This window comes from Phlebotomus papatasi, chromosome 3 (genome assembly GCF_024763615.1).
Source record: "Phlebotomus papatasi isolate M1 chromosome 3, Ppap_2.1, whole genome shotgun sequence".
NCBI lineage: Eukaryota > Metazoa > Arthropoda > Insecta > Diptera > Psychodidae > Phlebotomus > Phlebotomus papatasi.
Genome location: NC_077224.1, coordinates 45,253,190 through 45,376,848, shown reverse-complemented (window position 1 = coordinate 45,376,848; position 123,659 = coordinate 45,253,190). Strand labels below are relative to the sequence as shown.

General features: G+C 33.4%; 3 protein-coding genes and 1 long non-coding RNA gene across 5 annotated transcripts in view; 1 reads left to right on the top strand and 3 right to left on the bottom strand.

Moving 5' to 3' along the window:
* The window catches only part of LOC129807953 (protein nessun dorma), an 11,209-nt gene extending 4,922 nt beyond the window's left edge, over window positions 1–6,287 (bottom strand). Inside the window, exons 1-2 of the mRNA XM_055857573.1 lie at window positions 6,138–6,287; window positions 5,008–6,078 (exon numbers count right to left, since the gene is read on the bottom strand). Coding sequence (XP_055713548.1) covers window positions 5,008–6,078; window positions 6,138–6,282 — 1,216 coding nt within the window. The 5' untranslated portion in view covers window positions 6,283–6,287. The remainder of the gene's footprint in view (window positions 1–5,007; window positions 6,079–6,137) is intronic.
* Window positions 6,288–6,365: 78 nt separating this feature from the next.
* Window positions 6,366–12,503, top strand: LOC129807957 (uncharacterized). Its single transcript, XM_055857577.1, has 2 exons — window positions 6,366–7,258; window positions 12,348–12,503. The coding sequence occupies exons 1-2, from the start codon at window positions 6,536–6,538 to the stop codon at window positions 12,420–12,422; spliced, it is 798 nt and encodes a 265-aa protein (XP_055713552.1). The 5' UTR covers window positions 6,366–6,535; the 3' UTR covers window positions 12,423–12,503.
* Window positions 12,504–18,009: 5,506 nt separating this feature from the next.
* Window positions 18,010–118,934, bottom strand: LOC129807943 (voltage-dependent calcium channel subunit alpha-2/delta-3). Of its 2 annotated transcripts, XM_055857558.1 has the most exons (19): window positions 117,746–118,934; window positions 105,041–105,122; window positions 95,410–95,520; window positions 49,883–50,141; window positions 49,540–49,775; window positions 49,175–49,459; window positions 48,984–49,064; window positions 48,059–48,478; window positions 44,483–44,557; window positions 44,251–44,385; window positions 40,702–40,915; window positions 40,342–40,541; window positions 36,628–36,836; window positions 27,299–27,331; window positions 26,906–27,010; window positions 26,546–26,807; window positions 23,981–24,448; window positions 23,597–23,918; window positions 18,010–19,925 (listed from the first exon to the last, which is right to left on the bottom strand). In XM_055857558.1, exons 1-19 carry the CDS (start codon window positions 117,844–117,846, stop codon window positions 19,738–19,740), a joined length of 3,786 nt encoding a protein of 1,261 aa, XP_055713533.1. In that variant the 5' UTR covers window positions 117,847–118,934; the 3' UTR covers window positions 18,010–19,737. The 2 variants fall into 2 exon arrangements, with proteins under 2 accessions (XP_055713533.1, XP_055713534.1); XM_055857559.1 differs by lacking the exon at window positions 27,299–27,331 and having other exon boundaries at window positions 117,746–118,806.
* On the bottom strand, window positions 65,292–66,348 carry LOC129807952 (uncharacterized). Its single transcript, XR_008752339.1, has 3 exons — window positions 66,130–66,348; window positions 65,715–65,866; window positions 65,292–65,355 (listed from the first exon to the last, which is right to left on the bottom strand). It is a non-coding gene; the product is annotated as an uncharacterized LOC129807952 (long non-coding RNA).
* Window positions 118,935–123,659: the final 4,725 nt, after the last annotated feature.

The window sequence follows — 123,659 nt, the reverse complement described above, 5'->3', positions numbered from 1 at the left end:
TGAGGCAATTGTTTAGAGTTACAGATCCACTTCCTGCAAGAAAAGAGACCAAGAACACCAAAAAGATGCATTAAATGCCTCTCTTTAATAACATTCATCTTTGCAAAGTTTTATGATTTTAATACTAAAGTAAAATTCTGCATTATCGATTTTTCTTTGTGTTGGTTTTTGTCTTGACTTTTAGAACCTGTCAAGAGAACGAACACAAAGAAAAGTCGATAATACATAACCACTTGAGACCAGTCATGTGCTAAAAAAATTATCAGGAGAAAATTTCCCCTTCTCATGCTTTTTTACAGAACTTCACTGTTCTCAAGTCCTGTATTATCGAGTGTCCTTTACGTTGGTCCCTATCCCGACTGTTTTCCCCAGTCCTCGCTGTGTTCTAAAACCACCAAAAAGTTGAGACAGGAATCAATACAAAGCAAGGTCGATTATGTAGAACCATTTGAGAACAGTAAAGTGCTAAAAAATGTTCAGGAGAAAGATTTCCCTTTTTCAATTTTTATTGGAAAAAAAGAAAGAAAAGTGTTTTAGCTAAAGTAATAATTTATTGTAGAAATTGTTGAAAGTTTTTTGTTTAATTGCTGTAAAGTTGTCTAAAAGTGTGTAAACTCAGTTATCTATGTACCCAGGAAAGACATCATCCTTGTCCCCAATCGAGACAAAGTCCCAGAAAAAGTCTAACATTTTGGACCACTGAAGAAGGTGCGTAAAGCATCGAAAGCTCTGGGAAGAAAAGAAATTTTTACTCTGGGCTGAACCTCCTCCCATGCGACGATCACCGGATTTTTTCATTAAGTTAATATCAACGTCGGTTCCCTACATTCTGTTTATTTGAATAGCATCATAACTAATTTCAGTCAAATTTTCATTCGATGTTGCGTGGAATTTTTATTTACAACCGATTTATTTATTTTCTTTTCCAAAATTGAAAGGCTTAATTATTTCAATAAATGGGTAATGGTGCTATTTCAATGAAAAATGGAAAAGGGAAATCCTTCTCTTAAATTTTTTTAGTACTCTACTGTTCTCTAGTGTATCTGCATTATCAACTTTTCTTTGCGTTGGTCCCTGTCTCGTCTGTTTTTTTTATTATCGACGTGTTCTAAAACCATCATACACTAGAGACAGAAATGAATACAAAGAAAAGTCGATAATGCAGATGCATTTGAGAACAGTGTAAAATCGCTTGTAAATAAAAATTCTGCACAACAGCGCCTAAAAATTTGAAATGAGTAAAGGTGCTACTCCAATGAAAATTGAAAATGAGAAATCTTTCTCCTGAACATTTCTTAGTACTTTACTGTTCTCAAATGGTTCTACATAGTCGTAATTCCTGTTTCAATTTTTTGATAGTTTTAGAACATATCGAGGACTGGGACAGTCGAGACAAGGGACCAACACAAAGAAAACTCGATAATACAGACAGAAGGGCTTGAGAACAGTAAAGTGCTAAAAATAATGTTATCATTTTTCATTTTAATAGCACCATTAGGTCCATTTAATTTACTTTTACAAAATAAATAAATAAATAAAAATAGAAAAAAAAATTAAAAACAATTTTTTAGTCTTCATCAAAATAAAATAAAATACAATTTGTTCCTAATGTAAGAAATCCCGTTCTTTACAAATTTCTCCAAAAATTTGTAAAACAGGAAAATAATAGAACTTATTTCATTCAAGCAAAGATTGTTTTAAATATTTCAATAAAAAAAAAAGAACTGAGTTAAAAAATAAAATAAATTAACTAGATTCTTTTATTGGGTATTAAGAGGTCATTCTCTTCGTTCTTCGTGAATAAATAAATCTGCAATCTTTCTTGCGAATGTAACGGCTTATTTTAAATGACTAGAAATTTACTGTTTTCGAGATTAGATTTTGACTTTTTTTTATTTTAGGAAATTTGATCACTTTTAACTGCTCCAACTCCACGAGAGAGCAGTTTTCACAATCCACTTTTTTCAACTTCTCACCATTCTGGCTTCCAAACGATAAGAGATATCAACTTACGGTCTTCGGTGACCCCCCACACGTTAACACGTTCTAGCGAACCAATTTATCTGAATCACTCCCCACCCCTTCCAACCCTCCAAAAACATGACTGGTGATTTCGTTCATTTTTGGAAATGTTGAACATTTCGTACTTTATGACCTCTACAGACTAGTAAAAATTTCTTTAAAAAAAGCCTTTTTAAAGAAAATTTCCCCTATCCTTGTAGGCAGAAACGTCAGAATTTTTTTTAAAAAAAAAAGGCATTTGTTTTTACGAAAATTGCCTCTAATGTGTAGACAGCATTAGACACCTATAACCGGAAAAATCGCCATCTTAAATTATTGAAGGTCAAAGGTTAACCACCATGGAGGGCCTAATTTTTAACAGATTTGGATAAATTTGAACTTTTTTGAAAGATCTTTTATTTCTGAACCCGACTGCATCGGTCACAATCGGTGATGGATCGGGAAAGTAACGGTAATAGCCTTATTTTAAAAATACTGTTTTTCGCACTTTTTCAGTCTTTTGACCTATATAAAATTCAAACGGTAAGAGATATCAACTTCCGGTCTTCGATGACCCCTTTTCAAATGACATTACCTCAAACCTAAAACCCTTAATGTTTCCCCCTCCCCTTTCATGCCTTCCCCATCCCTCAAAAATATGTCAAAAATGAGGTTTTTCTAACTTTGCAAAAAATTGGCCTTGACGATTTCGTTCATTTTTTGGAAATGTTTTGGAGGTAATCCAGCTGAACATTTCGTCCTTAGACACCTATCACCAGAAAATTCGCCATCTTGAATTATTCAAGTTCAGGAAACCTAATTTTCACCCGATTTGGTCAATTAATTAATTCAAAGGTTAATGATTTTTTGAAACCCTCTTCTTTAACAATTTCCAATTTCAAGTTTGTTTTGTGGTAATTTATAGACAAATTTAATTCGACAATAATTTATGTGCACTAGAGAAATTTGCGAGAAGGAATATAAGGCAGAGCTCCTTCTCGGGAGTTAGAGCAGCTGGCAAAACCTGGACGCTTTGCCACCCCTTTTGTGCACTAATTGATGAAAAAGCCTTTTAGGTTTTTTACAGTCAATTTCAAGGTTTGTCGCAGCAGGGAATCGATATCGGACTTGAGGATCCGTCGTACAATGTCAAAAGAATGGTTACTTAGGGTACTTTTATTGAATTTTTGGTTTTTTTGTATAGATGATAAGACTGACCAATCCGTGAATTTTTTCTTCAAATTTTTACTGCTCAAACTCCACGGAAAGTGCAGTACATAAGGTAAATTAAGCTAATTCAAAACCTGTTCCAAATGGAAAGTTTTCGATACTCCAAATGGAAACATCATTATTTCTCATGATAAATGCAGTAATAAATTTTTATTTATTATTTTCTATACTTCAGTTTCATTATTCCTAGTTAATTTTGCTCCAAATAAAGCGAAAATCAATTCATATTCATAAATTTTAATTCATAAATTTCTCAGAAAAATTAAAAGTGTACCTTTACACCATCGAATTTTTCATCTATCAACCATGTTTTCTAATGAAAAACACAATTAGGCTGATTGTTCTTTATTCGTTTTTTCCTACATTTGTGTAATATTTTTGCCAGTAAGTATTATGTGAAATTAAGTGCTAATCTTTATTGTTAACGGTACATGAAGTTTTCAAATGAAATAATTACCTATTTCGTGAAGAAAAAGGGTTTTCTGAAGTGTCTGCTAATGCTTCAATAGGAAACACCAGAAATATGATTTTTTGGAGAGATTGTCTTATTGTCTCAGATGGGAAAGGAGAAAACACTAAGAATAAGAACAAATCTTACATTCAAGCGCAACTCAACAAGGTTTTGGAAGCCTTTCGTTGCGGTTTCACTTACACTGTCTGTTTCCAATTAGAAAATTTCCCTTGTCTCCATTTGGATTAATTTGTTTCCAATAGAAGCATTTTACACTCGCGTATTTTTCTTGTGTTTAAGAAGTTTTCAAATTATATCTAAAGAATTTTCACTAAACAGTAACATTCTAGAAGAGTCAAGGAGCAAATTTATGTAATTCTCTTTAGAAAAAATATGAACATATGTTGAATCTTCTGTCAAAATTAAAGAGTCTGGAAATGGTTTTGGATTAGGACATTTACCCTACTCCCGCGATTTTTTTCACTCTCAAAACTTCCATTTTTCTCAACAAATCTTCACATTTCAGACGATTTCTATGTCGTTACGCTATTTGTCTGTCCGGCTTTCGTCAGCTCTAGAGGCCAAACGGTTGAAGATAGAGAATTGAGACCTTCGAGTGACCCCCCATAAGTCAACCCTGGGACTGTTAACATGAACCACATTTTCCCCTTACCCCTCTAAAACCATGTTTTTTAGGATTGCTCAAAACACTTCGTGTGATTTTGTTTTCCAAAAATACCGATGAATCATTCCTAATAATGGTTTTTCAGGGTCGAAGATTAACAAGGCTCTAAAGAGCGTATTTCTCATCCGCATTGTATAATGTTTGGGCTCGTTAGAAAGGTCTAGGAATTCCTTGCAAGTCTGAACCGATTCCAATCGGTTATATACCGATAAGTAATTTCTGTCCGAAAATTCGTTCCATTAGGGTAAAGTAGTACAAGTTGGACAATGGTACAATTTGGACAGGGCTTTTTTCTTGATAAATTTAGTACTTCATTTTTATTTGTATTATTTGGTTCCTTGTGCTTAAAAAAAATTTAGTACTGTATTTATCCAGAAAAAATCCGGCCCTGTCCAACTTGTACCGGCGAATTGTCCAACATTGTATTAACTTTACCCTACTCAAAACTATTTTAGGGGATCTTTTGATTTGAGCATTTGAGTGATTTATGAATCGGTTGAGAACCGGCAAACAGTGAATGATACGAAACGAAAGTATTTTTGAGGTAGCACATAAGTCACGAATTCGAGCACTTTGCAAAGCCTAAGACGCTTTGCCACCCCGTTTTCCTGCAAAAAAAATTAAATTGCAATTGACTTACCCTTGAGATCGATTCCGCACTCACTGAGCTTTGTACTTCCTCGGATCACGCAATTCTTCAGCGTCAGTTTAGCCTGATCCTGACACACAAATCCGTACTTGACATTTGTGCAGTCAAAGACGATGTTCTCAAAGGTGAATTCACCATTGCAGATGATCAGGAAGTGATCCTGGAGCTCTGAGCAAATCACTGGAACCAGAGTATTTTTGCAGTCGCTGAGTGTCATTCGTGGGACATTCTCCAGCCTCTTCACTCCACAGATGGAACCTTGGCTGTTGAAGTATTCCCGGAAACTGATGACATGCTTCCCGGAACCGATGTGAATTTTGTCACTGGCGTTGGAAGTCATCAGAGCTTTTTGGAGACTGAAGCAGAATCTCGTGGAATCGATGTTGCTTACGAGTTTGAGAATCTCTGACAGTTTATTGTTGGATTCTGTGACAATGACGCTCTTGTAGTTCTCGAGAATTTCCAGATGAGAATCTTCATAGATTTCCCTCAGGTTCCCATCCTGAAGCATTGCAAGTTTGCTCCGCAAGAGATTTATCTGGGCATTTATTTTCACTAGAACATCGAGCTTATTGGGAATTTCTTCGCTGGGCTCCTCTTCCTGGACAATCTCTCGGATTTCACTCAAACGATGCGTCTCAACGAGAAGTTCTCTGATATGGGCAGCCGTTGAACGTCGAATCTTGCCAGTTTTCATGTCACACAGCATTTGGAGGCGCATGAGGACGTACTTGCTGAAATAATCCTGACCATCGTCCTCTTCGATGTCCCATGGAAGCCAAATGTACGTGAGGAAGTAGCGAAATGCATCAGCAGCTTCAGCAGCTTCATCAGCCTTGAATTGCTGATCTTTCTGCTCAACTCCCACCCAAAGCTGCTCAATGGGTACTTTGTACTGCTTCTGAAACATCTCACTATCCTCAAAATCATCGTCATTTGTGACGAATTCTGCAATCCCCGTGGTAAAGTCCACAGAAGTCACAGTTCCCGGAAGATGGAAAGGATAGTTTATATTTAGTCTTTCGCAGCGATATCGTGGGATTTTCCACAGGCCTTGCCATTCTGGAAATAAAGGACTGTGAGACACGATGAAGATGAACGGGAAATTTGCCAAATCTTACCGGCTACATCAAAGAATTTCTCCAGGAAAATTAGCCACTCAACACGAACGCGCGATGTGGGAAGAGGCTTGCCAGCTCCATGAAAAACCCTCTGGATTTCATGGTATCTTTCTTCGTAGGTTTTGCTGAACTCATAAACTTCCATTCTGACTATCACGCACTAATTTCCTGGACAGAATCAGAAATATTTTGGCGTCTGTAAACACGGAAACGGTCGAGATTTGCTCGGATTTTGGTTTCGCCAGATTCGCCGTAGTTTTATCCAGCAAATTGTGAGGTTATGTTTTTTGTTTTGATGGCCCGGCTCTCTAGCTAAGGATTAGCCACGGTGATTTTTCTCATTTTGCAAATTTCTTTAAAAAAAAAGTTTAACAAAATAGTAGTCCAAAGATTTTGAAATGGCACAATCAAGTAAAGAAAATGATTCAGATTTTAATTTGGTAATTGACCTTCCGGAAGATGACGAGCAGGAGCAGGAATCAAATGATTGCCAATCAGAGGAACATATTCTACCGGATAGTCCAGATTTAAAGCAGCTTGAAGAGTTAACTGAGTCCATTCCGAAGTCAGCAAAGATCCGAACGCGTAGAAAGACAATAAGTAGTTTTAATGAGGATGGCAACTATGCCAGTAGCATCACCGAGGCGGTGAAGCTGCGCACCAGACGCAAAAGTGTCCACGTTAGAGAACTAGCGCAAGATGATGGGGATTGGGTGTCAAATGCAGCAGAACACAAGAGGAAGCTCAAGGAACGCAGAAAGAGTATAGCAATATCCCGGTGCACTTCTCCGGAACCCCGTCCTGCCAAAATCACGAGAAGGCGCAAAACCATGTATCCCGGGGAAATAGTAAATCAATTTGAGGATGAGGAATTTGCAAACCCAAAACTCGATGATTACATTGATTTTTCGAACCGGAAAGTCGAGACATCGTACCCTAAAAGTACCAGCAGAAGAAAGAGTGTACTGAAGCCGATGGATACTGTAGTGAAATTCGAGAAGATTGTCTCTTACAAGAATCCCACGATTCCCCATCACTCCAAGTACAGATTGACCATGAATGCATTCAACAAGATTACAAATCCCAACGAGCACATGATGAGGCGTTTGGCTTGTCTCAAGGTAAGACATAAGGATTCTTTAAATTTAAATTTAATTATTTCGTTTGAATCCCAATTTCTTTTTAATTTTTTCTACCTCTTCCGAAAATTCTCTTAATTTTTAAATAAAGAAATGCGCTAGACAGACCAAGGGCTTTATCAAGGGCAAAAGCCTAGGCCCACAGTTTAATCAAAGTTTTTCTGATCTAAGGGAAACTTTTAGGCTTCCCGACTGACACTTTAATAAGTACTTAATAAGCACTTAAATAGTCCTTAATAATTTTATATAATGTCTTAATTTAAAACTTGTGACTTAGGGCCTTGACAGACCTGAGGATTAGCCGAGAGACGGCTTAGTGTAATAACATTAGAAATAATGGTTAAAATACATTTCCATCATTTTCCACTAAGTAGTCTCTCGGCTTATGTCGTAAGTGTCTCTAGGGCATTACATTACCTCCTCATTAGAATTAAGCCTTTGAATCAGCCCGGTAAAAATGATGGGGGAAGTGGTTAGCGTTTGAACGTCGTCAGATTTTTAATATTGCAATTTTTAATTTTTTTTCTAAAAATTGTTTTTTTTTCAATAAAACAAAATAGATTAGCATTATATTGAAAAAATTATTAGAACTGTTTTTTTTTGGCTTTAGGAAAAAGAAAAAAAATAATATTCAAAGACTGACGACATTCGAAGGCTGACCAGAAGGGGAATTCTGTAATTTTCGTGTAGATTTTATTAAAAATTCAATGAATTACATTTTAGAACTCATATGATATGACAAAAAAAAAGCTCGATTGCCATTGTTGTGTTTCGAACTCGCGCGTGACAATGCCACGAAAATTACAGAATTTCCCTACAGACCACCCTCCCCTATGCATTTTTTATTTAATTCCAAAACGTCAAATCAAGCTTCAAAAGCTCATCTGCAACTTAACTTCGCATAATCATAATCGGTTCATAACCGATTGGAACCAGTTCAGTTTTATAGGAAATTCCAAGACCTTTATACAAAGAGCCCAAACACAATCCCATTCGCTTGATAAATGCGCCCTCTAGTGTCTTTTTAACATTTGACCTTGAAAAATAGTTATTAGAAATGATTCAACGGTATTTTCGCACATGGTCAAATGTCCGGCTGGGTAATCTCTAAATCATATCCAAAAATGAAAAAACTCGGACGACACGTTTTAGAATAATCCAAAAACATGGTTTTGGAGAGGAAAGGGAGGGGTGGGGGAAATGAGGGGCATGTTAACGATCCTTGGGTCGACTTATGGGGGGGGTCCCCTGAAAGTCCCAAGTTGCTATCTTTTACCGTTTGGCCTCTAGAGCTGGCGACAGACGGACAGACGGACAAACAGCGTGCCGACATTTCTCAGTCAGAAATCGTCTGAAACGTGAAGATTTGTTGACAAAAGTGGTTTCCGGGGCTTGGAAGGTGGAAATTTTGAGGGGCGGTGGATTAGAGGGATTATGTACTGCTCTCTACTTGAAGTTCGAGCAGTAAAATGAATTGTTCGAAGCTTAAATCGTCCGACGGTAGTGCGCTTATCCCTACACCGGTTTAAGGTAAAGTATCCTCGAGTCGACCGCCTCTCGACTCGACCACCCTGGGTTCCTTAAGTCGACCGGTGGAATTATTTATGCAATAATATTTAGCGAATGGTTTAACATCATTGAGTAAAATTATCTCATAAATAATACGAATCCGTTGGAAATTTGTAAAAAAAAATGACCATTAAAGACTGAAAGAATAATAAAAATGCGAAGCGTGAAAGTAATTTCTTAAATAAAAATTCGCAATTTTCCAGTAAATTATGGCATGCTTCTTGACCTTCTTGATATCCTTAACTTCTTTCTTAAGGAATTATTTCAATTATTACCCTTAAAGATTACTAGAAAATTTAAATTTTTAGTCTAATCGCGAGACACGGACTTTATATATGTTACTGTGCATCAATTTTAGTTCTATGATTAAGTTAAATATTAATTTTGAGTCTTAAAATTGAAGGTGTATTTAATATATGATGTTCCACAATTCGACCGGTCGACGAATCATAGTAGGGGAAAGTGCCCATGCTTGATACCATTGGAAGCTTCGTAATGACTAAATTTTTCCCATGTTTCTCAAAAAACGTGACTCCGCAATATATTTTAAAATCTGGCCACTTTCCCATAGTTTTTAAAATATGGTTGCGATGAGTCACATATATATTGTAAAACATAGAAAAAATAGTCATTACGAAGCTTCCAATGGTATCAAGCATGGGCACTTTCCCCTAAGTGAAGTTTTTTTCACTGAAATATTGTTCTATTTTGCAGCCATTCCTAAAAGGGTGTTTTCCTATTTTATTTTAATAAATTCTTAATTTTAAATGTTGTCCGTGAAGTATACAAAAAGCCTAAGTTCAATTAATTACTTTAAAGCTTTGTAGTTTATTTAATTTTAAGGAAAAATGGGTGGTCGAGTAAAGGAACACTTCGCATTTTTAAAACATTTTATGTTTTTTTTTTTTCTAATTTCAATTTATATTTCGGCCAAATGAAGTTCACAATTGGATGGATAACGATCTATTCTATAGTTTTAGGTAAAAACCTTATCAAAAAATACAAATTATAACTGTTTTTTCATGAGTTTTTCACAAAATCAATCCTTAAGTGGTCGACATAGGGTACTTTACCTTATTAACGATTAAATTCATTCGCAAATCGAAAAACAATTTTGAATTAGAAAATTCGCTAAGAAGTAACACACTTACACGCAAATAAAAAGGGATAATCGAGAAAAATAAATCAATTACGATTATTTGGCCAATTAGAAAGAATTGATAAGAGATTGACTTGTTAAAAAAAGTCTAGAACTTTCCAAAAACAAAAAAAAAAACAAAATTAACCAAATCAGTTAAAAAATGAGCCCTAAAAAGTGATTGACCTTTGAGCTTCAATCTTCGTCCGGACTATACCTCTAAAATGTATTCGAAAATCATTGAAAAAGCTTGGGCCAATTTTAGGAAAAACAAAAAAAATGGTTTTATTTGGTGTGGGGGAAGTGTAAAAAAGAAGCTTCTGGAAATATTGTTTTTTTTTATTGGGGATCACCGAAGACCGGAAGTTGATGTCTTTTCGTTTAACCTTCAGTCCAGAGCTATGAAAACTTGGAAAAAAAGTCAATTATACAACTGCTCTCTTTGAGTTCGAGCAGTAAAAATTTAGAAAAATTTTGATTTATTTATTTTCGAGACGTTGAATTTATTCAAAAAAAAAAAAAACATTCGAATAACGAAACAGAGATCTCTCAATTTGTTTCCCAATTATCGAAATACGTAAGCAAGCCCTACTTTCTAAAATTAAAATTTTAAAAATTTTAAAAATTCAGTCGTTTGGATCTAATTTTCGGAGACCTTATTTAGAAAAAATTACTTTGCGTTATTAATCATTTTAAATTCGTATGAAGTCAAAAACCAAAATGTTTCCTGTTATCAGGTGAGTTAAACACGTACTTAAACGAAGAATTTTTGAAAAAAAAATAAAATTTGTATTGGGAGAATTTTATACGAAAAAATACTATATTCGAGGTATTTCACAAAACGTCTCATCTTGTAAAATAAGTAGTGATCAAGGCAACAAAAAATCCTTCGTTCGAGTTTAAGTTTAATAATCCGTCTGCCAACAGAAAATTTTTCTTTTTTTTTGACTTCAGATGAAAGTTTAATATGCTGGAGATTTTAATTATTTTTTTTATTGTGTTGAATAATAGAGAAAATATACTGTTTTTCAGTCTTTTTGACTCACGTAACCAATTAGTGAAATTTGACACTTCAAAATTTAAATTCGAATATCTTTTCTCTCGGGAAAACTCTGGTAGTGAGCGCCTGTGGAGGCCTTTCGCACAAAATGTTTTCGATGTTCGAAAATTCAAACAGACCACTCAATTCTGAAAGAAATCTTAGAGCGATAATTCTTTAAAACGACCCCAACTGTTTAAAGGCGAAAGGAAAAAAAATTAAATCAGAAAAAAATCAAGCTTTTTAAATATTTAGAGGATAACCTAACTCTAAATATCTGAAATGTTATCATCAAGATATTTAAACAGCTTGATTTTTTCTGATCCCAATTTTTTTCCTCTCGTCTTTAAAGAGGTGGGGTCGTTTTAAAGAATTATCGTTTTAAGCGTTTTAAGATTTCTCTCAGAATTTAGTGCTCTGTTTGAATTTTCGAACATCGAAGACATTTTGTTCGATAGGCTTCCAGGCGCTCACTGCCAGTGTTTCTCTAAGAGAAAACACATTCAAAAATCGTTTCGAGAGTCAAAAAAAAACATCTTTACCCTCTACGTGGTGCCTAAAGTATTTCCTTTTCGAATTTCGAAATGCTTTAAAACGGTCAACATATGTCTGTTTTCATTTTATTATGTTCCTTGTTCTTATTTTTGGTATTTTGTGAATTTTTAAAGCCTGTAGCGCACTTATGAAAATTCGAAGCTTTGCTTGAATTTTTCGAACAACAATGACATTTTGTTCGGATTTTAGCCGAGACACTTCTGGAAAATCAAACTCCAACTGTTAGCGCATTCAGTACCACTTCCCTTTTAGCCGGGCACTTTTAGATAATCGGTAGGACTCAATTTTGAATTAACTTTCGACGCGATGGGTAGCGTCAATCGTTTAATTTTAATTTTTACTAGATTAATTTTTTGCATTATGAAATATAAAAACCTCTCTTTATAGTACAGTAGAGTCTCTCAAATCTGAATCTCTCAAATTCGAACGCCGTTTGGATTCAAAATGTCAATTGTGAGGTTATGTTAGAAGGTCCGTATTCTAGGTGAATGAAAATCATATTTATGTGCTTCTTCCTGAATGTTTACATACATTATGGTCGTGTAAAATGAAAAGGAAATATGTTAGCATAAAAACTTGCAAGAAAGTACGAGAATTTGATTCAAAGTACAATATAATCTCACACAAATTTCGTTAGTTTTGAAAAAATCGTTCGAATTTGGGAGGTGAGAAATGTCAAAAATACCCCCCGAGCGTTCGAATTTAGAAGACTCTACTGTAATACTATTATGACTGAATAACTCTTAATTAGGTTTTTTTACTCCTCAAAGGTTTTTCGGCAGTATTTTCGAGATGAACTCTCTGTTTTCACCAAGGAGAACAAAGCGATGAAGAAGGCAATGTGAACTTGTAATTTTTTTTCCTCGATTTAATGTTAAGCATCATAACCTATCAGTATGAATAAAAAAACATTTTTATAATTACAATACTTTTATTTTTAAATTTATAATTTTCTGATTTTTCTTTCTCTGATCTGCTCTAAAATGTATGAAGTGTTTCTTTTTCACGTTTTTTTCACATTTTTAAAACACAATAAGTTCTGTTTTCACATTTAAGAAGTTTGATGTCAAATGGTTTTCCTTTTTTTAATTCTAATTATGGTGACATTATTTTAAAATTGAAATGCTGGTTTTGCTTTCAGATAACGATGAAAAATTTCGAATGAAGACTTTTTCACATTAAACTTGTTTTTTTTTAAAGACTTTAAAAGCGAAGAAATAATTTGGAAAAATCTGCATTTTTTCATGTTTAGTTAGTAAGAAATATATTTGGGTGGGTTTTCGCAAATATAACACTTAATTTGTTCTTACACTTTAAAAGTGATATTTTATTTTCACGTTTAGTCATTTTTTTTGGGTTTCTTTTTAACTGTTAGATATGACTTCAATTGATCCATAGTTTCCATTTCGTCGTTAGTTTCTTTTTTTTTCTGTATGGATTTCATTTGATATGACTCTTTTTCAAATTTATTGCACATTACTTAAGAATTTAGGCAACGAAATTTGTTTTCTTTATTTCTTTTCTTTTTTAATCTTATGCAAGTCACTTTATTTTAGGAAATGAATGTCACTTAAAATCGATAAAATTGAAGAAATATCTAGATTTATTTCTTTTTTTTTTTATTTCTTTTGACAACTAAATCTACTTTTTGTGGGAGAAATTTAGATCTTCCAAAAAAATAAAAATAAATTGTATTTTTTTCTTAAAAATTTGTTCTCACACATTTTTGTTGAATTAATTACATTAGAATACTGATATTTTTTCCTTCAATATTGAATTTCTATCTACTTTTTCATGTGTTTTCTGTCTTTTTTTTGTGATTTTTTTTTGTATTTTATGTGTGTTTTTTTTTTATTTGGTGTTTTATTTTAATTATTACAACCTCTTATCATTTTTGAGATTTCTGTACTTTATCGCAACTTTCATTTTAAAATCCCCACATTTTCGGAAGTATAATAAAGAATCTACTGAATAAGCTCCGCCCAGAAGTCATTTAAGGCTACGTCCTTTATACTGTTTTTTTTTGTAACATGCTTTATTAGTAATTTATTTTTATTTGTAAAATACTTGATAAATAAAAAATTAATAATCCAAAAATGAAGTAAAACTTTGTAATAAACATGCATAAAATTTGTAAAATTATTTATAAAACTGAGGAAAAAAATGGAATTTTAGGACAAGGAAAAAGTATATGAAATCTAAACGTAGTATTTGAAGTCTTAAAAGAAAATGAGACATATTCCGTGATTTTAGAAAGGGGATAAGTGATCTTTTGTAAAAATAGTCAGTAAACTTTAATGAATTTATTTTGAAGACTTTACAATATGGTACAAAATCAATAAAGTTTGTTATCAAAGCTTATAGTTGTAGTGAAAAAGTGAGGTTATTAAACTCTTATTATTATTGAGACCAAGGAAAATTTATAAAAGAATCTCCCATGAAATTTAGTTTACCATTAATATATTTTGTTAACAAAGATTTAGCTATTTGGAATCATGTTTTAATATTTTAGCTTATACGGGCTTCAGACCTGAGGCTTAGCCATATGGTTTAAATCCTCTAATTCCTTATTAGACAAGATTTTTGAGGAAATTGCTGCTTTGAATTGAATATTAAGGGCAAATTAGCCATTAGTTTTTGAAAAAAAAAAACAAGAAAATTGTTATTAGGATTTTTGAGGCCTTTGTGAACTGGGTTAAACCTCCAGTCTGAAGCCGGTATTATCGCGTACTCCCATTGGCTAAAGCTTTAAAAGCTATGAAGCTCTAGCCAATCACAGAGCACGATGTGAATAAAATATTTTAATAGGTTAAGTATTTCAATTGCATGTGGATAATGCCCTAAAAATTGAATGCCCTATTAAATATTGAACATTTTACAGAAATTGCAGATTTGCAATTTTAATAATTTTCAATATCTCGATTAAACATTATCCACATTTAATTAAATATTTAATTCCATCAAATATTTTAGTTCTCTGATTGTTCCCTGATTGACTGAAACTTAAAAGTATCAAAGGCTTTAGTATTTAGTCAATCAGAAAGTGTGACTAGATTAATGACAAACTATTTGTAGATAATGCTTTAAAATACAGGAAACTCATAAAAATGTTATTCCAGAAACAATTTTTTCCTTCAAAAAGTCACGGAATAATCCGTTCGTGCATTTGACAACTGCAAAGAATATTTGCAATTTTCATTTGACAAGCTTTAAATTGCTTTTATAATTTTTTGAGAATTGTTTCTGACGTTTTTCTGAAAAAAATCTGAAAATGAAGGAGCAAGAGAAAGTAAGGTAGTTTCACTTACGCCTTTGGAAAGTACTTATTTCAGAAATATAAGCTTGCGAGCCACGTTAACCCATTCAGTCAATGTACCAGAAATACTTGAAATACAGTAGAGTCTCTTAAATTCGAACGCTCGGGGGGTATTTTTGACATTTCTCACCTCCCAAATTCGAACGATTTTTTCAAAATTAACGAAATTTGCGTGAGATTAAATTGTACTTTGAATCAAATTCCCGTACTTTCTCGCAATTTTAGTGGTAACATACTTCCTTTTCATTTTACACGACCATAATGTATGTAAACATTCAGGAAGAAGCACATAAATATGATTTTCATTCATCCAGGAATACGTACTTTTTAACATAACCTCACAATTGACATTTTGAATCCAAACGTCGTTCGAATTTGAGAGATTCAGATTTGAGAGACTCTACTGTAGATTGTTCATATTTTGGAATTAGTTTCATACAGATTAATAAATGTTTTTTTTTTAAAGAAAAAAAAATATCATGGGGGCGCGGGGAACCTTTGTCAAACACGCGTCTTAACGGTCACTGAAATTAAATTCTGTAATATTAAATAATTTCAATCTCTTTTGATTTAGATAGGGTAACTATCTAAGAACACGAATTAGCAATCAGAATTCAAATCAGGAAAGAGGATGGAGGTCAATTTTAAGAAATTCGACGGTATGTCGTATTTTCCTTTCGCCATTTTGAGCAAAAATTTTGCATGACTTTCCGCGAAGCGAGAAAAGAACAACAAAATGTATTTCCATCGCTGTCGGACTATTTTTTCGAAGTAATTGAAAGACCAAAGTAACGCAAAATCCATTCCCGAGCCTGACAGAAATTCGGACACCAATTGCGCAGAAATAAATGATCAAAAATCGTCTATTTTTTGTTTAATATATTATTCGATGGGTACGAATGGGTTAAATAGAAAAAGAGACCATTAAACGTAATATAACCTCAAAATGCTAAAGTTTGGAGAATTTTGAAGTTTATTCGACTCAAAAGTTGAATAGTTTTTTGAAGGTTATATGCGACCCTCACAGTCCTGACTGACAGGTAAGTGAAACAAAATTAACAGCATTATAAAGATTGTGGTAGTAAGGTTTAAGGCTTTCCCACAAAAATAGTGATAATTTTGATTAAGGTTATTCAAGAAATAACCCACCTACTCAAAAGGGTGTTTCAAAAATGCCGAAATTCAAGAATTCGAATTACAGTAGAGTCTTCTAAACTCGAACGCTTGGGGGGTATTTTTGACATTTCTCACCTCACAAATTCGACCGATTTTTTCAAAACTAACGAAATTTATACGAGATTAAATTGTACTTTAAATCAAATTCCCGTGCTTTCTGACAAGTCTTGGTCGTAAACATACTCCCTTTTCATTTTATACGATCATAATGTATGTAATCAATCAGGAAGAAGCACATAAATATGATTTATTTATCCAAAATACGAATTTTTTAACATAACCTCACAATTGACATTTTGAACCCAAACGTCGCGTCGTTCGAAAGTGAGAGACTCTACTGTACGAATTCCTTAGTTATCCGCCATATTCGATAGATTTAACTTCCAGGAGCTTCTGTTTGGCAAGAAACTTAAAGAAATTCCTGAATGGCCTTAGAAACTTCTAGAAAAAACCGTCGTGCAATTGTTTAGAATTATATTGGAGGGTTATTAGGCCAAGTGTTTTGATGGTGCAGAAGTAGAAGATTATTGTGTTATTATCAGTCCAACTAAAATAATGGTGGCAGAGTTCCGCGGTTACTTTTGGTCCACTGAGGGAAATCCGAAAAAAAATAAAACAACATTCCGGAAATACAAATTTTACCCTGCAGTATTGATCCAAAATCGGTGTAAATATTACCCTTTTTAGGTGTATTAGGGGTTAAACTTGCCCTTTTTCATGTTAATTTTACCCTTAAAAAGATGTAAAATTAACATTAAAAATGTTGATATATTTTTACACCTAAAAAGTGTTGAAGTTCCCAGGAAAAAAAGTTAATCGCACCGTTTTTTTTTCTCAGTGTCCGGTGACCTTTAAATTGAAAATGTATAGGGGGACGGCTACAATGATTTACGCTGTCCTTCAATGAGGCACTTCATAAATTTGCCAATCCTCCATTTGCCAGTTTATTGCTCAGCTGTGCTGGATGGCCCATAATAAGAAACAAGTCATAGTTAATTTAAATAATATAACTCATATTGATTTATTAAGAGTTTTGATAAAGTTGTTTTGCGTGAAGTTGCCCCCCCCCCCTGATCATTTAATATGTTTTTAAAATTTTACTTCATTCGGAATTTCGGAAAAAAATAATTGATTATCCTCACTCGCTAGAAATACTTTTAAATGATTTTTTTAAGAAGTGAAAATACGGAATGTTGACCTTTGATCTTCTCCTCCTTTATTCCTTGCCAACGTTTCGGAGCTTGATGGTTCCTTCTTTTTCATTGGCCGAAAATAATTATACTTTTAAATGAATTTTCGGAAAAAAATAAAGTTCTGCGTTTATTTTTTCAGAGGCGTGGCCTATTTTCTTTTGTCTAGTATTTTTTAAGGATTTTAAACATTGACCTTTTCACTATATGTCTTCTCCTAAAAAACGAGCAATACATTAATCAATTATTTGAAAAAAAAAAAACATAAGGAAAGTAAACTCGACTTTAGGTTCATTTCTAAAGAAGGAGAGAAAGAAAGATAATAGGCGTGGTTTAGTCAGAAGATCCAGTATTATCTTCCTGCAAAATTAGGGATTGTAAAAACAAAAAGTTTTCATAAAGCCAACGTGAGTAGCTTATTTTTTGGTTTTGTTTTACAATAATTAAATGTGTTTGTGTTGTTTTTTTTCTTTTGTGCAAGATTTAATTTCTTAGTAACTATTTTTTTTTTATAAATATATCTTTTTAAACAAGTGAGATATTTTCTATTTGGTGTGTGTTTTTTCCATTTCTTTCATTTTGTATTAAAAATATTTTAATAACTAAAAACTGAAAAGATTGCAGAGTGCAAGTTTATCGTCTGTTTTTTTTCTCAATTGCATAATAAAAGTTTACATGTAATTTAATTATCTTTTTTTTTTAATTTTGTATATAGTGATCTGTTATGTGAGTTCCATTCCTTTTAATATGTTTTGTAAATATGTATAATTGGTAATATTGTATAATAGCAATAGTATAATCTGTATAATGTAAATTGTTTTCTTCTTTCTGCTCCATTTTCTGTCTGTTTAACTGACTTCACTTGAAGTTGCTTCCTTTTTTTTTTAGAAATTTCTTTTTTTTAATAAGATTTTTTTTTATTTAATGATCTCTCATTTTTTTTCAAATATAAGTAAGTTTAAATCAATAATATCTCTCATTGTTTTAATACTTTCTAATATTTTCTTACTAATCTTTTTTTTACTTTAATGGAAGACTCTGTACAGTTTATGATTCAATAAATGAATTTTCAATTTTCTTATTTAAAAATGCATCTATTTGATTTTTAAATATATCAAATTGTTTTATTCATTTACTAAAATCATTTTTTCCTTTTTTTAATTTCACTATATTTTTTCTTACCTCCTTAACATTACTCTTCTCACTGGATCATCAAATATATTTACAGTAACAATTTTCTTTTTCTTGTTAATATTCTCTTTTTTTTTAATTCAAAAAATTGTCATACAGGTTCGTATCTCTCTTGTGTGTACACACTTCAATTAATCACTTTTATACTTTTTTTACTGCCTTTGCCAATCATTGATTTTGTATGCGTCGCTTAATTCAAGAGATTTTGCGTCAAAATTTTCTTATTTTCTCATTTTTTTTTTAAAATCTTACTCCAATATTAAGCCCTGTATTTTTTAAAATATTTTATTTTTTCTTTTTCCTATCTTCAGATTTTCTTCAAATGTTTTTTTTTTCGAATTTGTGAAATTAGAAGTACAAATATATCGTCGCGACGAATTATTGGACTAAAATTAATTTCATTCTAAAATTTCTTTAATTTACTTAATTATTATTTAAACATATTTATTTTTGGGAAACGATGCGAAATTTTCATTTCCGAGTACAGTTTTTTTATACAGTGCAAACATACCAATAAATGTAAATTTATTTAGATATATCAACTAACTTACCGCGCCATTTAAACTTAGAATTCTATTTAGAAATTTAATTTCTACTAATTTCTCTGAAGAAATGTCATCAATTTTTTTTTATTTAAATAATTGTTTTAATTGTTTCCTTTCCATTGTTTCCTTATTGTCTCACAAATTAATTAACTCTGTTCCACGCGAATTACAAAAAGTTTCTTCGTGTATGACCGTACAGTTTTTTATTCTTAAACTGTTTTTCTTACTCACCATATCTTCATATATCTCAATAATTGAAAATGTATAATTAATTTAATTCATTCACACTTTTATTGTTCAATTTCTTTTCGCCATTTTCTTTTTAATTAATGTAAATAGTAGACAGTCAGTCATACAATAAAGGTACCACATTTTTTTTATTTAAATTAATTTCTTTATACTTTAAATACCTTATTTTCATAATTTTCAATTTTTTTTCAATGATTTTTCACTTATAAATATTAGTGTGTGAGTGAATTTAATCACCGTCAATTTTTTTTATGTGCCATTTTTTCACCATTATTTATTTTTAAATTTCTTTTTATCAGTAATTTATTAAATAATTAAACTCTTACCATCGATGTATTCGGTAGTAAAATTAAATAGAACCCGTTCGTGATTTTTGTTTTTTTCTTCTCTGCTGCAAGTTGCTAAATATATGTATATATAGTTTCTCTCAATCACCACAAATATATAGCAATATATATATGTGGAATTAATGAGGTGATGCTGCAAATGTGAATCACACGTGCGTCACAGTCCACAGAAGGGTGAAAGTGAAGAAAGTGGACAGGAGGGACGCATTAATTACTTGTCTCGTGGCTCGGCCACATTGTACAATTTCCGTCTCTTCCGGATGATAATTTATACACTTCTGCGGTCGCTTTCGTGGAAGATTCTCTTTTGCTTGTCGCCTCGTTCCGCATGCACCTGAACAATATGACAAATAATAAATGATGGATATTTCCGGAAAAAAATAAGAGATAGAACGATATTGATTTCTTCTCGTCCACCGCCGCCTTATACGGACTTCAGATCTAAGATCAGGCTAATCCTATAGAGAACAGGCTGTAAAATTTCGTTGTAGATTTATCCCAAAGTGTCATACCCAGAGGTCTCAATATCATATAGATTAAAAGTCCTTCGCATACATTTATTAAATCTAATCCTGTACTGCCAAATTTTACAGGATAATTCGTGGGGATTAACCAAATTCTATTTGGGTCCTTCTTCATATTGGTTAAAATTTGTTTTTTTTTTAAGGAAATTTCCTGTAAAACTATGAAAAAAGGCAAGGTTCTAGAGGTATCAAGGCTAAGAATAAGTGATGCTAATTTTTAATTTACCCTACACAGAAAAAAATATATTGTAAAAATGTTCGTAAATGTTTGTGAATTCCTGTGGGGGAGTTGCAAAATGCTCGTGAATCGTATAACCCACAAACAAGTTCGTAAAAGTTTGTACTTTTTTCACAAACATTGTTCGTAAATGTTCGTAAACACACAAAAAATGTTTGTAAAATTTTGTCATTTGTTCGTAAAATATTCGTCAGATAAACAAAAATGTACGAACAAATGACAAAATTTTACAAACATTTTTTGTGTGTTTACAAACATTTACGAACAAATATTTGTAAAAGTACAAAAAATACTCGTCAAGTGATCATGTTACCAACAATGTTTGTGCAAAAAGTAGAAACCTTTACAAACTTGTTTGTGGGTTATACGATTTACGAGCATTTTGTAACTCCCCCATAGGAATTCACAAACATTTACGAACATTTTTACAAAATATTTTATTCTGTGTATAAGTATTTTGCAGATATTGCACCGCAACTTCAAGCAATTTGCCCATAATATGGGCTTCAGATCTGAGAATGAGCCATATAGCTTAACTGCTCTAATTTTTCAACATCAAGATTTTTTGGAAAAATTTAACTTAAGATTGGAATATTAAGAATAAATGACTTATTAGATTCTGAAAAGGCAATAAAATTGGTTGTTATTTGGGATTTTAAGACCGTCGGGAACTGGGCTAAATCTCTAGCCTGAAGACAGCTTAATTCTTGTTTGATTTTGTTGAGGATTATGAATTTTATATTTTTAGATAAATTTAAGAGGTTACGTGGATCACGAAGAAATAAAAAAGTACATGTTTTCTTATTTTTTCTACATAAAAAATAATTAATTCATGCTATAAAAGTAAAATATTTAAGATATATTTGCTTACATTTTTATTTAAAAATTCAGTCGATGGGACCTGATATTCGGAGATCTTTTTCGAAAATAAACTATATATTCATCTGACATCAAAAAACTTAATATTTCCTGTTATCTAATGAGTTAAACTCGCACTTGAACGGTATATTTTTTTAAATAATAAATTTGGATTTTTGAGATAATTTTATACAATAAAAATATAAATTTCGTCGCATTTTTCTCCACGTTTGTCTTGGAAAATAAGTTGTGATCAAGGTAAAAAAATTTACCGTTCAATTACGAGTTTAATTCATTATCTAACAGGAAATAATTAGTTTTTTAACATCAGACGAATATACTCTGAGATATTGTGTACACCGAAAAGTATGTTTTTTAAACCGTATCTAAATTCAAGTCCTTGCGGCTGATTTTCTTTTTTAATTTTTAAATGATAATTTCAGAAAATATACCTAAAATGTAGTACATTTATATATTTAGGAGTTCGAATTAAAAAAAATATTTTTTTATTATGTTGAAAAAGGATGTTAAACAAATAATGCTGTGTTTTTTAGTCTGCGTGACCCACGTAACCCCTTAACTTATTGCTAACATTGAATATTTGTTATTTTTAAATTTTTGATGAATCTTCTCTGAGTAATCGTGACTACCGTAAAGTCGTAAAGTCATTTTTTCAAAAAATATATCTGAAAATTACACCCAATGGTTAAATTTTTAAATTTTATAAATGAATATATTTCAGAAAATATAATTTAAATATTGTAATTTTTTTTGCTTAAGAGTTTGAATTAATTTTTTGTTATCTTAAAAAATATTTGTACTTTTTTTTAGATTTCACTACCCACAAAACCCCTTATGGTGTCTACACACTAGAAGCAATTTTCGTCAAAAATTACCTTTTTAAAAAAATTCTGACGTTTCTGCCTGCAAGGATATGGGATTTTTTTTTTTAGAGAAATTGCTCCTAGTGTGTAGAGGCCTTTAAACACAATTTTGAAATAATATCAGAATCATCCGAATAATGGAGAAGCTCAAGTATCTCGTGGTGTTATTTATAAGTAATGATAGAATAAACGCTGAATCCTCAGGCTGCATCGGTCAGGCAAATAATGAGAGATTTTACCAGAAATGTGGTGAGGATGGCCGATCTTAGTCGCTTTTGTTTTGCTAAATTATCGAAGTTTGAGTAAAAACCGAAAATGTAAAATTGCGAGTTGAATGTCGAGATAAGGCATCTCTGGATGGTTAAGAGAATCAATCATAGAGATTGATTAAAGAACGTAGGCATTCAAAAAGCTAAGGATAAAGGAGCTGCTTCTTGGAATTGAGAGATCACGACTTTGGTGGTACTGTCATTTTCAGCACATGAATAAAGAAAAATTCCTCAGAAATCGGGATCGTGCCTTGAAACGTCTCGCAGATCAATCTTGAACAGCTTCCTGAGGTAGTTATGAATAAGGAGTCGCGGGGGTCAAAACTCGATCCCATTATACGGGCTTCAGACCTAAGGCTTAACCATATGGCTTAACTTCTCTAATTCCTTTAGAATTTTTTAAAGAAAATTATCACTTAAGATAGGACAACGTGGGCAACTGATCCATAAAATTTTGAAAAACCAATAAATATGAATTTCGAGACCATCGGGAACTGGGCTAAACCTTATTTCTGAAGCCGGCCTTAGGCATAAAAGGTTGAAAATGATTGAAACGAATGAAGTGCGAGTATTGTATTGTATTGTATTGTATTTTTATTACCAACATGTGCCTTTACATTACATATTGGTAATAAAAATACAATACAATACAATACAATACTCGCACTTCATTCGTTTCAATCATTTTCAACCTTTTATGCCTAAGGCCGGCTTCAGAAATAAGGTTTAGCCCAGTTCCCGATGGTCTCGAAATTCATATTTATTGGTTTTTCAAAATTTTATGGATCAGTTGCCCACGTTGTCCAATCTTAAGTGATAATTTTCTTTAAAAAATTCTAAAGGAATTAGAGAAGTTAAGCCATATGGTTAAGCCTTAGGTCTGAAGCCCGTATAATGGGATCGAGTTTTGACCCCCGCGACTCCTTATTCATAACTACCTCAGGAAGCTGTTCAAGATTGATTGATTGAAGAGTATTTTAATATGAAAAGTAGCTTAAGATTCTTTGTCCGATCCATATTTTTCTTCCAAGGCATTTCATGCTGAGAAAAAACACGTAAATCGTAATCCTTATCGGATTTTAGGAAGAAAAATCTTCCATAAGTCTCTGTAATACATTTCGATCATAAAGAAAAGAAGCGTTTTGTATAAAACGCTTACCTATCCTCGTTTTTCTTGAAATAATTGATAGAAAAAATAATAAAAAGGACTGAAAAGTACTGCAAAGACTTACCACGTCCTCCTGTTACTTCTTGTGGTTCAATGTCTAACTGTTTAGATCCACACGGACACAGTGTGTCAACCACGAGCAGAATGAGGTTGCTGTGGGGGATCTTCTGGACACTGAAGGGCCTCTCGCAGCCCGAAGAGTGGCAATTGGTGAGCTTCCCTTTCAGTGGATTGCTCTGGCCACTCGAATTCAATCTCTCCGGCTGCAAGATGTAGAGATCTGTTTTAAGATCGCAGGGTCTTGCGTGTTTGGGATCAGGAACAACACGTGGACCCGGAGGTGGAGTCACAGGCCTTGGTGGGGGCTCAGTTGGTCTCTCAAAGATCTTCAAAAGAAAAGAAATGATTTCTAGAGAACTATCAAAAAGAATATTTATATAATTCGTACAATTTCCGGTGCCGTGACAAAATCTCCTTCAATTGGTGGGTAATCAAAATTGCTGTCATAGTCTTCCGAATAATTGAGATCCAATTCTTCATCTGGATCTGAATATTCTGGTCCATAATGTGCTCTCGACCAGGCAGAAATGGGCGCTGGCATCAGTGAAAGCCACGTTGCCGCCAGTGACATTCCATAATCTAGAATCCAAGAAAATGGTCGAAGGGGTTTGATTTTCTGTCCAGCACCTAGAGAGGAGCTTTCTCGGTCAGAACAAGCTCCTTGATAGTCCATTAAAGGTACTCTTCTGTAGATACGATCTTGAACCAATGAATCCATTATTGTGCCATCAATTTGGCCAAAAAATCTTCCAGTGTGCTCAGAATCTTCAGACAAGAGGACAAATCCATGGTTATCCAGAAGGTAGCAGTCTAGTTCATCTGAAGCACACGTCTTTCGACATCCACTTGCGGTACACTGAAAAAGATAATTGAAAATTTTCGTTCTTTGCTTGTTCCTATGGAAGATGAATAATTCCAAGGCTGATAATGTTTCTTAAGGAAATGTTGCAAAATTTAAAAAAAAAGGTACAACATATACCTGTCTAATTTCTAAATTAAATATCTTTAAACAGAAATGAACAGTTCATTCTTTTTAACTAATAGGGAGGTGGTATGAGTTATGGTCATCTCCTAGAAATCTTGACAGGCTTTGCGAAATTCTCGAACCCCTGACTTAGATGCTATTCCTCGAAAGACTACCTTAGTGTTCGCGAGTTCAAGGATTTCGAAGAGTTTTCCCACTGGGCAATTACCTCTTCAGTTTACTGGTTCACAACCGATCTGAACCGATTTCTAAATCACCCAATACATTGCCCTAAATAAAATATATTTGTTTTAAGTGTAATATAATTGAATTTTAGATAAAAATTTTTTATCGGTTATGAATCGATTCATTACTGGTTCACAACCGACTGAAATCGGTTCAGGCTTGCCAAGAATTCTAAGACCTTTCCAACGAACCCAAAGAGGATACCATTTGGTTGAGAAATACGCTCTCTGGAGCCTATTAAACCTTTGATCATGAAAAACTGTTAATGGAGAATAATTCAAAGATATTTTCGTATATGGACGAAATACCCGCCTAGGTAATCTCTAAAACAGGCCTGAGCTAAAATAAAAGCCGAAGGGAATAGGGTGGTGCCTGTTGAGATTCTTCGAAATGCCGCAAAAATTCACGTAGAGAAAATGAGAGGTTTTTTAATGTGAAAATTGTTTAATTCCTTAGAGTTAAGTCATTTTCACAAGAAAATGCTTTTAATAATTTATTTGAATACAGTTATTTGGGTTAATTGTGAATAATTGTCGATATTGCAACAAAAACATTGAGATGAATTTTTGAGCTGAAAGACTCATATTCATTTGAGCTGTCCCAAAATTCAGGATAGGTTTGAGAAAAATCATTTGGTACAACATTATTTTTGGTTAATAAGGAATGCAAAAGTACGTATTACGAGAAGGGACACGACCTGCTAAGAAGCATAAAATAGAGAAGAAAATATTTTGTGGCATTTTAGAGATTTTTTGCAACCGCAGCGCCTCCAGACGTTTGTAAAGTGAGTTATTTGTGTCTCTATCTCTCTCTTTCACAGTTGAATTGCGCGCGATTTAAGAATTTTCCATTTCAAGTGATATTTGCATTTAATTTCTTTGTATTTCTGCAAGATTCAAGTAAAAGGGTGTGTAGTGAATAGCTATCCGTCTTTCGACAAAGATATCAAGAAGACAATTTCTTTCTACATGAGTTTTTATTTCTGTTATGCCTTTTTGGCTTAAAAATATTTATCATGGCACCGTGAATGAGCAAGATTAGTGTTACCAGTATGGCTATCTGTAATTTCCATTAAAATTATCAACACAAAATTTCCTATATTACACGACTTTTAACGAGCACAGGTCTGCTCTAAAACATTACCAAAAACAAAAAAAAGTGAGAAAAGACAGGGGAAAGATAAAGAAAAAAAATAAGGGGCATGTTTACGGTTTTTTTTGTCGACTTATGGGGGGTCTCTCGAATGTTTCAAGTGTCTATCTCTAACCGTTTGTCCTCTGAAGTTGGTGACAGCCAGACAGACAGACGAACAAACAACATTACGTCAAAAAATTTGAAACTTTAGGAAAAGTTTGTGACACTTGCGTTTAGCCATTTCTGAATTTCAGTGTGTAGTCTGAACGAGGCATAAGATTCTACAGGGAGCTCCGGCTTAAGTGAAAATGGATTGAAAGAATTTGATATGAATTGCCTACTATTGGGAGCTCATTTATAAAATAATTTTTGAAATGCCCCTAAATGTATGTAAATATTTTTCAAGTGGTAAATTTTAAATGCGTTTCTCGTGAACCGTTAGGGCTGAAAAATTGGCGCCGAAAATGTTTTGCATAATCACAGTGTTTTCGTAATTTATTCCAAAGACCTCTCCTGTGGCAATGGAATTTTTCTGTGTCACTGGAGTGAATTCGCGGCCTCTTTTTCTGTCCTGAGAATTTCTTTGAAAGCGGAATTCCCTGTACTTACCGCCGATGTAATGTTGATGAAATGCCTGGCAAGTGAATCATGTTGAAATTGCAGGCCTACAACAGCTGCCGGAGCTTTGTGGCCTCTGTGGTCAATGAAGATGGCATGGGCTGCTGTAACAAGTGTGGCATTGCTCTTGCCCGTGTACCCAGAGTCAAAGGGTACACTGAAGACAAAGCTGTCCGGTTCGATAGCATGCTGATCCACAGCTCTCTTGTACCATGTCATATCCATGGCTCTAGTATTGGACTCGCTGAAGTGTCTATATATACACACACATCGAAAATTGTATTAAATTAATTGACGAGAAAATCCCTCAATCAAGAATCAAGATTGAATTAATAAAAACGAAAAACTTACGGTTCTGGTGATTCCGGTGGATGGGGAATGTGATCGACCCAGCGTAAAAGTCCTGACCGCGTTGCCACAAAAGACACCGTCACCCCAAACATTTGGTATCCTTGTCTGTAAGCACATCAAGAAAATCCATTAGCTTTTTTTCATGCTCCACACAAAAGTTTCCAACTTCATCTCCTGCGAGATGCATCGCACTTTTTTGTCTTGAATTTCTTTTTCAAGAGCAAAAAAATTGATTTGAACCATCCAAAAGGGTGGTTTTAATAAACATATTCAAGCATATATTGTGTCAAATCCACGCTGCATAATCACACAATTGTCCTTTTTTTCCTTGCCCTTGACACTCTTAAAACACGCTGAAGGAGAGAAACAGTGTTATTTTTTTGCATTTTTTACCTGTGCAGCAAAGCCATTAACGTGGCGATTGGGCTAAACAATTAAACGTGCAAATGGTGCGCTCGTTAGTAAAAAATATCTTCATTTTTATTCATCATCGTGAGTTGTGGAAATAAAAATCAAATATAATTGAAAACTAAAAATGTCTGGTGCTGTTTTTACTTATTTTTCTATTTTTTCTTTTTTTTTTGTTTAGGTGAACACAAATTCTGCATGCAACACTCATTTAGATTTGCCAACGAACTATTTTTAGTCCTTTTTTCCTATATATTCTGAGCCTTTACTGACAGATATACATTTAAATTTTAATTTAAAAAAATTACATATAATAATTAGTAATGTACATCAAGAGATGACAATGTTTTTTTTTTAATTTTTTTCATGTTTGTACACTATCATTATTGTAGCAACTTATGAAGTAACAGACCGTATTATCAAAGTGCCTAAATGGCCTAAATAAGCCATACATAATAAGGTTAATGTAGTGCTCTCACACATTAACCTAATTTTTAATATACTTTCATAAACATTGCCTAGCATATCAGAAAATCAGCTATCAGCACTCGCTTTGAGATAAGGGTTCCAGGCGTAACATGGGATTAAAAGGTTCGGCTTTGAACTACGTTAAGAATTCTCGGATATCCCATACAAGGGCTGATTCATAAGCAATTGTAGCGGCTCGAGTTCTTAGTTCTCCAAAAAATGTATAGGTTTTCCGAGTTCCTCGTGGGTTTCCAGAAAGAATAATGTGAGCTCCCCGAATTTCCCGAAAAAATATATGAGTTCCCGGGATTCCCTGGAAAAAATGTATTAGTACCCTGATTTCCCTGAAAAATACATAGGTTCCCCGGGTTCCTTAAAAAAAATATGGCTTCCCAGGTTCCCTAAAAAGAAGTACATGGGTTCCCTAGAAGAATATATGGGCTCCTCGTGAGTTCTCTGAATAATGTATGATTGATGAGGTTTCATTATGACAGTTCCATTAATGATCATTTTTTTATATTGACTTGTAGAAAAACAGATTTTTTTGCAACGGTTTATAAGGGCTTCAGACCCAAGGCTTAGCCATAAGACTTAGCTTCTCTAGATTCTTGTCAGTCGAAAATTTTTGAAAAATTTTGACTTAGAAATGGACTATTAAGGGGAATTAATCTATTTGAATCAGAAGAACAAATTAAATTATTTGCTTATTTAGGATTTTGAGACCTTCGGAAACTAGGCTAAACCTCTAGTCTGAAGACGACAACCTACATATGAAGGAGGATTTCCACCAAAAGGTCAAAATTCCGATAAACCAAAATCCCGAAATGCCAAAGTCCTGAACGCTAAATTCCCGAATAGGCTAAAATAGACGACACTCGAATAGACAGGTGGTCTGATACTTCAGCGTTGAAACGGGATCCAGAAGGCCCGAAATACTTCTGGTTCATTCAGGAATATAGTCCATTGCTGGTTGAACCATTGCAGCTTAATGGCACAGCATTTGTAAACTATGCCAAGTCCTAGAAGCCAAGATTAAAATCCAGAAAACCCAAAATCCGGAAAAGTCAAAATCTCAAAAAGTTAAAATCCCGAAAAACCAAAACCCCAAAAGCCAAAATTCCGAAAAGTCAAAACCGAGAATAGCTAGAAATTGTGAGAACCAAAATGTCGAATGGGTTGAAATCCCGAATGGATCAAAATCCCGAAAAGCCAAAATCTCGAAAAGCCAAGATCTCGAAAAGCCAAAATCACAAATAGCCAAAATCCCAAAAGCCAAAATCCCGATTTTCAAAAATTCTTAACGAAATTCTAAAATGGATCCCGAAAGCCTAAGTCCTGAAAGCCAAAATCTCGAATGGGTCGAAATTTCGAATGAGTCAAAATCCCGAATAGGCTAAAATCCAGTAAACCCAAAATTCCGAAAGTCAAAATCTCAAAAAGCCAAAATCACTAAAAGTCAAAACCCCTAAAACCAAAATTCCGAAAAGCCAAAACCGAGAATGGCTAAAAATCGTGAGAGCCAAAATGTCTAATGGGTTGAAATCCCGCATGGATGAAAATCCTGGAAGGCCAAACTCTCGAATAGCCAAGATCTCGAAAACCCAAAATCACAAATAGCCAAAATCCCAAAAGCCAAATTCCCGATGTTCAAAAATTTTTAACGAAATTCTAAAATGAATAACAGTTTTATATTCAACAGTATCAATTTATTTTTGAAGCTTAGACATTAAGTCAGTTAAAATTAATACCAATTTCCCAAAATTTCAAAAATTCTGTTATCAACAATATTCAAAACTTTTTTTCAGTTTCTTTGCTCGAATCCTTTAAGGTAAGAACTTGAAGCATCGGTCTTTGAATTATGAAAATTTTGAAATTTTCAGATTCCTATATTTTGCCCTATATTCCCATAACGTCAGATTGAGCATATCAGATAATCAAAGATCTTTCAGAAGTATTCACTTTTACTCTGTTCCAATATGAAATATGCTTCTCAGGATTTCTTAAACTTTGACCTTGGAAAATTCGGTTAAAGAAGTTAAAGCCATTTGGCATATGCAGCAAAAATGCACACCTGGATATTAACTAAGAAATCTAACATTCGGCATTTCTCACATTAATCTTATCGTTCATTCAGCCATGAAACTATTCTTTAGAAACTTTATAATAATTGTTCCAATGTCCAACTTTATAATTTCTGGGTCAAGCATGATTGGGATTTTCAATTATTCTTGAAACCTTCAAACACTTTTAAAGTTTGATTATATTTATGATCTCATATATTTTATTTATAAATTATAGTAGTAGTATTTAAAGCAGTTTATAGAGTTTAAAGAGATATTTCAAAAAAAAAAAAAGTATCGAAATTGAAAATTTTCGGTAAGGAAAAGGACGTTACCAGTCAACGTCAATCTGTCGCAGAGCACAGACGCGTAGACGCGATCGTTCTCAAAAAATCGGTAAAATAGAGCCTAAAATCAAATAATTTAATATTTTCTTTGAACCAAAATTTCTTAAAGACTATAAAACTTTAGTGATTGAGTTTAAAACTAACGTGTTGGGCTGTAAAGTCCAAAAATGAATGAGACACGTGGGGGCGATAAGCCCCCAACGGAAAGACAGAGACATACCTATAATAATTATACAGACTATAAAGAGTTCAAAGTGGTAGTGACTAAATTCAGAGACTTTAATGCAGTGGAAGTTGGAAGAATAATTAAGAGAAACACCTCAAAAGAAAACGTGAAGGAGACAGTGATCACTGGAAGAAAATCCGCAGTAGTATATTGCGTAGATCGCACAACCGCCAACCACGTGGCAAATCTGGAAGATTTCAAAGATAACGGATATGAGGCTTATATTCCCATCTATTATATCACTAGCTGTGGTATCATCCGAGGGATTAATAGGCAATACACAGAAGAGGAGATTAAAAACGAGATCGATGCTAGACAAGTGAAAGTGTATAAAGTGGAAAGAATCAAAAGGAGAGATACAGTTGATGGTCAACCAGAATATGCTCCCACAGAGAGAATGAAAATATTTTTCGAGGGAAATGAGATCCCACAATACATTTACATAAACTCTGTGCGCATCCCATGCGAACCGTTCATAAGATTCACAAGGCAATGCCAATTGTGCTGGGAATACACTCACAGCACCAGAACATGCACCAAAAGATCTTCAAAATGTAAAACTTGTGGAAATGAAGGTCACTCATCTATTGTCTGCGACCAGCCCCCAAAATGTATATCCTGTAAGGGAAACCACCCCGCAGATTACATTAACTGTCCAGAAAAGTCACGTCAAGAAAACATCAATCGTGCTATCGCTTTGAACAACATGAGTGCAAATGAAGCCGCAACGATATACCCAAGACCACAGATGAACAGAGATACGTTCGCGATCGTTACTGGTAACAGGTACGATCTCCTAGCAGAACATGACGACTATGACGAAGATTTCCCGACAATTAACGAAACAGTAACCAAGAGGAAAACAAAATACGTCATTCCGAAGAAGATACCCACCCATAACAACCCACTGAACCAGACAAAATCACCAAAAACTCGAGGGAGCACAAACACAGATCCAATCCCAGGACCGAGCCGACAAACAACCGTTGCAGAAATCAATGAGGAAGAGACACAAAGGGAGAGGCGCCTGCATGAGGTTAGAGAGAGACGTAAGAGAATGCTGAACCAGAGTCGTCAAATCACAGCAGATGAGGAGGTAAGTGACACTAATCCACTAAATCACAAAACTAATGAAATAACACAAGAAGGAAAACATCAACAAAATTTATTGAATACAACAGTGAATCACGATATCAATCCTCCTCACAGTCCCACAAAACTCCCAAGAAATGATCCTCATATATATAATAGCGAACACCTTGAGCAAATGAGAAATACTCTTAAAGCCTCTACGTCACCAAACCTCCCCAGCGATCAACAAAATATCTCAATGCCCCAATATTACAACAAAACCACCACACCACAATTACAAATTTCTACTACTGATGATTATCACAGTGATAATGATAATATGGGAGAGTGACTGGCTGAAAGAGAAAATAATATCACAAGGTGTCCATCCTTGAGCCTCGCGGGAAGCATGAGTAAATCTCGTGCAGCACCTGCGGGGTTCAAGGATCGGCATGAATCACAAAACTTCACATTATTCCCTTCCAAAATTACTCCATATAATAATCCTGAAAACACAGTTTTCAGGACAAATCCTTCACAAAATATAAATACATCTACAGAAAATTTTTCATATTCTAACTTTTTTAACAATAACGAACAAAATAACACAACACACAATATGAACAATGACCTCTCTTTCAGGCAAGAACTCACAAACACTAATCAACACAATAATGAAAATAATCTCACTAATCAATTAACAAACAGTAACAAATCAAAACACAAAACAAATTTCCATTCAATACTCCAGTGGAATTGCAATGGATTCTACAGAAGATTCGAAGAATTAAAAATATTGCTGCACAAATTTGAGCCTTCATTTATTTGTCTCCAAGAGACACATTTTAAGAATGAAAATCAGCTTCCAAAAGTAAGAGGATACAATGTCTTCATTAAAAATCAAACTATAAATCAGAGGGCAAGTGGAGGGGTTGTAATTCTTGTTAAAGATAACATAAATGTGAGCGAAATTGCTGTAAACTCCAATCTCCAAGCATTAGCAATAACAACGAACCATCCATTCAAAATGACAATATGTTGTGTTTATATACCTCCTATATTCCGTCTTAGAAATGAACTGAAAGAGCTAATAGACCAAATCCCTAAACCTTTTCTTGTAGTGGGAGATCTAAACGCAAAAAGCCTAATATGGGGTGGAGGGGAAACAGATGCAAGAGGAAAAATTATAGAAAATATTATAGAAGGAAAGGATCTGGTATGTTTGAACAACGGAAAGCCTACTCATTTTTGCGCTGGAACGGGAAATCATAGCTCTATAGATATATCCATATGCTCCCCAGAAATTGCAATGAATTTTTATTGGGACACTAACGATGATTTATCCGGAAGTGATCATTTTCCAATAACAATCAAAATAATGCACTCCGACTTTATCATATCAAAAAGATCCCAATGGCAAATAGATAAAGCCAGTTCGGAAAACTGGCAAAGCTTTAAATCCGAACTTGAAGGTGCTCAAATTCAGGGAAACACAATAGATCAAAAAACCTCGTACCTCACAGAACAAATAATAGATGCAGCAAAACTACACATACCAAGAGCCCCAGAAACTGTAACTAGACCCCCAATCCCATGGTTCAACCCAGAAATTAAATCTCTTATTAAAGAAAGAAGAAAGTTTTACAAACTTTTTATAAGAACAAAGAATCCCACACACTTACAGGAATATAGGAAATACAAAGCAAAAGTACAATTAGTAATTAGGAGGGCAAGAAAGGAGTGCTGGGAAAAATACGTGGGTACTATATCTACATCAACCACCGTTGGGGAAATGTGGCAAAAAATTAGGAAAATTAGAGGGAAAAATATAAACACTCAAATCCAATCGATGATCTTTAACAAAAGAAAAATAACAAAACCTGAAGAAATAGTAAACGCATTAGGTGAAACATTCGCAAACAACTCCTCGAACGAAAACTATAGTATTGAATTCCTGATACGAAAAACTAGAAAAGAAAGACGCGTCTTAGAAATTCCTGAAGATACAAATACGTACAATAACCCCATTACTTTACAAGAACTCCAACAAACATTAAAAGAATGTGTAGGTAGTAGTCCTGGCCCAGATGAAGTTCATTATGAAATGATTAAGCAAATGAACACCTCAACCATTAATATCGTACTAGACCTCTACAATGAAATTTGGACCAAAAGAATCTTCCCTGAAAATTGGAAAACTGCCCTAGTAGTTCCAATTTGTAAACCTAATAAAGACCCCATGGACCCATTAAGTTATAGACCAATATCTCTCACGTCCTGCTTATGTAAACTGCTTGAAAGAATAATAAATAAGCGACTAGTCCATTACTTGGAAACTAATTCCCTTCTCGCACAATTTCAAAATGGTTTCCGAAAATCCCGATCTACGCTTGACAATTTAGTAAGACTCGAAGCTGATATTCAAGAAGCGTTTGCGAAGAAAGAACATTTAATTGCCGTATTTTTTGACCTAACTAAAGCTTATGACATGTCATGGTCATACGGGATTATAGATAGCGTGCTCAAAATGGGTATTGGTGGAAATATGGCCCACTTTATTAAAAACTTTCTCCACAATAGAAAATTCCGCGTCTGTAATGGTGGCGATGTCTCAAATGTTTTTGGTCTAGAAAACGGAACTCCACAGGGATCAGTAATATCGGTAACACTCTTTCTAATATATATAAATAATATTTGGAAGTATATACCAATTAAGGGCTTAATGTATGCAGACGATCTGGTAATTTATAGCTCATCCCATGATATAGAAGACTTAGGCAACAAGGTGCAAAGCACCATTAAAAAACTAGAAAAATGGTCTAAAAGATCGGGCCTTATTTTTTCAACAGAAAAAACCAAGTGCATCCATTTTTGTAAGCTAAGGAAAAATCACGATAATCCTCAATTAACATTAAATAACCGCAACTTGTCATACGTAAATGAACACAAATTCTTAGGATTAACGTTCGATAAAAAGCTCACATGGAAAACTCATGTAAAAGAAACCAAAACAAAATGCCAGAAGGCCATGAATATTATCAAATCTCTGTGTAGCAAAAAGTGGGGTTCAAGTAGAAAAACATTACTAAATATATATCAATCTATTATATTAAGTAGAATCGATTATGGAGCTATAGTTTATTCATCTGCAAGCAGAACCACCCTTAGCTCGCTTGACTCAACACACAATACGGGTATCAGACTAGCTATAGGAGCATTTAGGACAAGCCCAGTCCAAAGTATATTAAGTGAATCTGGTATTCCCTCACTAACAGCCAGGAGGCATAACAATATTGTAAAATATGGCATCAAAACTTTGGGAAATCCTGACCACATAAACTATAGCATTCTCCATCCAACAACCGATAGGAAAGAAAGGAAATCCAGCATGTTCCAATTCCGAATAATTCTTAGCACATATAACTTTCAAATACTTAATATATTAACCTATAGCCCCTTGCCAAATAACCCTCAAAATAATTTTAATATAGATATTAACCTCTCACTTACTAAATACGAAAAAGAAACCACACCCCCAATAGTATTTAGAAACTTATTCAACTCAATTGTTAAAAAATACGAAGGGCATCAAATGTATTACACCGATGGCACTAAAACCGATCAATCGACAGGGCTCGCAGTTGTTTCTTCAGAGGGAAATATTTTAAAAGCTTTAAGAGTCTCCGAACAAATCAGCATTTTCTCGGCAGAGGCATATGCAGTTCTAGAAGCCATCAAGTATATCCATTCAACCCTTTTAGACGAGTCGGTCATATTCACTGATTCTCTAAGTGTCCTTCAAGCGATCATTAATAAAAATCAGACTAGATCCCCTATAATAACAATTATCCAAAAAGAACTCACACACACAAATAAACACATAACACTATGCTGGATTCCATCACACGTAGGCATTATCGGAAATGAACTCGCTGACAAAGCTGCGCGAGATACTAACCTATGTCCTATAAATAATTCCTATAAAATCCCACCAAAGGACATAATTAATCATTTTAAATTAACAATAACACAAACATGGCAGAACGATTGGACAAATGTAAGGGACAACAAACTGAGAGACATCAAATCCACGATATATCCATGGGCTACATCCTTTAGACGTAACAGAAGAGAGGAAACAGCAATATGCCGTATCAGAATAGGACACACTGCACTGACACATCTATACATCATCAAGAAGGAAGACCCCAAGGAATGCGACCAATGTAAAGAGATCGAAACCGTGATCCATCTAATATTTAAATGTCCTAAATATCAAGAGGAAAGAAGGAGGAACAAAATCAACAAAAATCCTCAAATTGCACTGGGAGACAACGAAAGTGAAATCCAAAAAATGTTAAAATTCCTAAAAGACACAAATATGTATGAAAAAATTATAAATGCCATGGGGCAATCATCTTATTGATGAACCCCTAATTAAAATAAAAAAAAAAAAAAAAAAAAAAGGACGTTACCTTCGGAAGACTCAAACTTTGAACAAATCATTTTTTTTCAATGTGTTTTTATTGAATTTAATCCGTTATAATATTATTCTTTAATAGCTAGTCAAATGGCTCAAATTTTCTGAAAAGAACTTTGAATTAAATCCATTAAGAATATATAATAGAAAAAATGAGTTGTTCGAAGCTTCCTTTAAAGATTTTATTTAAAAAATTATTATTTAAGATCCAATAAAATTTCATAACAAACATTTAATATATTTTATGGAAAATTTTCTGAAAATCTAATGAGAATTTCTATTGAAACATAATTTTTTTGTTTCGATTCCATTCTTATTCTTTCTAGAGACTTTTCAGATTGCTTTCCTCTGACTTCGAATGACTTGGTCAAACTGTGATTTCATTTTCATCGTTCAGGGAAATTCAGCCAAATAAATTAGAAAAAAAAAGACTAAAATTTATTGAGAAACAATTCATTGGCAAATCTAATATGGTTAAAAGTACAATTTTTCTTTCTACAAGACATTGTGGTGAAAGTGTGAGGAAACAAAAGGAATATTGCAAAAAGAAAACTGTGAGTTTTTTTTTTGGTGGGGTGAGACAAGAGTGACTTTCCTCGTACACGGGATAGAGGGGTGAGATGAGAAAAAAAGAAAAGTTTTGGCAAAAGTGTGTGACTTACTGTTTGTCCTCCTTGCGTGTGGGATGAGTTGGTCCCCGATCCAATCCATCAGTGACAATTGCATCACGCACGAGACTCTGTATCAGAGTTCGGTCACAGAAATATGGTTCAGCTTTTCGTGAACTTTGACCGGAATTGAAGTGTTGCGAATAATGGCCAACCGGTATGGTGCCATGACCATGATGGGGCTGTGGGGATCGTGGTCTCACCTAATGAAGGATGGATAGGACTGAGTTAGAAAAAGTAACGCAATACGATATTCTTAAACCTAAGCCTCTAACATATTATGATTTATTTTCTTGAAAATGATTAGAAAAGAAAGATATCAGTTATATACCCCAAGAAGCAAAATAGCTGCCTTATAGTAGCAAGACTTTCACAAGTCTGTTAACGCTCACATTTAAAAGGCTTATAATGTTAATATTGTGGTAAAATTCCTGTAGATGCTATTAAGCTCTTTAAAAATTCGCCACTTTACTTTTAGTACACGTCAATCATCTGTTCAACCTCCAAATGGTTAAACAATGCATTATTATGAACACGAGTACCTATAATTCACAAGTAAAAAAAATAATAGGAGTTTAAGTATGTAGGATTGACTTTTGGGGTGTGGAATGTTTACACCCCACCACATTAGGAAGTTAGGCTCCGCCCTCAAAAAACAAATAAAGAATTTTATGACACTTGTGTTGAAAATTAAATTTGTATAACGTTTTAAGATGAGATCTAACACATTAAGCTTATTGGAAATGAAAGCTAAAGGGAATACAATTGCTCTACTACACCCTTTAGGTATACACGCCCTCTTATGTGTGTAGATCCCTTTTTATGAATTTCTTGTTCCTACACTGAAAAAAAAGAGTGTGCGATTAACTTTTTTTCCTCATAACTTTCACACTTTTTAGGTGTAAAAATATATAAACATTTTTTAATGTTAATTTTACACCTTTTTAAGGGTAACATTGACATGAAAAAGGGTGACTTTAACCCCCAATACACCTAAAAAGGGTAATATTTACACCGATTTCAGATCAATACTGCAGGGTAAAACTAACATTTTCGGAATGTTATTTTAACTTTTTCTTATTTCTCTCAGTGTAAAGATTCTTAAAAGTATTGGGAAGTGTAAGAGTATTAATTGTTTTGTAGAAATCAGTTCTTATATATATATATATATATATTATTTCAGCGGTCATTATTTGAAAATTGCCAGTTACTTCCTTTCCCTGGGACAGGATGGTAAAAAGACAGTGCATGGATATAGGGAGAGGGGTGTCAGTCTTGGTTTGATCAAGTAAACGCAAGCTCCGTGTTTTGGGTTCTGCGGAGTGGATAAGGGAAGAGCATCCCGGATCGGAATGTTAAAGAGAAATGCTCGATATTTAATTGAAAATATAAGCCTCAAAAATCTTATTTCTTAACCATTTTTATTTTGTGCATTTGAATTTTAAGTTTTTACAATAAATTAATAAAAATGAGATATAATTGCCACTGTGCACTCAGTACATCGGATCGTCACGAATTTACTCAGGTGTCACACGGAAAATTGGTTTTATAAATTAAATATGAAGGATCTGAACTAATGCACTGTATTCTTGTAAGAGTTAAATAGTAAAAATTAGCTAATAATTTTTAAAAATTCATTGGCAGTGGTGCAGCAATATGGTAATAACCTGACGATGCAATGAACACTGCCAATTGCTGGTGATCCTCCCTTAAGGGGTTATATGGGTCTTTCAGGTCTAAAAAATCATTTTTTTTTAATTTTTTTTTTTTATTTTATAGTATGAAATTTCAAAAACAAATTCTGAAAATTTCAAGTCAATCGGATCAACACCGTTTTACAATGCGGTAGTCAAGATTACTCAGAGTCTTAATAAAGAGTAAGAAAGTCTACTGAACCGATCTTTCTGAAATTTTGCATACTTGTTTTGAGAAGTATTATTTAGTGTTTGAACGAAGGATTTGCACTTCCTTTAATCAGAACCATTTTTACAATACAAAATGTGTTGAAAAATAGGGTAAAATTGATACTTTTTTACAAAAACTTCTGCCAAAAATCCAAATTTTGTTTTTTTTTTCAAAAATCCTTCGTTCATCCACGGATCCAACTAATCCTGTAACAGAGTATATTTGGTTTTTTGATTTGAGATGAACCTACTGGGAGAAATCCTGGCTACCACAAGGTCTGTTTTTCGAGAAATGGGCTCGAAAATCAGCTACCAAGGGTCGAATTTTCAAAATTTTTTTATTTTTGTTTTAAATTTTGTTCTAAAGTTACTCTTTCATATTCCAAAGGTTGGAATTTCTAAAATATTTTCGCCACAATAAATTTTTATCAAAAAAGCCTATTTTTTGACCTGAGAGACACATGTAACCCCTTAATTGGTTATCCCTGGTTCCAGGGCTACAATTCAGTAAATATTACAATGTTTGCGTTTCCTGTATATAAAAAAATTAGGAGCGTGGTTTATTTTCAGCATGCCGGTATTCATGGGTTTATTTGATGGTAGTAGTTTCAATATCTGTTTTATTACCGATATATTACTGGCTACCAACAATAGGGAAAACCGAAAGTCGTCGAGAAGAGATAATCACTCAGGGAAACACATCAACTATCTTCAGAGCTTTCGGCTCGGTCTCCAAGCTTTCATCAGTGGCTGGAGCAAATACAAGGAGCCGTTTTTATTTTGATCTTTAAATAAATAACAATTTTTCTAATAACTCACTTGTTATTTATTTAAAGATCCAAATAAAAACTGCTCCTTCTTTTTGCTCCAGCCACTGATGAAGGCTTGGAGACCGAGCCGAAAGCTCTGAAGATAGTTGATGTGTATGTCCCTGAGTTATTATCTCTTCCCGACGACTTCCGGTTTTCCCTATTGTTGATTGCAATTAACGTCGGCTTATACCCACACCCACAATTACCGGTTACATTCGATGGCATAGCTCTAAAGATTTTAAGATCATTTCACTTTACTCCAATTTTGACCCAACAAATTTTTTACTTTTACAAATATTTGTCCGTAAATACAAACAACACACAAAAAAATATTCGTAAAATTTTGTCATTTGTTCGTAAATTTTTGCCACACAAACAAAAATGTACAAACAAATTTTTGCAAATGAATAAAAAAATACTTGTCAAGCGATGATGTGACGAACAAAGTTTGTGATAAAGTACAAACTTTTACGACCTTTTTAGTGGATTATACGATTTACGAGCATTTTATGAGTCCCCTGTAGTAATTCACAAACATTTACGAACAATTTTACCAAATATTTTTTCAATGAAGAAGATATCTTTTACTTGGTAAAACTTTCCAACATTTTAATAATAAATCCTTGAAAATAGGAATTAAAATAGATAACTCAGAAGAATCGATGGGTTTTGTGTATTTCTCTCTTTTCTTCTTTTCTAATTATTTTCAACTTAGGGGGAAGTGGGGCACCTTTGAAAGTGGGGCAGCTTTGAAATTGGGATTTTTCACCTATTTTTAAATAAAATTGAGCCTTATCGTGATATAATTTAGCTGCAGAAACAGAATGAGAAGCTAAATTATATCACGATAGGGCTGAATTTTATTTAAAATAGGTAAAAAATAGGTGCCCCATTTTCAAAGGTGCCCCACTTCCCCCTATTTGCATTATGTGCTAACAGCATAATCAAGCATTAGAAAAAAAATAAACTTTTATGGTATTGCAAAGACTCACCGACATCCACTTCCATCCTGGACGCCCAGCCCTGGCCAAAAAGTGCAATACTTGATCTTCGGGTGTTTCAAAAGTCTCCACATGGGAGAATGAATCCCCGGAATTTTCTCGCTCACGCTCCATATCATTGATATTGTTGTACTCACAGTAAACCCAATCTGGATGAACCTTCCAACTTTTTCCCTTAAAATACTCCGTCACTGGAAAAGGAGGAAAATGAGAAATATAGAGTTGTTTCTAAAACCATTAAAAAAAATGCAAGTAAAGTCGCAAAAAAAAATAAAACCCATCGATTTTCACAGATTCCCCTTTACAAATTCCCGTCGACCTCATAAAAAATCCAAAATGATCCTCACGTACCGTTAATGTGCGAGTGACGAATCTCCTGTTGGGCATTCAATTCGTGCATCCCATACTTTTCCGGCAGAGCGAGCGCCAGTGAAAAGGGTGTCCCCTCAATTGGGCCATAGAAATATCTGAGGGAACGTAGGGATATTCGCTTCATGGTGTCCAAATGCTGTAGAACTTCAAATTCTGATTCACCCTCTTTCTGGGACACCAGCTCCTGGCGCATCTATCGAGAGATTTAGAATTGGGAAGGCGAAAAAAAAGAGAACATGAAGAATGTTGGGAAGAGGACGAGAATACGTGAAAAGCAGTGATGAGAAAAACTTCCCATGAAGAATTTTAATATTTCACACTTATCGATTTTTCCCTGGGTGCATTTCATTTTACCACCGACAAGCAAATCACCAGAGTTTGTTCGCTTTTATGGACAAGCACTTCATAAATTGCATTCAATAGTCAAATAAAATCTGTGACAGGTTCACTTGAAGGGAAATTGAAAAAAAAAATATATTAAAAGTATTTTTTTTATTAAATTCATTATAATTTCCATTTGATTTGAAATAGTAGGTCAAAGAAATATCCAAGAAATAATCTTTTCAAATTTAAAAACAAAATTCTTTAATAATATTAAAATTTTCCAGTAACAACAAAAATGACAAAAAAAAGATTTTTCAATTAAAAGCACTTTTATTTGAAATCCAATAAATTGTGTACGTCATAGAAAATTAAATTAAACGACAGTAAATTAATTGTGCAATGATGTTTTAATTAATAAAACTTCTTTGGTAATACAAATATTAATTTTCATATTTCTATAATAATTTTCGCATTCTGCCAAGGGGGAGATATTAGGGTGAAAATATGTACACCACTTCCAGGCACTTCCACAATTCGCATGGAATAGCCCTGCGCACTTCCAAAATTTCGCAACACTCTCAAAAATACTGCAATACTTCCAGCACTTCCTGCACTTCATGCACTTCTTACACTTACTAATCAATAATTTATTTAATTTTATGAGAAATCTAATTAAGAAAACATTTAAAAAAATCTGAAGAAATTTATTATTCCGCATATTTCTAACATTTTGCTTATATTTTGAATTTCTAGCGACAGATATTTTTAGATACTTTCAGTAATTTAATATTATCTTTGTTTTACGAAGGGGTATCAACATATTTTGAATTTGCCTAAGAGACCAGTGAAGTTACTTTTGGAAAGTAGAGTCTCTAAAAAAATGTATTGTCGTTTGCAAATATTGACGCTGTGCTGGAAAGTCTGTAACGGCGTTATCACACTTGCACATTAAAATTTTAATGTGATTCACATTAATTGTCGCTTGTGAGCGTCCAAATATGTTATTTGTGTCTTTGAGTCACTTAATATTTGGGGTTTTTCTATTTATTGATAGAGAAGTGGACTTGGCCTGCAAAAATAAGTTTAAATTTACCTAAAGCATAAATATTTTTCACATTAAAAAATTAAAGAGAAAATTGCATTAATTTTTCGCATTAATGCTATAAATCAATTTATATCAAATTTTGCGGGCCAAGTCTACCTTTTTATCAACAAATAGATCAAATTTTGAATATAAAATGATTCAAACACACAAATTGCACATTTGGACTCTCACCAGCGACAATTAATGTGAATCATATTAAAATTTTAATGTGCAATTGTGATAACACAGTAAGAATCCAAAAGTACGAGTGTAACAACTAATTCAGCACTTCAGATGTATCTTCACATTTTATTAAGCTTGATTCTCTCCCTGGTTTCAAAATTCTTTAAAATTTAAATGTTTTGAACTCTTAGGAAAGGTTTTTAGTGATTGCTAATTAAATTTTGCAACAAGCTTGGCTATTTTTTGCAGGACTTTTTCCGTTATTTTTGTATTAGAGAAATTTCTCTAAAATTATTTTCCAACATTTCAATAATGTCTTCAATTGTTATCGAAAAATTTTATTCCGTTATGATACTTACAATATAGCCATCAATATTAGAGACCGTTTAAAATTGAATTAATATTTCAAAGAAAAAATCCCTATTTCGAAATTTTCAAAGCCACTTTTAATCATCTTTATTTAGAGCAAGGACACGATCTAAATAAACCTCAAAAATGTTTTTTTTTACGGAAGTCTATCACTTAGATTTATTCAAAATTACGCAAACATTAAATATTACAAATGTTCCTTTTCGTTTTTCATTTTTTAAAAGTTCTCAAAAGCACAAATCGACTTTTTTGAAGAATACTTTTGAAGAGACATAATACACTAAAACCCTTCCCGAATATGCAAAAACGTAAACAAAAAAATGGTGGATGTGTTTTATGGGATACCCCTTAACTACATTTGCGAAAAAGTCCCACGAATTTATGCAATCATCCAATACATACATATTTACGATAAATTATTAAAATAATTATATCAAATTGATTCAAAGTCAATTGCAATAGCTATGCCATTGTTTGTGAGCAACTATGTGAATTTGAAATAACTGTAAAAATTAAAGAAAACTATTATTCAGCTGAATATTTCCCCGGAAAAATTACAACACAAATTAAGCTGTAATAAATTTGAGCATATTTGCTCCATCTCATTGTTATAACCGAACTTGTAAAGTGTCAAAAAAGATCTTTTCAAATTACACTACCGTTCGAATTAAAAATCTTAACGAAAAGTAGCGTAGTCTGAAAAATATGGAATTAGGCAGAAAAGACTTTATATTCGGGCACTTCCACTTCCAAAGACTTCCAAGCACTTCATTTGCAACCGTACACCACTTACAACATTAATATCTCCCCCTTGCATTCTGCACTTTGTCGTAAGTGTGAAAATTTTAATACTTGCCAAATATATATTATATTGAAAGTAATTTTTAAATAATAATTTTATCCTCTCTTAGAGTTAATTAAATAAAAATGTTTGTGGGAATTTTTTTATTTCAGATATGTGAGATACGATAATTGCACATTTCCGATTTTAATTAGATATCGTTCAAAGAATTAATTTTCAATAGACATATGTTTTTCAAAACATCAATGTAAATTATTTCAGTTTTTGATACCTTTAGTGATAAGATAAGATAATAGATAGTCATTGGTCGAAGTAAAAAATCATATTAAGCAAGAAATTGTCTATTAAGGACTCTTCTCAAATTTAGAAAATTTAAACTAGCTTTTGAGATCAATCGGAAAATTGAGGCGCTCGGAGCAAAAAAATTCTAAGTCGTATGCATTTCCCTATTAAAATAGCGTTTTTTTGCTATGAGCTCCTCAATTAAGTTTTCCAATGTTAATTTATTTATCTAAAAAAAAATGAAAATAGAACTAAAATTGTAAAGGAAATCGCAACCATAATTTCGATCATAAAGAACTCTCTTGTACGTCTGTTTTTAATTTACTGGAAATGGAATTAAAATTCAAGCTTGAAAAGCGTATAGTAGTAATTTTATCTGACTTGTGCACAAAAAAAAGTGTAGTACGTGATAATGTCGAGGCGGTTCAAGTGACTTGCTCGTCAGGGTAAGAGTCTCATTAGAATGAAGAGGTGGAAAACTTACATCGAGCAACAAGTTTGTATTCTCACTCTCTCGTTCAGCATTGCCGGATGTATCGATCTCAGGTAGTTCCACTTCAGTTAAATCAACGGAAGTGTACTTTGGTTTTAATTTGGTGTTGTACTGCGAAGCGTCACTCTGCAAATGAAGCCCCAAAGAGACAATTGTTGGCAAGTGGTAGACAGATTTAACATTGGGGATTGGGTGAAAAATTAACCATCATTCATTTGCTTACCAGTGGTCTCAAATCAGGATGATAGAGAATTCTACCATTGTTGTCCACAATGAATGAATAGCCATTGACGCCGAGCTGTTGGGTGAAGAAAATGAGACAGAAGGGTGAAAATGTGGGTGGCATTTATTGTGTGTTACCCCGTGGGTGGTTGTTTGGCTACCATGTTCATTGCATTAGGGGAGGTTGGGGTAGTAACATACAGGGGTAGTTTTACTGCGTATTTTTCTCGTCTATTATGCTTTCTTCATATTGTAAAAAAATTAAATCAATCATCCTTAATTAAAATCGTATTATTGACATAAATCATCTACACTTTAATCCATTACAAAATCGTTCAGTTTTTGACGCAAAGTACATAATTAATAATCATAATGCTGAAGGCAGTTAGGGTAAGTGTGCCAAATTTCGGCATAGTTGCATGCAAGCGCCAAGGTCTCAAGTTATAAATGCAATATTATTAATACAAATTGAATATTTTTATTAGTTCTTTAATTATTATTAGTTCAAAAATCATTCTTAATACATTTTAAAATAAATAAAAATGTTGACATAGCTTTAGTGCCTTATTTCGGCCACCTTCATTCTCATAGTTCTTTGCCCATCGGGAATTCTTTAAATGTCTTTTTACATCATCTTGTTTGTGGAATCTGCATTTTTTGTTATTCTTTTGCACTGTATAATCTCCAGAGTTATGTAAAAACCAAAAATTCATGAAAATTCGACGAACAAAATATATGGCCGGAATTACAAGCTGGTCGGAATTTGGCACACTTACCCTAATGCCTCTTCACGTTGGGAGAATATTTTGACGAAAATTGTTCTCAACACTAGCTTACATATTTATATATATACCATATTTTCGGTATCAATATGATTTTATAATATTCTTCATTATTAATAAATCAGAAAATTATGCCTTGTTTTGGTAAGAGTTATCAGTGAAAATTAAATTTGGTCAGTATGTAAATAAAATGGGAGTCATGTGGCTAAAAATAGGGATATTTTCTTGGAAAAGGGAAAATGAAGAAGTTATGAACTATATTGATAATTGACAATAATAACTTTTTAGTTTTTTATTGACTGCAATGGAATAATTACTGACGAAAAATGACTGGCAATTTTGATTTATTTACTATCCAATTTGAACTTTTTCCTCACCAAACTACTAATTTATTGACCAAAAATGTTTTTACACATTTTTAACATTTCGTTAACTATTTCTCTATTTGTAAATTCTCTACTGATTATTTAAATATTGTTCATTAGGTTGTAGAAGAAATTTCCTCAAAGAAATTTAAAGTGGAAATTCTATTTTTGGAACATTTGCACATAAGGGAATTAACTGAGCTTAGTCGGAAGCTTTGAATCAGGCATTAATGTATAAACCTGCTTCAAAAATCAGAGTAGTAAATTTTCAAGAGCTTACTAAAGTTCTCATTCTTTATAAGATTTATTCCCATGCTCAGAATGCTGCACATGAAACTTGGTTGTATATTAAAATGGTTCATGAACAACTCTTTTAAGTTTAAATAGAAGTTTAAAATTATTGTATGTTTCACAAGGATTTTCATTGCAAATTTACATAATAGAATTTTCCACAAAATGTGTAAAAATTGTGTACACAATTTACACAAATTTGTAATCTTTTGTTATTTTTTTCGCACGTTAAAGAAGTCGGCTAAATTTTACTTTTACCGGTTATCAAAGGTTACAATGGTTTTCGAGGATTTCTTGTTTTCCCTGAGTTCATGATGAAGTTCGAGTTTCGCTCTTCGGATTACAAAGAGTTTTTAACATTTCTATAAATTTTTGAGGTTTCATCAAAATTTACTGGATTTACGGAGGTTGTTCCGGATTAAGGCCAGAATCACATTGACAATACAATGCTCGCCGTAGTCTCACCGTATTTCGTAAATTTACGCATATTCATTGCAATTCTTATGCAAATTCTCAATTACTGTATTACCTTATCTCATACTCGGTGGCACTAGGTGAATAAGAAAATTGAAGAAATAAAACGAAAATACGATAAACGGTAAGCAAAAGAAAAGCCCGTGATAAGCCTAGATCAGCTTATAGAAGTGCGATTCCTTCATTGCAAATTTGGATTGTGGCAAACCCGAACGATATTTCTACATAAATAATGCAAATTTCGTTTAGTAATTCTTGAAGTGTATGAAGCATATTATCGTTATTAATGAGGAAAATTGGATTAGAAATGCATAAGTGTCTGAAAATCTTTAAAGTCGATTATCTCGGAAACTATGACAGATAAAGGCCTCAACTTTACATCTGTTTAGAACCTCTGTCACCGACCCGTAAGAAACCGCGATGTTATTCATTACCGTTGTTCGCGTCTCGCGAAGATCCGCGAAAAAAATCGCAGATCGCGAATGGTATATGTCACCTTACATATCTTCGAATATATACTTATTATGTAGAAAGAGAGAGAGTGCTTTATATATGGAAAAGCTTGTATGACGCCACTTCTCCCGCTTTTTTTCCCGCCTGACGCTATTAACAAATTTTCTTAAAATTGAAATCTTTAAAGTGAAATATCTCGAGAACTGTTCGACGAATGTCTTAATTTTTTTTTAAAATTGGTCTAAATTTTCTGGGCTACAACATAAACATAAAATTTTCAAAATCGCATGCTTAGATTTCTAGATAAACTACAAAACGTAATTTTTAACGGGTTTAGAACCGGTTTTTCAAAAAACTAATGGCACAGAAATCGTCGTACGCGCGAGTAGATATGTTTAAAAAAAATATGAAGATATCTCTTTCCAAACCAGAGATATTGCGTACTACGGACGGCCGGATGGCAGCCGGACCCGAAATTGCCGGCTTATGATTTTCGGCATCAGGGATGTTCAAAACATATACCCTGTGAATTGCAGCTCGATCGGAGCACTTTGAGAAAATCCGAAGATTACAATAGGTGTGATTAGAAGGAATCACACCTAAATAAACTGCTGAGTCAGAATAAGAAATTATCCCGCAAAAAGAAAAATAAACTTATAAAATCCTTCTAAATTTTAAATTTTCAAAAAAAGAATTATTTTAAAGATCTTTTTGCATAGTTTATTTTTGCAAAACATGGTTTTTATCCTGGTTTTCGGTACTAGACATCCCATAAGACGCTTCAGGGAATTTTTGTCCCTTTCCACAATTTTTCGTAGTCTTATTTTTCTTATTTTTGAAAATTTTTAGATGGGAATAGAGGCAAAAAATTGTGAAAAAGTCCTATGAACGGCAAAATAAGGGAGGAATAAATCAAAACCAAAACCAAAACCGTCGAAAGTCGTGTAGTATTCATCATTTATAAGCTGACTTAGCTTTTTCAAATCTGTATTTGCTTTTTTTTAACAAGTGAAAAACATTTTTAATTTGAAGGACAAGTCTCGTCTACTTTTAATATTTATATTTAAAAAAGTTTTTTTCCCTTATCTTTTGAAACGAAATTTAAAAGACTTTTCACTGCATTTTACATTTAACAAATAAATTTAATAAAAGAGAAAGGTTTTAAGGGCTTTTCAAAATTTTCAATAATGCTAAAGTAAGTGAAAATCTTACCTTGTGCTGGGGAATCATCTTCTGGATTTCCTCAATGGGGACGTCAGTTCCTACAACCCCAAGTAGATTGGCCACACGTTGTGAGTGGTTGCGCCTGTCGAAGACAGGCGTCGTCACAGCCGTCACAAGACGTCGTCTATTTTCTGCATCCTTCCCCAGGACTGAACTCTTGCCACCCATAAAAACTGGACTCCAGTGAACTGGATGATCAGCTTGGTAGAGCACCATTGGCCGGGCCATAACTAGTGCATATTCCAGCACTAGCCTCTTGGCATCTTCAACGCTATTTATCTGCACATAGTATCCCTTGTTGTCGCATGCCATTGTATGTAGTGCCTCCCTGGACCCGGAATCACCACCCCCAATGAGGTATGTGAACAATCTCACGGGCATATGGGGCCGATTGTAGTGACGAATAATCTGGTTGGAAGGAAAATTGAAAAGTGACATTGAAGAGTGAAGGAGATACCTTTCTTCATCAGTGGCTCATTAAAATTCTACTGCATTGCAATGCAAATTTTCAGAAAATTTTCACCCCGTCCACCCCTTCGCCTTATAGTGTGCCCGGAAGCTTATGGTGGGCGGTGAAAGTTTAGGTGGAGAGCAATGGCGAAGAATTTATTGTTGAGGAGAAAACTGTTTTCCATTTGCAAAGGACGACATAATAATTCATAGAAAATGAATATGTAAGAGAGCGGGAGCTCTTTGGGGGAATGGAGGGAAACAATTTTTGGGGAGGTTGATGGGGATGAGAGACCAAAAAGAGATGGTGTGAACGAAGGGAAGGAAGGAAGGCAATGGTTAGACGAAGAGGAACATGAATTATTACATTTGTGCAGACAGAGAAATTTCAAGTAGATACTTCCCACACCCCATTCTACCCCTTCAATTTGAGGAAGGATGAGTGAGATGTAACAAAACTCACATCGGCGTGTGTCTCCGAAGTGCCTGTGGTCACCAACATAATGGCTTGATTGCATTGACTTCCTTGTCCGGATTGGTTATACTGGAAATGTAAGTGTTAAATTGAATTTGGGATGGTCAGTTTGAGTATCAAAAATCTACTGGGAAACTATTTGAAAAGTCTGGCGTTATACTTTTCATCCTTTTACTCACATGATGTAGCACTTGGAAGGCTGTCTCCAGTCCAGCCGTAAAATTACCCGAACCCTCGCATTCCAAACCTTGAACGGCAACTTTGAGCTCTTTGATATTGTCCGGAGTGGCTCTGACCATTTTGTCACTGAAACAGTGAACAAGAGCCTTTGCGGAATCCGTAAAAGCCACAACATTCACATAATCATCATCTCCCAGAGTATCCAGGATAGCTCCAACAGTTGCAGCAGCCAAATGATGATTGCTCGAACTGCACATGGACTTAGAACCATCCACGAGGATAAACTGCAACAAAATCCATTTTTAGCAACGAATTTGCTAATTTAAAATCTCTCAACTCATAAAACCTATCCCCCAAAACTTACAATGTCCTTGGGAGAAGAAGCAGCCTGGACAAACCAATTTTCCGTTCGAAAATCATTTATATCCTCCTTTTCACTTTTCTGTCCTTCCGGAGGCCAAGCAGTACCTGGAAATCGCCTAAGAAATCCCGTACTTGAGCCAAAATACTGCCATGAAAGTGCCGGATCCCTTTCCATGTTGTTGGCAAACAGTGGATCTAGATGCGATGACCAAGCTATCGAGGCTTGTACATCGTCATCTGAGCAAAGAAACCCGATCAGTTTATCATGCATTTAAGTAGATGATAAATCACAATCCAATTTGAGGAATATCTATGAGCCAGACGGAATTCCTGGCACAACTCACCATTTACATCGATTCCCGGAGGAACGAGAATTGAGCTAAGGGTTAAATTGACGGGAAGACTCTCGAAGCGTCGCATTGGTCTCAGAAGCATTTCTCTGGCACCATCAGCCAGTCTCCCATCCGATGCATATTCATTTAAATGTCGAGAGTCATAAAATCCATTCCCGGATCCTGCCGGATTGTGAATTTGGGATTGTGCTTGAGGTTCTTGATCCGTTTCTGAAGATAGGGCTGCTTGTTCTGCTGAATCCATTATTCTCTGTTTATTTAAAAAAGTTTGTTTTTATTTAAATACAAACAAGAATGATAGTATAGTTCATGCCACCACTGAGCTTATGACGATCATAAAGATGATTTATTACACTAAAAAATATAATAGGATCACTGCGAATCCCTACAGAGAGGGACAATTAAAAACTCGCATTTATTGTTCGCTGAGATGAAAGGACCATAATGTGAAATGATGTTATATTAGAGTGGAAAATAGAACTATTTCGTTAACAAAATTTCAACTTGAAAGTTTTTTTATTAATAAAAAAATTTTAAGGAAAATTCTATAATCAGGGACTTTTCCGGTACACATTTTTTTAAGTCTTGCCAGAGCTTTCGGTCCCGATGTCTCATCCACAAAGATAATTCTATAAGGCAGTGAACTATCCTTTAAGTTCTCCTTTAAGAAACGGATTTTTTTCTTAATTCCAATAAACGAAAAGTCATTTCTGTTTTTATTAAAAAAGTAAAACGTACTATATTTGACAATTTTTTTTTTGAAAACAAAGATAAACCAAACATAATGATTTAATTAAAAAACAAATATAGCATCAAAAATCTAAAAAAAAGATTGCAAAACGTTTTAGCTTTACGTAATGCTCGAATTCATTAGTTCTCTGTGAATAATCTTGAATAATTAGCAAACCTAAAATAACGCGGTTTTAGAGGTAGGGGGAAAAAGGCAAGGACAATCTCCCCTATACAATAAAGAGTTATGGTCGTATAGGGGGGAGGGGTCGTTTAAGATCGGAAGTCGATATCAATTACCATTTAGATTCCAGATCGAAAAAATAAATACGACTAATAAATAAAAATATTCGAACAAAATATGTCATTGATGATTGAGATCAATGCAGCTGGTTTAGAAATTTCAAAATATTTCCAAATGATCCAAATTCAATCTATCCCTGGAAATTAAATTAATTAGAAAAATGGAGATTCAGAATTACTCTAAGTGAAGGCTTAAATGCAGCGGAATCCGAAATGGAAAACCGATCCCTGGGCTTAACGTTGATCTTAATTTTTCGGTTAAATACGTAAGTGTAGCCCAGTATGATGAGAAAATCTGCATTCTCAACTATTTTAATATTAAATTTTATTTCTTTTTTTTTTACCAATAAGGAACCTTTAAACCGTTTTGGGGAGATGGAGATTGTTTTCTTATGCTAAATAAGCCTTTAAAAAGATGCTTGGTTTGAAGGCCTGTCTTGTTTTAAAATAAATAATAAAGTAGAAAAAAATAGTTTTTGTGGTAATTTTAAAAGAAATGCTCACACTTAATAAAAGTAAAAGGATCATCTTGGATACTTCGAAAAGTATCGATTTTAAACGATTAAGTTTAAGTTTAAGTTTATTGAAAAACCACGAAAAATAGGCTGCAATCCTCTTACAATTGCATGGCAGGGAAAAAGAAAAGAAAAAAAGAAAAAAGAATGTGAGGAAATAATGTGCCACTACTAAATTTGAGGAAGAGATGACGAAGACAGCAAAGATATTAGAGAAACCCAGTCTGGAAATGCCTTTGAATTCCCAAACGAGAGTCACAAGCCTTACGGGGAAGTGCGTTGTATAAAGCAACTCCTTTAACGATTGTTTCATAAATGAATAAAATATTGAAAAGTTAACTTTTGTGTTCAAGATGAGAGAAATATGTTATGAATGGGGTAATATGGGGTAATTTGGAATCATGTCTAATTCGGAACTTTGAGATTTCCTAACAATTTTAGATAACCAAGAAAAAAAACAACGAAGAAGTACTTTCAAATATAAAGCCTTGCACTTTTTTCGTGGTTTCCTTTTTCTCTTTGACCATCTGAAACATTTTACCCTAAATAAGTTCACGATAAGATATGTTTTTTCCTGATAAATGTGCATTCAAAGTTTGGAATTTGATATGTTCTTTAAAAAAACGGGGATCTCAGTGGCGCAATAGAAAAGACCGTTGGTTCTTGGGCAGTGAGATCTCTGACTCGACTCTCACAGCTGTGAGTTTGAGCGCCGCCCGGTACAAAAATCTGAATGTCTAGAAAAATACAGCTTCACTGTTACGTTTTAATAAAATGCACCGCCCCTGCCCAAATACTCCGGAAACATGGAAGAAACATCCACGCTGCGAGGAAGGCATTCCTGGGCGATCTACGATCAGCAGATTCTTCCAACACGAGCACGTTGTAAAGATTACATTGTAATACAAATAAAGTGTCTCGATACGGTTAATAATAATAATTTGAAAACAATCCAATATTAATCAGTATAATCCTTTTATACACTTATATAGTCCCGAGTTATATGACATAGGGTACGTGTGCCAAATTTCGACATAATTGCACGCAAGCTTGAAATGTAATATTTTTAATATAAATAGAATTTTTTATTCCTTCTTTTTAAGGAGTGTTGCTTGGAATCTTGTAGACAATTTATCGTCTTAATTGTTCCTAAAATCATTCTTAATACATTTTTTAAATGAATAAAAGTGTAGACATGGCTTTGGTGTTTTATTTCGGCCACATTCATTCTCATAGTTCTTTGCCCTTCGGGAGTTCTTCCAAAGCCTTTTTCACACCATCTCGTTTGTCGAAACTACATGTTTTTGTTATTTTTTTCTTTGTATAATCTCTAAAGTATGCGAGAACTAAAAATTCATGGAAATTCGAGAAGCAAAAGAGTTGGACGGAATTGCAAGCTGGCCGGAATTTGGCACACTTACATTAATTTAATTTTTTTTAAACTTTTCTTAAAATAGCCCTACCTGCAACTTTTCCAAAAGAAGATAATTTAGAATTTTTCAAAAGTATCAAAAAGATCTTTTTTCTTACTATAGTTTCTATTGTTACTATTGGCAACTTCAATGCAACCATTACATATTTCAACTTCAAATTTTGTGTTTTTGAAAATTACTTAAGTATTAAATAAAAATTGAGATTAGAAATGGCTAGTTTACATGGTCAAATTTTCCCTAACTTCAAAGTTCATGAACCTTATTGTTCAAGGGACAGATGCTATTAGAGATTGTAAATTTTGGTGTGACATTACCTAATCTTTCATGTCTTATTACACACTAAATGAATTTGTCATTGCTCTTCAGGCATTATAAGTTTAATCATGATAATGAATTTCTCTCTCTCTCTCTGAAAATTGCTAGTTTATCTAAATTGGACATCTGAGTTTGAAGATTGTGGGTAAAATCCGTCTCCTGATGCAGCTCAAATATTTGTCAACTATCGTCTCCATATAGACACACTAAAATGCTCCATTTCTTCTTCAACGTCAATTTACGAGGCAGCACTATATTTGAGGATGGAATCCCTTTCCCAGAAAATTCGTTTCCAATTGAGTGTATATACGCTGAAAAAAGGGACACAGACTGATGCATTTTGATGCATTTTCCAACACGATGCTAAAATTGAAAGACATGGTATAGGAAAAAAAGCCTTGAAGATGGTACGATATTTGAAATGAGAAGGGTTTTGCAGGAAAAGCACAAAATCATGGGAAAGACGATTTTCACTGTTTAAACATCCCTCAAATGTTCGAGATGAGGAGGAAAAGTGGCAAAGTGTAGCTACTGATTGAGTTAGCAAACGAAAGCTTTGGAGTGAGCTTTGAGTGTGTGGAAAATCGGAAACGTTGGACAACAACATCTTATAAATGGGACGAAATGCGACAAATGCACTACTTGCAATAGAAAGTTAATAATAAATCCGTTTTAGCTCACGAAAGCTGTGATTCTTTCACTGTGAGAATCTGGATTGTTAAAAAATTTGCATGAAAGTCATACCTTCAAAACTAATTAATTCACAAATTTATTGATACTCTGGATTAGTCTCAATTAGAGCAAAAATTCAGCAAACTTATTTTAGGAATTTTTTTGGTTTGTGATGCCATAAGTCCTACTAAATTATTATAAAGAACTATTTTTTGATTACAAAATAAACGAATTTTCACAGCAAATGGAAAAATGATAAGGAGAAGCGGGGCACCGGGGCACCACTGAATTGAGGCATATTTGAAATAAGATATTTTTCTACTATTTTTAAATGAAGCTGGACCTTATTATGATAATAATTTTACTTCCCAAACCAATTATGAAGCTAAATTACATATAGGCAGGGCTCATTTCAAAATTGGCAAAAAATAGGACGAAAAAGTCCTATTTTAAAAGTACTTCAAAGGTGCTTAATTTACCGCTACTACTTTTAAATAGTAGGGGAGACTGGGGCAAAAAGTCACAAAACGGATATTTTATTTTTTTACCAGCTACTCGAGCGCTCCAAAAATTTCTAATTAGCGCAGTTTTATGGGAAATTTACCGCTCTACAACTTTGTGAAAGTAATTTTCCTCTATTTTGTAAGGAAATACGTTTATCGAGCCAATTTCTAAAAGGTAATTTTGTGACTATTCTCAAAAATTCTGGGGCAAATAGTACCAGGTATGGGATATTATCATATTTTGATTTGCTTTATTACGGGCTTTCGTAAATTTGAAAAAATACCTAGGGAACATATTTTCATAGAAAATTTATTAATCTACATCTTTCTAAAACACCGGTTTCTCTGCGTGAAAAGTGAGAAACCGAGAAAAGTGCTTTTCAAGCTATTTTAGAAAAAAAAACACACACACACAAAAGACTGCAAATCGTTTGACCAATGCAAACAAACAAGCGGTGAGACATGATGATGACGTTTCTTTTCGCCGTGAGACATCACACATTTGCTTCGCTTTTTTGTTACTTTTTGCTCTATGACTCTATAACTTTTGTTACTTTTTACCCCAAGTGGCCATTTTTAATAAAAGGATTTCTGGAGAAAAGAACTTTTGTGAAATTCTAAAATAGATAGCGGATTCGTATTCAAAAAATCCAAATTATTTAGAAAATATTCACCAGTGCATCAAATTTAATATAGGTATCTAATAATTGATATCTTCTGCACGGAAAATATTTCAAAAATAGGGCTAAAAATTTCGATATTTTTTATTTTCTAAATTCTTTGTTCGAATTCTAAGAAACTTGCGACATTGAAGAAGGTCTATGGAGGCTATCTATTGAAAAAAAAATTGAGCCGCTATCTTTCTTACCTTGGAAGATATTGAATTTTGAATTTTTCGATTTGTGACTTTTTGCCCCAGTCTCCCCTATTTTTTGACCTGAATTCTACAATAACTTGTTTCAAAAAGAAAAACCTTAATAAACGATTTTTTTTTAATTATTAAGGCTTATTTTTATTTTTTTTTACAAATTGGCTCCCAATGGTATGCAAAAAATGCATAATTGTGTGTGCATAATCTCGACAAATGCGTAGTCCCGAAGTGCGTAATCCCGGGACCCCATGTAGTTTTCAAAATAAAACAAAATAAAAAAGTATATAATAATTAAAAAGGGACAGATAATCCTAACCGGCTTATGTAGGTGAGATTCTTAATGTAAGCTAACTCGGAATGCATGCAAATTCGATTTAGAGCTGAAGTTGGTGAGATTATTAAGAATCTCACCTAATAAAACAAATGTGAAATTAAGCTTTTAAATTATCTTAAATAAGTCGAATTTTCCTAATTGAAAATAGCACTACGTATACTACTTATACTGGTATATTAAGAACCACTAGAACCATATCCAGAATGAAAGATGCTCGAAGAGTATACCCTGTAAATATAAGCCCAATCGGATATGTTTTTACTGAATCGCAGCATTGTAGTAGCTGTGATTATAAAAATCACGGTAACATGAATTATATCTTTGAGAGCGATCCTCCACCATATCAAAACCCCTTCATTATAGACTCTCTCTTGCTCTCTGGGCTGTTCGAGGATGTTTTCCAGTGACGAGTGGATGGAAATTTGTGAACAAGCACTCGCACGAAGCATCTCTCTCCTCGAACTGCGAAAGCCTGGAGTGTTTTTTGGAAAAGTGAGAACTGTGGGAGAGAGAACAGCTTCCAAAATCAACCTTCCCCGTCAACACTTTCCTCGTACTTGGCATTTCAGCCACCCCTTCTCATCACCCCCAAATCATCTCACATTGCACACATTTTGGGTGGTATGGGAGGTTGAAATGTCGTTCGTAGAGACATTTGGAATTTGCTATCTACAGCGCATTGATGGGGTTTTGTTCGTCGTTCACAGTGTGGCAAGAAAATGTTCATGCGAAACCAATGGAACTGAGGGGTTCAGGGAAGGGTGTAAGAATAAAAACTCTTTGTGGGGACTTGATCGTAAGAGTATCGTTTACAAAAACACTATAAGGGAGATGCGAAGGGTATAGCAATTTAAGGTAAAGTCTCACTTGATCACTTCTAATTCGGGGTACCATCTATATAAATTTTAGATGTGATTTTCCAGGGGGTGCTCATTGAGGAAGATTTCTGTTAATTGGCTTTAGATTAGAAAATTAAATGTTCATTTTTTAAAAGGAAAATAAAAAAAAAACAATTGCATTCTAGTGCAATTGATTTTTGTCTATTCTGAAACATTTTAATTTTAGAATATTTCCAGTCTAGTAACTAATAGTAGATTATTAGTATTATTCTGTAAAAAATATTCAAGGATTCAGTATTAATTTTTCATAATTCATTTTCGAAATCTAATTAATTCTTCTGAAAAATTTGTGGGAAGATTGGAAGGAATTTATTTATTCCACTGCACTGCACTGACTTCAGAAATCAAATCTGAGAATTTGATACCCAAGAAACTTATTATAAGCAGATTACGATTTCATGACCTTAGTTTAGATTCTAAGAAGAAGTTCTTTAATTTAAGAAGTTTAACCCTTTAACGACGAGACACTTTACGGACCGAAAATCAACAATAGAAATTAAACAGATAAACAGAATTTGTGAAACGTTCTACAAAGTTTGGAAAGTTCAGCAGAGTCTGATTCGGTGCATTTTTTACCTCTACGTGGGATAGGGACAAAAATAACCCGAAACTTTAAGTAATTTTTCTGACAATAACAATGAATAATAATTCTCAGACTAATGAAAATATTACGTATGAGTAATGTAGTTTTTATTCCCAAAAGGGTTTTGCTTAAAAAAAATTTAAGTATAAAAAATAATTAAAATCATTTTTCAATAAGAGAATTTAAAAATTCGCCATTTTTAAGTTTAAATATTTAGTATATAGCAAATAACTGGAGACTGGCAAAAAATATCCTAGATTTGTTTAACCTCTGCTTTGCAATTACGTACAAACATAAGGAAAAAATAACTTTAGGTAGTCAGGAAAAATTATTTTCTTTATGAGACACCGGAGTTCCCATCGTCCTTAAAGGGTTAAGTACGTCAGAGTATCATATTATGATGAGTGTGAAATGATGGCAGGCAAAACGACTTTGAGTGAAGAATGCGTTAAATTATGGTTATTTTAGAGGTTTTAGAGTAATTTTTCAATTATAAGGATCAACGATCAATGGTGTTTCTCGTACCACCAGATTGTCTTTCTGAAATAAAATGATTTTTTTTAATATATAATGTTCGTTACGTAACCAAGGAGATGAACTCACCAAAACCCCTAATAATTCGCTCATTGAGAGATATTGGGCTATTATCAAAAACGATCCGAAGAAGAATGCCAAATCTGTCCAGAATATCGAGGACTTTAAGAAAAAGCGGAGTAAAATGGTCAAGACCTTCGGTAATGATCTTGTAAAAGCCTTGATGAGAGCAACCGAGAAAAAGCTGTGAAATTTTGAAAATTAAAAACTTGAATAAAAAAACAGTCTATCTATGTTAATTTACATTGAAGTAAAGTTAAAAACAATATTTTTCTTTTTTTAAATATTATGTAGTTTATGATTTTGGAACATTCTCATTGGGAATCATTTTATCGTGGTTACGCCTTATTACAATTTTAAGCCATTTTGACTATATTTTAACGTAAAAAAATCCTCAATATTTTTTTGATTTGAATTAAAACTAGGGAGTAATATTTTCTATACGAATTTTTAATTAAATTTTAGGAATAGTTTCTGACTACAATTTTACGTAATAATGACCAAAATTTGAAGGATATGTTTAATTCAATTTATTTTTTATTATTTTCCTCAAGAATTTAGTCATTAATATGTAGGGAAAAAGTAAGAATTTGTTTCTTGGGTACAATTCGATATAATTATATTTTAACAGAGTTTTATTCAATTTGACAAGGAAAATTCGTGTCAATCGCCATACTGTGAGAAATATCAGTCGATTAATCGATTGTTTAATAACAAAAATTTTACCATTCTTTTCCTTAGTTCTGAAATAAATATCCCAGTTATCGGCTATGAATATTTTTAGGAAATGGAATAATAATTTCAGGAACTACGTGTATTAAAAGGGAGTAGACTCAGTCCCGGGATTATGCACATTTTCGTGACCAAGAAAAATGTGCGAAATGGCATTGTACATCGAGAAAATTTGCATACCTACAGGAGATTTCTTTTGACCAAAAAAATTCAACTGTTTAATAGAAATGCATTAACAAACAGTACTTTTTGGTCAAAGTCAATAAATTGATAAAAAATTGAAAAAAATTTACCGTAATAAAAGAAATTGAAATTTTATTTTGAAAAATAAGCATAGTGTTTTCAGAATTCTCGTGTCACAAAATAATAGTATACATTAAGGCGTATTTAAAAATGATTTCACAGATTAACTCCCAATGGTAGGCAAACTTGCATAATCCCATCAGATGCATAATCCCGATGTGCATAATGCCGGGACTGAGTGTACTTCAATTAAGAGTGACAGCTTGTCAATCTTGTACTTCTAAAATGTTTATTAGATTTTTTCAAAAACAACTGACAAACTTCAGAGGAAAAAGATTGCTTGTAGAAATTTCCGGTAAAATTTTCAAGTTTTCCACAGTTTATTCACAATTTAGGTCGTGTCTGATTTTACTTAAACTTTTCCTACCAACAAATTACATTGTGTAGGTGTTTATGTATAGCATTGGTAACAACTGACTAACCCCTAAAGTGACATAAAAAAAGCAACATAGGGAAAATGTGAGAAAAGCAGCGCATCCAAAGGAGACACACACATAAAAACGTAAAACTTCCCATGAAAACTACCCTGAATTCAGCTCACGTATTTTTTAATAGAAAATATACGGAGAGGAGAATAGAAAATTTTGCTCCAATTTTACACCCCCAAAAACCTCCTCATTCAACACCCTCGATCACCGTCTTTGAAACACCACCACACACTTTGTCCTTCAAGTTCTCCCACATCTTCTTATTTGCACCACACAATTGCCAGAGGAAAACTTTAATCAAATATTGATCCAGAAGAGAAGGTATTCATTATCGAATAGTTATCGTGTTTCACTCTATATCGAAAGCATTTACAGGCATCTCGCACTTGTTCAATGTTTTTTTGCCAAGAAGTGGGAGGGCCCTTTTCCACCAAGAATAACAACTTTTTCCGCGGTGGTAAGGGTCTTGGGAAAACTCTCAAAAGATCTCAATCTTTCTATTGGTGAATAAGAGTTTAAATGTCTTGTTTATTTCCCCGATGAGAACACTTTCGAGATATATATGTATAGCCTCTATTCGCGGCTGCATTGAGATGGAAATTTATTATTCTTTTTAATCTTTACCCTTCTTGGGTTGAATTCTAATTGAAATTGAACTTTGTGAACCATGATGATAAGGCAGAAGACTATAAGCTCCTACTTTTGCATGATGAAAAATCTGCTTCATCTTCAGCTTATATCTAATTCAAACTTATCACCAAGTTTTTAAGAGCAATAAGAAAGATAATTCTTTTATAAATTAATAACGAAAAATTGCTTCACCAATTATCTGATGATTACCAACTTTTCCAAAAGCTCTACAAAATTTTCTCTTTCTCTTCATGAAAATTGTTCTATGAGTAAGTAAAGTTGTGTATAGTTTACATATCAAAAACACGAGAAATTCTATTAGTTTGCTGAATTTTCTTCAATTCTGCACTATGTAGGAAAACTCCTACTTCAAACATTTTCACCCAACAAACTTGCAAATATCTTCTCTCTGTCGCACATATTAGTCACTAGAAATATTCCAAATATTCCATACTATGGAAAATTATTTAAAGCAAAAGTTTTTCACCACAAAAGCAACGAAAAATTTTTGGAGATTCATCATCAATCACCAAAAGTGTACATCTCTTATGTACAATGTTTTGTGAAGTACAGCAAATTTTATGAGATTTTTTTTTAGTACTTTTATCCCCAGTTTTATCACCTTCATTTCACACTCTTACTTTTCAGTTTCGTAATACAAATAATGAGATATCTCTGGTGATTTACTCTAAATCCCTTATTTTATAATCCATTAATTTTAAATCTAAACACTATTTAATTTATAATTTCTTTTTTTTTATTAGGGGTTTATCAGAAAAAAATGATTCTTCCCAAAGCTTTCGACTCAGACTCCAAGCCTTCCACAAATGGTCAAATCTGTTCTCTTCTTGCTTTGTCATACTAAGAAACCAAGAAAAAGACATACAGAACAAAACCTACTAAGAAAATTGAGAAAATAACTAGAAAGGAAAAGTGCAGTGCCCCAAATTCTATGCCCTGTGAACTAAGGAGACGTATGACATAGCAAGAAGAGAACAGATTTGACCATTTGTGGAAGGCTTGGAATTAGAGTCGAAAGCTTTGGGAAGAATCCATTTTCTCTTAGCTGCCCCATCCCCCGACGCTTACTCGAATTGATAATACTTGAATCAACCGTCGGAAAACACCAATAATCGATTTTTTGATTTGATTTTCGAATGAATTGTGATTTTTGCAAAAATCGATTTCTTGCAAAAAATCAAAATTGATTAAGATTGAGTAAAATATAAAAAAAATAGTTGTGCAACAATTATTTTTGTTCAACTAGAAGACAGTTTAATTCTGGAGCGAATAATCTTTTATTCGTTTCAAACGGTCAGTATTTTTTCTATCTATTCCATCATAATTCGACGAAAATGTAAAAAAAAAAATAAAAGAGAAAAAAAACGTGATTAAAAGTCTTCGATGTTCAGCTAAGCACTCGCACGTCTGTTCGGCGGTCCTTGGTTTCCGTCTCTATATCTTCGAAAACACTTTGAATTGGCTTCTAATTTTTGTTTTGGTAGGTATATTCTTAGATGCTTTATCTATCCATTAAAGTATAAAAATAATTAAATCTATTTTTTAAATTTGTAATTGAGACGCTCAGAGCAGAAGTGGTCTCCTTTGTATGCATTTCCCTATTAAAACAGTTCCTTTCTACTCTGAGCGTCTCAATTTAGACTGCCCCCTTAAGTATTGATACATGCCAACATATAATAACTTTTGGGGTATAGGAGAGGGATGGAAGAAATATATTATGGCAGTAATGCATTAGTCAACTTTTAGGGGGCACCCTAAACCTGAACATTTCATGTCACTATCTGTGATAATTTGGCTTCTGGCTCTGATAACATACAGACGAAGAGACGGAAAAATTCCAACAGTATAATCTCATTCTAGTAGTTTAGGTAGTTCTAAAGTAGCAAAAACAATCATGCGATTGATGTTGCTCAAATTAAATGATTTTCTAAAACCGAAATTTAAATTTTATGCAATTAAAAACTTATTTTAATTTAAGAGTAGGGAGAAGTGGGGCACCTTTGAAAGTGGGGCACCTTTGAATTTGAGATTTTTTTCCTATGTTTAAGTGGAATTGAGCCATATCAAAAAGTAATTTGGCTTCTCAGTTTGTTTGTGCAGCTAAATTATATCACGATAGGGCTCAATTTTATTTAAAAATAGGTGAAAAATCCCAATTTCAAAGGTACCCCACTTTCCACTTTCAAAAGTGCCCACTTCCCCCTATATATGTATAGTAATTAAAATAATGATAATAATTGAGGTTAATCTTAAACTGCTAGAATGTGTGATGCAGTATTCGACTTTATAAACCACCGATTTGATAAATTGCTGGGATTATGGGGATAAATAAGATCTCGCGAACAATCCATCTAGATCCCCAAAAGACCCTAGTCTACATGTATCTTTCTTCTCCGACGTTTTAGATCGAACTTCTGCACTCTTGCCTTAGACAGACTTACGGGTTAAACTGAGAGACGGCTTATAGTGCGAAACTGATGGGAATGTGGTCCAATCATTATTTGATTGTAATTACGTTAAGCCGTCTCTCGGCTTTAGTCGTAGGTGCATCATGCACATAGCTCTTAAAGTTACGGTGTTAAAAAATAGTGAGACTGGAGTAAATTTAGAAGTGATCAAGAAGTTCAAGAAGGCGATTTGAATGGTAACTAGAACAGTTTCTAACAGCCATAATTCTGATTATGGGTAACATTTTTTAGAAATAGGTTCCATATAACTCACAAATGCTTACCCGCCTTATAAATTATTTTTAAATAGTATTTTGTTATTTAAAGAGTGGGGATCTCAGTGGCGCAATAGGAAAGATCGTTGGGTTTTGAACGGATGTGGTATCTGACTCGATAATCAGAATTTTTAGTTCGAGTCCCGCCCGGTGCAAGCAACTGAATGTCAGGAAAAGACATTTTCACTGTGATAAAACGTAACATAATGCGAGGCCTCTGCCCAAAAACTCCGAGGGCACGGAAGAAGCATACACATCGCGCGAAAGGCGCTTCTGGGCAGTTTTCAATGGACTTAGCACATTCTTTCAACACCGGATGTAAAAAATATATCCCGATACGATTAATAATAATAATAATAATTCAAAGAGTTATTCAAGGTTAAACTGCTAGAATTACTATCCCTTGGTAAAAATAAAAGGATCAAATTGATCCAAATTTGATCCTTTTGCAAAGGATGGATCAAATTTCAAACTCTCAATGCACAATTATCATAATAGAACATGTTGATTTGATCCTTTGATCAAATCATCCTTTGTTGATTTGATCATTCTAGAAAACTTCTAGAATTTGTAAATATTGTTCTTTCAAGTATTGGTACAGTCTTCTACAAGAGGTAATAAAAGTGGTTCGATGTTCCAAATCCCTATGAGCTCTTTGTGTGGGTGGCTAGTTCGGATTTCTCATGGATATCATAGGATTTTCATAGGTTGCTGGTCGCAATCGTAAGCAATATCACATAGATTGTTATATTTTCTCAATTTCTAAACACTAAGACCACAACTTCTAAATACTGAACTAAGTATTTTCTGAAAGCAAAAACATTTTTGTATGCCATAGAGTTGCAGGATTACATGACCTATCTATACTTATGGCCTCGTCGAAATTTTTGGCACAAAATTATTTGGTAAAATCACAAAACCTTGATGAGCTATCGTAACATCTAATATTCTGAATTTTGTGGTTCTTCGTAATCACTTTACGACATATAATAAAGATTTGTTCGAGGAAGCTATAAGTATGGACAGGCCATAAGTAATATCCCAATCCTACGTGGACCAACCCCATCTTCCCCTAACAAACTGCTTAATTTTGTGCAAAAAAATATGGGAAACTCATAAATATGTGATTCAACTTACATAAACTTATTCTTGAGATAATTTCTGCTGAAAATTTCAACAATTTTGCAAAATTTACTTATTTCTAGAAAATACCACCCAAATTGAATTCAACGTTGGCACATTATATCAAAATGTTACTTTGTGCCATAAATTATATTTCCCCGATCGATAAGGTATATTTTCATAAAATATTCAATAAGAGCAACGAAATACTAAAAGCTCCCTGGAGGGATCCTAATTGTTCCCATAACTGTAGGTATATAGTATGTTTCAGGGGATGGAGATGCAAATAAAACGTTGAGAATGCCGTAGTAAAGGCACTTGAACAAATAAAACAAGACAAGATGAGGCATATTGAGAGAAATAAAAGTCAATGGCGAAAACTTGTTGACAAATTCCACAATTGATAAACCCTTTCTTCATCGCTCAAGAGGTCCCCATCCACTAGCCTTATTTTGGGGGGTATGAGAGCAAGATGTGGAAAAATCAAATGAAATGGGTAAATTGTGCGTCATATTGTAAAGTTTTGCTGACACGAAAAATCTGTTTCACCCACCCAATTCTGAGCCTTGGGGGGGGATGAATGATGTGGATGTGTATGATGTTGTGTGAGGTGGACATTTTTCTATAACACCAAACCAGCCTCAGCCTCAAGGGGACACACAGAGAGCTTCAAGAAAAAAAGCGGGGGACCAAAAAGGGGTTTTTGGTGGAAGACAAAAAGTTTCCTAAGTAAATCATCTTTCGTGTGCCTGACTGTGTTTGGTGTTGGGCAAAAGCTTCTATACTTTTGCAAGAAATGTTTTGTGGGACATTCACAAGAAATTACTCCAGAATCTCTTCTGGCGATCTTTTGCTGGATTTCCTTAATGTACATCTTATATATAGCCAAGGTATATGAGAGTAAATTTAATATGAAAAGACAGAACTTAATACTCCTTAATATAAGTTTCTTCCCACTTTTAATTGATATTGCAACACCGAGAAAAATTTTATGGGTAGTATTAATGTTTTTCTGGGTAAAATCAAAAAAATATATTTTTTTCGTCAGCCAATGGTGAAATACATTTGTTTCTAATGTTTTATTTGATTTGAATACAGACGACTTTTACTTCAAATATTTTTACATTTGATCTGAAAGGCAGTAATCATAGCCACAACAATATATTTGTATTTATTTTGAATGGCACTGTATTTGAAAAGAAAACATGTCTTTTAAATCAAATACATTTGCACTTTATTTCTAAAGTGGATTTTAAACACTTTCATGGGTAGAATCAAAAATTTCTGGGTAACACTACCATAGTTTCAATAGTAGAAATATTTGTTTTAACCACGATTTACCATTAATTTAAATACACAATGGGTAAAATTAAAAATTTCCTTGGTATACTTAAATGTTCTTTACCATAGATTCAATGGCAAATATGTTTGCTTTGATGTTCCTCCACATTAAATCAAATAATATTCTCGGGTAGATATAACAGTACCAGGGTATATTTAAAAAACTCTTGCTATGATTTCAAAAATAAATTTATTTGACATAAATAATGTGTATTCACAATAAAATTGTATTACATTAATTTCTATGGGGTGTTGCACGACTTTCTAGTAGTTTCGTGAAGTCTTCTTCTCAGCTTTTGGATGTATGCTCTTCTGCTTTCTCCCAATTGTGTATACCAGTTTTAGAAGAAATAAGATACTTCAAAAGACTGATTGTCTTTTGCCCCGTAAAGATAAACGATGACATAATGAAATCTGAAAGACAGAAAATAAAATTAAATGGAATTAAAAATCTGAATCTATATGGTATCTATTGAAATAGCGGAAATAGCTATTGAAAATAGAGTGGTGGAAATAATTATAGTCCTATCCCATAATCTTTAAAAGAACCCAACAATAAGTCTCGAAAAAACTTATACGTATAATATGATGTCCTTTTATGTTAATCATAAAAAATATAATTTTGATTATAGAATCTTGTTTTCTCAAAACTTTAGTAGAATTTCGTTTTTTATTCTGGTGATAATTATAATTCCAGGTAATAATTGTAGGGCTACAGTATTTATTTTTCACCAATGGCGGTTAAGAACTTTTAATAATTCAATGTAACTTACTTGATCAGTGGTAGTGCTCCTCGTCTACTTTTATTACAGCGCTCACTTTTCTAAGTTGTGTTTTGCAGATTTACGGCCTTTACTGTTTGCTCTGAGTTCTGCTGCTATCTGCGAATCACTTTTCCAATTCCATGGAAAAGACAATGATTGTCCTTTGCCCAGTGAACGGATTCAACGGTTACCACGATTGATAAAAGAAAGAATAAAAATAAAAATGAAATTAAAAACTTTTCCAGTATGATATTTTCCAAAGCGATAATTGAAAATATATATTCAACATAAATAAGTTGATATAACTAACATTTTTATAATAAAAAAATTATGCGAGGTCCAATATTTCTTTGTAAAGATCAATGCTAACTTTCACAGATTATGTAATTCTTATTGCATTACAAAAAAAAATCAATTTTCTTACCTTGATACTATTTAGGTCTCTCCTAGATGGAATTTTTGAAGAAAAGTAGTTCGATAAAACAGATATGGTGATAATTTTCCAGCTTCTGCTCACGGACGTTTCCAATCAACAATGACTTGCAATCAGGATGATCGATTGAACTTGAAAAATATTGAAAATTACAAATCGTTAGTAAAGTATTAAATAATAAAAAATTCTTATGACGAATTTTAAATTTAAATAAAATAATTAAAAGTTTGACATTCCATTTTAGCTTAAAAGAAGAAATAAATTTAATTTAATTTACCGAATATGATTAATACTTTTCTGGCAAATATTTTTTTACTTACCCAATCCAACGATTTCCAACACTTTATCAAATTTCTTTGTCGATCACTTGATGATTTTTGCCACTTTATAAGTTTACTTATTCACTCTAACATTTTTTTAGTTTTTTTTTCATTTTCAAATAGATTGGAAATAATTTGTGTGACAACTTTTCAACTCAGCGGTTTCTTCAAGACTGACTCGTTTTAATGTTTTCCGTACTGATAAAATCAGTCATAGATCTGAATGTAATTTCCTTTTTTTCAAATACTTATGCTATTGATTCAAAAAATAGTATTAGATTTGATTGGTTTTTCATTCTAAATAAATATAAATTTCATTCAAATTATTAATTGTTATAATCAATGCATATAGAAACTAATATTATTTATTTTATGCAAACACGTCATTTGAAGAACACAATACACTGAACCTCGTGCATTTGCGTTCGTGCGTGTACGCCAGCCAAATATTAAATTTTTGGATGATTTAGAGCGAAATTCATTCAATTTTTTTAAAATGAAAATTTAAAAAACCTAATCAATAAGAATGCTTTAATAATTGGTATTTACCTTATTCTTTATAACATAAGTAAGTTTCTTAGGCATGTTTAAGAGAGATTCATGAAGAATTTTTAGCTCAATCCGCTCCCTCTACCAAAATTTCAGCCCGATCCGTGCAGAGCCGGAGCTAATTAACTTAGAAAATTGGAAAGTTTTCTTTTTAATTATAGCACCCCTAGCTGTAGTTTTACAAACTTATAAGTTAAAAGGAGATGGGCATTTCACGAAATTTTACCAAAACGCCCTCATTGATAAAATTATGACAGTTAGAAACGGAGCTATAACCATTTAAAGAAAAATAATTTGACTCTAGCCCGGGAAGTTTTGCTTTTTTTTTTTAGTCGAAGCTCTAAGGCCCAGCTATAACATACTGAAATTTGAGCGTGATCGATGCCATAGAGACCAAGCTATTGAGAAAACAAAAAAGAGGGTTTTTACGAAAATGTGAAATTAGTTGCAAATGACATGTTGTTTCATTTGGCTAAAGTTTAAGTTTAAATAATAAAATGTAATTATTTTTACATATTGTATTCGATTAGAATAAGTAGTTATTCACTTAAAACGTATTGATATTTATGATGAAAGGAATTTAATTTTCACCCTAATTTAAATGAATAATTTTTCAAATTATGACGACTGCAGTAAATGTAAAAACCACTGTTATTTATATTTAACGACGAAAACCATTCGTATCAAATATTTACTCAAAGTTATTTCATTTTTACATTTAAATGAAATGCATATTTTATACAGAAAAGTTTCTCACAATTCAATTTAATACTTGGTCATTTAATGTTTAGATAGAAAAAAAATCATTTGAAATAAAATTTTGAAACAATTGTTTAAAAAGTTTTTTTCATTTGAAATAAATACAGATAATATTAGGATGTATACAAAAATGTCAATATTAAATTTTACCCATTAAATAAATGCTTGTTGCATTTGATTTCATAAAACAGTACTTTTAAATCAAAAGTAAAATTTTATTTTTGACAACACACCGTTGCACATTTAATATAAATGTGTAGTTTTTCATTTTCAATGTATAATTGTTATTTTTACCATATATTATCTTTGATTCAAAAGCTGAGGTATTTATTTCAAATATTTAAACATTCGCGCTAAAAGAAAAATTATTTATTCTCCGTATGAATGCAAAAATATTTGAAATTATTGTGATTACTTTCAAAATCAAAATTATTTCGTTTGTATTGAAAGAAAAGTCAATTGATTCGAATATTTACCCAGAATTTTTAACATTAAATGCAAAATATTCAATTTAAATAAATTCCATTTTTCTCGGTGAAACAACATTTTCCAGGAACGCGCACTCATTATATCCATCTTCAAAAGACCAACGTTTTTCTATCTCTATACATCGCTCCTTTTCAAAATTTAATATTAAATTAATATACTCCTTAGGTGAATTTTCTTGCCAGAAGCCCCCTTCCTCACTGAACATCACAATGATGCCCTCAGGAAAACCACAAACAAGACATGATTGTCCCTAGAGCATAGAAGAGACAATTGATGATGAAAACTTTTCTTACATGGACATGACGAAATTTTCCAGTGAAATTAAATTGATAGATGCTATGATCCATTGAATATCACAATATCACCTCCTCTACCCCAACCACTATAGAGACATCCACCCAGATGAGGAGGAAAAATGCCAAAAGGAGAAGTATTTTTGCCCCATCTCGAGGCTCAAGGGGGAAAAATATGAAATTTGCAAACTTGGGAAAATGTTTTATATACCCATCCTCTTAATAATTTTTTTTTCTGCATGATACTCTCCCTCGAGCATAAGAAGAATGAAGACTATTGGGTGAAAGTGTCGAAGTTGCTGGGTGAGGAAGGAAACAACAAAATTTCATTCAATCATCTTTCTTCCTCACAGACACACTTTTGCACCAATGAGGGTGGCTATTTTTTTTCATCGGGGATGAGAATGAGGTTCCAGCAAAAGAGTCAGCAACGGGTGTGTCACGAAATAAATCAGACTTGTCTTTCAATTCTCTATAATTGCCACAATTCTGTCTGTCTTTTGCTGACAAACAATAAAACAGCGCAAAGCCAAATTTAGACAAATTTACAAACTGCCAAAAATGTCAAATTCAAAACTATTAATAGGGCTCAAATAAATATTTCAAGGGGGCTATCGCATGTTCATGCTTATTCTAAGTTGGTTTTTGCTGCTCAATGCACTCGGAATGTGCATAAAATAGTACATTATCTGGCTTGAGCAGAAGTGATTTAGGATTTACTTTAGGATTTAGGATTTAAACCACAATATAAATCCCTCTATTTGTTTATCCTTCAAAATGTTATCCTTTTACCCTTAAGAGATCCAATTATTACTGCTCAAAATCAAAGAGAAAGCAATTATAATACAATCCACTTTTTTTCAATTTGTGACTGTGACACAGCCAGAGGCCAAACGGTACGACATATCAACTTCCGATCTTAGACGACCCCCCCCATTCACCACCTTCCCAACATTAATCAATATCATCTAGGACAGTCTTTTTTCGTTTTACTCCCCACCCCGTCCTACCCCTTTAAAACCCATGTTTTTGGTTTATTTCGAAAACGGCTCCTAGAATATTTTTTCATTTTCGAATATGGCTTGGAGGTAGTCAAGCCATATTCGAATCAAGAAATTTTCGAAGATCAAAGTTTAACAGCTTTTGAGGGCCTCTTTTCTAATCGATTTTATTAAATTCAATTTTTTTTTAAGATCTTGAAATTTTTAACCAGATTTCATCGGACTTAAACGGTAATGTATCCGTAAATGCACTGAGAAAAAAAGAGGCTGCGATTAACTTTTTTTCCTCATAACTTTAACACTTTTTTTTAGGTGTAAAAATATATCAACATTTTCAAATGTTAATTTTATACCTTTTTAAGAATAAAATTAACATGAAAAAGGGTAACTTTAACCCCCAATACACCTAAAAAGGGTAATATGTACACCGATTTTGGATCAATAATGCAGGGTAAAATTAACATTTCCGGAATGTTATTTTAACTTTTTCGGATTTCTCTCAGTGTGATATACCTTTTTCGGATTTACTTTTTTATTTGTCTGTATGCTTGTTACTCATGTTAAAACGTTCTGAAATGTGCTTGCGAAAAAATAATTCACGATCAGTTTTTTTCGTGAGTTCGAGCACTCCGCAAAGCTGGGACGCTTTGTCGTCTATTTAAAAGTATATTCGAATCACAAAAATTTTGAATAAGTGAGTTACGGTGTTTATCAATCTAACCATCACGAGACCTAAAAGTCAAATAGTTAGAGATAATCACATGGGGTATTTAATGGACCCTACATAAATCGGCTTAATGGATCAATTTAGAGATTCAGCTGATATGTTTAAAAGTCTAAAAAAAATCTGCGGTTATTCATAGGTTAAATATTATAAGCTTCTTCCAAGAAAGCTTTTAATGGCTTCTGATAACTAATCGCCATTTGTGTGAATAGTTCAGAGTTTCGCAGGAAATCAAAGTTTCTCAAAAGAGTCAAAAGAATATGTCATATATTATATTAAATTTTGTGAAATCGTGAACTCAAATTCCAGGACTTTTCTTTCAGCAAATGATTTTTTTTGCTTATAGGGTAGGGGAGACCGGGGTAGAAATAGCCAGGGGTAGAAATAGACAGTGCAATTTTCAAGTCTATCTTAAACAGAATGTTATGAAAACTATTGCTAAATCAATTTAGACGCCTATTCCTATGTTCTCTAAAATATTTATCAGCTTAGGTCTCCTATATTTCAATTTATAAGCATTTTTATAAAATCGACCTAAAACTGTAATTTCGTTGTGTATATTTTTGCATTGCCAATTGAACATCTGAATTTTTAAATTATATATTGAGGCATTATCTTGTTCCTGGTTCATTAGGGTTAATTATCAGATATTTTTGACTTTGAGGATCCAAACCTCCTTTTATATGTATAATTATTATCACTTAAACAGTCCTCGGGGAAGATATAGCCAGACTTTTGGGGCAGATGTAGCCTGTCACACTGGCAACACCAATATGGGGAATAACAGAGGGCACCTCTAATTACTAGAGGTGAAAAACCGGTTGTCAAAACGATTGGAGGTGTTTTTTACTGTGAGCTTCGTGATTGGAAATTTATTAAAAAGTGACTCTGTAAGTACTATTTTAAAAGATTTTTACTTCTTTTAGGTCTTTGTAATTGTCCAATAATATAATTTACGCATGTACATTTGCATGAAAAGTGTTTACAGTAGTTTTGTGTTGTAACCTAACCTCACTTTATGGCTAGTGCAAAAATTATAAACAAAAATTTTGCAGAATTAAGAAAACTGTTTCGGTCGTGGGTGTTTTCTTTTATTCTATTGACGTTGATTTCTATTCCAGTCAAAAATGAGAACTTACACAAGAAAAACCGACCGAGCCGTGATTTCGGAGGAAAAAATGAGAGATGCAATCGAAGACATCCGGAAGGGGAAGAAAAGTATCCGGCAAGCCTCGAAGTACTACGGAATCAATAGAACCACCATATCTCTTTGAATGAAGAGGTTTAAAAAAGAAATGGTTGAGGTACCTCTGCGAATGGGACTAAAAAAGTCGAAGTATTCCTCAAAATATTCCTCCAGACAAATTTTCACCACTGAGGAAGAAAATGTTTTGGAGGAATATTTAATAAAATCTTCGAAGTTAAACAACGGTTTAACCAAGGAAGAAATGCGTGAGTTGGCGTACAACTTTGCCACAAAATCTGACCGCAGGATGCCAATAAATTGGCATTAACCATTAACCAGTGTGGGGAAAAGGGGACAAAAGTCCACTATTTTAACCGGCAGTCCAGAAAAGAGAAGGAAGGAGGAACTTCAGAAGAAGAAGGAGGAACTCCAGAAGAAGAAGGAAGATCACCAGAAAAGCAGCAGGTACTGTAGATAAACGAAGAAAAGGTAAAGAAAAAACCTCAGAATAAAAACCCGAAAAGGAAAGTTAAAGTGGAGAAGGAGAATCTCCCTACCATTCCTATCATTAAAAAAGAAGAGGAATAAATGGAATTAAAGAGGAAACATGATTATCATTTGTTGTTTATTTAACCTATTTATTTTTTTTTTAATTTTTCGCAATTTACCGCTAAATAATTTTTAGGTGAGGAAGTTCATAAAATCTTATTCACCACTCCTTCTAGTGTTACCATATGTCAGCAAAGTGGTGAAATTTATTTCTTCTGCGAATTTTGCAATCATTTGTGACTCGATTACAAAAAGGTGTGGAATAGTTATTTCAAGTAATTTCTTACAAATTTAAGTGATTCGCGTAACATTAGTGAGTTTCCGAGTATCAAACGGAATAGTATTTGGTACATCCAATGTAAATGTTGTGTTGAAAAAATTCGTGACTACATTTGCCCCGAAATTGGCTATATGTTCCCCGAACCGGGGAACATTTAGCCAAAGTGCCTTAGTTTTTTAATTTTCTTCTCGAAGGAAAATTAAGGAAACTACAGGTCTGAACTACACAATCTCCTAAAGCTAATATCCGAGTGTAACTTATGGGGTATAAAAACATTACGCAGACTTTACCATTTTATTACAAATTATGTGTGAAAACGAAAGCTTCATTTGCTGGCTAATTCTACCCCTGTCTCCCCTACCGTGTGATATTTCAGTAAAGTAAAGTAAAGTCAAGAGTGAAGTTTGAACCTTCTACTCGGAGGTAAATAATCAGGCTTAGTGAAATTTATTTGCATAATAGCCACTTTAATTTGTCCCTTGTATAAAAAATTACGCATTTTCAAAATTTTTCGATAAGAATCTTTTCTTGGATAGAACAAGGAACATAAATATTTGTATTAACAAAGAAAAAATAATTTGAGAAGTCGCTCAGCTATTTAAAAATTGAAAGTGTTAAAAAGTGTCCCGAAATACCACACGTTACCCTAGTATGATTTTTTTTCATTTTTGGATATGTATTAGAGATTATCGAAGCGGATGTTTCGTGCTTTTAACGCTTTTTGAAGGTCAAGGATTGTAAAGGCTCGCTCGTTGGAAAGATCTTGGAATTTACTTTTTGATTGAAATCTAATTCTAGATTTATTTAACAGAAATATTCTAAAACCATTCAGTACGTGTTAAGTTGTAGAATATCTGAACTACTACTTTATGTTCAAGTGTCAAATTATCTTAATTAGCGTAATGGCCTTTATGAGAGATTGCTGATATAATTAATCAGCGACTAATCAGTAATCTGCTAATGACTTTGATATCCTTGATTGAGAAAACAGTTTAGAATCTTTTTTAATTTATTTTTTAATTAGCTAAATCAGTCATCATCATCAATCAGCTATGATATCTGAATTGGAAAGCAAGTCTAAAAATATGAAGTCAACTCCTGGTTCGAATCGCGCCTTGCCTTGTGCTTGAAAATAAAAGAAAATAAATTGGTAACATTTTTTAAGCTCATCTGGTTAAGCATTGTCATTAGCCGAATGAAATAGTAAAGGCAGCATGACTAAGAAAAGAATTTGTCATTTATAATTTAAATAAGAAAAAAAATAAGGAAAATTTTATCAAAATCGACGGGATGATAAACTTTCCGTGCCCGAAAAATTGAAACAAAATTTTTGATATGTCATTGAAGGGCTAAAGTCGACACGTTTTCTTCTGACAGCAATTTGTGTATCAATTACTTAAAAAAAAATTATCTAAAATCATATTGTTTGCATTTTATGTAGTCGGAGGCAGCTAAATAACAAAAGCAAAAATCCCGAAAGCCAAAATTCCGAAAGCTCAAAATCGTGAAAGGGGTGAAATTATATAGAGGATAATGTGTAGAATAATTTCCCAAGCCACAGAAAATTTCCTTTTTCCTCCCGCAAGCGCGGGTATAGGGTAACGCGTGGTATTTCTGGACAAGGTTCATTTCAGGACAGAATTAAGCTCAGGACATTAAGCTCTTTACGTATCAGATAAACATAAACACCTTTTACAAAACCTTCAGTGTGGTCAATTTTGTAGATGTCAACACAAACGGTGTTTAGTTTTTTTCGATTTGTCACTTTAAAAGTGAAATTTAAACAACATTTTTATGAAAGAGTGAAGTTTAGAACTTCTACTTAAAAGTAAATAATCAGGCTCGGTGAAATTTATTTGCATAACTGCGATTTTTGTCTGTCCCGAAATATACCACTCTTACTTTTTTACATTTTTTTGCTATTTTGTATAAAAAAATGTTGCATTTTTCAACATTTTTCGGTAAGAATCTTATTCTGGATAGCATAAGGAACATAAATATTTGTCTCAACAAAGAAAAAAATTATTTGAGAAGTCGTTAAGCTGTTTGAAACTTGAAAATGCTAAAAAGTGTCCCGAAATACAACATGTTACCCTAATCGTGGGAGTAGCTACACTGAGAAAAAAAAGAGGGTGCGATTAACTTTTTTTTCTCATAACTTTAACACTTTTTAGGTGTAAAAATATATCAACATTTTTTAATGTTAATTTTACACCTTTTTAACGATAAAATTAACATGAAAAAGGATAACTTTAACCCCAATACACCTAAAAAGGGTAATATTTACAACGATTTCGAATCAAAACTGCAGGGTAAAATTAACATTTCCGGAATGTTGTTTTAACTTTTTCGGATTTCTCTCAGTGTATGACACTTTTAAGAATTCGGGATTTTGGCTTTCGGTATTTTGGGTTGAACCAATTTTTACCAAAAATTACATTTTTTAATTAGAAATTTTACGTTTCCGCCTGCAATAATAGTGGATTTTTCCTTATAAAAAAATTTTTTTTTTGTAAAAAATTGCCCTTAGTGTTAAAGGCTTCATTGGTTAAAAGGAAAGGATCCTAGGAGTTTATTAATGAACTAACTCATTCATTCAGTTCATTCTATAAGTAAAATAGAAAGGGAAAGCGTTTTAGGAAAATTGGTTTGTAGTCCGAAGACCGAAAACCAAAAATGGTTTACCGATTGATTTGTCAGAATGCTGAGAAATATACACAATGTATAGCTAGATAATATTCCTCCATATTGGAAAGAATTATTTTCCACTGGCTGATATTTTATTTAAAAAAAAAACTATTTATCTTAAACAACCATTGCAAGAAAAGAAAAAGAAGAGTTTATCTTAATCCACAGTCTGAGGATCCAATATCTCTTCTGGGGATAAGAAAAAAAGGGGATTGAACGCATATCAGGATTTTTCCCTTAAACCAGAACGTAATCTCTGAGCACTTATAATGTGAAATTGCATACAAGAGCATGGGTAGCAAGAGAGATCCTTTTTTTTGTCTCTACCCTCCAAGTCATTTTGGGGGCGGAAGCGTGTGTGCTCGAAGGAAAAAAAATAGTCCAATTTTCAACTCCCTGGTACATTCTAATAATCATAATCGTAACAATAATCCCTCTCTCGCAGCATCAACACACTCCTCTCGTACCAATGAAATGAGGGAAGTCTTTGGCTATATTTGGAGCTTGGTTGAGTGTGACGGAAGTTTTTCTTCTGTGGGGTGGAGAAATATCGTGTGTCGTGGCAAAATAATTTCCAGGGTGTGAGTTTGAATGGAGGGCCCCAAGAATATCGAAAAGTGCACAGATTTCATCCCAAAACGATGTTTCATTCTCTCTTCCTCCATTTTTGCTCCTTCAGAGTTTTGCCCCATAAGAAAGACTTTCACCCTCCTTTGGCTGAGTCCTTCCGCAAGTACATGGATTTAGTTTTCCTTGGCTTTTCTTTCCACACTTTGACTTCTAAGCATCATCCGAAAAAGGAACACCAAAAAGTGTGAGAGAGAGAGAATAAAACTATATATGGTGTCTCCTTCATATTAAGTTTTCCTCGATGGATTTCCCAAGCTCAAGGAGGAAAAATCTCTTCCCTCAAGAAGGTGGTGAATGTGTGTGTTTGGGTTTTCCTCCCAAGAACGACACATTAAACTTTCTCCCACAGATACGCAAAGTGAGAGACAGCAGCATTGCGATTTTGGTCTCTGTCTCTCGACTTCTTTGGGGGGATGGAGGATGGAAGAGCTCTTCTGAGTACTCCGGAATTATTGATTCTTATATAATAATGAGCCGTGTGGTCTTCGTGGTATCTTCCACGACGTTGAGTTGTCTTTTGATGCTACTTGAATTGGATCTCACCCACTAACAACCGACGCTAGAGCACTCAAGATTCAAGCACACATAACCCTTACATTTTCTTTGTTACTTCTTTCTCTGGGAAAATATCTCACATTTTCTGTATTTTGTTGTAGGGAATTAAATATTAAATACATTTGCTCCATTTATGTTTAGAGAAAGTCATTGTAAAATAAGAGAAATTATTGCAGTGCCATCTATGAAAGCAAGTATGCAATAGAATAGTAGAATACTATGTATGCCCATGAACTACGTTTATTTATAGAATCTACTGTAAAATGCAAACAAAATAAAGGGGTTATTCTAGCGTTTAGAAACTTTTAGAAAAACCCTGTACAATCTATGATGTATATTTTAGTATAACTAGGTTCAGTAGTGGAAAGCTTTCAGGTTTTGTACAAACACATTCATATTTTCCCATTAGGGTGGAATTACCACTTCTCGTCAGTGCCCCACTTTTCGCCACTTAAATTGAAATCGCTATTTTTCGCGATTTATGAAATAAATAAGCCGCAAAATTACTTTTATTTTTACTGCTGCTACGTATAGAGTCGAAAAAGAGTAATTATTTGTTTTGAATTTACGATTTTGAGCATTTTTTAAAGCAATATTTTAAGCAAGTGCATCGAATCCAATATTTCTTATCCAATATACTAAGTGTCATCAAATTTTCATCAAGCAAAATGTACCTAGGGTAAGTGTGCCAAATTCCGGCCAGCTTGCAATTTCGGCCACCTTTTTTGTTCCTCGAATTTTCATGAACTTTTACATTTCACGTCCTCTAGAGATTATACAATGCAAAAGATTAACAAAAAATGTAGCTTCGACAAACGAGATGACGTGAAAAAGATATTGTAAAAATTCCTGAAGGGCAAGGAACTATGAGAATGAAGGTGGCCGAAATAGTGCACCAACGCTATGTCTATATTTTAATTCATTTTAAAATGTATTAAGAGTGATTTTAAAGTAAATAAAGACGGTAAATTCTTTACAAGGTTCCAAGCAACACTCTTACAAAAGAAAGAATAGAAAAAATCAATTTGTATTTAAAATATTACATTTCAAACTTGAAACTTTGACGCTTGCATGCAACTATGCCGAAATTTGGCACACTTACCCTATTTGGATAAATAATTTGTCTATTGAATATTTAATAATACTTGTGGAATAGATAAAATTAGTATTTAGTTAATTAATATTTCATTTTATATTATATTTATATAAAAATGAGGCATGGCGAAAAGTGGTAATATTTTGGAATGATTTTGACACCTGTCACCATCTCTTCTCAATAGGCGACGCTAACTTCACTTCGTAGATTCTCAGTTGTCAAATCTGGATTGTTTACTTTATGCAATAGTCAAATAGTTTGATATGCCTTTTTAAAGAAAATTTCCCCTATCCTTATAGGCAGAAACGTCAGAATTTAAAAAAAAGGCATTTTAAAAAAAAATTCTACTAGTGTGTAGACGCCATAAAAGCGAAGAAAAATCATTTAAAATGAGTAATAATAGGATGATCATGAGGAAAGACAAATATTGAATGTAATCTTTGCATAATATTGCCAAAAACAATTGAGTTTGAACCTTTCCAAATGGATGGCGAGAAGTGGTTACAGAACTGGCGAAAGGTGGTAAAAAGTGGCGACGAAGTGGTTATCCTTGCATTGTTAATAAAAATCAGTTTTTTAAGTAGTCCCAGGTTAAATTGGAGGACTATTGTTTTCATGAATCTGTAGCCAATACACATAAGTAACCTTGTGTCAAATTTGAGTTATCTTTTAATAAGGGCTCAAAAGTTATAGTAAAATTAATTCCCGTTTTTTACTAAACATGGCGATAAGTGGTTACTCCACCCTATATTCCTTTAATAAATCGGACTTAAGTTTTTCAGAAAATGTGTGACATAAGACTAACTGTTAAAATATATCGATTGCTCAGAATAAGAAACGAATAACGCGCAGTAGGCAAATTTTACAAGAGAACGATTTGAAGCTGAGATTATACATGCAGAATTTTTTTGATTTGAAATTTATATTTTGAAAATAATTATCTTTCAAGTATAATAATCACAGGGAAGGTAGAGTGTATAAAAAGGTATCCAAAAAGCAAATAAAAAGATTTTTGTAAAAAATTGAGTTGTTCGACTTATATTTTGAGTCGCAGATATTGCCTTAAATAGGTCAATCATTGGAGAATATGGCAAAAATATAGTATCCGAAGAAAGTGTTTGCGTGCAAAGCTCGAAAGCCTGCCCCTATACCAATTTTTACCAATACCGATTATTTTAAACATGAAAAATAATTGACCTAACTAAAATCTGTCTTTAGCTGAATAGAAAGCATATCTAGTGCTTCAAGTAGACATAATTTGGGACTCAATTCTATGTCTTTTGTCCCGCATTTTGGTTTTATTACTTTCTCAGAATTCTGTATTGAAATATTCCCCAAAAGCAGCGTTTATAAAGAAAAAAAAAAAGAAATGGAAACAGAAGCAGAAAATGTCAAGTGAAATCAATTCCAAGAGAAGAAATATGGTCTTCTATCCTAATCTCCACACGCTACACTTGGACTTAAGTGGAGAGAAATTTCACTTAATATGAAGGCAGAAATTGGTAGAAGTGCGCAGAGAAATGAAAGAAAATTCTGTGGAAGATGGAGGAGTACGAGGATGGTGGGATAGGAATCTTGTTTTGGCAAAAATCCCAGGAAATTAACACACAGGGCACAATTTATTCTTCCGGTGACTGTTACAATGTGAGTGAAAAGGTGAAGGAATAAGAAACAAGAAGATGGAGATAGAGGAAAAAAAAAACTGAGAGGAAACCCTTAAGAAGATGGGTCAAAAAGAAGGAAAATGAGTATTCCCAAAAGAACGGAAAAGGAGACGTACAAAGTGGAGTCAAAAAGGAGATTGTTCTTTTGCTTGTTTTTCCAGCTGGACCATCTTTAGCCCTTCCCCCAAACAATTGGGAATGGGGAGGAGAAATGAAAATTTTTGTAGCAAAATTTCCGTATTTGGCTTCCATTTAATTTAGTGTTAATTGCACAGGAGATTTATGACATTTTATAAAATTAATTTTCTACCCTGTTTTGTTATTTATTCCAAAAAGCTTCACTATAGTTTACATTCCCCAGTATGAGAAAAAAGTCTATTTTCCTGCCACACTTTGTCCGTGATGGCTATCCACCACCCCGGAAAAGGGTTGGAACAATTAAATTAAATTAGTGTGACGTGGAGTAAAGATTAGTAGATTCACGGTATATGGAAAACTGTGCGTGGGAAGATGAAAAATTGGGACAGTGCAAAATTTTTCATGTAATGGCTGGAGAGGTCAGAAGATATTTCTGTACTCTCGTGGACAAATTTATTAGTGTATGTAATGAAACCATGGGGCAAAAGGTCACTCATTTTATTAGTCTTTTATGCTTTTCCCTTTTCGCCTTTAATTCTACCACCTACACACACTATGGAATTGTTAAGGTGAAAGATTAAAAGCTCTTCGACAGTGTCAACATTTATATTACACAAAATAATCTGGGATTGAAAGTGTTCTCAAATTCAATTTTAGTTTTTTAATCTGGCAATTTGTATTTTATTTGAAATTCAATAGAACAAAGGGGACATACTAATAGGGAGTAAACAAATGTGCCACTAACGGTTCCCTATGGTTGCCAATTAACCGATGTTGGACAACGATCGGTACCGATCAGCTGATCATGGAGACCGATCGGCTCCAGTTAGCTGATCACGTTAATTATAATTATTAGCATTTATCAGCCGATCTGTCGCTTAAGATTCACTCGTTGTCTAAACTTATCCATCTTTTGATATTAAATAATAACTGTTAGATCCGTTGAGAGAAACTATAAGGGCTTCGACAGACCTGAGGATTAGCCGAGAGACGACTTAGCGCAATTATATTCGCGATAACGGTTAAACTACTTTTCCATCATTTTCTACTAAGCCGTCTCTCGGTTTAAGTCGTAAGTGTGTCTAGGGCATAAGGGTGGAAACCCTTAAGACAATCGCGTATATAAGAGCCTTATTCACCAGTGTTGATCCAGAGCTTTCAGCGTTCCTCCGAATGATCTGTACCCTACGGCGATCCAACATAAACCAACTGTCTATACTAAACCTCTCTACAATACCCCTCCAGAAAGAGTAACTCACAGGTTAACACTATAGGAGCCTATCGGGCATATTCTGCTATTCGAGAGTTTCTCACATGAGTACAAAAATCGAGAAGCACACTAAGTTTACTATGGAAAAATCGAGTCAACTTTACTAAAATAACTAGGAAGGCTCTTAGGAGAAATCAGCGCCGCTCCGAGAAATATCTACAATATCAATTAAAATATCGACGGAATGTTGAACCATCGTTGGGAAGAAGATAGTGCTAACACAACGATATTGATAAGAAGCTACCAATGGTAGCCTACCATCAATCTTAAAAGATCTCTTAGATAGAAAGGTCTTAAACAATCTCTCACAAAAGGTCAACTCGTGCATGAGGGTCCGCATATAAACTTGACAGTTCGAGAACGATGGTGATTCAGGATTGTCTGATGTAAAAGAATAAGTGCTCCAGAGACGAACGTGATTCAAGCATCTGATACCATAAAATGAGACATGACTAGAAATCGAATTAGTCAAGTCAAAAAAGGAAAACAATGCTTCCCATCCAATGCGTAAAAATCGTAATGGACTGTAGCTCTCAAAAGATCAAAGTCGATCATCTAGCACGGAATGTAGGCATGGTTCGCACAGAGTGAACCTTCAAACAATGCGATTTTTTTCTTTGTTTGCAAAGAACTGACTTACCATTTCTCATCACGATTCATGAGCTTAATAATTATCTATCTTATGGCTAAGAAATGACGAACTGGCTCTTTGTAAACAAAGAGAAAATTTGCGTTGTTTGAAGGTTCACTCTGTGCGAACCATGCCTACAGTCCGCTATTAGCGAAGTTAGTGACCCAGCAAATAGTTGTGATAGACGGGTTTTTCGCATGGTCAGAGATATAAAAATTGCTTGAAAAAGCGCTAGGGGCATCTTATGTGGCTACAATTACATTTCTCTTGTGATTTTTTAAGGTTAAGTGCAAGAACATTAACACAGGACAATGACTAATCTACGAAAGTTGTCTTTTAAGACCTCGACACTCTAAAATTCTGTATAATCTTCAGTACAATAGGTTTCTAAAGCTAAAACCGGATCTACAAACCGTATGAAATTTTCTGTCTAAATTAAAAAATGATAATAATCGAAAGATCGAAAAACTTTAAAAATTGTATTGAAATCCTAGCTGTGCAATTATATACTGTACTTTCCAAACCCTTCCCAGTTATTTTTTTTTTATATGGAATTATTTAAAGTCAATTCATAAATTATAATCTCGGACTCAGCTCACGGCGCTCTGAGGGAAAATGTATTTAAACACTAATCTAGTATATTTATCCCTTAACACAGTATCAGATCTTATAATACGAAAGAATTTCTCTTTACGAAAGATTTTAAGTGGAAGTATGAGAAGGTGGCTTCAACTCCGCAGGTTACTTGCGAGGGGCTTGGTTCGCTCCATAGAATGGAGAAAGGAAAATTATGTTAACTGTATCCCGGGATTCGAAATTCGGAACTTTGTTTAACATCATAAGCCTGGAATTAATCCCAAGTCTTAAAATAATCGAAAATCTGAGATTCCGTATTGAAAAGCATACCAGTAGTGGTAGATAACAATTTTTTTTTTCTTTAAATATTGGTCCTCAAGAGTCAAAATATTAGGTAATGATGTTTCAAAGAGTTTACCTTGTCATAGAAATAACTGGGTTTATTTACACCGCCGCGTTGGATTGAGATTGAATTGTTCCAAAATCGGAATTTAGGATAAATCAGTCTTAATGTGTTAGGCACCAATCTAAGCAGTTTCATTGATGATATTTACATCGTCGCATTAGATTGAAACTGAATTGTGATAAATCCGATTTTGGGTCAATTAAATATCAACCTAATGCAGCAGTGTAAACAGCCTCATTGATATTTAAAATTTTGAACAGTTTCTAAATTTTTGGAAATATTCTTTAGATTAAATAAGGTCTTAATTTTAAAATAAAAAAAAAAACTTCTTTAGATTTGAAATATTGTGATAACGTGATAACTAGTGAGTTCCTTAAGATAAAGTGGACATTAATATTCAGACCTCCACCTGTTCATTATTCTCTTGAATATTTTATATACTTTTTTTATAGTAAAACAGGTGAAAGGATTCATTTTTACCGTTTTCCGCTAAATCGAGCTTTGTGGAAAGCCCATTTTTCTATTTTGAGAATTTTACGTGAAGAAGATTAAATTTGAAAGGATCAAAGTTTACTCACACACTAAATTTTCTTTCTTAAAGAAGCTTAAAATATTATTTATATAACACAACTCATAAAAATACCATCATAAGGGAGTAAGAATGGCAAAAGCTTCAAAGAAGGAATTTTTGCCGAAAATACATATAAGACATTCTTTAAACGTTTTACCCTTCAAATATTGGATGGATTCTTTTTTACTCCTGAAATTCTGCGACGACGCATATGCGGAAGTTTATTGAATAATACACCTTTTCTCTCCAAACAATCTCACCCAAAATCCAAACACATGGAGATGGCATTTGAATGGGTTCGTGGAACAGTGAAGTGAGGGCTGATTAACTGACAATTAAAATTAACGATTTTACGGTTAGGATTTCCTCTGCTTTTCCGCATGTCGCATCTCAAACAAAGTGTATCATTTTTGTGTGTGCCAAATGTTTATTAAAAGAGCACCTAAATGGTGCTGAATTTGGGAGGCATAAATTAATTTTGATCGCCTTATAATTGTGTATACTCTAATTATTGCGGGAATAGTAGCTGGAAAATGTACATATATAAACACGATGTTGACTTATATAACTAAGTTGATTTTGAATTTCTATAGGTAAAACATTTATAAATAGTATTTTGGAACCAAAAAGGCTTTTAAAATAAAGAGAACATGCAATTTGAGGAACACGTAGAGTAAAATGTGTCAAGTCAGTAATTTCCAAATTCGATATCATTCAAGATAAAATTGATCTAGGTTTCAAATTTATTTTGCGATAGGGGCCACTTTACACGTTCAAAGTTTTAAGAGATTCGGGTAAGGAATATGGAAAATAATTAAATTTTGAGCCGGTTTTTTGCTATCTCAGAAGACAATTTTGACTATCTTGAACAATCATGAATCTCCCAAAATTTAAATCAGTCTTTCTTTTTATATTCACTTGAATTCGTTAAAACCGTATTCGTAAAAATTTCGGTTTGGTCGGATAGATGGGATATAACTGACAGTGGTCGTAAAATTTCAGACCCTCCTTGATTTTTTTCTTTTTTATTCTTGAGCAATAAGGAGTGTAGAAGAATAAAAAGAAGAAAATAAAGAACGCTTCCCTAAAATCATGAAGGTTCTAAATTTTCCGTCCCTTCCGTCCACTACCAGTTGCAAATATTTTTTAAATTAATTTACCAACTGATAGTAAGTATACTGAGAAAAGAAGAGGAAGCGATTAACATTTTTTCCTCAGAAATTTAACACTTTTTAGGTGTAAAAATATATCAACATTTTTTAATGTTAATTTTACGCCTTATTAAGAGTAAAATTAACATGAAGAAGGGTACCTTTAACCCCTAATACACCTAAAAAGGGTAATATTTACACCGATTTTGGATCAATACTGCAGAGTAAAATTAACATTTCCGGAATGTTATTTTAACTTTTTTGGATTTCTCTTTTAGTGTATAAGATAATTAGGCCTATACAGCAATGGCTCAATTTCAAAATACTCAATCTTTCAGAGCTCATATTTTAGCATATAAATAGTAGATAATTCTTTAGCGCAGAAAAAAATGCAATAAAGACTATTATCTGGTATGTAATTCAAAGAGGTTTTTTTACTGTTTAGATTCAAACAGAGGGCAGTAGGGGGAGGTGGGGCTACTTTGAGCTGTGGGGCTACATTGTTATACGATTTTTTCGCCTATTTCTAATTAATTCTAGGCCTTCAAATTATTTTATTTAGATCCACAATTGTCTATCCAAATTACATCATCTTGAAACCAAGTTTCCTTTAGAAATATGTTAAAAAATCGTATAACAATGTAGCCCCACAGCTCAAAGTAGCCCCACCTCCCTCTATATAAAAATTACTCTATTCAACTTGTGACCGATCTAGAGCTTAAAAAGTTCAAGATATTGACTTTCGGTCTTCAATGACCCTCAAGTTTTTCCTTTTTCGTTCCCCAACTTACTTCTTCCCGTCCAGAATCATGGTTTTTGTAATTTCTTAAAATAAAACCCTCAGATTTCCTTCATTTTTAGATATGTCTTGGAGGTAGCCCAGGCCTATTACCGAAAAATTCGCTATTTTGAATTTTCGAAAGTCAAAAGTCAATCGCTCCATAGGCGGTTAAATTTTCACTCGATTTTCTCAAATTTGGACAATTTTAAAAGGTTTTGAAAATTCAAACCCGACTGCATTGCGGTTCCAATCGATACTAAATCGGTAAAGTACAGGTAATTGTTTTTTTATTTTTGAAAATATTTACATCTGTTTTTTTCATTTTTATTTTGAGCATTCTTTTTTAATTAATCGTTGTTATTTTATAGTGATCGTATCAAGCTGATAACCGTGCGAAAATACAATTCACGGAAAACTCTATCTAGTGATTCAGAGTATCCTGCAAAGCTAGGACGCTTTTTCATCCAGTTTTTATTTATAGATAGGGAGGCATCACTCAAGAAGAGTGATACCAAATTTCAAAATTTTTACTGCGAGTGCTTTATTACCTTTATTACTGAGTTACGTGAAAGTAGCCAAATTTGAAATGATTTGAGTTTATAAAATACATTTTTCCATATCTTTCTACAAAATTTTCCACTACAATTAAATTGCTTATCCGTTTGGGACAAGTGTAGAAATTTTAGAAAGGTATTGGCCAAAGTGTTAAATTGTTTAAATATTATCTTTCTGTTAAGGAATTATAACATCACAATGGCAATTTCATAACCTAACTTTTTGTTGTAGAACATTAAAGTTATTTGATGTGAGAAGCTCTTTAGGCATGAGTTTAATAACATTATTTTAATATTATTAGGCAAGTTATATTTGAGGGAGAAATTTCTCCAAAGCACACCCCAGAAGTGAAAAGTACTCAAAATTGCTCATCCTTCAAACCACGAATCTCCTTCCTGTGGCAGCTTCTTCCGCCCACAACTCAACATTCCCACACATCGAAGACCTCCATCATAAGATCCCTGTCACGTCGACCATCCATCGACGATTGTATAATATTTGCTGATGTGATGAAGATTAATTATTATTTATGACGCGGTGAGTCAAGATTTGGTTTCACCATCTCACAATTTTCATCATCAACCATCCCTCCACAAATTCCCATCCCTCCATGGCACGCCAGACACACTCTATACACAAATTTCCTCATGCGATTGTCATTTTATTCATTTTTATATGTCTCCGCTTCCCACTCCCTCCCACATGGTAGATTTTAACTCATCTGCACTCATTCTATTTTTTTTGTGCCCAACTTCCCTGAACACTAAATGATGAAGAAGAATAAAAAAAAACATATGAAGGGGATGGGATGGTGAGATATCAAGTTCAACGTGCTCTCGAGGGAGCTTTCTTCATCATGGTGTAGTACTTCACACCACCCCCAAAAGCACAGACACACATCTCAACAATTGTATCTGTCTGTCTGACTCTCAATCACCCACCCACCCACTTAACAACCCTCACGCTAATGGTTGAATGGAGCAGACAAAGTATTATAAATGTGAGATACGACGCAGCTTTTTTAACACTCATGCTATCATCTGCATCCCCCAGAGTAATTTGGTAAGAGATGCAAAAGAGCGACATCATCTAACACTAATAGACTCACTATGGCAATATGTATTCAGAAAATGTACACTCTTTCATAATCTCCCCCCCCCTTGGTCATCAGTTAACGGAAGCACGGGGCTTGTTTTTAGCGAAATCGAAAGTTAAACCAATTATGCAGTCATAGCGAAATTGGCAGGATGACACAATAGAAGAGACTCCCAATTTCCATTTTAATCCCTTCAACAAAAAGCTGATTACCATCGAGTAATGATCATTGCCTACAATAGCCCCCCAATAACATATTGAGCTCATTTCAAAGCTTATTAAAAGAGTGTTAAAACATTAAATGGCTATTAATTAATGAAAAAATCATTTGACCAGTTAATTATTCAAAATAATCCGGAAAAAACATTGTGTATTATCTGTGTTATAAAAATTTTGGATTGAAAAAGTAATTTAGGAAATAGCTAAAGGATGATGCGGGGTAGTTTTGGAAGGCAAAAAACAAACGAGCAGTTAAAAATTCAAAATGAGCAATATAATATATATCTAATTATGGTCAGTAAAGAACTTAAATCTTTACAAAAATGGGTATAATTTATATATTTAACATTTAAACATTGTTGCAGATAGAACGAAAAGCGCTTTATTTTCCCTTTGCCAAAATTCGGATAATAATATCACAGCTTCAAATTTTTTTTTTGTTACTGCTCAATTTTAACTTTTTACTGCTCGTTTATATAATGCAGTTATAAAATCCATGAATTTAGCGAAAGTTAAAATAACATTCCGGAAATGTTAATTTTACCCTGCATTATTGATCTAAAATCGGTGTAAATATTATGCTTTTTACACTGAGAGAAATCCGAAAAAGTTAAAATAACATTCTGGAAATGTTTATTTTACCCTGCAGTATTGATCCGAAATCGGTGTAAATATTATGTTTTTTAAGTGTATTAGGGGTTAAACTTACCCCTTTTCATGTTAATTTTACCCTCGAAAAGGTGTAAAATTAACATTTAAAAAATGTTGATATATTATTAAACCTAAATGGCGTCTACACATTAGTAGAATTTTTTTTTAAAAATGCCTTTTTAAAGAAAATTTCCCCTATCCTTGTAGGCAGAAACGTCAGAACTTCTTAAAAAAAAGCATTTTTAAAAAAAAATCTACTAGTGTGTAGACGCCATAAAAAGTGTTAAAGTTATGAGGAAACAAAGTTATTCGCACCCCCGTTTTTTTCTCAGTGTAGGTGTACTATAGGTTAAAGTTACCCTTTTTTATGTTAATTTTACACTTAAAAAGGTGTAAAATTAACATTAAAAAATGTTGATATATTTTAGACCTAAAAAGTGTTAAAGTTACGAGGAAAAAAAGTTAATCGAACCCTCTTATTTTCTCAGTGTATAATTATTTTCAACAAAAACTAATTTTACTAAAATGTAATAAAATTAAACTACTGAGAAAATTGTGCAAGGGTTTAGCAATAAATGTAGTAATTTGGTGTAATTCCTAATTTAGAACTTTGAGATTTTCTCACTGTTTCAGATGAGCAAAGAGAAAAAGAAGATCATGGAGAAGTACAAGTCCTACATTCCAGAGTATTTTTTCGTGGAATTATCTTATATCCATCTAGAAGAGAGAACATCTCAAAATCGTAATAGAGAAACGACTCAAAATTACCCCATTACTTACTAAATCCTAATAAAAATAATCTCAAAAATCTTGAAATATCAAAATGGGGAGGTTTTCAGGCTTCGAACTCTTCATATTTTTCCTTTACTTTTTTTTTTTTAAATAAATCTGATCTAATTCCCAAGAAATGTGTGACTAAAGACTAGCTATTTAAATACATATATAGTCATAGATAGGTTAGGTCACATTCATTAAAGGAATGGGACAGACATGAAGTGTTCAAATCCAGCGTATCTGCCAAGCCTGAAAGCCTTTCTCTCAGTAGATTTAGAAATATTTCTGATCTTTTGGGACCTCATGCAAAATCTATTTTGGAAAAATTTGCCCCATAATCCTTTACTAAAATTGTAAAAATTTAGTCAATGTCGAAGGATTTAGTGAAAATCTATGTTCTATAATACACCCTAATATAAATGTCTTAATTCAAATTAAATTAAATCGGAATGTTCGTTTGTTCTATCTAATCTATATAAATTCAATAAATCTAATAATAATAATAATAATAATAATAAACATTTATTCATGCCCCAAGCAAAGCATTTTACAATTAAGGGACTATATACAAACTAGATCTAATCTTAATCCTAATGGTGTAGGGCTTATCAACCTAGTATCAAAGTATGAATTTTGTCGTGAGCCTGTGTTAAAAAATGAGTCAAGATAGAGTTCGTAATGTTTTCATAAAAATTGATTAAAAGGATGTACTTTTGAAGAAAAAATTTAAAATATTTTGAATTAAAGATTAAAGAATTAAGATTTTAAAGAAGATATTAAATTAAGATAGATTAAGATCTTAGAGAATTTAGATTTTGAACTCGATAGACTGAGTTTTTGAAAAAAAATAGTTTTTGAAAAAACTCGTACAATTTTTTTAATAGCTTATTATCCTGAAAAAATGTAGCAGTTTTTTAATTGCAGTAACGAATTCAATAGTGTCAACAACACATTTGGTTCTTATTTTTCTGCAATTTTCTAGATTAATAAATTGTTGTTCTTAATATGTAGTCCTATCGTAAAAAGTTGTCTCAGCTTTTTTTGTCAATAAAAATAATTTAAAAGTTTCACATATAGCACATATAACTGCAATTATAATTATTATTATTTTTTTTATTTTCTGGAATATTTAAGAAAAAAAATCTTATATCGGATGAGTGCAACATAAGTTCTTCTACGATACGACTCAAAGGTTAACTTCAACAGATATATTTTTTTTAATGATATGGTTGATTTAATCACTGATTAAGCTTCATAAACAGTGCTTTACAATTATCTGGTCCCAACTTTTTTTTTAACCATTTAAGGACGAGAGAGTCAAAAATTGGTGGTCTAAAAAATTCACTTTTTCTAACTTTTTAGAACAACACATAGCTCGATTAAGGATGATTGAGTCACCGGTGACCCAATCGTCCTTAAAGGGTTAAATTCCGTAACTTTTTTTTTCTTGAAATGGAATACGTTTTTTTCTTTATGATAAAAGAACCTCTGTTTCATAAATTGAAACTATTAAGGGAACTTTGATTTAACATTGAATACATTTAAAGATCTAAACCTGAAATCCGTTTATCTGGGTCACGTTTAGATTTTTTTTTAAATATGTACTTTTAGTTTTTTGATGTTTTCTAAAATTCAAAATATATTTCTAAAGTCCTAATTATCCGGTGGTAATCATATTTAGGATATTAAGGGCAGAATCACATTGACAGTAAAATGCTCATCGTATTTAGTTAATTTACGCATTTTCATTGCAATTCTTACGCAAATTCTCGATTACCGTATTACCTTATCTACGATTAATTTCTCAGTTTTTTTGCTCACAGTTTATCGAATTTTCGTTTTATTTCTTCAATTTTTTATTATTTTCACCTAGTGCCACCGAGTATGAGATAAGGCAATACGGTAATGGAAAATTTGCATAAGAATTGCAATGAAAATGCGTAAATTAACGAAATACGGTGAGGCTACGGCGAGCATCTTATTGTCAATGTGATTCTGCTCTAAGCTATAACAATGCGAATTTTCATCCTCTACAATTTTTTTGGGCGTAACAAGGATCAATGATTAAATTAAAGTATATTTTTAGTTTTTTTTTGAAGTGCACTCAAAATTGTGTATTATTCTGTATTTTTCCATCTTCTAATAATTCTTTTGGATAAATAGAATATTTTATATACCAACTACTATGACTAAAAGTTATTAAATTTAATATTTTTTAATTCCCTTTTAGTTTGAATCTTCTATTCCAGTTCGTTCAACTGGAAGTTAACTATTTGAAAAAAAATTTTTAAGGTACGTAGTCGCATATAATAGTATATAATAGTCAAGTTCTTTAAATATGATATTACTCAGAGCATTGAATTAATCGTTTATTTTTGCAAACCCATATGGAAACGTCACACAGTTTTCTTGAAGAATAATGATGCGATTCCAATAAAAATGAACTTGTTTTTCAGTTCTTTATTGTTCTCAAGTGCTTCTGTATTATCGACTTATTTTTTGGCTTGGTTCCTGTCTCGGCTGTTTTCTCCAGTCCTTCCCGTGTTCTAACCACAAAACACTCATGAGTCGTGATAGGAACCTAACAAAGACAAGTCGTTTATGTAGAAGCACTTGAGAACAATAAAATGATAAAAAAACGTGCTCATTTTTTATCGGAATAGCATTATTATACCACAGGTAAATTGTAAATTATCTTGACAATAAGAGGATTTCAGTTTTAAAATTTTTGCTTGTTTCTGTAAACCATCAATACCAAATATTAAACAAAGACTTAGTGAAATCAAATATATCCTTTTTCAGTAATATTATCTTAAAAATTAAACCCGAATTAATATTTTGCTAAGGTGAAGCAGAACAAATAAGTTTTTCCGAACAATAACTCAATATATTCTTTTGTAGAATTTCTGAATAAGATTTGTGATATATTTTTCGTTACTTTTATTTAAAGTTTTCCAGACATATAAAAGTTTCTATAAGACTTATCTTGTCCTTCTTCTTCACTCTGGCTGCTTCTTCGATTTTTATGCAAAATTCGAAAAGATATTATTCAGAGAGCGTTGCTCCTTATCCTCCTCAATATTTAAATTCCCATATATTTTCTCGAGACCAGTTTTTTTTCTTGTTTTTGTTCCCTCTTTCTGGGAACATATTCCAAAACATAGGGATAAAATATGCAGAAAAATCCACAACTTTTCGTATTGATTTGCCTTTTTTGTCTTGTTAGGGAACAACAATAAAAAATTTGTGGGCAGAAGGATGAAAGGACTTCACGCGAGGACTATAGAAAAAGAAGCATCTTAAGGAGGGCAATATGCCATATCATCTTGTGAAAATGTATATACAATATTTCTAATATTTCATTCCTTCTTTCTTTTTTGCTTTTGTTGCCAAGAAAAAGAAATCAACCCCATTCGAATTGGAAAATGGTGAAATGAAATAAAGAAATAAGACAGAAAACATTACAAAGCATAAATTCTTAAAATTAATGCCATGTTACACCTTGAGGAAAAAGGAAGAAGAAAGGCAATACAATAGGAGCAAAAAAAAAATAATACAAATTGCAAAAAAAGGGCAATTGAAAAGGTTGAGTGGTACCCTCTGGAGGAAAAAGAGCCGCTGAGATATCGATTTTCATTTTATCAGACAAAATATTTATTCCACCTGAATTCGTCGTTCTTGTATCCTATATTTCACGATGTTGAATCATTTTATTTGCCTTGTGCTATTTTTTGTTTTGCTTTTATTATTTCACGTGGTGTATGGAACATAATTTAATGTCATGGAATAGAAACACACTATTCCATTTCACCATGTATGGTACTAAGAGATTTTCACTCTCTGTAACACAAAAGGGGTTTAAGATACCTTATTCTAGTATATCAAAGTGATTTCAGGCAAATAATGCAGATGATACACATTTCACTTCTAAACACCTTCCTCTCTCTTATCTTTGCTGACAAAACAAAGAAGCAGTGAACAACTTTAACTGAAATATTTCTAAATTCAGAAAATGCTTTTGCTGAAAGTTTTATCATTTATTTTTGTGGAGAAGTTGTATCACAGCTTTATTACACTTAAAAAGTTACGTGGATTTGCAATTTTCAAAGAAAACTTAATTTTTTTGTATATTATTATTTGCATGTCAAGAATATTTCCTGAAAGTTTAAAGTTCGTGAAAAAAAAAACAGAATCCTTTAGAAACTTCTGTCACTATAAGCGTCCAGTGGAAAGGGTTTCTTAAAACTCAATTTTTAAAATTTGTGAAACTTTCCGCCTGACCAGATAAACATGAATTAGAGTCTGAAATTAACTTCTGTCTCTCACCTAAGAAGCTCCCGTAGAAAAGATCCTTTACCAATATATGTGAAGGACACTTTTTTGGGCTCGTAATGGTAAGTATTACTATTACGAAAATTCCAAAAAGCAGATTCTAACGCACGAATTTTTAAAATTTTAACCATTAAAGGACGGAGAAACGAAAAATGGGACTAAGAATTTTTTTCTGAAGAGGAAAACATAACTTTATATGATCGTAGGAAACAGAAATCGTCTACCGGTGACATCTTTGGCCATAAAGGGCTAAATAAAAATTTCATAAAATATTTTTTGAACTTTAATATGCTTAAAAGTTTGCATTATTTTTTTTATTGAGAATATGTTTGCTTATAAGTCTTCGATACTCAGGTACTCTCTTAATACAGAGATTTTTTTCGAAGAATGACACGCTTAACCACAAAAAATTTAAAACGAAATACTATTTTATTTAAATTAATTAGGATGACCATAACCGAAGTGAGGAGCAAAGTTAAGGTGAACGGAACGGATCATTGTCACAGGAGTTCCACGTGAACAATGGCCTCTGACAGGGGGACGTACTATCACGCGTTCTCTTTAACCTGGCACTGAAGAAAGCTATTTGTGATCAAACAGGGAACTGTCGTTTCTGGGTTATCAATAAGTCCACATAGCTCCTAGCCTATGCTGACAATATCAATATCATGGAATGCAATCTTAGAGCTTCATCCAGATTAAGTCAGCGAAATGAAGTGCAGGGCTACTGATAAATTAAGGTCAAACAAGGTTCCCGATGGGGCACTCAATGGGTCAAGTGGTATAGAGCACTCGCTCTACGATGCAAGTGTCCCGGGTTCGAATCCTTTTTAGGTCACCAGGAATTTTTCTGGCGTTAAAGGGGTTCGAATTACATCCAGTGAGCTTCACTGCACTTGATTCCCGGGGCATGGACTGACAACCCCATCCCTGTATAAGAAAAAAATAATAATGGATGTCCCGAACTCCCCTTGTGGGAAGGCCTACTTCCTCTATGAAACGCTGTGCCACCATTATTATTTTTATGTATTTTAGGGTTCCCGATGGGGACTAAAACTCTAAAGTTGTTAACTCCTTCGCCTACCTTGGATCAAAACACACAGCCGTACAATAACATCTTAACAGAAGTCCGCGCACGTCTGCTGAAAGCCAACAGGATCTATTTCAGTGTATCAAGAGTTTTCCGGTTCAGAACCTTAAGCATAAAGACTAAGCTACCACTGTATACAACTATGGTCCTGTCAGTCTTCTTCACGTATTAATCTGAAACGTGGGTTCTCCGCAAAAAAAAAATGGTAACTCTTAACCGCGTTTGAGAGGAGGATTCTACGACGGATTTTTGGCCCCATATGTGAGAAGGGACGTTTCCGAATCGGAGCCTATACTATACAACCATGAGATGCATAAGCGCTAGAGAGAGGTAACTGTCGTGAAACAAACACGCCTTAATAGGCTCCGGTGGCTTGGTCATCTGGTTCCCAAGGATGAGAACGATTCAGCATGGGCGGACTCTATGCTTCGAGGAAACGAGGTCGACCCAGCCACCGATGGACCGGACGGCGGGGACCAGGATGCCAGCTCATTAGAGGTGCGGAATTGGGGAACAGTGGCACATAACAGGCTCGAGTGACGGCGGGTCCTCATAAGTCAGACCTAGACCAGCAATTGGTTGTATTTCCAGTTAAGTAAGTAAGTAACCAAGCAAATCTTATCCTATTTTTGTTACCGGTCTAACAAGCAAACGATAAGAGATATAAATTTGAAGTTTAGAGTTTTTTGAGGTTACACTGTTTGTCTGGCTCTATCGTCCGGCTGTTATCACGCTCAGAGCCCAAACGGTTATGGGCTAGGGCTATTCCCCAGCGAGTAACCTTCAAAGTTGAAGCCAATTTCTTACTTTCACATATAAATGCGTATGGGAATTTTTCTGCACTCGTGACCGTTACACGATATATGTCAAAATTGAGGTGTTCCTTTTGTATAAGACTCTGGTCCTTGTTAAGAAGGATAAATACTATATTTTTGTCTAAATATCTTCTTGTTCTGAGAAGTGCAAGCTGTGTTTCTGATCAATTTGTGAGTTGGCTTCAAACAACTCCATATAAAAAGACACTTCGCCGGGGGGTAGGTTATGGGGGACCACCCATAACCGTTTCGGCTCGGAACCGTTTCAGTTCGGGGATTCGGGGACAATCCATGAGTTGACTCTGGAACCATTAACATGTCCCTCATTTTACCCTCATCTTTTCGCTACTCCCCAAGAGCATTTTTAGAGAATACCCAGGCGGGTATTTATTTTATTTCCTGCTTTTATTTTTGCACACTACTTTTTAAAAGTTTACGTCATGAGGTATTTAATATTATATTGTTGTAAATACGCTAAATAAAACACGACCACTAAAAAAATGCTCCAACTAGGATTTGAAATTAATTTAAATTTTAACTTTTTGGATAATTTTGGAGATTTCCTATGTTTACTTACTCGCCAATATCCATAAATAACCTTAAATTCTTCCGCAAAAGATTTTTCAAAGTTATAGATAAAAAAAAACTCTACAGATCGTATTTCTCGTCTGATGTTGACAATTTTGGATTCATTAGAAAGGTCTTGGAATTTTGGACATATTTGAACTGGTTTCAATAGGTTCTGAAGTGATAATACAACGGTTTAAAGTCGTAAGATTAACACAGTCCGATTCTGATCCACAGAAAGTGTTTTGCTGAGTTTTATATTAAGCTGTTTTAAATTAAAATATTCAGATAATAGACATTTTCTTAGATCTCATCCAACAGGATAACTTACAGTAGTTTTAAGGTTTTCTGTTTTATGAGTTTCCTCTCAAAAATTCACGCTAGTCTTCCTGAATATAATTTACTTTTGCACAAAGAACAGTGTACTAAAAAGAGTCTACTAGTCTTTTGTGTAAAAGTTTGAAGAAATTTAAGAAGACTTGAAGTTATACAAAAGGCTGAAAAGCAAATTACAAGAAAGAGAAATTTTTAGGAGAAAATAAGAGGCAGGTGTTGAATAGTTATATCATATTTCCTTCCTTCCCAAAATCTTGATGGATTCATCCAGAAAAGGCTCCACAATAGAATTGAATAAATGTTAGTAATTTCTTTCAAATTTTCCATTTTTCAGCCGTCAATTTAACTTTCTCAATGGACTGCATTTGATGGTGGGAAAATTGAGTGTGAGATGTCGAAAAAAAATAGGGTGGAAAAAGGGCTTTTGCCGGGAGTGACGAAAAAAGAAGGGAACGCGTCCCTGTGGAAATGAATTGGTTTGGTGGTGGCATGAAGAAGAAAAAAAAAGAGAAGTGTGGAAAGTTACTCACCATGACTGCATTCATTTTAAAATCCATGAAATTCTTGACTTCAGCTGCCATTTCCCGTAGTAGTAAAATTCCATCCTTTCTCACTACATCAACGTCAGAGTCTTTATATCTCTGTAAAATGTATGTATTTGAGGCATCATAGTGAAGAACAGCCCCAAAAAACGCATCCCCAACGAGTTTTTTTGTTGTTATTGCGTCGTTCACATGGAAAAGAGAAAGTTAAAAGAAAATGCATCAGTTTATTTGGTATTTTTTTTCTCCATCTCTGTGCTGTAAAAATAATAAGAATACAAAAAAATGGTAAAATTGCAGAGTGAAACAAACTAGAAAATTGAGGCTGTACAAAAAGTGTCATTGGCAAGAATTTATATTCCCATTCTAGCAATTTTCTACCCCTATCCACTCTTTCCTTCATACCTTCTTCTCAAAACATATTCATTTAATTAACGACCCACCACAATTTTTAACACACAACTCTTGCCATATCGCATTGAAGGTAATTTATCAAAAGAAATTGCTCATTAATTAATTCCTTCGAAGGGGTATCAAAGGCCACGACAGAAGAGCAAGAAAAAAAATCGCTTATTGGAATTGAGGATGAGGAAAAGGGAAATTCCTTTGCTGCGGACTGCAAAACAGGGAATTTTCTGCTCCTTTTTTTCCCACCAAATTAGCCAGGAAGCCTCGTGAGCAGAAATGAACAAATTAATGAGACGCTTTATGGGGCATTAATTACTCGTCAGGAACATTTTTCTCCAACCACAATGAAAATTTATTTCGCAATAATTGAAATTATTTTGGAAAATTTACGGCTATACTCTCAAGCCCAGGAATACATTTAATTTCTTTTTCCACATTGAAATGTCAAAATCAGAAGATATTGCGATGACGGTTAATATTAAATTTGTTATTGCACTTTACTATTAGCAAGTACAACTGAAGTAATCCTCGCATAAATTATTTCAGCACAATAAATAGTTAATAAAAAATCCCATTGAAGTGAAATTACCTTTCGGTGAAGAAGTTAAATTTAATTTTATTGCACTAAAACTTAATTTCATTTAAATCTAATCAAGTAGTAATTTGTAAATTTAAAGTTCAACTCTAAAGGCCTCGACAGACCTGAGGATTAGCCGGGAGACGGCTTAGCGTAATTATATTCGAAATAATGATTAAACTACATTTCCATAATTTTTCACTAAGTCGTCTCTCGGATTAAGTCGTAAGTGTGCCTAGGGCATAAGAAACCCCAAGGCTCAAGTTCCTTATAAAAATTGTAAATTAAAAAATAGATAGAGTGAAATGGGGCAGTAAATTTTGCGATATTTTTAAAATCAGATATCATACTTCAGAGGAGGAGACCTATATGAAATCATAGATATTATAGGTATCTTTGTCCACTGAAGAAATGGTCAATAAAAGTCCAAATAGTGTAGTTATAAAACTGCCCCAGTTTCCCCTAGATGAAATGTTCATTCAAACAATATCTAAAATGTATCCAAAAACAAAAGGAAAATTTTAAGCGGTTTTGAAAACATACCAAAAGCATATGTTTTAAAAAGAAAATGGTACGGGTAGGGAAAAAATTAAGGTTATGTAAACGATCCTAGGGTTGACTAGGGGGATCCTCCGAATATTACAAGTCATTCCCTCTCATTAAAATTATCAGCTAAATTTCATTTTAAAATAAGCATATGGAAATATGATTTTTTAAGACATTGGTTTCTTAATGCTCTCTAAAACTGTGGCACAATCTTAATTTTTTCTCCAAACGCGCGACTTTTCGGATTTTCGGACTTTTAGAACAAGTTATTTGGCAAATGTACGACTTTTTGAACGGAAATTTCGGGTTACTAAAAATTGGATTTGCATTGCATAAAGCTATAGTGAAATATTTTTAGGAAAATTAAAATGAAGAAGAATTGAACCATTCTGAGATCTTACTCACTCAGATATGATTAAAAATCATTTCTGATCAATTAAATTCTTCTACTGATCATGTTTGCGGTTGTTCATCCCACTGACCCAAGTACACTTATCTCCGTTGGAAAGAGATAAAGGAAGTATATTTATAGTTTTAACTTAAAGGGTTATAGTTCTTTAACCCTTTAAGGATGTTTTAATTTAATTTAATTTTGCTCCAAATAAAGCGAAAACCCATTCATATTCACATTTAATTTGTTAATTTTTCAGAAAAAATAAAAATGAACCTTTTCACGATCGAAGTTTTCATCTGTCAACCATGTTTTCCAATGAAAAACACAATAAACTGTTGTTTATTCGTTTTGTTTAACATTTATGTCATATTTCTGGCAAATTTTAGTTAAATTAAGTGCTAATCTTTATTGTTAACGGTACGTGAAGTTTTCAAATGAAATAATTACCTATTTCGTGAACAAAAAGGATTTTTTCTGAAGTGTCTGCAAATGCTTCAATAGGAAACCCCGGAAATATAATTTTTTGGAGAGATTTTCTTATTGTTTTAGATGGGAAAGAAGAAAAAACCAGGAATAAGAACAAATCCTGCATTCAAGAGCAATTCAACAAAGTTTTGGAACCCTTTCGTCGCGATTTCACAGACTATTTGTCTCCAATTAGAAACTTTCCCTTGTCTCCATTTGGATTAATTTGTTTCCAATAGAAGCATTTTATGCTTGCGTATTTTTCTTGTATTTAAGAAGTTTTCAAATTATATTTAAAGAATTTTCACTAAATAGTAACATTCTAGAAGAGTCAAGAAGAAAATTTCTGTAATTCTCTTCAGAAAAAATATGAACTTAATGTGTTGAATCTTCTGTCAAAGTTAAAGCGTCTGGAAATGGTTTTGAAATAGGACATTTACCCTACGCTGTCGTTAGAATAAGACCAAAGATATGAGGGATTAATATTTACGAGGGGATCTGAGTGGCGCAATAGGCAAGACCGTTGGGCCTTGGGCGGTGAGATCTCTGGCTCGACTCTCACAGTAGTGAGTTCGAGTTCCGCCCGGTGCAAGTAACAAAATATCGGAAAGAAATATTTTCACTGTGATAAAACTTTATAAAATGCACTGCCTCTGATAAAAAAAAAAGCTCAGGAGCACGGAAGAAGCATATTTACCACGGGGAAGGCGTTCCCGGGCGATCTACGATCAGCAAGTTCTTCCAATATGAGCACATTGTAATGAATACATTGTAATGAATACATTGTAATACAAAATAAAGTGTTTCGACACGATTATTAATAATAATATACGAAATGCAAAACGTCTTGTTTTCGGTTCTATTATATCGAATTTAATGAGTTGATTTTTAAAACAATTGAATTTTACAAGTTCAATGCTAGGGGCACCACAGTCGGAAGACTATTTTTCTTAACACAACTTCACATATCTCGACTTCTGTTTAACCGATTTTGATAATTATTTCAGCACTTGTGAAGACCATTTATATTTACATTTCGTTTACACATCATTTCGCACATAATTTGTACAAAGTCTTGGATTTCATTATAACTAATTTTCAAGTATTAGTATATAACAATCAGTATTAAAAATAAATATTGTAAGATTATCAAGAAAATTTGGTGAAATTCAAATGGGAATATTTTCCCATGTGAAATTTTTTGAAGAAGCTCGAGAATAAGGAGCCAGAAAGTCTTCCAACACGGTCTCAAGTCATGAGCAACAACTTTATCGGGTGCTGATTGCGATAATGAATGTTTTAAAATTACTCATGAAACATCCACCAAGCTGTGAGACAACTCCAGAAAAAAAAGGAACAAGAGTAAGAAATCTCATCTTGTGTAGGGAAAAAATGATAGGGATCTTCACATAGTTTTCCACAGTTTGCTCGTGCAAAATTAAATTTTACAAACTCTCTCTCGCGTGTTCCCTCTATAACCTCATAAGATATTAAAAGCTCAACGTTGAAGATTTTCTCTCTTTCTCTTCGTCCAAAATCGTGACTTTGCCATGCCTGCCAGGGAGCATCTTGTGTATAAGGAGTCAGAAGGACGAGAGATGAGTAAAAATTCGCCATGGGAAGAGACGTGGAATGAAAGCATTAAAAAAATTTATCGTAAAACTCGAAAAAGCCGCTCTCAACTTGCTTCCACCCAGCAAGATGCTTTCCTTCGTCCATCTGAGCAAAAATAAAATAGTAAGACATGCCATCATCCCCCTTTTCAATTTTCCTTGGCTTGAACTGGCATTTTCACCCACACAAACACGTAAAGTCTCGTCTCCGTGATCATGGAAATGTGGGTCATTGCAAGCTCCCAACCATCCACAATATTTTCCTCCGGAAGGGAAACAAATTGTATTATGTGCCTCACTTAGTTAAAGACACATGTTGCAAGTATTTAATACAATTTGCCTGTCTTCATTTTTATTAGACTATTTAATTACATTTCAATTCATTTATTCCTTCTTTATTACTTTCGATTTAAATAAGTATGAGTGCAATTGATAAAGTTTTTAATAATAATAATAATAATGTTGGCATAACATTCCATGAACGAACAAGGCCTTCCCGCAAGGGGATTTCTAGGCATGCATTATTATTTTTTTCTTCTACGGGATGAGGTTGTCAGTCCCATGCCTGTGGAATCAAGTGCAGTGAAGCTCACTGAATGCAATCCGAACACCTTTAAATGCCAGAAAAATTCCTGGTGACCTAAAGGGGATTCGAACCCGGGACACTTGCATCGTAGAGCGAGTGCTCTACAACTTGACCCATTGACTGCCCTACTAGTTTTTAATATATTATTATTAAAATATAGATGGTAAAACATCTCGTGATTTGCGAAATGTTCGAACTCATAACTCAGATATTATACCTTTAAAAGTATTTCAATTTACCGTTTACTGGTTCACAATCGATTTGAACCAATTCATAAACCACTCTCAAGATTGCCCAAAATATCTTAAGACAAAATGCCCACATTCACAATTCCTCATCGACAAACTTTCAACAATAATAAATTTTCAAAAATTTGAAAAAGAAAAATATTAATGTTGAAAAAGTAACGCTTGACTTCCAATCACTGTACATATATTGTGTCTTCATCTCTTGTAATAAGGAAAAAGATATCTATTACAAAAAAAACATAATATACGTCACTCATAAGAGATTCCGAAGTACCATCCTTACTTAAGTTTTTATGACGGTATAAGATCTGAAATTAAAAAATTTAGAATAGTTACCAAAAATTCAATTTTATTACCTATTTTAATTGAATTTTTGCAGAGTTTTTATTACTCCATGAACTCAACAGGGTGAGCAGTATGTATATAATCCCTCAATTTTCCGACCATCCCAAAATTTCCACTTTCCATCCCCTGGGAACGACTTTTCTCAACATATCTTCGCGTTTCAGATTATTATTAATCGTATCGAGATATTTATTACAAGGTAATCATTTTTACAATGCGTTATATCCCGTGTTAGAAGAATCTGCGAAGTCCATTGTAGACCGCCCAGGAGCGCCTTCCCGTAGTATGGTGAATGCTTCTTCCATGCTCCCGGAGTTGTTGGGCGAGGCGGTGCATTTTTATTACGTTATATCACAGTGAAAATGTCTTTTTCTAAACATTCAGATCTTTGCACCGGGCGGGACTCGAACTCACAACAGTGAATCGAGCCAGGGAATCGATCCGCCCAAGAGTCAACGGTCTTGCCTATTGCGCCACTGATTCCCCCGCGTTTCAGATGATTTCTGAGAAATGATTTTACGTTGTTTGTCCGCATGTTTGTTTGATTCACCTGTCCGTTTTTAATGCCCTAGACACACTTACGACTTAAGTCGATAGACGGCTTAACGTTATTATAATCAAAATCAATTAATCAATATATTTCGTTCATTCAGTACAAATGGCCCCTTAAGTTCACTGGTCATAATGTTTTGACTAAATTTATATAAGCTTTCCATTTGTTTTCCAAATCTGATGAGGGTAAAATTAGACAAAATAGTAACAATATCCAAGATATTAGACTAATCAGGAACCACTGAAGAAGACACGATACAGTGTCGAAAGCTGTGGACCTTTCAGTGTTTTAATTTTGTATTAGAGCCTCATTGGATCAGTTGGAAGAGTAGTGTTTCTATGACTGTGAGGTCTCGGGTTCGAAACTCGGCAGATGGAGATTTTTTAGCAGCCGTATCGAATTAGTCCAGAGAATATATGAAAAAGTAATGCCTAAATGCATTGACAATGAACCGCCTAAACAAGAGAGGCTGGTACAGAAACGAGTTCGGTATAAAGAGATCTGTCGATACAAATAAACATTCACTGCAACTGATCCAACCAAGGCTGGTCTGCCGCAATATAGAAATGGCACTGTGTGTGTACCTCAGGCATACAGAAGCCGAGATATGGAGCTGGAGGACCGCTTTGGGGCTTAAGATAGAATGGAGTAATGGGGAGTGCATAATGGGCCCAAATAAGTATCCTGGGGTGACATGATAACTTATTTTCGATACTATCGACTGTCGATTCTGAAAACTTTAAGCGATAGCTACACTTCCTGTAACTGATATAAATATTTATCAACACTATTATTCTGTTAAAAATGTCCCAATGCATGACCCAACAATCCATAAAAAGTCGACATTCACGTAACCTAACAGATATAGATTTATCGATACTGTCGATTCGATAGTGTCGAAAAGTTATCATTCCACCCCTGGATGCAGCGGAACCGATAAAGGTTTAAGCCGACCCATAGACAAATCTTAAATCTTAATCTTAATTTTGTATTAAATCACCTGATCCAAGCTCACCGGAAGGACAAATTTGTCTTGAAACAGCACAATAAGTACCAGGGTTCCAATAACTTTTTGCAATCTCACTCTATTTCTTACATTATTTTATTTTGTTTTTAAATGTTTAAATTCTGCAAATTTATTTTTTTCTTCTATGTTTAAGTGGAACTGAGCCATATAATAATGTAATTTAGCTTATCGATCTGTTTGTGCAGCTAAATTATATCACGATAAGGCTCAATTTTATTTAAATATATGTGAAAAATACCAATTTCAAAGCTGCCCCACGTTCAAAGGCTCCCCACTTCCCCCTATGGATTGATGTTTTTTCAAGAAATTTCTATTTCTCATTCGATTTTCTGAATTTGGGTTAGTTATGTAGTATTTTATGAATCAGTTTAAATGAATAGTAAACCGTTAGTAGCAAAGTCTCAGCTAAAAAGCTTAACTCTTTCATTTTTTAGGAACTCTGCGTTTTTAAGAAGAAACCAAATACATGTTCAAAATTATAATTTTTTTAAGTGAATTTCTTGTGGATAATTATAAAGTATATGAAAAATATCCAAATCTAATGCCCTAGACACACTTACGACTTAAGCCGAGAGGCGACTTAGTGGAAAATGATGGAAATGTAGTTTGACCATTATTTCTAATATCATTACGCTAAGCCGTCTCTCGGCTAATCCTCAAGGCCCTAATACGGGCTTCAGACCTAAGGCTTAGCCATCTGGCTTAGGCTTAACTCCTCTAATTCCTTATCAGACATGATTTTTTAGGGAATTGTTATTTAGGATTAAATATTAAGGGCAAAAGTTCCATTAGATTTTGAAAAATCAATAAAATTGCTTGTTATTTAGATTTTTGAGACCTTTGGGAATTGGGATAAACGTCCAGTCTGAATCCGGCATAAGGATAAGTTTCGCAAGCATCTAGCTAAACCTTAAAAATCTATTTAAAAACGTATTTAGAATCCATCTTGATTGATTAATATTTACAAGTGCTTTTAATTTATATTTTTTATTAGATCATTGAAACCAGGTACAGGGGGTCCCGGAATTATCCACTTCAGGATTATGCACACACAATAAATTATGTATTTTTGCCTATCATTGGGAGCCAAATGTGAAAATATTTTTTTTAAATACGAATGTATACTTATTTGTAATGCGGGAAATATGAAAACACTTTATTAGTTTCTTTTATTAATGTAATTTGTTTGAATATTTTAACAACTTATTGAAGAACTGAGTCCAAAAAAAAGTGTTGCTTATAATGCATTTCTTTTATAAAGTTGCAACTCTTTGTTCTGACTACTTTTATTCCGCGCAAAATTCATTACGGTCGACTTATTTATTCGAAAGAGACCTACAGGTATGAAATTTTTTTGGATGAGTAATGTCATTTCGCGTGTCTTTTTCCGGTCCCGAAAATATGCGAAATCGCGCGACCCCCTATATGAAATTCATTTTATAACTCTTTAAAATAGGAAAGGTGTATAAAGCTATTTCTGATCCAAACTTAGATATATTTTTTATTCGATGTTCCTGCGACCATGAAAAATTTTTAAAAGCTAATTACTTAGTTCTTTTGTATCGGAAAAATTCTTTCTGGTCATAAACTTCTCATTGAGGTCATAAAGATTTAAATAAAAAAAATGTAAAGAGTTAAAAGGTAAAAACGTGACAAATTCGATTTTCATAATAAGTATGATCGCAAAGATCGCAATAATAGAAAAAAGTATCGTAAAGATTTTCTTTACATAAATTATTACTTCTTGTCATATTATTTTGTGTAAGATTAATTATTTATAACAAATTGATTTTTTATGATGTCTCCTGAAATATTTCTCATAATTTCAAAATTTCTATTTTTTTTATCTTCCCACATTTCCATTATAAATTTTTTCACAATTATTTTTTGAATTTGACACATAAAAAGAATAGAAATGATAATAAAACATCGAGTAACAAATTTTTCGTTCAGAATTATTATAAAGAAAATATAAAAAATAATTAATTAATATAATGATCATCGTAGAAATTATTTAATATTTGACATCAGTGATTTCAGTCTTCGCAAAATATACACTATAATATAGTTGAGCCTTTTATAACATTATTAGGAACAAGGACAAGGACAATACTTCTAGGAATGGTGAGATTTAGAACACAAAGCATGAATTTTCCCAAGAATCTATCAACAAGAATGCAATATTGTTTGTGATGCAGAACATTTTATCTACGGAAATGTTTACACCCGAGGCTTTTCATATAGAAGAAGCTTTTTGCAACAACCCGTCTCCCGGTCATCTTCACAGACCTCACCAGATACATCCTCCTCTCCCTCTCCCTCTCCCCCAAGGAAGCATCGTAACATTTCCCCAAAGAATTTATGAAGCTCGGACATTTTGCTGGAAAGCCGTTTAATTGGAAAATTTTACCAAGAAACTTTCTCTCATAGCATCAATATTGCGATTCATTTGTCGAGTAGACTTCTTGAGCGAAAACGCGAAAACTTTCTAAAGTTCTTTTTGAGAATTTTCATAATAATAAAATTTGATATTTAATATCATAAAATGGAATTTACTTGAGACAGTGCAGTGGCCAATTGAGTTGAATAATATTTGCAAATTCAACTGGCTAATCATTTAAAATTCTCAGCATGTTTAGTACTCCTAAATATTTACGTGATAACACGAAAGTGGAGCAAATTAAAAGCACGTTTTCTGCATTTCAACGAGATGCAAAATTGTCCGGAAAGCTCTCCGGCAGTGTGAAACTTTAGGAAAAAGGAAGGAGATGCAAAATATAATATGGGATTGGATGTAATATTTTCCAGGATCAGGTTCTTAAAGCTATTGATTTTTTTTTTGAGAATTATTCCTTACCATTTTGATGTCGTTCATCTTGGTAAATTGTCTGCCAAACTCCCACAAATCTACGCCGAACTTTAGCGCCCAATTTCGTACTCTGTAAGAAAACATAAAGAGAATAGAGATGAGTTTTTTTTTCCTTTTACACTCCAGACTAATTAATTAATGTTGAGACATTATAGAGAAAAAGAGGGTAAATAGTATAACTATTTATTATTCTGTCAACGAGTGCATTTCCTACGTATCTTGTTCACTGTATAATTGATATCATTCGGATGTTATAGAAAATTTATTGTATTTGTTGGGCATCTCCCCTTATGAGTATACATTTTTTTTATGATGCTAGTTACTCTCTCCTTTTGCCATTCGAACTCTCTATGAAATTTCCCAACCCTTCCCTCTCCCTCTCTCAACACAGTAAAATTGGAAAAAGACCCCATGGTTGGAGAATGAAATATGTTTTTTGCTATGTTAGAAAATATTGTGTATGAAATGTGAGAAAACCACAAAAAGCTCATTTAAAGTTTTCACCACTTACCCAACGCTTTATAAAACTAATTTTCAACCCTGCCCTCTTTTCACATACAAAACACAATGTTCCTCCGTGGTTGGCTTTTATCAAAATAATTAATCCTCCACTATTTTTCTATAACATTTAACTGCCACGGAAACAAGTGGGAGAGACTGTGAGTGAAAGTTGAAGATGAACCTCTCCTTTTATTGAATAATACCAATGTGACATAGATTTATGGATGGAAGACGAAAAGAATAGGAGAGGAGTCTTTTAGTTTTTCCCGCACTTGATTCAAGTTTATTTTTCCGGATGAAAAGACGTCTTGGAATCTCCACAGAAATTGATCCTAATCTCTCTCCATAAGTGCTCGCTCCCCCTGAGCTTCCTTTTTTTTCGGATGATAGAAAAAGGGAAAAAATGATAAAGAGAAAATAAATCCAACGTATCTACTAAATACAATTTCAAATTATTTCTCATCACAAATTCGATTTTCCTTGTCTCTTTTTCCTATCCTCTCAATCGCTTTTCCGTATAAAACAAGTTGTATCGTAATTTAAGATGAGTAAATCAAAGAGTAAATTAACTTTATAAAATGTTGTATGCAAATACCTACAGTGGCGACAGGATAAATAACACACCTTCAGCGATTTTTCTATTTTGATGTTTTATGATACAATATCAATCTTTATATCTGATCATGCTTTATTTTTTAGAAAATATAATGCCCATTATAAATAAAAATGAAAATTATTTAATATTTGTATCTGTTAAAACCATGTATTTTTGTTATTTTATGAGTTTAGGTGTAATTCGTGCGGCCAATTTAAATAGCACACTTTCATTTTCTCTAAAAATATGCGGAACAGGGGTAGTTGTAAACACTATGAATTTTTTCATTAATTTTAAGACTCCAGAGGATAAAACCCATAAGCATTCATAGATACCATGGGGATGTATGTCCACAGATGAATTGGTTAATAAAATCCTAATACTTTTAAAATAAAAGTCATTTTTCCCGAAAATGTTGATATTTCGATTATTTTGCTCATTTGGATTTCCACCTGGAAATTAAAAACTGTGTAAAATAATCGAAATGTAGCAATATCAGTTCTTTCCTATATCTTTTAGGATTATATTAATGCATTTACTAGAGAAATTGAGATTTTCATAATTTTAAAAGGATTAATAATTAGTCAGAAAACAGCATTTGGGGTAGATGTAAACAGGCAATTTCCCCGTAATTGTAGATGTCGAGAGTGTAGAATGAATGGTAAAATATTTTTCTTGGTATTGCATCTCATGGTGGAAAATTTTTCGTTGGCTGTGTTCAATAAGAAGTCACATGATATCAAAATATGGGGAAAATCCATTGAAAAATGTTAATTTAATTATTCTTTGTAAAAAGTGTCGTGATTTTTTGAAAAATATACAGTCTTTATATATCCCTTAAGTAATTAAAATAATTGAAAGTGGTGCAAAGTTGACTTCAAGGGTGGAAAAAATGGTGTTTACATCCTCCCCAGAAAGTGTTTACTTCTACCCCAGGTATTTTGTGAAAAGAGAAAAATGCACAGTGACACAAATTTTATTTTTATGGAAAACTCAACTGTTTTCTAGCATTTGCATTACCTTCGATGTATTGCCTATACCCAAGGGTAAAACATTAGCTAAGAAAGATTTTCCAAAAAATTACGGTGTCCTTGGAAAATCACCTCAAATTCGCATCTATCGAAAATGGTTACATGTGCCCCAGTCTCCCCTATTACCTAAAATTTACTTTTATTTTAAAATTCATCAAATTCCCGTATTTTTGATCATTTGTAGGCATTAATGCCACAAATTTTCGTAAAATAAAGTTATGAGAACTGAAAAATCATGTAAATAGAGCTTTTGGTGAAGATTTCCAGGCTTTACGTAAAAGAGTTTAGGATAGCTAAGGATTTTTTTGGAAATTTTATTGTTCAAGGAAGATAACCATCAATTCAATAATTTTTTATGATCAAATTTACAAAAACTAGAAAAATTCGAGCAAGAATGACCTTTTCTAGAGAAGATTCTGCCATTGTTCGCACAGTAAAATTGAATTCTTTTGCCGCCGTACAAAAAATAAAGTAACAAATTGAACAAAATTTTTAGAAGTTACTTATATGTATGAGCATTACTAAAAGTCAGTAAAGGTGTCTACACATTGGGAGCAATTTTCGTCAAAAATTGCGTTTTTGACAGAAATTTGACGTTTCCCCCTACAACGCTGCAGGGAATTTCCTTCAAAAAAGCAATTTTTGACAAAAATTGCTCCCAATGTGTAGAGGCCATAATGTAAAAATACCCGGTTTAGAAGTGATTCAAAACGTACAGAGTTAGTATTTAAACGAAACCGTATCTGTTTTTTTTATTTTTGTTAAAGAGCATATGCAAAAGGACCTGTAATTATGGAATAATATTATAATAACAAAATATTATAATGTCTCAAAAGTCAAGAATTTTGTTCTTAATACAAAATTAAGAACGGTGGCGGTGGTAATTAGGTGAGATTCTTAACAATCTCACCTACTATAATCCTAACAAAATTTCATGTCGTCCGATCGACCTCAAATTTGGCCAAAATGTGTTTCGCCACTTCCTGATTCCGAATATATATGTGGCTAAGTTACGTTCCCGGCCGGCCGCTCTTTGGAGCTTAATAGCTCCTAAACTAAAAAAGATATCGACTTGCGGTTTTCGGCAAAGGTTATATATCGGGTGAAAATTGCAACTTGGTGCATTGACCCCCCACCCCCCACCCCTCCTTCCGCCATTTTGAAGACCCCCCTTTTTTTGTTTTCTCAATAGCTCCGCCCCTATGGCATCGAGCGGGCTCAAATTTTAGTATGTTATAGCTGGGCCTTAGAGCTTTCCATCAATACCAAACTTAAGGTCCCCCGACTCCCCTGACCCGAGCTATAAGGGTCCAAAAAAAATTTCTTAAAATGGCCATAACTCCGGTTCTAATTGTCAGAATTTAAAAAGTGAGGGCTTTTTGGAAAGCTCTCGTGAAATGTCACTTCCCCTTCTAACATCGCAAGTTCATAAAACCACCGCTAGGGGCGCTTTTTTTAAAAAGAAAATTTTTAAATCTTATAAGTTAAATAACTCAAAAATTCCATTGTGCATCGGGCTGAAAATTTAGTATGTTGTAGCCGTTGATTATACCTATCAAACAAAAAAACCTTAAGTCGATCCATAACCCCTGACCCGAGCTATAAGGGGTCAAAGTTCGAACATTGACCGGCCTCTATCTCCGGTTCTAATTAACATATCGACCTAAATTTTACCTTTTTGGTTTCGTCTCGATGAGCACTTTCAGATGGAAGTTCAAAAAGTCACCACAGGTGGCGCTGTGATAGCGTCAAAATTCATCGAAATTCAAAGTCACTTTTCTCAAAAACGGCATTGTGCAAGTTAATGAAATTTTAGTATGTTGTAGTCCAGTCTAGGACGTTTCCAAAATGGTGCGTATGCGCGCTGTGGTTAAAACAGAACCGGAGATATGAGGGGTCAAAGTTCACAAAATTCAAAAAATCATATCTCCGGTTCTATGTGACCGATTTTGATGAATGAGGGCTTAAACGAAAGATCTCACCAAATGCTACAACTTTCTAGAATATTTGAACTTCGTGGGACCAACACCAGGGGCGCCACAGTCGAAAAACCAATTTCAATATCACATAACCTCAATTATCTCGACTGTCGCTGAACCGATTTTGATGATTACTTCAACATAATTGTAGAGCACATTTGTCTCTACATTTCATCCATACATCATTTTCCACTCAGACTACGCTATCACTCCGATTTTGCCGTTTAAGTGTGAAAAAATTGATTTTTCCAATAATAACGCTTTGAAATCACTCAGATGCCAATTTGACTGCCTCTACTCCACCAAGACACTTAAAATAGGGTTTTAAATGGAAAGTCCCACAAAATAAAACAATTCTTTGAAATAGTTGAAGCTCAACAAATGACTACTTGGGGCACTCTGGATGAAAAAACGAGTTAAGAAACAAAAAACCTCGCTTATCTTGGCTTCTGAGTAATCGATGAGATCATGTTCTATGGGAAAATTATAGAGAACATTCTGGTCTACATTTCACCCATATATCACTTTTGTGCCAGTTCATCCAAATCCTTGATATTTTGGTTTAAATACAAGATTTGTATAATTTCACGAATTTGATTCAAGATAACTGAATGGCGTCTCCCAACTTCAGCTCTAAATCGAATTTGCATGCACTCCGAGTTAGCTCACGTTAAGAATCTCACCTACATAAGCCGGTTAGGATTATCTGTCCCTTTTATAGTATAGGGTTATATTTTGCGAAGTGGCGTATGGTCTCTATATGGAATATCAGGCAACATAAACCAATTTGTTTACAAGGATATCTTTGGACAAGGGTTGTACTTCAACAACGAAAAGAATTTGCTTTCGGTTTTTTAAGTTTTAACCAAGCCTATGATCCCAAACACACTGCCAAGAGTTTTTAAAACTGGTTCAATCAGAACAAAATTGACCTTCTGGAATGGTTAGGATGGTCTAAGGACCTCAATCCTGTTGAATTTAAATGAAAAGGTTGACCACAAGATAAATCTCTGGAATGTGACCAATTTTTAATAGTTTTAAGTAGATATCCACAATGCATGAAATACAATCAAATTACAATAGTGTAAAATCCTGAGTTCCTTAATGATCCTTCATTGTCAAGCGCTCATTTTTTTTCGAAAAGTTACACAACTAAGTACTAATTAATCCAAATTTAATTTTCAAATAGAATCCGTAAGTTGTTAAATTGCAGTAGAAGCCGAAAACTATCACTTATTATAGAGTGTGCTATTTATATTGTCCCCTTAATAAGTTCCATTTCAAGAAGTTTTTGATCGTGCTTACTAAATTTCTTGATAGAACTTTCAGGTTTCTTCATCATATTCAAAATGTATTTATATACAAGTTCATTTATTATTATTACTTTCATAATTTAAAAGCACAATTTTTCGAAAAACAAAGCATATAATATTACAGTGTCCGAAACTGTGCTATTTATCTTGTCGCCACTGTATGTTTGATTTTCCAACTTTTCCTGATATAATTATACAAACTTTCAGTTTCTTAAGGCCTCTACACACTTGAATTGAATTGAATTTATTGATTAATACCCAGGTTACATAATTAACATTTAGGACTATACAATTATTAAGACTATACAAGGACTATAGGGGAAAGCGCGCTACCTTCGGACGATTTATGTTTCGCACAAATAATTTTTTTTCAATGAGGCTATTTACACCGCCGCATTGGATTGAGATTGAATTGTCCCAAAATCGGATTTTGGGATAATTCAATCTGAGTCTAATACGACAGTCTAAATGATCTCTATGAAACCGTTTAGATTGCGGTCTATTCTTACACTGTCTTTTACAATTTTTGTAATTCTTGGCACAATTTTCGGATCTTCTTCTTCGTCTTGGGTCTTGACCTTGGTTCCCAGCAAGACCCAAGATGAAGAAGAAGATCCGAAAATTGTGCCCACACTGAGAAAAAAAAGAGGGTGCGATTAACTTTATTTCCTCGTAACTTTAAGATTTTTAGGTGTAAAAATATATCAACATATTTTAATGTTAATTTTACACCTTTTTAAGGGTAAAATTAACATGAAAAGGGTAACTTTTACCCCCAATATACCTAAAAAGGGTAATATTTACACCGATTTCGGATCAATAATGCAGGGTAAAATTAACATTCTTGGAATGTTATTTTAACTTTTTCGGATTTCTCTCAGTGCAGTATGTATTACAAAAATTGTAAAAGACAGTGTAAGAATAGTGCCCACGTTCCCTCTCAAGCCCTGTTGTAATCCTGACCAAAACCCTGAACGAGTCTCAGAGAAAAATTGCAAGACTTTGACCACTGATGGAAGGCTTGGAGACCGTGCCGAAAGCTCTGGAGATAGTTGATGTGTTTTCCTGAGTGATTGTCTCTTCCCGACGACTTCCAGATTTCCCTATTCCCACAAGGCAATATTTTGCCAAAGTCTTGGGGAATAGGGGGATTTGAAAAATACCAGACAATATATACTCGACATTGGCATACTTAACTATGTATTCTCAAAGAAAAATCGCATAGAAATTTTTATAAAACTACTTTAAAAAGGGCGGAAAGGCGTGGTAAGGTGACGAAAATGGGTGAATCATAGTAAATCCCATTGCCAATCTGAAGTCAAGGGATATTACGTTTATTTGACTGTAAAAATCCATAATTGCCTTTCTGAGTCAGCTGTAAAAATCCACCCGTACAAAATTCAATTGAAAAACAATTTACAAGCAATAAATCGCCCAATAAAATCTCCCCAAATTCATCTTGACAATTTCGCGAAGGGGCCACCCCGTGAAAATGGACGGGAAAATGCACACAAAAGCTCTGATATCCCTTTTTGGCCAATGTGGCTCATATTTCGAAGCAGTAAATATTGGGGTTTGTGGGAAAGGGGTACAAAATTTTGGGGTGGAAATAGTTTAAGTGATGCTTGGGGATTTGGCTATTATGCTTTCACCTTCGATGATTCACCCCTTTTTTTTCTCCCCAAAAAGATGAGGTGGTCAAGGTGTATTTGCTGGGGGGCGGGGATGGTAGTGGACATAAAATCGAATTGTTCGAAAAAGGGGGTTGATTCACTCACTTTTCGGGTGCTTTTTGGTGAGGCTGATGTTTTGGGTCATAAATCAGTTGTGCCGATGCGAGGTTTCCAAAGTGGAGTCGTTAGCCACATAATTGAACAGGGATGAAGGGAACTCCCATCCCCTTCGTCACTGGGGATTGGAGTTTGGGGGACGGGGGGTCGGGTCACTCTATAAAATTGACCCAAATGGCGGGGTTGGAGGGTGAAGAGGGAAATTTTCCCGATGGTAAAATCGTCTCGTGGCTAATGAGCAAGCAATTTCCCAGTCTTTTGTTGGTCGCTTATTGATTTATTATTCACTCACACATTTCACATTCCGCCCTGTTTTCAACTCACAGCCGTGACTGATGGCCAGGGGGTGACTTTTGGGTGAGGGGGGTGGCCTGAAGGGGGAGGAAAGGTGCCACCTTGAGTTTTGGCGCCACACAAGAAGTGAATCAGAGAAAATTGACTTGGGAAGAAAATTTCACTGAATTAATAAATCATTCTGAACTATTTTCAAACACGGCGAAAACTCATGAAATATTTTCATGGTGAGATAATGGATGTATTTCACGAGTTGGTGAAAAGGTCTTGGAATTTTCAATGAAGCCATATAAAAGACAAAGTTGAAAGATATAGGAAAATTTTTACATTCACACACTCTGTGCAATATACGACAGTTTTATGTCGAAGTTTCAACTGTAAACTCTTTAGCAATTAAATTAATTCAAAAAGCACTAAATATTCTCTCATTCTATATCCCAGTGCAACATTTTGATATAATCTTAATTTTATGTTCACTTTTAACATTAAACTGCATTGAGTGCAACAGTCTAAGGAAAGCTTTCACAGTAACTATTTGATTAAAAATTAACCACTTTAGAAGTGCACAGAGAATTTACCCTATATTTTTGCTAAAAATCAATAACTTCTGTTAAATTGATTTCGGGAATTGAATGTGAAAGAGATTCCCATGAGAAAATGAATTTAGTTTCATATTGAAAGTCGGGGTGAAGGTTGAAAAGCTCACGGGGAGTTTTGGTAGAGGCCCCAGAGTGTCGTTAATTCTCCTTCATTTTGCATGTTGTTACTAATATCAGCCTTTTGAACACTCTTTTTGGCACTTACACAATAGAATCAAATTACACGTAAACATGATTAAACATTAACAATGTATTGATGACAATTAAAAAAAATGTTAGTGAAAAGCAAAATGATGTGTCGACTAGGGGAGACTGGGGTAAAAAGTCACAAATCGAAAATTTTAAAATTCAATATCTTCCAAGATAAATAAGATAGCGGCTTCAAATTTTTTCCGCAGATAGCCTCCATAGGTCTTCTTCAATGTCGTAAGTTTGTTAGAATTTGAAGAAGGAATTTAGAAAATAAAAAATATCGAAATTTTTAGCCCTATTTTTGAAATATTTTCCGTGCAGCTTCAATTATTAGCTACTTATATTAAATTTGATGCACTGGTGAATATTTCCCAAATTATCTGGATATTCTTTGAATACGAATCCCGATATCTATTTTAGAATTTTACAAAGATTCTTTTCTCCAGGAATCCTTTTATTAAAAACGACCACTGTTAATGAACTAATCCTTCTTATAAGTTCACAGTAGTTCGAATATTCAAAATAAAAATCCTACTTTCGATTTTATCAGAGACACACTGGCAGGGTTTATAACACATAACATGGAGATGTTATCTCTGACATAAACCCGTAGTATAACTTTTCCTAAACTCCTAAAATTTACACTCAGTCCCGATATCATGCACATACAATTATGCAAGTTTGCCTACCATTGGGAGTCAATTTGTGAAATTATTTTTAAAATACGTCTTAGGGGAAGTGCTCATAATTTTGGACAGTCTGCTTATAAGCATCGAAGTTCCAAGTTTGAAGTGCGATATTTTCTATACTAATTGACATTTCTTGTTACTCTCTTTTCAGAAGGGTTGTTTAGAAACTTAGCAAGCTATTTATCGTCTTATTTTTATTAAAATTAGTTTTAATACGTTTAAAAATGAATTGATAAGTAGAGGTGACATTGGCTCTTATTTTGGACAACTTGGTTATTAATTTTTACAACTTGTCTGTAAATTTGGACAGCTAATCCGCCTCAATAGGATGCCCATTGTTCTTCATATCATGAACCAATCTTACCAAGTCCTCTTCCTGATCATGTATGGGAAACGTGGAATGTCACAAGAAGCCCAGAAACTTTCCATATCATTCATTAAAGTGAGTTGACTTCGGTGCTCCAAGTACGTGCGGATTCGCTCATTCCCTGACCTTTCCGGGAGCCTTTCAAGGCATTTCTCGCTACATCTCTTTCGTAGAGATGATGCTCCTTTGTTTCTCCAGGCATTTGTCCAACCTAGTCATCACAAAAGCTAAAACTTCACGAAATTTCGTGAGAAAAACACCTGTCCAAAATAAGAATCATCACCTCACTGGTGAATGTCTTAAAAAATTTCCCATTTTTCACACGAAAAATATAATTCACAAGGCAAATCTCACTTCAGGTCAAATGTACAAATCATCAGTAACGTGAATCAACACAATACTCAATGAATATTCAATAATATCACTCAAAAACAGCGAACAAACTTTGTTAGTACTTCACCAAAACTAAATAAGACTGAAGTAAGCCACGAAGTTCTGTCATATTTCTCGTAAGCAATTGCTCACACTGAATTTTCAACAAAGCAATTTCAACTCAAATCATATTCAAATTTTAACGTATTTAGTGTTAAAATCTTCCAAAAAGAACAAATATTTAGATAGAATTCATTATTCATCAAATATTGGAATAAAAATCCATCATTTTAATCAATTTATTTTTAGTGTCCAATGTTATCCTCAAAGTGTCCAAAATAAGAAACTGGACAAAATTATGAGCATTTCCCCTAATGTATATTATTTTGTGACGCGGAAAATTTGAAGAAACTAAGCTTTTTCTCAGAATAAAATTTTAATTTCTTTTATTAAGGCAAAATTTTTTGAATATTCTATCAATTTATTGAAATTGCGCGCGAAATTTGTTCTATGGCAGATTTATTCAAAAGAAATCTCCTGCGGTTTTGCAAATTTTCTCGATGCATAATGCCATTTCGCGCGTTTTTTTTTCGGTCCCGAAAATGTGCATAATCCCGGGACTGAGTGTATCCTATGGTGTTATATTTAAGATAAAATCTTCATGCTATGTGTTATAAATCCTCCCAGTGTGTCTCCGCTAGCAAAGAAAGTACTATTTTTATGTCGAATATTCAAACTACTGTGAACTTGTAAAGGAGAAATTCATTAACCTTCGGACGTATATCGAAATACGTCTTACTAGGGCGTATTTTGATATATAACAAATCGAAAAAGACAATTCCCATTTAATCATAATCACCTAAACTAAGGATTCATTTAAAACTTCCTTGCTAACCATCTAAAAACTTTAAAACTTCGAAAATAAGATTTTTTATGTGAAAAAATACTTAGTATGGAAATATCATAATATTAATAATTGGTCATTAATACTGGAAAAATAATATTGGTACAATCTTCGGATCATAAGTTTTTTTTTTAAGTGTAGGCAATTTGAAAATATTCATAGTGTATACTAATGTAAAATATAACTTTAATTGGCGTAAAAAACGTGTAATTTATTACTGTAATTTTGCGACAGTATAAATATAGGAAAAATGTGCCTTTTTTTAAATTTTAAACAATTTTTGAATTTATCTTATGCACTGAAATAATAAAAAAATGTAAAGAATTTTAGCTGAAAATCTTCAAATGTTGCGACAATACAACATAGCGTTCGGAACAAGAAGAAGTCCTTCTCGCAAGACATATATTATTATTGTTCTTACACAAGGGTAGAGTAGTTAGTCCAGGGCATCAAGGGTCATGTGAAATTAACAATGAAGCTTAATGAGCTCGTTTAGAATATTTTTAATGGCAGTTAATTTTCAGATAACCTAAAGGAGATTTGAGTTTGAGACACTAGAGCACCTAATGGTAACCGGATTTTAATTCAGCTGAAAACATATTTACAGTAGAGTTCCTCAAATTTGAACGACGGTTGAAAACAAAATGTAAAATTTGAGGTTATGCGAAGAAAGTTTTGCGTGGAGTCTGAATTAGAACCATTTTTCTCTGGTTTATTCAATATTATCGTATTATATAATATTATTGCGCAAGAAATTACATTTATTTCACAATAAATTACTAATTAAATTCTCTAAAGTCATTTTTCTTTATTTAGGGAAAGTGCATTTTACATCAGTTCCGTTACGTTTTGAAAATATTGTTCAAATTTGAGGAGAAATATCATCTATACCCCACAAATGTTCAAATTTGAAGAACTCTACCACTGAGAAAAAAAGAGGGTCCGATTAACTTTTTCTCCTCATAACTTTAACACTTTTTAGGTGTAAAAATATATCAACTTTTTTAATGTTAATTTTACACCTTTTGAAGGGTAAAATTAACATGAAAAATGGTAACTTCAACCCCCAATACACCTAAAAAGGGTAATATTTACACCGATTTTGGATCAATACTGCAGGGTAAAATTAACATTTCCGGAATGTTATTTTAACTTTTTCGGATTTTTCTCAGTGACTGTATGTATATTTTCAGCTAAATTCTGGTAACCTTAAAAGCCTTAAAACAACACTAGCGAGGCAGTGCCATTTCTATATATTTTAGTTAGCACTTTTGTTCGAAGGGGGTCCGTGGTGCAATTTGTAAGAGCGTTCGGCTCTTGGGTGGTGTGATTCCCGGTTCGACTGTTACAGTTGTGAGTTCGAGTCCCGTCCGTTGCAAATGACTGAACTGTTTGAATGGACATATTTCTCATACACAATGTAATTTGAATAAAAATTTGTTAACTGAAAAATGTACAGAATGGCAAAAAAAGACCGGTACATCAAAATAAATAAATACTTTTTGTTCGAGAACTGCTGACCAGTCAGCATATTTTTGCTGATCGATTCAGCAAAAATATGCTGAAAACGCTGTTTTTTTAGCTAACTGTACTCGCTGGATAGTATCGTGGATGCGAGCGCTTTCCCATAATATGATCAATATTGAATGATCGCGATAAATGTTATTTTAATTTTTCATTGAAACTCAGGGGGAAGTGGGGCACCTTTGAAAATGGGATACCTTGAAATTGAGATTTTTCACCTATTTTTAAATAAAATTGAGCCTTATTGTGATATAATTTAGCTGCATAAACAGATTAAGAAGGTAAATTACATTATGATATGGCTGAGTTGCACTTAAAAATATGAGAAAAATCCCAATTTCAAAGGTGCCCCACTTCCCCCTAAGTATAATATTCTTAAAGAAACTCGAGATAAGCTTGAGAAAATGTGATACAACTAGAAGTACATAATGTAAAAATTCAATAAATAGTGTAGAAAAACATGTAATAATTCCAGCAATGCTTGAAAATGTGTACAAGTGCTTCCGGAAATGGCGTGAAAAATGAAATTGGGAGGATACTCACTCATTGTGGGGAATATCTTCATCTTGATCTGGTGCAACTTGAGGCATCAGCGTGGTCGCAATGAGCGCAAGAAGAGCGACTCGATAGATGACTGTATCCATTTTGGAGGATGTCCTTTTGCGTTCTTGCACATAAAACACGTCACAGACTAATTGGGAAATATACACAGCATTTTTCACACTCTCTCACTGTTTCCATTTACCGCACAATTGAGCACTTCTTCGTCATTCACAATTTGTGCCACTCTTCTTCTTTTGCTGGAAAAATTGGAAAAAGGGGCGAGAGGGACACAATTTTTTTTTTCACAAATAACGGAAAATCCTTTGAGGGTGGATTCTCTCCTTCGGAAATATATAGCAATGTATTCTTCCGCACCCTGTGAAAATTCCCACAAACACTTGAACTTTCTTGGGTAGGAATTTCCTCAAGCACTTTTCATCGTTTTTCTTGAGATCCTTTGCATGCAGGGGGAAATATCACATTCTTCACATTCACAATTTACAATTTTTTTTTTTGGGAGGGAAGCTTTCAGTGGAGCCCCTTCGGAGCTTTTCGAGTACGAGGAAAAGCGTTTAACTTTTAGGGGAGAGGTGTAAATAATTAGGATGATAAAAGTAGCGCCATAGTTGCCTCCATGGGGTATCTTGACGAGGGATTTGCTCACCTCAGCACCTCACCACAAAATATCACCTAAATCTTATTCCTAGGATGCCTTTTCCCTCGTTTTTTGCTCCTTTTCTGCACAGTCAAATGCCTTTTTCTCTTGCCAGGTCACACGCTTCAAGGCCAAAAATGCATTGGCATCGATTTCCACGGGGACTTTTGCCAAATGATGGGGCGAAAATTTCAGAAAAGCGCCCCAATTCACCAAAATCCAACAGAATTTTCACAATTTTCACTCACAATACCATCAAATGGTCCACCTTTGAGCACTTTAGATGATTTTTGTGCACTTTTTCTGTGAATTTTCCAGTGAAAACCGGCAGAAAATATCCTTCTTGCAATTTTGTGAGCGCTTTTTCACGTAAGGTATTTTACGCGATGTGAATTTTTACTATATAGCATCGCGCAAGCGTGACTATCCCATCAGCCAAAAAAGCGACCAAATCCCCAAACACTCTCGCAACTTTTGTGGTGGTTGTATGTGTTCTTAGCACATTTCCAAAAGGGGATGATTCTCACAGGGACTGTTTTGGAGACAACCCCCTGCTGCGATGAATACACAAACATAACGCTAGCGGATGTACTAAATATCGATTTTCCAGCTTTTCCAGCAGTCCTCTTGCCATTTCTTCATTTTGTGAGAAAATCCAAAGGGCGGTTGAACTTCAAATTCCGGCGGGAAAATTAGGATACATATATTTCTGTTGAATTTTTTTAAAATAAAAACGAAAAGAAATAAAATAAGAAAAAAACCAGCTATGATAGCTTCGATTGTAAACGTACACTAAAAATATTTTTTTTTCAATTTATTATTATATTTTAAAATAAGAGAAAATGATATGAGTTTTCAACGATAGGATGGGACACAATCCCAATTATCTTCAACAAAATCTGAGAATAATATTATATTTCAAATAGTAAATTTGCAATTATTTAATATTGGAATAATTATTTTTGGTCAGCAAAAAAAATCAAATTCTTTAGAAAGTATACAAATATTTTCATTAAAGATTCAATTTTAGGTAATTAAAAAAATAAAGAGTGATCACTTTCCCTTTCTTGAGAAAAATTCAATATTATTGGGTTCTTTTGTGATTTCAATTTTATTTAATAATGAAAAAAATCATTTTTACTGATCATTTTTAATTTTAAATTTTATTTTTCGATTTTGAAATTGATTAGGACAAATCGTCCTCTGAACAATAAATGACCCTACACGACCCTACACAATAAAAGACAAGGCGTTAATGGAGGCCACATGACTCAAAATACTTTTTATTCCCTCTTTTTATTAAAAAAAACTGCCCAATATGTTGCAACTTTTAATCAATTTCGAAAATTTCACACGTTTCATACCCAAAGGGCATATTATGACTAGCGGTACTATATTGATATTAGGTTGGGAAAACGTGTTTTAATGCTACAGTAGACTCTCTCGTAAATGGTCATTTGGGGCGAAATGTCATCCAGTTTATCGATAGATTTGGGCGTCAAAGCCTTTGTAAATTCCACAAAAAGCGCTCAATTATAAAGAATCACGATAAAATAGGAAGAACTATAGCGAATTTAAACAAATTAGCTTCATAATTAAACATGAAAATTGTCAACAAAATTTTTCGCCAGATTGAAAAAGAGCCAATTGAGCGAGAGTCTACTGTATGTGTCGGTAGAATGACTAAAATTCTAATATATTTAAGCTATCAAAGTGAATGTAACTTTAGTGACGAAATGTCGACGTTACGGTGACCATATTATTTTATGGCTAAAACATTTTTCGTAAGTATTTTAGTAAAAACGGTAAGTAAAAAATTTACTTGGCAAGTAAAACATCAAAATTGGTAAGTAAAAAAAAAAACAATTTTGGTAAGTATCCTCGGTTATTTAGATCTCACAGTTAGGTAAGTAAAATGTAGGAATGGTAAGTAAAATTGTAAGTTTGGGAAGTAAAACATCAAAATTGGTAAGTAAAAAATCAAAATTGGTAAGTGAAACATCAAAATTGAAATTGAAAGTGAAAATTAAAAATTGAAATTGAAAGTGAAAATTAAAAATTGTTTAGTAAAATAATCAAAAATGGTAAGTAAATAAATCAAATTTGGTAAGTAAAAAACAAGAAAATCAACGAATTTTGTATAAAACAAAATTACTTTCAAGCCTTTCAAGAGCTTCAGATATAACTATATCAATGTGTTAGACTTGTAACTCTCAGTTTAAGCTGAGAAACGGCTTAGTTAATGGGAAACTGATGGGAATTTAGTCAAATAATTATTTTGATTATAATTACGTTAAGTCGTTTCTGGCTTAAGTCGTAAGTATGTCTAGGGTATTAGGGACCAAATAGACCCAAATAGAGAGGCTCATCCTCGGGAATACTTAGCCTGTAACATTTGACAGTAATCATTTTTCCAAATTGTCATATGCTATTAAGGCTTAGGATCATCAATTAGAAGTCCTTTAGGTCATTTACATAAATTTCTTTACTTAGTCCTTCACTGATAAATTTTGGGTGCTCCTAAATATATAACCCCTGAAAAGAAGATGTCTTTCATAAGGTACACTTTAGGAACACACAAAATGTATTTAAGGGAAGAGTGCCATGAATCGGAATGTTAAGAGGGTTAAGAGACATGCTCCATATTTAGTTGAAAATATGAGCCCCTAAATACTATTTGGTATTTTTGTGTGTGCTTATTGAATTAATAAAAAGTAGGTGAAATTGCAAACTTGTACTCTGTATTTCGGATCGCGACGAATTTAATCAGGTATCTCACGGAAAATTAGTTTTATAATTTATACTGAGATAATGCAGTGCATTCTTGTGAGAATTAAATGGTAAAAAGTAGCCAATAAATTTTTAAAAAATCATTTTATTTGAACAACAATACGGTATTAACCTGACAATCCGAAGAACACTGCCAATCGCTGGTGCTCTTCCCTTATACAGTGAGTGTCAATAGTTTGTTGCCTAATGGATGTTTGAAAAATCAAGTGAAAAAAATGATAGAAAAAAATACTTTTCCAAATTTTTCTTTTTGCAGATGAGTTCCTTGTAATCCGTAGATATTATTTATAATTTTCAAAAATAATAATTAATTTTATTTCATATCAAAAATAATTGTTTTCCAAAAGATGGTCATTTTTGAAAAATCAAAAGTTTGTTGCCTCATTAAAAAAAACTAATTCAAAATGGTGAAAACGTGTAACCAACTTTATGTAAACCGGTTACATTTTGAGCTTATGTCATTTGATAGGCAAATGGTAGATTTGTACATTTTTAAGGCTGTCAATGGTAAATATATAGGTGTAAAAGTGATGATAAATAACAAGAAATGATCAGTTTTTTGATAATTCATAATTTAGGTTATAATGGCAAATTACAAAAAGTTGAAAGGTGGGATATTGTCCAGAGATACTGCTGGAAGGAATCGGCGTCGCTTAATTGCCAACTTTTATGGAAATTCATGGAAAGTTATACATAAAATGGTCAAATATTATAGTTATGAGGCACGAGTACATCTGAAAAACGCTATTGGTAGACCCAGGGTTTCGACTCAGAAAGTCGATAACCGCATTCTAGGTATCTCTGATAGTAACCCCATGATGTTTGCTTCAAAAATTCAAAGTCGGCTGGTTAGAGAAGGCATACAGGCTCCAAATGTTTCGAAAATCAAACTCAAAATGAAAGAAAATATAAGAATAGGTACTTGGCTCGCAAGATTCCATTGGTAAACAAAACCAATCTGGTTAAAAGGTTGTAAATTCACTTGGAGCATGCTAAAAACGTAAAAATACAACCTCTTACGTAGTTTGGTTTTGTTTACCAATGGAATCTTGCGAGCCAAGTACCTATTCTTATATTTTCTTTCATTTTGAGTTTGATTTTCGAAACATTTGGAGCCTGTATGCCTTCTGTAACCAGCCGACTTTGAATTTTTGAAGCAAACATCATGGGGTTACTATCAGAGATACCTAGAATGCGGTTATCGACTTTCTGAGTCGAAACCCTGGGTCTACCAATAGCGTTTTTCAGATGTACTCGTGCCTCATAACTATAATATTTGACCATTTTATGTATAACTTTTCATGAATTTCCATAAAATTTGGCAATTAAGCGACGCCGATTCCTTCCAGCAGTATCTCTGGACAATATCCCACCTTTCAACTTTTTGTAATTTGCCATTATAACCTAAATTATGAATTATCAAAAAACTGATCATTTCTTGTTATTTATCATCACTTTTACACCTATATATTTACCATTGACAGCCTTAAAAATGTACAAATCTACCATTTGCCTATCAAATGACATAAGCTCAAAATGTAACCGGTTTACATAAAGTTGGTTACACGTTTTCACCATTTTGAATTAGTTTTTTTTAATGAGGCAACAAACTTTTGATTTTTCAAAAATGACCATCTTTTGGAAAACAATTATTTTTGATATGAAATAAAATTAATTATTATTTTTGAAAATTATAAATAATATCTACGGATTACAAGGAACTCATCTGCAAAAAGAAAAATTTGGAAAAGTATTTTTTTCTATCATTTTTTTCACTTGATTTCTCAAACATCCATTAGGCAACAAACTATTGACACTCACTGTATGTAGTCGATTTTCTTTAAAACCCTCCATTTTGGGAAATATAGTTCACAAATATCTAGTTCTTAAATTCAAACAAAGAGCTCATTACGGGGAACTTACACCAGTCTGACCAGAGGGATCAAATGAATCCAAGGGGAACACATGAAACTCCAATCTGGGGAGTGGGGAACCTGTGAAGAACCGGAAGATCTCATGGAAAAATTAAGGAACTCAAATGAAGTCGAAGATTTCGAGGAATATAATATAAAGTACTCACCAGGAACTTGAGGAACCAATGAAAAACCCTCAGGGCACTGTGGGAACATACAAGTAGGGCATTGTGAACTAGGGTACCTTTGAAAATGGATTTTTGTCCTCCTATTTTTTTTTAAGAAATTAAGGTTTGTCAAAATGTTTTTTAGCTTTACTATGGGTTTGTAAAGCTAAATAATATCACGGGTAAAGTTCAGTTCCGTTTAAAAATAGGAGAAAAAATCACATTTTGAATTTCACTCACAGACAGAGAGAATTTATTCTCTTATTTTAGTGTTCTGAAGATCCTCCGCGGTTTGTGTGACGGTAAGATGTGGGGGAAATATCTTTACCACCGGTTTCAAAAGGGGCCCATCTGGCTCTTAAAGTCCGTGTTCGTCCGTCTGTTCATTT

Bases quoted from the DNA above. Each gene is read 5' to 3' on its own strand.
- LOC129807943 (XM_055857558.1), bottom strand. From the start codon at position 117,846: ATGGATACAGTCATCTATCGAGTCGCTCTTCTTGCGCTCATTGCGACC. The intron at 95,521-105,040 runs GTAAGGAATAAT...TACATTTTACAG, and splicing joins AGATGAACGACATCAAAATG to AGATATAAAGACTCTGACGT. The intron at 26,808-26,905 runs GTAAGTTTTTCG...GTGTATATATAG, and splicing joins CCACCGGAATCACCAGAACC to ACACTTCAGCGAGTCCAATA.
- LOC129807957 (XM_055857577.1), top strand. From the start codon at position 6,536: ATGGCACAATCAAGTAAAGAAAATGATTCAGATTTTAATTTGGTAATT. The intron at 7,259-12,347 runs GTAAGACATAAG...TACTCCTCAAAG, and splicing joins GGCGTTTGGCTTGTCTCAAG to GTTTTTCGGCAGTATTTTCG.